Consider the following 144179-nt stretch of genomic DNA (forward strand, 5'->3'; position numbering starts at 1 on the left):
GTACGCCCCGCGTTTGCATGGGAACGCCCATGAAACGCGGGGCGTATACATAGGGAAATGAGGGCATGAAGCCCCTCACTCCCCTATACGCCCCCTTTGCGGCGTAGTAACGTTATGTGCGGCGAATTCGCCTGCACATGCGCAGATTGACCTCTGCGCATGTGCAGACGGAAAACATCGGCGGTACGGCCGCACGCGGGCCGTACCGCGCGAATCAGAATAAGGGCCCAGATGAGGCAGCCATGGTGGGCGCACTACGAAGGTTACACTGTAAGGGGCGAGCCATACAAGGACCCAATGCATATATTGGAAAGCAAATACTTCTGTAATAGTATGATAAACCCTGCACAGCAACATCCACGTGACCCACATCCTGCCCGCAGAGAAACCATCTGAGGCAACCAGCTTGGTGCACTGCATAGGTCAGTGCTGGCAGGGTGTGCAATCTGTGGAGGTACACAATACAGTAAAAGCACATGGTGAAGTAGATGTGTGCTGCAGGAGAGGAGGGGGGGGGGAGAGAAAAGACATGAACACACATTTGCAGGGGACTGACACCTTTACAAGGGATTGATGGGTGAAGTGTTGGTGCATAGGCTGGCCCTGCTGCTTCCCCTCACAGCTCCATGCTCACGATGAGGGGTAGGGCTGGGGGTAGTCCAGGTGTTTTTAGCCGTAGGGGTGGTGGGCCTGGTCCACTCATTGCAAAGGTGAGTTGCGGCCACATGATGTTCCTGAGTTTTTTGGATATAATGCATTCCTTCAGCAGTAATGATGGTTTGTTCTTTGCCTTCTGGTTTCCTTCGGTTTAACGCGGGTATAACGCTGCTATTAACTTTAAAGATGACCCTTTATAACTAGACCCTTCAGACACTAGACCCCTAACGTCCTAAAGGACTGACGTCCCAAACTATACTGCACCACTGGGCACCAATGAATTTGTTTTGAGGCAGTAATATATACATTGCTGGCACATGCCAGCAATGTATATATTACTGTACCACTGGGCACCAATGACACATAAGCCAGAACTATATACATTGCTGGCACATGCCAGCAATGTATATATTAATAGCACCACTGGCCACCAATGATATTTATAATGTAGTATATATATATATATATATATAATGCAGTATTATATACATTGCTGGCACATGCCAGCAATGTATATATTACTGGCGCCACTAAGCACCAATGTTATTAATAAGCCAGTAATAAATAAATATATAAATATATATATCTGGCACCAATGGGCACATATGTTATTTTAAATGCAGTAATATATACATTGCTGGAACATGCCAGCAATGTATATATTACTGGCAATACTGGTCACCAATGAATATTGGCAGCAATGTATACTCTCACTGCTCTTAAACTCCCCCATGGCAACGAGCACTTCACCCCCACCCCTGGCATCGAGCATGAAGTGCCCTCGGATCGATAATGAAGGGCCCTGGGATCGAGCATTAAGCCCCTGGCATCGAGCATTAAGTCCCTGGCATTATGGTATGTGGCTTAATGGGCATCATGTGTGTGGCATAATGTGTAATGGGAATCGCAGTGTGTGGCATAAGGTGTACTGGTGTGCATACCAAGTAATGGGCAATACGGCTGCAAATAAAATCATAGCTATGCACATTGGCGATTACCCTGGACAGGGCGGCATTTACCTGATCGCTGGGCTCCGAATATACGCAGCGCAGCAATCAGTTCTGAATCAGGCCCCAAGAAAAGAAATGCACTGAATAACATGGCCCTGCTCCCACCCATTATGTAAATATCCTTTTATATGAAAGATTTTCAGCAAAGTCTTTTGCCTCCTGAAAATCTCTTGCTCTTTGGGGAAAATAGCTTAGTGTGTATGCACTACTTTGGTAAAAGATATATCTATCAAAGATTTTGGCAAAGTCTTTGGAAACGAAAATCTTCTAGTGTGTATGGGCCTTAATACACTTTACATGGTTTCTGTCTTTTTCAATGCATTTACTATGATTTCCGACTTTTCTAATATACTGGGATACGGTTACTAGCTCTACAAGCATTAGGTCGACATCGCTAGGTCGGCATGCATTAAGGTCGACATGCAGGACGGTTGATATGGGTTAGGTCAACAGGTAGACATGGGGAAGGTCGACAAGTCAAAAGGTCGACATTGGATCTTTACACCTTTTCTTTTGAGCCGACATGCAGTATTTCATGCCCTACCATTCACTAGGTGTGGTGGTTGAATAAAATAGTGTGCTGAGCGTAGCGAGGCACCGCACCCAAAGTGTGGCGAGCGCAGCGAGCCCAACGAGGGGACGCAGTGCTAAGTTTCAGTGCCCATGTCGACTGTGGCGAAATTCGGGACAAAAAAAGGTGAAAACCCCCATGTCGACCTTTTGACTGTCGACCTATCCCATGTTGACCTAATGCTTGTATCGACCTAATGACATGTCGACCTTCAGTCATGTCAACATTCCTGCATGTCGACCTACTTGCTGTCTATCCAATGATCCATACCCAATACAATTTACCTGGTTTCCGGCTTTTTCAATGCATTTACTATGACTTCCGGCTTTTCTAATATACCTTACATGTATTTACTATGATTTCCAGCTTTTTGAATGCATTTACTATGATTTCCAGCTTTTCCTAATACACTGTACATAGTTTCCGGCTTTTTCAATGCATTTGCTATGATTTCCGGCTTTTCTAATACACTTTACATGGTTTCCGGCTTTATCAATGCATTTACTGTGTTTCCGGCTTTTACCCACCACCCTTGAAATCTTTTTTTGCCTACAAATGTATAGACAGGGATTAATGTGGGTGCTACAAGGGTAAAAGGAAAATCTCTTTGAAACCTACAGTATATAGAGTACTTAACTGTACACACATTTCTGCACAAGGATTACAAACTAGCAGCAGCCATTCGACGTGTGTGTGTGTGTGTTGTGTGTGTAGCTTAGCCTACTCCCATTTTAGTCAACTTGATTTCCATTTTTACGGACAGGAGTTGCCATAACATTCAGCAGCTCCCGCAGACATACACATGCTCCAGTTGCTGGCTATTTAGAAGGCCGGGGCCCAGTGACAACAACCACGTGAACGCAGCCAACTACACAGCTGTACTAGTGTCGGAGTGCATGACTGCCGGACAACTGTCGGTGGGGTCGCGCCCTTCTTTTTATACTGGCAGAGGCGGGGTCCGCCTGCCTACGGTCTGACACCACACGTCACTGTGACGCGGACAATATGTCGCGCAGCGAGGACGTTTGAGTATGAACGTCAGAACATCGCGACTTTCGGCCGCGTCGCTGTGACAGTGCCGGGCGGACTGCCTGACAAAATCAGCGTGGGAGAGCAGTGGTCACTTACAATGGCTGCAGACTCTATGGAAATTGATGATGGTCTGTATAGGTAAGCATCCTTCTATGAGATTGTTGTAGGCAGCACCTTCCTGAATGCAACATGAGATGGTTACAGGATATTACTCCTTGTTAGTACAATCAAATATTCCGGGAACTGCCCACCTGGTAAAATTCAGTTCGGCCTATAAAAAAAAACAACCCAGCTGATCACAGTTTAGTATGATCTAATTCACCACATCTCCTATGCAGGTAGGACAATCACAGCTCTTGTTACTTATAATGTATGATATTAAAACTATTCAGAAACATTTTATCTACATTCTACAATGGTACATGCAAGCTATGCTTAGCTGAGGTTAGTGCACCATTAATTTAATATTTCAGCTAGTCCTTATTGTAGATTATTTATTGGGCATTATGTACCAAGCTTGCGGTGCACATCCTGCCACAGATGGCATCGATACTAAGGAGATTATTCTAGTTGATTCGCGAGACTGTGAATTTGCAGCCTTGCAAGTCCACCAAACCCCGCCTTGCACGGCAAATTCACACGCAGGTTATGCGAATGAATGTTACACACTAAAGGTGGTCATACACACGCAGATTTATCTTCAGATCTGGCTGGAACAGAATCATGGTTATGGATGAGAGCAAATGACAGTTGACCATTTGCTTGGAAAACTGCCAAAAACTGTCACTCAGATACTACCAGGTTTTTGTTCCATCCAGCCAGATCTGAAGATAAATCTTTAGGTGTTTGGCCACCTAAACATCTAGTAGCAGCCTGGTGGGATCCGCCCCCATCATTCGATGGTTGCTGACCATCGAATGATGGCAAAGGCTTACACATATGTAAGGTTGCCTCAGCGCAACCTTACACATGCGTGTCTGCTCGGGAAGAAGTAGGCGGGCAGCTGACATCCGGTGATGTCAGCTGGCCACCACCGCCTGTCCGTCATGCCTCATTAGCATGAGAACGCCCAGCGTTCTAATGGGAACACTCATGAAACGCTGGGTGTTCCCATATGGTAGTGGGGCAACCCGCCGCCCCATACCCCTCTCCGCCCCCCACCCGCAAGGTTGCTTGCGTGCACAAGGCGATCAATCTGTGTGTATGTGTTAACATTAATTAGTATTGCAAAGGACAGTTCTTTCGATTAGGGCTGTCCTTTGCAATGCCCTTCGGTCTCTGGACTACTAGGATTATGCCCTGGGATGCGGCTGCCGCAGGGTATGCTGGGTGCTTGGAATTAATAATGCAGTAAGAAGCCCATAGGCTTCTCCACATCAGAGCCCTGGTATTGTGGCTTTATTACATTTTGGATTTGTTGTAAAAAACCCAAAAGCAGAATTTTCACCGTATTTCTGCTTTAGTACATCCTGTACTTTGTAAGATGATTCCTTAATTTATTATCGCATTTGTAATGTGAAAATAGTAGACCCGCCCCACCCCACTTTTTTTTTCCTTTTTTTTTTTTTTCTTCCCAACCTTAGCTTTTTTATTTTAATTGTACGTTGTGTATAGGTAATGCAACACCTGTAACTGTTCTGTGTTTCCATGACTGCAGATGTTGCCATTTTGTACATTAATTAACTAAAAAGAAAAAGATTATACTGATTATTCAAATGTATTCATCTGGAGCAGGGGGATGCAGATGATGAGATATTCACCATAGTTAGGTGTAAAGGTGCGTACACACGGGTGCAATTATGTATGAAATCGCTGGCAAAATGGTAGCTCAGCGACCATATTGCCAGTGTTTTCATGTGCAGCCGGCGATAGATGGCTGGGAGCGCGCTCCCGCGGCCAGCCCTTCATGGTCGCAGGAGCATGCTCCTGCGACCAGCGGCTTCCCCCAGCGATCGCCGGGCAGGAGGTCAGCGCCGAAGAAATCAGCGCTGTTCTCCCATGCCCTGCGACGCTGCTCCCTCCCTCCTCCCATCACCTGCTGCTGCGCTCCGCCTCCGCCCCGTAGCAGTGTCTCCTTTTCATCGCTGATGAAAAGGAGACACTAGCAATATGATTGCTGGGGATATATTGCTAGCAATATATCCCCAGCAATCATATAGACCCGTGTGTACACAGCATTACTCTGTCTCTCCCCTTGCGGTTAAAAAAAAAAAAAATGTATCCTCTGCTGCTATTATTCGGGGGAAGTTTCAAGTTAGGACCTTTTGTCTGTTCAGTTAAAATGTAGATTTCTATCCTCATAAGTCAGGCGGTGCCGGATGACTAAAACAACACACACAGGGAAAGAAAGTATAATGTAGGTGCACTGGAAGTCCTTTTTTACGTTACATAAGATTTAACTTTTAATGTTCTTATATTAAAATTCGGTGAAATATTAAAACAAATAGAAAGAAATAAAGAGCAGAAATAAGATTTAAAATGTAATGGCCGTTGCTCGGCTCCGTCTCTTATTTTTCAGGTTAACAGTATTCCTGTGCCGGATGACTGCCCGACTGTCGGGATTCCGACATCAGAATCCCGACTATTTAAATGCTTGACAGTCAATATCACGACTAACAGGGGCTATTCTCCCTCCTCATAGAGGGAGAATAGAACTGGCGAGCCACCGAGCCTGCAAGGGGCTTCTTTGTGCTCGCCCCCCTGTCGGAGCACCGTCAGTCATTATTCCGATGTTTGGATATTGACACTCGGTATCCCAATTGTCGGACAGCCATGCCACAACCGTGCCAGTCATAATATTGTATAAGTTCAGCACTGTCTTTACTTGGTGTATCAGAAGGACAGAGCATTGTAGACCGTGCCTTCCTTGTGTCCCTATTGAAATAAGGTACTGTTGTATTACTTTGATCTGGTGTTGCTGTGTCCTAGAAAGTTGTAGCTTCCTAGGACAGGATTTTTCTGTGATGGTCAAATATATATTTTTTAAACTTCAACCCCAGTTAAGCCCTGTACACAATAGACAATAAAGTAAAAGATAATGCTCAGAAGGGCCCTTTTTAGTAATAGCTTTTACTTACTTGTCTGGTGTGTACATTTAATGTCGTTAATGAAGTGTGTACACGGGCTTTTCTACAGCGAGGATGGCTTATTTTCTGTGAGGAAAAGCCATCCTCTCTGTCTGCTGCATTTTGTGGCGAGCCCTGCCGTTTTAATGGCCACACTCATTGTGTCCAACTCACGGAATGAAACCATCGAGATGGAGAGTGAAGAGGGGGGAGTAGAATACTCTGAGGGCGAGCTATTGGCACTGCTCACCATATAGCTTGCTGTCAGGGGCATTGAATACCCCTCAGTGTGTGCACCCGGCTTTACTTTGCTGCTGGATTTAGGTGCTCATTACGTGGGCCTTCTTAGTGGCAAGTTATAGCCCCATACAAACTAGATGAGAAAGTAGAAGATATCGCTCCAGAAGGGCCCTTCTGAGCGATATCTTTTATAATAATAATAACTATATTTATATATTGCTATTCTCCCAATAGGACTCAAAGTGCTTTTGCTATCTTGTTTAGTGTGTACACTCAGCATTGTTAATTGCCCCCACCCACCGCCTCTTTCCCTACCTGCAACTGTGTATGCACATGTGCATCCAGCTTATCAGTGCTGTTCAAGTTTACTGTGCACCCAATTGAAGGAACTGGTTTCTGACATGACTGCAGCAATAACGTATGAGGACACGTGTAGGTTGCTATGGCTACAGTCCTGCACTTTTATTCTGGTTTTTACGGTTACCCTCGTAATCGTATTTAATAGACACTCACCCTGACACTTAGGGGGGTATTCAATCACTGGTGACCATCTCCTGAGGGGGAGATGCCCGCCGGGGCCTATTCAATGCTGTCTTCCATGACAGCATTGAGCAGGGTATCTTGAAGAACGAGCCCGACATCACAAGCTGTCGGGCTCGTTCTGCCGAGAACGGGCGGAAAGTGACGAGCTGCAGCTCGCCTCTTCCCGGCTGCAACTCGCGGCCACGCCCCCTTCTCGTCCCACTGCAGGCGGGACATTGAATCCCGCCAGCATGTTCTCGGTCGAGCCGACCGAGAACGGGACTGGGTCACGGCGGTTGATCAAGCTCGACTGCCGTGACCCCCACATTGAATACCCCCCTGGCGGTTGATCAAGCTCGACTGCCGTGACCCCCACATTGTATACCCCCTTAAACTTTGTTAGTATTTTTCCATGCCTTACAGGTTACCAGATCCCCTATCACCAACTATGTTTAGCTCTGCCAGTACACTGCATTACATACTAGCATTGTACAATAAATTATAACTAATTTAAAAAAAAAATGTCTCTCGCAAATCACAATCAAAATGTATTTTGTTGTCTTGTCTGAAGGAAAATTATTTTATCATGATAATACTGTGATTGATATTGATAGATATATAATCATTGTGGTAAGGGCCCATTTCAACCTCAGCTGTAAGTTAGAAAATGTCATCCATTTAGTGAACTTTGTTATATACTTATTTGTTAAATGCATTATTTTATAATTGCAGCCGACAAAGGTATGTCCTGGGTGACACCGCCATGCAAAAAATGGCTCAGTCCCATGTTTTCCTTAGTGGGATGGGCGGTCTTGGTGTTGAAATCGGTAAGTTCATTATATTTTGTTCCTATCTTATTTGTGTGGTGGCATGGCCTGGCTAACATAGTGGAATAAATATGAAAGTGAAAATAATGCTTCACGATTTCATGTTTTGAACTGTTTTCAGTCAGCGTAAGTAGATGTAGAAAATGAGGGACAGGCGATATTTGTAACTGACAATAAATATGATATACAGATGTGCCCTTTCTTACTGCTGCACTCACACTAGATGGACGCAAGTCTTTTTTCGGCCTTACCTACTACGTAACTAAATGGCCAGTGCCAGGACCCATGCTACATACAGATGGCTCACCAAATAAGCATGGCTCGATCTGTAGCAACACCCACTCTTTCCTGCTCAAAATGTGTGCCATATTCACATACATAAAACTTGAAAAGACTAAACTATGTTGCTAGGTTACACTGATCATTTTGGAGTGCAATAGTTGTACATATGTGTCACATCTTTTTCTCATTTAATATTCTTTTAGGCTATATTTGTGACTTTTAAGTGCGTGATAAAAATTCTTGTTGAGTCAAAGTCAAAAGTCTCTGTTACATGGAGTGGAGTTTCTCTGCATGTGCGGTGTGACTTTAGTGTAAATTGTAAAGAAAAGTTTCTATTTGTCTCAAACCATCTGTGTATTTTATGTCAGATGGTGGTTGGGCATCCAGTACTGCAGTGAATAATCTCGCTATAAAATTATAATGGTGGTTGATGGGTAGATAAAAGCCTATAAAATTGATTATTTTTTTTTTTTTTTTATATATATATATATATATATATATATATATATATATATATATATATATATATATATATATATATATATAAATATATATATATATATATATTTATTTTAAAGCGGAACGGACAGTGTAATGGTTAGCATTACTGCCTCACAGCACTGAGGTCATGGGTTAGATTCCCACCATGGCCCTAACTGTTCGGAGTTTTTATATTCTCCCTGTGCTTGCGTGGGATTCCTCCGGGTACTCCAGTTTCCTCCCACTATACAAAAATATACTGGTAGGTTAATTGGCTCCCCAAAAAATGAACCCTAGAATGCCTGTATGTGCGTGTACATGTGGTAGGGAATATAGATTGTTAGCTCCACTGGGGCAAGGACTGATGTGAATGTTAAAAAATTCTCTGTAAAGCGCTGCGGAATATATGTGTACACTATATAAGAAAATGTTAATAAATAAAGTAGAGGTATCCAAGAGTGTTTATTCTTTATCAGGAAAAGTTTAGAATTTCTTGTTGACCGCAAAGAACTGGTTTAAACCATATCTTTGTTTTTCTATGCATTACACAATTCTCACAAAATAAAACTGAAAATACTTCACACAAATGGTGTATTGTTACAAAGCAAATAGCGACTGCATGCGTTATTTATTTTCTAACAAACTTGGGACCCATTTATAAACAAGTTTTTAACTAATTAAATGGGTTCTTATCTGCTGTAAAAGTCTATTTCTATACTAGTAAAGCAAATGCTTCGAAAGCTTGTCTGCTACCTTCTGTGTTTGTGCATGTGAGAGAGAGATGTAGGGGGATATGCAATGTGCCGCCAAAATAGCGGCGGCTCCCTATTCAATGCTGTCATGCTGTCATTAACGACAGCATTGATGCGGGATCACGGCAGAAAGGGCCCGACTTCAAAAGCTGTCGGGCCTGTTCTGCTGATAACGGACGTGGATTGTCATTATCCGGGCCGCAGATCGACAATCCACGGTCGTTTTGTGGCCACGCCCCCTTTGCGCCCATCGGCAGGCGGGACATTGAATCCCATCTGTCGTTATGCGGTCGATCTGAGCGCAAACGGGCCTGGATCAACAGCTGTGATCCCAGATTGCATACCCTCCGTAGTCTCACTCTCTACCAGCAGATGGCAGCGTTTGGGAGACTTACGGACTGGAGCACCATGTATCGCATGGGTTTTCAACCTATGGCCCTCCAGATGTTGTGAAACTACATGTTCCAACATGCATTGCCACATTTTTTCCTATAAGAGCATGCCAAAACGGTCAGGGCATGCTGGGAAATGTAGTTCCACGACGTCTGGAGGGCCACAGGTTGAAGACCTGTGATGTATCATATGCAATGAGTTTTAAATAGCTAAAACTCATTGATCGTTTGATCTGTGGATCCAGTATTTGTAGAGCACTTCACATGCATCTTTCAGTTCAAAACCCAGTGTTTGTAAAATATTTCTGAAGGCTAGGTTCTGAGTATGGTTTGTCTTGCAGCTGAGTGATTATCATTTATATATTTCTCTGTTTACTATTTTAGCCAAGAACATTGTCTTAGCTGGAATAAAGGTAAATTCCGTAAACTTTTTGTTGTCTTTTTGAAAGAAAGGAATGACATTGTGTCTTAAAATAATAATTTTGTTTAATCAGGCATTGACAATCCATGACGGTAGACATTGTGAAACGTGGGATCTCGGAACCAATTTCTTTATCAAAGAAGTTGATGTTAAAAATCAAAGAAATAGGTTAGTGATATGTACTGTTCTTTTTTCTTTGTTTTGCTTGACCATATGACATATTTGCAGTTTGCATTTGCAGTACATTGACAATGCTTAGGAAAAAGCACCTTCCACAATTGCACACCCTGACATGTATGCAGTGTGCTAGCAGACATACATGATCGTGCAGTTACAGTCCTTGTGTTGGAAGTGGGAAGCTACACTCTCAATTTGAGATCCGCAGCCAGATGAAAAGGGTTGTGCAGAGTGCACAGAAAAGTTACAGATTACTTGGGAAATGTAGTGTTATTTGCAAAACACACCCAAAAAGTAACCTGTTTTATTGTTGCAAATGCAGCGATTGGTATAGCATTTTTGGCAGATTTTATCTGGCAGGTGTATCAGGGACAGTGTGAAGGCAGACACCTCAGAGCAGACCTGTTCAATTTCACAGCTGCCTTTATCATGGAAACATGTCTGTTTGTGAATATATACAATGGATTATTCAAGGTGCAAATTAAGGAGGATCAGCACCAATATACAGAAAAGGCTTGTTCAACCAGAAAACAAGTAGATAAAACAATACAAAATGCTATTTTTTTTAGGATATATCCAGAGCGCTGTCCATGAATTAAAGGCGATTCTTTATCCAATTCTCACAAAATCAAAATGCATTATGGGGAGCCAAAAAGAGAGAGTAATGTGTAGGGTTGTTAATTTAACACTGAAGTTAGAACGTGGGTTACATGGGACCTACCACAACAACCCTACACATTACTCTCTCTTTTTGTCTCCCCATAACGCATTTTGATTTGGTGAGAATTGGATGATGAAGAAGATATGTCTGCTTGTGTGTAAGAAAAAAAAAGCACACATTTGTATAATTGTAATGTTACTCCTTGGATGAAAGAAAAAGCTGCTTAGTATGTACTGGGCTGCTGATATTGCCAGGAGATGAGCGATGGGGTGGATGGCTTTCCATTGCGTCCTGCTTTTGAAAGCCATCCACCCCCAGGAAAATCGCTTAGACAGAAATTGCTCAGCGTCTATGAACAGTTTTAGTTTTTTTTTTAATTGATACATTTTGCTGCTTTTTATTTATTGCAGAGCCAAAACATGCCTTCCACACATTGCAGAGCTCAACCCCTATGTCGATGTGATGACATCCGATGTGCCACTGGATGAGTCAGCTGATCTTTCATTCCTTAATCAGTACCAGGTAGTGAAAGTTCCTTGTTCCTATTTTATTTAGATAGAAAACAACCAAGAAATCAAGAGTAATATTTTTTAACATTTGATATAATATTTATTTTTTATTTAAATAATGGAGTATTCTTCCCGCCAAGTGAATGCTGCAATTTCCTGTCACTGTTTTGAAATGCAGTTAAAGCTATTGAAGACCGAGAATATATAGCTTTTCCTTATGTTGGCAGTTTCAGAGTAATAATAATAATCAGCTTAGGCAGTTTTTGACAAATAAGAATTAGTTGCCATAACAGCCCACTCAACAATCCGGTTTCTTTCATTTTAAATCATTAAAAAAAAATAATAAGTTTTCCATCCATTAACAGCGATCGCGAAAACCCCAATAAATAGTGGGTTCTTTGGACACCTCGCTTACAAAAATTGGGGTCCTACCTTACCCTTTTCTGGGTCCCAATGAAATAAAGCCTCCTCTCCCCTTCTCCCAGCATGGCACATAGAGAAGCCTATAGGGCATATACCCTGAGCTGAAGGCCGTACTACACCTATTTTTTTTTTTTTTGTAAGCAAACAAAGATTTGGGCTCCTCTCACTGTGGCTATTGTGGGTCAGGGGGTCAATTGAGTAGTATCAATTGGCCTACTCGAATAAAGCAAGATACGCATATACTAGAGAAGACATCATCTTGAAACAGGGACAGTGCTCGGTGACCAACCACAGATGCTCCATTTAATACTAATGATACTAAAAGATTGATAAAGTAAGAATATTTAAACATGAACAGCTCATCACCCCTTCAAAAATTGTCAAACAGCCACACTGATCATCCAAAGGGGGGGGGGGAAGCTAAACAGAAAAAAAATATGCAATTTTTTTTTTTTAAGCGAACTGCATCTGCTAGTACAGATGGGAGTTGCAAATCCTTTTTTTATTATTTTTTTTTTTCAACTGTTTACACAAACTTGTGCAAACACTTACTATCATTCTGCATACACTCTAATGTGCCCTCAAGATGCGCAAACATCTTTTACATCCTTTTGACAAGTGGCAGACATTCACAATTTGACCCAAACTACCTACCATTACTTTGCTTATGTCCTGCTATGTTATTTGTTATTTGGGGGGTGGGAGGACCAGGATGATTTCCCCACTCTTCAAAGTACTTCACATAGTTCGCACACTACAGAATTAATGTGAAACATTCTTCATTTGACATTTCTAATTTATTTGATAGGGAATAGGGAGCATGGAAATAGGGAGTGTGTGATTTGTTTGCAGCATTAACCAATGAGCATAAGACACAATACCAATAGCTAATTGAATCGTCCCCTTAGGGATCTTACTATATATCACTGAGACTCCCCTATATATAGCTTCTGTGTGAGTCTGATGTAACTTTCTCCTGTTTTCAGTGTGTTATATTGACTGAGGCAAGGCTTTCCTTGAGAAAGAGAGTCAATAACTTCTGCCATGATCAACAGCCACCTATAAAGGTATTGTTTTTAGTGCAAATTAAGTTTCATTGGTTTTAAATACAACCGGTATATAAACAATCTCTGGTAACAATGTCATATGGTATAAAGTGGTTTAAGAGCAAGAAAGAAGAAGCAATTAAGGCGGGGAAGGGTGGGCAGAAGGGCGAGTACTCCTGATTGCTCTGAGTAGGAGTATAGTAAGTTTATCTTGCCTAATTAACGCAAAAACAGAGAGTAGCAAGGCACAGGGATAGAGAGGGCCTAAGAGGGTTGGGACGCAATGACATGCCTATAGGTCCTGGAGTCCCGCAAGGCTAACCAGCAGAACCATGTATCCCTGAACTGAGCATATCTGTCGTCCACAGAGGACAGGATATCCTCCATATCCATGTAGAAATCTATTTTTTTGGTACTCTTTACCTAGAAGGGCGCCCACGATTTTGATCATGGGCATCGCAAGTAAAAAAATCGCGTTGGTCGCATCGCATGCAATGCGATCTACGCGATTACCGTGATTTTACATAGGGAACAATGTTAAATGGGTCAATTGACCCGATTTAACATTGGGAACAATGTTAAATGGCCCACAGACCCCAAATAGCCACCCTGTGCCCCCCCAATTGTTAACGGCACCCCACGATCAACGTGAACCCGAAGCGGGGCGAGCGCAGCGGTACTCGTCCTCCGACCTTTTCATACCCCCACTATCCACGTCGGCGTGGAGTTGAGAATATATAGTGTGGCGAGCCACCGAGCCCGAAGCGTGGCGAGGGAACGCGGATACCTGTGAAGCCCGCGAAGGGACGCGTATACCTGTGAAGGTATCCGCGGGGCTCGCCGCGCTTCGGGCTCGGTGGCTCGCTACGCTCGCCACACTATCTATTCTCAACTCCACGCCGAAGTGGATAGTGGGGGTATGAAAAGGTCGGAGGACACGTACCGCCGCCCCCCGCGGGCTCGCTGTGCTCGCCACGCTTCGGGTTCACGTTGATCGTGGGGTGGCGTTAACAATTGGGGGGGCACAGGGTGGCTATTTGGGGTCTGTGGGCCATTTAACATTGTTCCCTATGTAAAATCGCTGTAATCGCGTCGGTCGCATCGCATGCGATTTTTTTTTTTGCCCGCATGCGATGCGACCAACGTGATTTACATTTTAACATGGTTTTCTATGTAAAATCGCGGGCATCGCATCGGTAGCATCACATGCCATTATAATGGCATGCGATGCCCGCGATGGGCGCCCTTCTAGGTAAAGAGTACCATTTTTTTAAACCAGTCTCTAATTGTAGGAGGAGAGGAGGAGCGCCACCTCATCGGTATAACGGATTTAGCAGTATTATTTAAATGGCACAGTAGGGATTTTTTGTATCTCGAGAGAGGAGCGGGGGAGAGGTGAAACAACCAGAACAGCTGATCTGTGGGAACCGGGTCTCCCAATATAATCCTAGAGAGTTTGAAAATCTCAGACCAAAAAGGTATTATGAGAGGACATTGCCACCAAACATGAAATAAGTTACCAGGAGCCCATGAGCACCACCAGCAAACATTGGGGACCCCGATGACCATCCTGGAGAGGGTGTCCGGGCACCTGTACCAACGGGACAGCAATTTGTATTGGGTCTTGTGTACCCCCCACACTAGTGGCGCACGCATGAGCCAGGCAGAAGATTTTTTACCAATTGGTCTCACCCATCTCCTCACACAGCTCCTGATCCCATGTAATAGTGAAGTGGGGAAGTTTGGAGCTGGTATTGTCCAGTAGGAGGTTGTAGAGAATGGATATAGTATGGGAGAGAGGCGACATATTGGCACAGATGGGTTTGAAGGGCGTGAGAGACTTAGAGAATGTAGAGGGGGGGCAGGGATTGTAGGTAGTGGCAGACCTGCATGTAACACCAGTATTCCACATCAGGTAAGTTCCAATCAGCTTGGATCTTAGCAAAAGATTAAATTTGTCCCCCACTCACCAGCTGTCTGACACTGCAAATGCCCCCATCTAGCCAACGTCTAAAGGCTTTAAGGTCTAATCCAGGAGGGAAGCAGCTATGTGCCAGGAAGGATGTATACAAAGAGGATCTGGTGGACATAGAGGGGGATTTCCTAAGGGACTTCCATGAATGGAGGTTGGGCCCTATAGTGGGGTGATCGAGACTAGGAGGAGAGGGGAGCCATGGGGCTAAGTAGACCAGCATCTATGGACCCACTGAAGGTTCATTCAAAACAGAGTATCCATATTTCAGAGTTATTAACTTTAATTGTAATAACAGATGTTACCCCTTATTTGCTTTATGAAATTATTGCTGTAACTATGTTTATTGTAAAATCTAGAAATACATACCTTGAGCTTTAATTAGTTCATGGAAAGGATAGGTGGATTTTGCCCTAATCTTATCAGGTGCATGAGATCTGAATTAGAAACAAACAACTGTGAATAATATCAAATAACTATTTATTAATATTTGATATCCATCAATAAAATATCAGGTGTCCACCTGCCAATAACAGTAGAATATCACATCTGTTAAAATATCATAATAAAATGTCTAGCTTGTATTTTACAACTTTAAGAATTGTGTATGCCACATTTTGCTCCAATCGTGTGTGTGTGTTTTGGAAATATTATGTAGAACAGAGGTGGCCAAACCGATCCTCGAGATCTACCAACGGTCCACGTTTTCCAAATCACCTAGCTGGTGCAGAGCTGTAGTCATTACTGTCACATTTTCAGCCCTGAGCTGGGTGGAAGGGGTTGAAGGGGCAGATGTATTCAGCCTTAACAAGAGATAAATGCAAGGGTGATAAGGAGAGATAAAAGTCCAGCCAATTAGCTCCTTACTGACTTTTTACAAACACAGCCTGTAACATGGCAGTTAGCAGGTGATTGGCTGGACATTTATCTCTCCTTATCACCCTTGGATTTATCTCTTGTTAAAGCTTAATACATCTGCCCCAATGAACCATAAAACCTAGGTTATGCTATATGTCACTGGCTGTCATGTATCACCATTTCTCTCTCACTGTACCGAGCCTTCTATCCCCTGATTGCTTTATTCACTCTCACCCTCCCACTAAAATGGACAATAGATTAAAGTATAAGTAAAAATCACCTGACCAGCCATTACGGTACTCTGCTGGCAAGAGTTGATATGGAAGGTTTCTAATTCAGAGCTCATGCACCTGATAAGATTAGCGCAAAATCAACCTATCCTTTCCATATATTAAAAAAACTTGATACCAAGATTTTATCAATATATTTAGGTGTGGGCACACCGACACACCAGGGAATGTGCTGCTATATTTTGTATATATCTTTTTGAAGCCAACAAAATATTGTGTGTATCGATTCAGTTCTTGATTTTGAGTTTGTATTTCATTTTAACTCTTTCTTACCTGATTGGGGCCAGATGCACTAAGGGCCTTATTCTAGTTCACTTTTTTTGACCAAATCCTTCTTAGATGGACAAAACCATGTGCACTGCAGGGGGAAGATTTAAAATGTGCAGAGAATTAGATTTGGGTGAGTTATTTTGTTTCTGTGCAGGGTAAATACTGACTGCTTTATTGTTACACTGCATTATAGATCTCACTTTGAAGTAAAACCCCACCCAAATCTAATTCTCTCTGCACAAGTAACATCTGCCCCATCTGCAGTGCACATGGTTTTGTCCATCTAAGAAGGATTTTGTCAGAGTGAACTAGAATAAGGCCCAAAGCTTCAAACGTGATAAACAGCCAGACAATCTGTTCCTACCTGTCATGTCACAGGCTGTGTGTGAAAAATGTCAGGTAGCAGCAGATTGGTTGGTTGTAAATCACTGTACTTTTTATCACTTTTGAAGCTAAGTGCATCTGGCCCCTGAGGATTGTGCACACAGCAAACCGACTTGACTAATCAGTGTGGATACACTTATAACGGTTTTCTTTGTTTAGTTCATTTGTTCAGATGCTTATGGCATATGCTCCTACTTGTTTTGTGACTTTGGCGATGAGTTTGAAGTGCTGGACACCACAGGTGAAGAACCCAAAGAGATCTTTATTTCCAACATTACACAGGTAAATACAGAGTTCTGAATAGTTATTTATGTATATGTTTTAAAAAATAATAAATAAAGCTTGATACCCCTTTCACACCAGAACATGCAGGAACCCACTCGGGAATACGGCCCTGGGATTATACCGGGGCATTCCCGGGTTGGCCTCTTTCACACCAAAAAAGTTCCTTCATTTTCTGGTGTGGGGAGGAGGCGGGCAGGACTCAGGAGGTGGGATTGTGGCGGAGGCGTGGACAGTACTCCTTTCGGGTTGCCGGTCCTCGGTGTAGGTCGGGGATCCACACAGGTGGCGTAGCTCTCCAGCTGCAGTGAGGGTGCCGGAGAGCTGAGTCCTCTTCATCCGCCGCCTGCGTGGATCCCCAGCCTGACTGCCCACACCGAGGACCGGCAACCTGGGTGAGTACCCCTACACCTTTCACACCAGCTGAAATCCTGGCAAATTTTTAGGGATTTTAGGATGGTCTGAAAGGGGTTTAAGTCAGATGCCCGTACACAAGGTGCAATTCATTTTCAATGCTGTTTTGATCGGGATCGACTCGCATTGTACACATTCGAATTTGACTATAGTACAGATATGTACTATAAAGTCTTGCCTGCACGTCTATTTTTCTATTCAATTGCAGGGCCACATATCTGCATCGAATGTGGCTGAATGCGTTCCATGTCTATAGTCTAAATCAGGCATGTCCAAAGTTGGCCCTCCAGATGTTGTGAAACTACACATCCCAGCATGCTTTGCCACAGTTTTGCTATTAGAGAATGCTAAAACTATTGCAAAGCATGCTGGGATGTGTAGTTTCGAAACATCTGGAGGGCCAACGTTGGAAATGCCTGGTCTAAATCGAATCAAAACCTAACCCTAATCGCACTGTGGACACCGTATGCTTTAGGGGGATGCAGTTAAAATCCCGGCGGTCGGGATCCCGGCGTTCAGAATCCCGACGCCGAAATCCCGACACTTTCTCCCTCCGTAGGTGTCCACGACACCCCTGGAGGGAGAATAAATAGCGTGCCGAGCGCAGCGAGGCTAGCCCGCAAGGGGGGGGCGATCCACGCCCCCCCTTGTCGGGATTTCGGCGGTCGGGATTCCGGCGCCGGGATCCCGACCGCCGGGATTTCATACTGAATCCGCTTAGACTGTACAATGGTGCTGTGTGATGCAATGCACATCCCTGTGGGCATCCGATCGCACAGCAAATAGTCTCTGCAGCCCGTGCAGGCACATGCGTTTGGAGGTGTACGCTTAGCCAGTATGTGGTTTATTCTAGTTCATTCTTTCTGACAAAATCCTTCTTAGATGGACAAAACCATGTGCACTGCAGGGGGGCAGATGTAACCGGTGCAGAGAGAATTAGATTTGGGTGAGTTTTTTTGTTTCTGTGCAGGGAAAATACTGACTGCATGATTTTACACTGCAATACAGATCTCACTTTGAAGAAAAACCCCACTCAAATCTAACTCTCTCTGCACAAGTTACATCTGCCCCACCCGCAGTGCACATGGTTTTGTCCATCTAAGAAGGATTTTGTCAGAAAGAATGAACTAGAATAACCCCCTATGTGTGCTTCTCCATGTTTCCATGTCTCCATGTTCACAGGTTACCAGAAGATCACATTCTCATTCTAAAATGACCCAAAACACCAGCTTTGTTTCTTTTCAGGGTGTTATTAACTTAATAAAATAAGATAATTGCTCAGTATCACATTACAGTGGCATAAGTATTTCTGACATTAGCTGTGCCATACTAATTCCCTGTGGAATTTTTTTTAGATGCTCAGCAATTATTAACCCACTTAATTCATATCATGGTTATTTGCTTAATTTATGAACACTCTCAAAGCAATGGCATAGTTATTAATTATATTAAAGTAAATCTATTTCCTATATGCATAATAGGTACTTGTTTAGTTTCATGGCGGCAGCATGGCCGACCGCTACTTCCGGGTTCGGCGCTCGGAAAACTATCTAAAATAAAGGCCATGGCAACGTGAATTATTTCATACCCCCACTATCCACGTTGGCATGGAGTTGATTTTAGATAGCGCAGTGAGCCCCGCAAGGGGACACAGACGCTGCTGCGACTGAGACTCTGCCGCCGTAAAACTAAACAAGTACCGCATAATATACTCCTAATTACTGGTATCTTCATTTTTTTCTTCTGTTGAAGATACTAATAACTGGTTTGTTTACTAGTTAAAGCAATCTGCTGGGGATTTTAGCTATATTCTACTTATTTGGGGAAAAACTTAGTCCTTCATTGTGAGTGCTAGATGAAGAACAATTAAAGTTTTCTGATGTTATTTGAGTTAGTATAGCCATTACACTGCCTGCTTAGCCATATGAAAATATTTTCTTGCCAGTCCAATCCCGGTGTGGTCACCTGCTTTGAGAACCTTCCTCACAAACTTGAATCTGGACAGTATGTAACTTTTCGTGAAGTGAATGGAATGGCGGTTTTAAATGGGTCCACACATCAGATTTCAGGTAAACTATGTCTAATGCATAATCTTGTGTATATTTTTGTGAATACTCACTCACACACATTGGCTTTGGATAGTGCTTTTCCCAAAAAGCAATTTGCTCTCAGTCAAAACTCTCCTGCTCTGCTGAGCCTTGACATTTCACAGGAACTATAATCAGAGATTATCTTTCACAACCAGTCAGATTAAGCGCTACACAGCCAGCAACCTATTGAACATACCTAGTATTGTGTTAGCTTTTATGGCTACACTTCTGAAACAAGGAATCGCAGTAGGTCCGTATTGGTCTGACACTCCTTTAACAACAAAATTGGAGTAATGTCACTGGGCCCAGAACAGTTTAGATGAAGAAGTTGCTGTGGGAACATGGATGGATCATCAACACAATTAAAACCCATCTGGTGTTGTCTCACTGTTTACAATTCATTGGAATATATATATAGATATAGATATATAGATATATAGATATATATATATATATATATATATAGATATATATATATATATATATAGATATATATATAGATATATATATAGATATATATATAGATATATATATAGATATATATATAGATATATATATATATATATATATATATATATATATATATATATATATATATATATATTACACAGACTCTAATTTCAATTTCACCAAATGGTACCAGTGAGGAATTCACTAGGAGCGTAAAAAAAATAGGTGCTTGCGCTGTGGGGACATGCCGAACAGTACCGCCAATAGTGGGAGGGCGCATGTCGCCAGGAAAGTGAAAGAACCCTCTCCCACATTGGCTTCAACAGGTATAACACATTCTTCTGATAAGTGGACCCACTTTACCGCGAAACAGAGCACGTCCATACACCTATTGGACAAAGCCTGCACAACAATAATACATCTTCCCCTATGTGTTTTATCTCTGACGGCATGGAGATTGAGAAGCCATTTCAATGCTCCATTGTCTGATCCTTTTTAAGCTATTTCAAGATGTTCCTCTCAAGTGGCTTACAGGGGTATTATAGGGGGTGGGGACAAATGTATTTATTACAAGTTATTTATATAGCGCGCACATTTCGCAGAGCTTTACGGAGTATTTGAACATTCACATCAGAAAAAAACTAATCAGATTCTAGCTATCATTTTAATGAATGTACTTGATCAGGGGTAGGCAACTTTTGGCACTAATCCCACAGGTGATACTCCACAATGTTGTGAGTGCACTGCACTTCTTCCACCATCCAGCTCCACACTTTTGTCCCATACACCTTTCACACAGCCTTTTTCACCTCTATTATTGTTGACTTGACACAGATCATGGCTCTGTGCGAAAGGGTAAGTACAAAAACCCTGTACGAGTGACCCGGGAATACCATACACCTAGCTACTTGTGTTGGACTGTGGATGAGCCGGGTTATGGGGCAGTGTGAATATGTAACCTGAGTCCTTCAACTGTGGTACTGTTACCACTGTATAGAGGGCCGGCTCATTGGTGTTTGCAGATGTCCTATCCGGAGAAGCCTGGGCCCTGGGAAATCTGCCACCTAACATATATATATATATATATATTTTTTTTTTTTTTTTTTTTAATAATTATTATTTTTGTAAATACAGTATTTGTATATGTAGTAGTGTTGGAATTTTAGAAATGCTTTGTACGTACAATGTGAAATGTCTGGCACCCAAAAAAAAATATGTTGCCTACACCTGGACTATGATTGGTTACTACTGGTGTGTCCTCCTACATTATTGCTACAGTTGCGCCAAGCCTCTTACTTGGCACGCCAAATCCCATGCATCTTGACTTGTGCTGAGCATCTTTCTTGTGCATCTTGGTTGCAGTGGGATGTGACTATACCAATTTCATAAGCCTGCACTGATTAATTTGTCATGCAGCAGTTCTTATTATCTCTTTTTGTAATTTGTATTTTAGCAGTTTGAAGAAGGCTAATTTTATGCACTTGATCTTGTCTGAACAATTCCTTTGTCCCATATAATAGAACTCCTGTAATTCCCATTAGGCACATTTAGTAATAAAAGCTAAGCATGTACATGCTGTGCATATACTTCTAGAAAAATGTATAACAATACAAATGTCACTTTGACCATACGTATAGGCAAATGTAAAAAAAGAAAAAAAAAATTTCAAACCTGAAATGGTTTTGGTAGTCGTCACCTGCCTTTATCAGGTTGTACTATGACAACCATATAGAGAGCAATGTTAAAATCTAGGGGGGTATGCAATGTGGAATCACGGCTGTCGATCCCCGCCGACAGCTGTGATCCAGGCCCATTTGCGGTCAGATCGACCGCATAATGACAGACTGGATTCAATGTCCCGCCTGCCGATGGGTGCAAAGGGGGCGTGGCCGCGAAAACGGGCATGGATTGTCGATCTGTGGCCCGGATAACGACAATCCACGGCCGTTATCGGCAGGACGGGCCCGACAGGTTCTGAAGTCAGGCACGTTCTGCCGTGATCCCGCATCAATGCTGTCGTAATGACAGCATTGAATAGGGAGCCGCCGCTATTTCCCATGTCGGAAATAGCGGCGGCACATTGCATACCCCCCTAGTCTTTACTTGAAAACATAAAAAATTTAGGTAACCTAATTAGGTTCATAATATAAGTTCATAATATATATGGAATGTCAAGGGAAGGACCCTTTATTTATGTTTAAAATTATTTTTATTGTGATGTTTCTGTAGCAAATTAAAATTGAATGAATAGTACAAGAGACCCACGTGAGACCACATTGTCGTGCCTTTACAGCTCATAAAGAGCTACACGGATATTAATATGCATTGGATGCACATGCATAAAATGCAGACAAACGTTGATTTTATTTTTTGATCAGAGTGTATAATATAAACATACAAAATCAATGTCCTCTTTGAGATAAGAAATTACGGTACTTGTTTCCTAGCATGGCGCCCACGATTTTAATCTTATGCCATCGATGCGATGCGATCAAAACAATGATTTAATTGTACATGCACCCAGATGGGTGATTAGTATGTTATATGCACCCCCATTAACGCGGCGGTACACGTCCTCCGACCTTTTCATACCCCCACTATCCACGTCGGCGTGGAGTGGATTTTATATAGTGTGGCGAGCGTAGCGTGCCACCGAGCCCGAAGCGTGGCGAGCGCACTCGGATAACTTTGCATGTATTCCGCGTCCCCTCGTGGGGCTCGCCACGCTTCGGGCTTGGTGGCTCGCTGCGCTCGCCACACTATATAGAGTCAACTCCACGCCGACGTGGATAGTGGGGGTATGAAAAGGTCGGAGGACGTGTACCGCCGCCCCTCGTGGTCTCGCTGCGCTCGCCACGCTTCGGGTTGGCGTTGATAGTGGGGGTGGTGTTAACAATGGGGGTGCATTTAACATAGTAATCACCCATTAGGGTGCCTGTACAATTAGAAATCTCATCGCATGCCATTGTAATGGCATGCGATGCGATATTAAAATTGTACAGTGCGGCTCTTAGGACCCGAAAATCGGGTCCCATCGCATACCACTAATTAAGGTATGCGATGGGCGCCGTGCTAGGAAACAAGTACCGAAACTACCTAATCTCTAGTACCAGTGTTTATTCATACATCAAGGTAAAACACCCTTTTTTTTTCTCTCAAACCATTTTGATAATATCCATTAAGATACAGTTTGGGGTTAGTATTTTATTTTAAAACAACAGCATGCTGCACTGTACAATCAAAGGTTAGTGTTAGTTTGAACATTATAATGTTGTTGTTAAGAACTTTTTGTTTATTTTATAGTTACGTCACCGTATTCATTCAGCATTGGAGATACATCAAACCTGGATCCATACCAACATGGGGGAATAGCTCTACAGGTTAAAATGCCCAGGTCATTCAGCTTTGTAAGTAGTGCCTGATCCTCCGCAAAAAATGTTCATTGGTTAAAAGAAGAGGTTTACTCACCTATAATACCTTCATCCTGACACCTAACTGCAACTCCTAGAATTCCCTTTACTCCAGATCATCTGGCACTTACTGGTGTTTGGAAGAAGAAAATTGTTAATTCATTGTTCTGTCTTTGATATATTCAGAGAAACGTATTTAAGAGCATACAGTAGGAATATTAATTTAATGTTTAATATCTTGACAATTGATAACAAAGTGTATTTTTTCTTTTTCAGGAAAGACTGGAAAAACAGTTAAATGACCCGAAGTATCTGACTGCAGATTACAGCAAGCCAACGGTAAAATATAGATAGCTAGATATAGATATCTCTCTCTAGTTTTTTTTTTTTTTTCTTATAACTGTCATAACCTATTTTCCTTAATATCCATATGGGGACATTGGGCCCAATTCCGCTTCAGTAGTAGTGTGAAAATTCGCCAAACTGCAACTGCCGGTGGTATGCAGTGGCAGGAAGCACAATGCATGGCCACTCTGCATGTCGGTTACTGCACCTGCGATGTGACTGCAGTGCTATTAAGGTTATCCACCTTTTGGGTAACAGCATCTGCGTGTGACGCCGTGCCCAAACCCCACCCCCAATTTGCAGATGCAATATGCTGAAGCTGGTAAACCTATTTCTAACTGTCATTTGTAGCTCCAGGGTACTTGTATGCAAGCTATATAATGGGTGCTTGGCCATTGTAAGCATCAAGTTTAAATAAAAATAACAATTTAATAACACATTAAAAATACATATATTAGCATGCAATATCTACCTTTGTAGATGGCAGTGCAATAGGTCAGGTTTGAAAACCGTTTTGGTACTCTGTTGATTGAGGGACGGGATCAAAAAATTAAGCAGGTGGTCAAACTACTCTCCAACTGGTGATGGGTTTCTTCTCCAATATCAGGTCCAGCAACACCAACGCATTTCTCTGTATTTACTCACAGCTTTATCAAGGTGTATTAGACAGTGGGAAGATCCACTTTTTATACCTGACTTCCTGTATAGGAAATTTACATAAATTATTGATGCATACACTAAATTCACATAAAAAAACTGTTTTGCTTGCTCGGAGAAGATAGTACATAATAAACCTTTAATAGACATAATAAATACATCTATAACTTTATAAAATAACTTCAAGGGCTATATGTGTGACCTTTTATGGTTTTAATCACTTCCGGGTTGGCAATGTCCTATGGACTAGATATAGTCCACTATATTCTTTACTAAATCAGTTCTTACATATAATTATATTCCCCCAGTCACATTAATGCCTATGACTTTAGGGGATTGATTTTTAACTATGCCAATTATTTCAGATCGGTATTGTGACAATTAACAAAAGGGGCGGAGCGCTGCACTAAACCCCACTATTATTGTGACAATTAATGTTTTTATTTTGAATAAAATAAAAACATTAAATGTCATATAAGATGCATACACTTATTATTATAGATTAGCGCTGCTTCATTCTTGTTCTTTCTTGCTTTTCAATAATTTTGGAATTGTCCACCCCCTGAAGCAGCTGCTTAATAAGCAACAACCCATATAGAGGTGCTCTTATAATTAGCTTGGTAACTGTAGTTTCATCTGTGCTGATTGTAATACATTTTAGCTTAATGCCTTGAATGATAAACTATTCTTTTTATCTGGTCTTCAGGCACCGCTGAGCATCCACACAGCACTGTTAGCATTGGATCATTTCCAGGAGAAGCACAATCATCTGCCAAACATAGGGTATGGTTACTGGTCCCTGGCTCTAGAGAGACTTGTGCAACTTTTTTATGTACAAAGCTTTTTATTACATTTTCAGTTGCACACAGAACAATGTATTTGCACACTAGTTGATAATTATGATCTGTTTGTAAGTCAGCATAAATCCAGTAGAGGAGGAGAAGAGCAAGGGGTTGATTTGTATGGGCACCCTCTATTCATATATTCGTAAACCGTAACTTTTTATTCAAGAATTATTGAATAAAAAATCCTTTTGTTTATTGGGGGCCATAGGTGAAATGAATGGGTTAAATTCACAGACCAACAATTACACACATTAATGGTGTTCTAGAAGGAAATATATTTGTGACTGAAGAAACTCAAATTTTTAAAAAGCCAGTTCAGTCTCATATCCAACTGTAATATAGTACTTTGTTTCCTTTGTACCTAATTGACCAGTGATCCCAGTGCAGCAATGCTAACCACTGTGCCCCTGGCAGATTTGATAGTTTTATATGCCTTACAATTATGAATACTTTCTGCAAGCAGCAGGGACAGTTTCCTAATCTGTATTAGTACAGTAGAAAAGTTAGCAGTTTCCTAATGGGAACCATATTTTTGCATTCTGACAAAAATGACCAGCTTGTAATAATTTCACTAATATCCACAGTATCTTATTTAACCGTGTTTCTAACAAAGTAGAATCATTTTTAAAATGTTGAAAAATGAAAGCTGACTATTCACATAAGTGAATCCTTCTGGTATGAAAGGCATGGTAGAAGGAAATAAACAGCTAATAGCTCCGTTATCCAACCTGGGAGGAGACAACATTGCTTTTTCCAGTATTTGAGACAGAAGTTGGTTATTTGATGTATTACCAAATCTCTCCATGTCCTTCTATTTGTCACAAGATTCCCTTTTCACCAGACTAGTGCTCTCATGGTCCTGCTATCTGGTTAATGTCAGATTCTTGTTTTGTAGGTGCCTTCAGGATGCTGAAGAAATGCAAAATATCGCAGCATCTGTAACTGAAAATCTACAGAGTAAAGTAAGTGTCATAGCCTAAAGCTTCTCAGTAAAATGCTTTATATATTGTTTGGTAGCTAAAAAAAATTATTTTGTATGCACAATTCAAAATGAAGCATTTATGTGGGCAGGCGGACTTGGGTGCTGTGCACTACCTGTCGAGCAGGGAGACGGAGTCTGACCTTGTGGATTTGGCATGGACCCAGACATTGACAGTCTGTGTCCAATTTGGTGCCGCTACTTGTGCTTCGTGAAAGACTTAGGGGGGTATTCAATGTTGGGTCACTACTTTCGGGCTGGCCCAACAGCCTTGACCATGTCCCATTCTCGTTCTGCTTGACTGAGAATTTGCAGGCAGGACGAGAGGAGGGGGGTGTGGTCGTGAGAACTCGGCAATTCCCGACCGTTCTCGGCAGAACGAGCCCGACTGCTTGTGAAGTCGGGCTCGTTCTACTGCGATCCCCTGTTCAATGCTGTCGAGGAAGACCGCATTGAATAGGGCCCCGCAGCCATCTCCCCCGTTGGGAGATGGCTGCGGGAGATTGAATATCCCCCTTAGCGCTGGACAGGATTTTTCTCCACCTGATCCAGTCTGAGACTGGTAGATGAAGTTCTACCAGATGCCTGAGTGCTGGGCATCCTTTCCATAGATGACATACGGTAATCATTCTTTGAGGCCCAGGGACCTTCCTTCTGACAGATTCTGTGTCTTTGGGCCTCAAATTCCAGGGCTTGGGTCAATTATTTTTTTGAATGAATCTCTCATTTTAGTGTACAGCATGAAGACCAATACATTTTTGTTACCACACAGGCGCATACCTTTTGGATGCATACTGTACCTTTTTATTACCAGTTAATAAACCACATTGAAGAATGTGTAGCTACATTATGTCATTTATTTTATACTGTATGTATCTTTTAACATTTTCACAATTTATGTCTATCTACTTTTTCAAGTATGAGGGTGGAACGGTTTCATTCTTTGTGTGGATGATAAGTTTTATGTTTTTTTTCTTAATGTTTCCATTTTTTTTTTCTTTCTTTATTTTGTTTTCATGAATGCAGCCGCTGCTTGAAAAGGACTTGGTGAAGTGGTTGTCCTGGACAGCACAAGGTTTTTTGGCTCCCCTTGCTGCAGCAATGGGTGGGATTGCCAGCCAGGAAGTCTTGAAAGCGGTGACAGGAAAGTTTTCTCCTTTACAGCAATGGGTGCGTCATTTTATTTTTATTAGGATATTCTTTGTTTTCTTTTTCTGCTGTGAATTCATGTTTTATTATTTTTTATTGTGTATTGGAAAATGTAGGAGATCAATGTGCATTTGATTTTATTTGATCTAGTCATTTCAAGTGGTAAAATATATTTCCTCTGCCTCCGCCATGGCAGCCATCAAGAATGGGTATCTCCCTGCTGGGTAGTGCTTTGGAAAGGAAAAAAAGACCTCTGGCTCCTATAAGAAGGCTCCTCCTCCGAACACCAGTGTCTTTTTTTCCTTTCCGGGTAGTGCAGTGCATGTGGACACCAGCTCACCTGGTAGAGACTGTCGCTCCCTGCAGCAGCTCTGGCTTCATGCAGAGGAGGAAGGAGTGTAAACTCCGTAAATGCCGAATGCGGGCCCCATGGGGTAGCTATGCGGCGACGTCCGGGGGGAAGTATGCGGTGGTCAGACGCTGATGTGGCCGGCATGCTTCCTCTGTCCTGGCTCTGTGCTAAGGGCGGGCGCCGAGTAGTGCGCGCGGCGTGTACACAGTGGAAGCGCGTCATTAGGGCGCGACTTCCGGTACGCGTCAGGTCTTAGGGAGCCGGCGTTGTGTCACGCTGGTCTGAGGTCTCGGCGGCACGGCAAGTGGCGGCTAGCAGACCGGGCGTGTGGCAGCGCGGTGAGGCCTACTAGTGTACTTTCCGCTGTTTTGTACTAAGGAGGTAAGTTACAAAGGCCGGTTCTCGGCAGCGCAGTTGTGCTTAGCAATGGTATACTTAAGGTATTGGGGTTAGCAGTGCTAAATTGGATGGTGTGTATTATTTCAGAAGCGCACTACTCATAATGGAGGAAGACAGACAGTCTGGGGCGAAAACAGGGTGAGCAGCATATGGTGTAGGGTGTCCACAGGGTGTTATGTGTTGTAGTGACGGTAGTGACTGGTGATGATTTATTTTAGGTCAGAATCTAGTAAGGACAAAGGGAAAAGCAAGCAGAAAAAAGTGGTGCTCAGCAAATGTACAGCATGTGATAAAACGCTGCCGGATAAGCATATAGGAACTATATGTGAAGGATGTAAAGCGTCTCAGATGTTTTCCCCGGCTCAAATGTCAAGCTTAGTACAGATGCTAAAAACAGCCCTGGCTGATACTTTTGCACCTAAGGAGGATTCAGCTAAGACGCCCATCAAGCGGAAAAGTTTTGTGTTGAATGAGGATACTGATTTGCCGGGTCAGTCGGCCGGACCTAGTACGCTTGGAGGGGGTTTGGATGATGAAGAGGAAGAGGATACAGGTCTAGACAGATCTGATTCAGACTTTAATGCCGACATGGTCGACAACCTGCTGGTCCGGATTTATAAGGCATTGGATATTGAGGACAAGCAGGAGGATGTGAGCTTGCAGGAGATGCTTTTTAAAGATAAAAAGCAGAAAACTAAAACTTTTCCCCTGTCCCAAACTCTGAGGGACATAATAGAAGAGGAATGGAAGCAGCCGGATAAAAGAGTGGCTATTCCGGGGAAGGTTAACAAGATGTACCCTTTCGACAAGGCGCAGGTGCTCTCGTGGGAGGAGGCACCGAAGATAGATGCAGCAGTGGCAAGGCTGTCAAAAAAGACGACATTGCCACTAGAAGAGGCCAACGCTTTTAAGGATCCAATGGATCGTAAAATTGAATTGGGCCTAAGAAAGCAACATCTAATCTCAGGGGCTTCTCTTAAAGCAGCATCAGCAATGGCGGTAACTTCCAGGATAGTAAGAGGCTGGTGTCAGCAACTCGAGGGAGACATTTTGGATGAACTAGCAAGTTCTGAACTGTTAAAAGTGGTCCAGGATGTGCAGCTGGCAGTGGAATTCATCTGTGAAGCGTCTATGGACGCGGTAAGATTGTCAGCCAGAGCAGGGGCCGCGACAGCGGCAACAAGAAGGGCCCTATGGTTGAAACCATGGGCAGCGGACGTGCAGTCCAAGAATAAACTCCTGTCCATGCCGTTTCAAGGGGACTACTTGTTCGGCAAACAATTGGACGAGCTTGTGGCTAAAATATCAGGAGGGAAGTCGGTTTGGCTTCCTCAAGATAAAGGGGGTAGACGAATTCCCCCAGCCAAGTTCGGGAGATTTCAGCCTCAAGACTACAGAGAGTCACGGGCTTATAGACCAGGTAGACCCTATAGAAGGGGATCCTGGGTATCACGGGGCAATTTTCGGGCCCAAAGAAATCGAGACAAATTCTCCTCCAAGAAGGAGTCACAGTGACGTCAGGTCACAAACAGTAGGGGCCAGGTTGCTGAAATTTGCAAGCGTCTGGTCCAGGACCACTGGGGACAAGTGGGTCCAAGAGATAATTTCCTCCGGGTACAAAGTGGAGTTCAACAGAGTTCCCGGAGAGTTTTTTGTTCAGTCTCCAATTCCCAAGAACAGGGAAGAGAGAAAAGCCTTAGTGGCAAGTTTGCAAGAAATGCTGGAACAGGAAGTAATCAGCATTGTGCCAGAAGGGCAAGAATTTCGGGGATGTTTCTCCCGCTTCTTTGTTGTAAAGAAAGCAACAGGAGGATTTCGTACCATTCTAGATCTGAGGCGACTCAATCAGTTCATAGAGGTGAAATCTTTCAAAATGGACAGTATCAAGTCAGTAATTCTGGATTTAAGTCGGGAAGACTTTATGACGTCAATAGACCTCAAAGACGCCTATTTGCATGTCCCAATCTGCATAAGCCATCGAAAATATCTGAGGTTCAGGCTGATGGGCAAGAGTTACCAGTTCAACGCCCTACCATTCGGGCTAGCAACATCCCCAAGAACTTTTTCCAAGGTGCTAGTTGTGTTGATAGCCGCACTAAGACAGACAGGAATAAGATTATTTCCTTACCTCGACGACATTCTAATAGTCGCAGATTCCGAGGAGAAAGCCCAGGAACACACAGACAGAGTGGTGCAGTGTCTGGTGGAACACGGATGGCTGGTGAATTACAGGAAAAGCCAACTGACCCCCACTCAAGAAATAACATACTTGGGAGTGGTGATAAATACAAAGGAGCAGAAAATCTCTTTAACAGAGGTCAGAAGAGAAAAACTAATTCACCAAGTAAAAAACCTAAGAAGAAAACGCACTGCATCCTCACGAGACTACATGGAAGTGCTAGGCCTCATGGCATCAGCAATAGAGGTAGTTCCTTGGGCAAGATTCCATACAAGAAAACTGCAGAGCTGCTTCCTTTTACAGTGGAACAAAAACTCAAAAGACTTGTCCCAAAAAGTAATCCTGTCAACAAGGGCCAGACAAGACTTGGATTGGTGGACAGCAGAAAGCAGGCTAACAGCAGGGAGATATTTTGGCATAAGGCCACAGGTGACGCTGACCACGGACGCCAGCGAAGTAGGCTGGGGAGCTACCTGCAATTATCAGGTGGCTCAAGGAAGGTGGCAACAAGACTGGAAAGAAGCTCACTCCAATCTGCGAGAAATGGAGGCAGTGGTCAGAGCCTGCAGGTGGTTCCAGAACCAACTACAAGGTGCAGAACTAATCGTGAGGACCGACAACCAGGTGGTAGTGGCCTATGTGAATCGACAAGGAGGCACACGAAGCAGAGCATTGATGGAGGTGGCCACCAAACTGTTCGAGTGGGCAGAAACCTGGGTGTTAAGCATCACGGCAGTTTACTTGGCGGGGAAGGAAAACGTGGTGGCAGATCAGTTAAGCAGGGTGGAATGTCTGCCAGGAGAATGGGGTCTCAACCAAAAGGTCTTCGAAGAGCTGGTGCAAAGGTGGGGATGCCCACAGGTAGACCTTATGGCAACGTCGGTAAACAAAAAAGTAACCAGATTTTTTGCCAGGTTCTGGGAGCCGCTGGCAGAACAAATAGACGCCCTGTCGGTGCCCTGGGACGTAGAGAGGGCCTATGTTTTTCCCCCGATACCAATAATTCAGAAATTACTAAAGAAACTGCAGAGGGAGAAGATCGAGGTAATAGCGGTCCTACCATACTGGCCTCGCAGAGCGTGGTTCAATACAGTCCAGAAATTGGCGATAGACGATCCGTGGAGGTTACCCTCGATCAAGGACCTACTGGTACAGGGAGAAGTATGCAAGGAACAACCGGAATCGTGGAAACTGACGGCTTGGCTGCTGAAGTCAGGAGTCTGAAAGCTAAAGGCTTCAGTGAAGGAGTAGTGGAAACCTTGCTGAAAGCAAGAAAGCCGGTAACCATGAAGATATACTATAGGGTTTGGAAGAAGTACGCGTATTGGGCGAAGGAGAATAAGAAAAATCCTCGCAGTGTGGTCACCATACTGTCTTTTTTGCAAGAAGGTTTAAGAATGAATCTCTCCCCGAGTACTCTGAAAGTACAGGTCTCAGCAATATCATGCATATTGGATTGGGACATAGCTAGGAATAGATATGTACAAAGATTCATGCAAGCGGTAAGAAGAATTAAACCGAGGGTAAGAAGTCCGGTACCTTCGTGGGACTTGAATCTAGTACTGGGGGTACTAACAGAAGCTCCGTTTGAACCACTACAAGAAGTAGCCTTAAAATTTCTGTCGTGGAAAGTATTATTTCTAGTGGCCATGACCTCAGCTCGTAGAATTTCAGAACTCCAAGCATTATGGATAAAAGAGCCATATTTCAGAATGTATACGGATAAAGTAGTCTTAAGGACAAACCCGCTGTTTGTGCCAAAGGTGGCATCAGAGTTTCATATCAACCAAGAGATCATATTGCCCACGTTCTGTGCAAATCCGGCGAACAGCAAAGAAAGCAGGTTACATTGTCTGGATTTGGTCAGAGCCCTGTCCATTTACAAGCAAAGGACGGCCGAATTCCGTAAAACAGACAACCTATTTGTATTATCAGAGGGAGAAAGAAAGGGGCAAAGAGCCTCTAAACAGACTTTATCAAGGTGGATTAAAAGCTGTGTTCGACAAGCATATGTCATAAGACAACAAGAGCCACCAGAAGGTTTTAAAGCACACTCAACGCGGTCAATGGCGTCATCATGGGCAGAGAAGGGATCTGCATCACTAACAGAAATTTGCAAAGCCGCAGGGTGGTCCTCAGCGCACACGTTTACACAGCATTACAGAGTAGACGTCTGGTCTTCCGCAGATGCTAAGTTTGGGAGGAAGATCCTGAGCGCAGCAGTGGATTGAAAATGAAGAAACGTTTTTTTGAATTAGACATTATAGGGCCGGTGGCCTATTCCTAAGTTATACGTGAGTATACCCTCCCTATGAAATACAGTACTGCTTGGGTACGACCCATTCTTGATGGCTGCCATGGCGGAGGCAGAGGAAATACCAGATTATTACCTGGTAATGGGTTTTCCTCTACTCCGCCATGGCAGCGGTATTTCCCTCCCTTGAGTGAACGCTCAGGATAAGGGGGGGTGTATGTGGAATAATGATGTTCGTTTGTTTTAAAGCTGAAGAATATAAGACACTGGTGTTCGGAGGAGGAGCCTTCTTATAGGAGCCAGAGGTCTTTTTTTCCTTTCCAAAGCACTACCCAGCAGGGAGATACCCATTCTTGATGGCTGCCATGGCGGAGTAGAGGAAAACCCATTACCAGGTAATAATCTGGTATATTCCAAATGACAACATGACCGATGTACATTACGACCTAGAACAACCTTCTCTTCATTTCGTTCTGGTTACACATTTATTTATTTATTTACAGTTTCTTATATAGCGCAGCAGATTCCGTTGTGCTTTACAATACACATCAACTTTTCATGCTTTTTTTTCTTCACCAAAATCTCTAATGTCAGTAGCAGAGGATGTGGATGGCTGACCGATAATATCTAGTTACTCAATAGTTTGAATCCAAAATTTAAAACCTGCGTTAGTTAAACATTGAGTATTAATTATTTTCGACTTTTTAATGTTTTATAATCCACATGGCCTCATGCGGTGGTACACGCCACACTAAGCCACACTTGCAGACGGTTTCATGTGTAAACATTTTCCATGTCAACATTTTATTCTGTCGAACTTTTGTCACTGTCACACTAATGCAACTTTTGGTGTCAACCTTTTTTAACTTTCTAACTAGACATTGTCTTTGATGTTTGCCATACACTAATAGCAGACATGCTGAATTTTTGCTTCAGGTGTGAAACATTTCCTAACTTTTATGCACTGACCTGAGACTTGTTCTATTTTGTTGTTTATCAATACTTAGTATAAAAGATTTTCATTTTCTGTTTTAGTACTTAATCATATATTGTCATTTTTGCTCCTCAGCTCTTTCTTGATGCCATGGACATTGTCAACTCATTAGAACAGATTAGTCGAGAAGAATTTCTTCCTAGGTACGTTCTACCCTTTAAAAATGCACACACCCACCTGCATATGCATCACTTGAGTATTTCTCATGCTTTTTCTAAATATGTTTGTCATCCCATGGCCAAACTGGAACACCGGGGTATGGAGTGTGGTGACGAGCTTAGCAAAAGTTAAATGCCTTAAGTAGACTACAGCGGTAGCTTTGCTACAACCAGCCTTTGTGTCTTCTATGATCTGGAGTTGCAGTAGTGAGGAAAGGGAGCATTCAGTCTTCATCACTGGATACAAAAAAGTGATGTTCATCGTAGGTGCTGATCAGTGAGGAGGCCTTGGTTAGACGAGATATATCGCTGCAGTTACAGTAGCTGAATCACTACATCACATCTAAAAATGTTCCATTTAAAATTGAAATCTGCCTCATGCTTAATCAGTAGCCTTTGCCTAAAGTGAACACTAGGAGCAAAGCATCTAATATATAGAGGACAGTGGAGGAGTCAGAAGAAAAAGTTGCTGTCTTAGCTGCTCTACACTAGGCACGTTGGGGATAAGAGGACAATCTCGTGGATAGCAGCCCTCCTTGGTGCTGGGTTCTAGGGTAGGTGGCATCCCATCAGCACTTCTTACCAAATAATTTTCTGTTAGGTAAGCCCAACCAAAAAACATTACAGTAGCTTTCTTTGAGAGCATCTAGTACTCTTCAAGAAAGTACTGGTGAGGTGTTTTGGGATGCTAGCTTTTGTTGGGTAGTCCCTTTTCAGTCTAGGTCTTCTACAGATCCACAACCTCTTGTTTTGTGCTTCTGCAGCTGTTTTCTACTTTTATTCCCTCATTTCTTTCTATCCATAGGAGTAGAGCCATGTACAGGCCAAACCTGTAGTATGATCAGTGGAAAAAGTTTGTGCCAATTTGAGATGTTTACTGTGTGTTTTTTTTTTTTTACCCAATCTGGGTAAGATTCTGAGTGCATCATTAAGTTGCAAGACTATGGCCAGTATTCAATGAGAAAAATTTGCCTTGTTTTATGGCGAGTTTGTGCTATTTTCGCGTTGGAAGGAGCATTTTGCTCTCCAAAAGTGAACCACCCTATTCAATGTGATATTTTCGCCGTCTTTTTAAGTGATTTTCGCCGTGTCTCTCCGTGTAGCAATTCTCCATCTTTTCATGGAGAACTGGAATGTGAACTTTTAAACTAAAAGGTTTTTGTTTTTTTAATTTTGGTGTCAAAAAATCAGGATTTTTTTCATTCATGCCAATGGTGGTCACTGGGACAGTGGGGTGTGGGTGGAGCTTCAGCTACAGGCACCAAGTAGAATAGAGTTCTTCAAGTGCAGCCCAGGCTCCTCCTCCTCCACGCCCCTACAGGCTTCAGTTGTTTCTTGGTGCCTCAAGGCACAGGTACCATGGGACAGGGCTCCGTGCCCTGTCTGATATCTTCATTTTTATTTTTTCTCTTTTTACACGGAGACAGCGTTACGCTGCTCCCCTGTGGCTGGCAGCGGCGCGCTGACTTCCATAGCCAGACCCGCCGCTCTCCTCATGACACGGAGGATGCCGCGCTCCACCACAGGTAAGCGGGCCCTCCATGTGAGGTGACGCGCGCACCAGGTTCAGGTGCGCACCGCTAGCGGTCGAGTCACCGGGCGGGGTGCAGCCCGGGTGACCCTGGCAGTGGCACCCAGTCTTTTCTGCGCGGCCACTAGACCACCAGGGAGCCGTACTGTGGAACGCCATTTGGGTTAATGGCGCAGGGCACTGATGGTTCCAGGGGAGGCGGGACCTTGATCCACAGCTCCCCGCCTCCACGCTCAGAGCGGCATAACGCTGGTTTCCCGCCTGAGCTTAGCTTCCCCACGCCCCAGCAGCGTACTGAAGACGCCATTACGCGGGACTACACTGTGGGAGAAGTGCACCAGAATCCCTGCTCCTCTACACGCTACAGGAACAGGTTTTTCAGCAGCCCTCTGTACCTCAGTATTTAGCTGAGAGTCAGAGAGTATAGTGTCTTTTCCTACTGTCATCCATCTGTATACCTTTATAGTTTCAGAGGGTGTTACTGTCCACTGTATTATTGTTACTCAGTGCACACAGGGCCTGTCTGTGTTAACATGTCACAGAAAAACCCCAAAGCAAAGCCAGCTAGGGATTCACCTAAACTGCATGCTTATACATGCGCTAACTGTAAGGAGAATAATTCCTCCATACAGGAGCAAGCTGGTTTGTGTGAACGCTGTTCTGCACAGGACTCCCTGGGGGGCCCCTCAGTCCTAACACATGGGGAACCCAGTTGGGCTTCCACTCTCTCAGCATAGCAACTCAGTTAGCTGCAAACAGAGAGTCTGCTGCGCAGCCATTGCCAGCTCAGCCTGCTGTTGCTGCATCAGAGCCATCCTGGGTACAGGGTTTATCCTCCTCTGTTCAGGATTTAGTCCAGGTGTCTGCTTCTCTGCAGTCTGCATTGAGGGCTCCACCTAAACGCAAAGCACAGGCCCCTTTAGCTTCTAATCAATCAGATGATGGGGATGACTTGGACGACCAGGTGCGGGTCGACACAGACGATGATCCTGACATAGATGATGTCGACATAGATGAACCTGACAAGGAGGAAAGGATGACCCAGTCCAGAGTAGACTCCTTAGTTAAGGCTGTTAGGATGTCTCTCAATATACAGGACACCCAGGCCACAACACCTGACACACTTCTTTTTAAGAAGAAAAAGAAGGAGTTGGCTCTTTTTCCCCTTAAATTCAGACTTAAATGAGGTTTTATCTGAGGCGTGGCAACACCCTAACAAAAAGTTTTTAGTGTCCAAACGCCTGATTTCCTTCTTTCCGTTCGCGCCAGCGGACCGTAAGAAATGGGAGGAGCCTCCACAGGTTGATGCTCACGTGGCCCGCCTAGTTAAGGCTACTACCCTTCCCATTCCTACAGTGGCCTCTCTTAAGGATCCTACTGATAGGAAGATTGAGCACTGCCTAAAGTCTGTGTTTTCCAATGCTGGCGTGTCAGCAAGACCGGCTATGGCTTCAGCCTGGGTGGCAAAGGCAATTGCAGCTTGGGCTGACTCCCTACAGGAGCAGATATCCTCAGGTACACATCGCTCTGAATTGTTATCAACGGTGGACCTCATTAGGGAAGGGGCCACATACCTGGAAGAGGCAGCGATAGATGCAGCGGCCCTCTCCTCAAAAATTTCTGCCTCTTCAATTGCTGCCCGGCGTGCACTGTGGCTGCGCAATTGGAATGCAGATTCTGATTCCAAAAAGGCATTAGAGGCCCTTCCATTTTCAGGGGAGGTACTGTTCGGCTCTGAGCTGGACAAGATTGTAGCCACCATTGCAACGTCCAAAACAGCTTTTCTGCCTTCGGCACCAGCTAGGCCTAGATCTCAGTCCTTTCGGACCTTCCGTCCACAGGGGAGACCCAGGGGTCAGCCTTCATCAAGGGCGCAGCCCGCCACAAGGCGTCCATCCGCTCCCAAGACCAAACAGTCCTGGGCGGGTCGCCGTCAGGCCCCAAAACAGGCCGACAAGCCCTCAGCATGAGGATCAGGCGGCCCACCGACCACAGGTGGGCGGTCGCCTGTTGTCATTTGCCGGGGTTTGGCATGCTACTACCACCGACAGGTGGGTAAACACCATAGTGGCCCAGGGTTACTCCCTCTCTTTTCAGGGGCGTCCGCCATCTCGGTTTTTCACAACAAGCATGCCCCGGGAGAAGGACAGAGCGGCTGCTCTGACCAGCTCCATTCACTCCCTGCTGGCAGCAGGGGTCATAGTGCCTGTCCCACTTTCTCAGCGAGGAGCAGGTTTCTACTCAAGCCTGTTCCTGGTGACAAAGCCGGACGGGTCATTCCGACCCATCCTCAACTTGAAGGGCCTGAACAAACACCTCTGCATTCCCAAGTTCAGGATGGAGTCCCTCAGGTCTATCCTGCAAGCTCTGGAGCCGGGGGACTTCATGGCATCCCTGGACATCCAGGATGCCTACCTCCATGTGCCAATTCGGTCGGACAGCCAGTGCTACCTCAGGTTTGCGGTCAAGAGCAACCACTACCAGTTTATAGCCCTCCCCTTCGGGCTGTCGACCGCGCCGCGAATCTTTACAAAGATTATGGCCACCATGGCAGCGGCCCTGAGGGCCCAGGGCGTTCGTCTACTACCGTATCTGGACGACCTCTTGATACTAGCTCAATCCGCACAGACACTCCAGGGGCATCTGGAGCTAACGGTTTCCCTCCTGCAGACCCACGGCTGGCTCATAAATTGGAAAAAGTCCTCAACAACCCCATCACAGCGGATGGTGCATCTCGGAGCCGTGATAGACACAAAAACCCTCAGGGTTTACCTGCCGGAGGACAAGTGGATACTCCTCAGAGACCTCCTGAAGCTCTTCCTGAAGCAGCACAGAGTCTCGGTGCACTTGTGCATGAAAGTCCTAGGCAAGATGGTCTCTTGTTACGACATGGCGGAATTTGCGCAGTTCCATTCCAGGCCACTGCAGAGGGAAATGCTGCGTCACTGGAACCGTTCCCAGCCAAGCCTAAATTCACAGACCTTTGTTCTGTCCAGGCAGACACGTCTGTCGCTCACATGGTGGCTCAGTCCTCTAAACCTTCAAAAAGGGCGCCAGTTTGTCATCCCTCAGTGGGTGATGTTAACGACGGACGCCAGCCTCCGAGGGTGGGGAGCTGTTCTGGCAGAACACTCCTTCCAAGGCCGTTGGTCAAGGGAGGAGGCGCTGCTCCCAATAAACATACTGGAGCTAAGAGCCATCCTGCTAGCCCTCAAGTCGGCAGGCCCTCTGATTCACTCCAAACCGGTGAAAATACAATCGGACAATGCCACTGCGGTGGCATACGTCAACCACCAGGGGGGGACCAGGAGCCTAGCTGCCATGAGGGAGGTAACATCCATTCTGCAGTGGGCAGAACATCACCTGTTAGCTTTGTCAGCGGTACACATCCCAGGGGTTCAGAACTGGGAGGCCGACTTTCTGAGCCGCCAGGAGGTACAGTCAGGCGAATGGGGACTCCACGAGGATGTGTTCCAGGAACTAGTCAACAAATGGGGACTCCCGCAGATAGACCTAATGGCCTCAAGCGTCAACAAAAAGTTACCCCGCTACGGGGCTCGCTCAAGGGACCCACAGGCATATCTGGTGGGTGCCCTGTCGGCTCCATGGCCATTCTCCCTGGTCTACATCTTTCCTCCAGTGGCACTGCTTCCAAGAGTCCTCAGGCGCCTCAAACAAGAAGGGACCACAGCAATCCTTCTAGCCCCAGACTGGCCCCGCAGAGCCTGGTACTCAGACCTTCGGGAGATGTCTCTGCAGCCACCTTGGAGGCTGCCAGCTCGTCCGGACTTGCTAGTACAAGGACCATGCCTTCATCCGAATCTAGGCAGGCTAGCTTTGATGGCGTGGCTCTTGAAACGGAAGTTTTAAGAGAGAAGGGTTTTTCTTTACCGGTCATAAAAACCATGATAGCAGCAAGGAAACCGGCTTCTTCCCGGATCTACTATAGAATCTGGAATGCCTTTTTCACCTGGTGTGCAAAGAAGAACCTTCCGCCTAGGGAGTTTCGACTTTCCAGGATCCTGGCCTTCTTGCAGGCGGGCCTGGATTTGGGCCTTAGGTTGTCCTCCTTAAAGGTCCAAGTTTCCGCTCTCTCTATTTTGTTTCAGCGGAAATTAGCAAAGAGGATGGCTATACAGACCTTTTTACAAGGCGTCCTTCACATACAGCCTCCCTTTGTGCCCCCAATCCAGCCTTGGGACCTCACAGTGGTACTCTCAGCACTGCAAAAACCACCGTTTGAGCCTCTAGAATCTGCAGAGCTCAGGTGGCTAACATGGAAAACGGTGTTCCTACTGGCTATTTCTTCAGCCAGAAGAGTTTCGGACCTGTCAGCATTGTCCACCCGGACAGGGCAGTCTTAAGAACAAAAAAGGAGTTCCTGCCCAAAGTTATTTCCAGTTTTCACATAAACCAGGATATTGTTGTTCCTGCCTTCTCCCAGTTGGAGGACTCCCCAGAGTTACGCTCTTTGGATGTTACAAGAGCTTTAAAGGTTTACGTTAATAGGACTCAATCCTTACGCAAGACAGAGGCCCTGTTCGTGCTCTATGATGCAAACAAGAGAGGTTGGCCGGCAACGAAGCAGACATTGGCTCGATGGTTGCGGCTAACTATAAAACAGGCTTATGTATCTTCTAATAAGCCAGTTCCATCCTCTATCAGAGCCCACTCCACGCGTTCGGTAGCAGCCTCTTGGGCGGCTCATCAGGGAGCCTCAGCAGAACAGTTGTGTCGCGCGGCCACTTGGTCCTCTCCACACACCTTTTTATAATTTTACCATTTTGACACGTTCGCCAGGGCAGATTCTGCTTTTGGGCAACGCGTCATCAGTGCAGCTCAGGTGCGTTCCCTCCCGTAAAAGGGACAGCTTTGGGACGTCCCACTGTCCCAGTGACCACCATTGGCATGAATGAAAAAAGGGGATTTTGGTCCTACCTGTAAAATCCTTTTTTCTGAATCCATGGTGGACACTGGGCGCCCGCCCTCGCACACTGATCTACAGTAATGGGGGTCGGCTTACACCTTCCTGAAACTTATTCTTCCTTCGGGTTGCTGGTTTCTTTCCTATTTCTCTTCCTTTTCCTGTACCTTGCGGGTAAGCTGTTGAACAAACTGAAGCCTGTAGGGGCGTGGAGGAGGAGGAGCCTGGGCTGCACTTGAAGAACTCTATTCTACTTGGTGCCTGTAGCTGAAGCTCCACCCACACCCCACTGTCCCAGTGTCCACCATGGATTCAGAAAAAAGGATTTTACAGGTAGGACCAAAATCCCCTTTTTTCTGTGAAGGGGCATTTTATTTTTATTCATGTGCTTATAGCACATGAATATATATTTTATATAAAAAAAAATATATATATATTTTTTTTTTTTTTTTTTTTTTTTTTTTTTTACACAGAGCAGCCAGCAGGGGGCCGGAGCTCTCGAGCCGCTCATTAGATATTCATATATTCACTGCACCCGATCATTACATATGCATGATCGGGTGCAGTGAATACTGGGTCCCCCGCTGGCTATAGGGGGGGGGCAGCTTGTGCTGCCTGGGTCCCGGGGAGCCCTCCTCCCCTCCACATATGTTCTGGGGCAGCCAGGTAGACTTTAATCTCCCTGGCTGCCACCGGCTCCCTGCCGTGGACGCTCGTCCGCTGCAGGGGTTAAGACTCGCCGCGAGTGGCGGCGAGTTTTAACCACATTGAATAGTGGGAGCAGGAGTGGCAGCGAGCCCTCCGGAACAGGGCGAGTGCATGGCGAGAGAAAAAAATCTCTCTCCATGCACGTAGAATTTTTCTCATTGAATACTGCCCTAAGGCACATGTTGAGATGTGAGTCAACCAATGTGAAATCTTTGGTCCAGTTAATTGCTGAATTCATTCAGCTTGCTGCATATTTTAGGAACCTTTCTTCTCCCCTCCTACGCCTCTTTGCTAAAAAATTTTGGTGTTTCACCTTTGCAACAAATAACTAGCTGGCAAGGTCTGTCTGAGACCTTGTTCTAGTATTCTCTTTCTAGGAGATGCTTCTAAGATTACTGTATGTAAGGGTACAACTCTCCCCTTCCCCCGGCATGCAGCCTGCTGACACTAGAGATTAATTGCTGTAAGGAATTTGAGGTTGTAAATACTTTTTACTTTTTAAATCGAAAACTAATAGAGCATTTCTTTCCCTACTGCTACACTGAAAAACTTTAGGATTATCTCTCAAACCACTCAAATAGTTGGCTGCTTGGAACGAAAACCTGGTAATTTATGGGAGCAATTGGTAAATGCCCATTTGCTCTCAACCCCAGTTAAAATGGACAGAAATTGTCATTAATACAAATTTTACCGTTGATGTAACTGGATCTTTGAATGCCCGTTTTCTCTGTATCTAGTGTTTGGAAGCATATTGTAAATTTTCATCTACTCCCATACTGTACATTCAGATTTTTTTCCAACCAGCAAACTAGTTAGTGGACTAGGTAAATATAAGAGAATTGCCAGTGCTGGCTGAAATAGGATTCAGACGGTTCCAAAAAAAAAAAAAAAATGATTAACTAAACTAAAGATAAATGCATAAACAATACATCACTAAGGGGGGTATTCAATCTGTGTCGTGCTCCCGCAGCCATCTCCCGACAGGCTAGATGGCTGCGGGGCCCTATTCAATGCTGTCTTCCCCGACAGCATTGAACAGGGGTTCTCCGCAGAACGAGCCTGACATCACAAGCTGTTGGGCTCGTTCTGCCGAGAAAAGCCGGAAATAGGCGAGCTCCCGGCCGGAGCTAGTCTATTTCATTCCTCACCTCTTGGCCACGCCTCTTTCTCGGCGGCCGGGACATTGAATCCCGACCGCCGAGCTCAAGTCGAGCAAAGCGAGAACGGGACCGGGGCACTGCTGTCCCATTCTCACTGACTTTGACTACCCCCTAAGTTGGTAATATATCTTAGAACTTTTAAATATTACTGGATTTTAATACAAACCAAGCTTGGTATATACTACGATCCACCACTAGATGTCACTTCTGTCACATTCCCCTACCCTTTATTAATTTTATGATTGTGTTTTTCATTATTTTTAATGTCTTGTTTATGCATTTATCTTTAATTTAGTTAATAAACATTTTTTATTTTTTATTATTGGAACTGTTTGAATCCTATTTCAGCCAGCACTGGCAATTCTCTTCTATTTACCTATTGTTAGGGGAGTGACTTCCCCTTGCCAGCCGTTCATAATTGTACACCACATAATTACCCTACATCTAATTAGTGGACTAGAAGCTGTTCTCCATACTAGATTTTCCAATTTTAATATAAAATTATAACATTGTGATTATAGCCTTTACCTGGATAAGAATTCAGTGGAGGGCTCTATGCATGTTATAAGGGCTTTTGATGCTCCACATCTACTATAGATACTTGCAGATGGGTGACTTGTTGGTCATTAACAATGTTAATGCGACATGGTGTCTAAACAGACCGTTTACAGTGGTTTGCTTTAGTTTCACCAGGGAAGGATAAATTTGTCCCACGTGAGGACCACTGCACCATATTGGGGGGTAAGGGTGGTTCCTGAGTGGTTTCATAGTGTCACGGCTGACCATCTGCTCTTCAGTGCACGTTTTCACAAAATGCTGCAGATTTAGTACTTATGGATGCAATTCCTCCAGTTTTGTGTGTAAGGTGATGTGCACAGCAGATCCTGAGTGTACACAGTATTAGGAGAGAGCTGCGTATTTGTAGTTACTTTAGATCCTTTTTCCTCCATTCTCTTTATATGATCATAGTTGTCTCAGATCAGTCTGAATCTGAAGAAAACAGGCAAAATTGGGCTAGTGCAGTGGTTCCCAAACTTTTGTGGATCACGGCACCCTAGAATATCAGATTTTTGTCCATGGCACCCCTAGGGAAAGATTTAGATACCAAGAACTTCAGAAAAAAATATTAAATTAAATAAGTTGCGCTTATATGTCCTCCTTAGGTCCAGTTATGTGGTGAGGAACATGATTCACTTCTGTTTATCCACATATGTTATAATTGGAAGTCACAAGTACTGATTTTCCTTATTACATTGACCATATATAATTTGAATTTGTCCTGGACCCCCAATCCAGGGCACCCCTGCAAGTGCTCCGCGGCACCCCTGGGAGCCACGGCACACAGTTTGGGAACCACTGGGCTAGTGGATGGGGGGCCTTAATGCTGAACTCCTGATCCTGGTCCTTTGCCAAAAAAAATACTGAGCCACTGTAGATAATATAGATATTGAGGGTATATTGAGCATTTGGAGGTAATTTAAGTGCTCAAGCTCCTGATATGACTCTCTATACCAGTGGTTCTCAACCTCGGTCCTCAAGGACCCCCAACAGTGCACGTTTTCTAGGTCACCTGGCAGGTGAACAGGTGCACTCATTATCCAGTGACACATTTTAAAAGATCACAGGTGGAGCTAATTAGTTCACCTGTGATTCTGTGTGGAGACCTTGAAAACATGCACTGTTGGGGGTCCTTGAGGACCGAGGTTGAGAACCACTGCTCTATACTGCAATATACCATTGTCTAAGCATTGTCTTTTGTTCACTGTTTACCAAGAAGTGTTAATTGCAATAGAAGTCTAGAACAAAAACATCTCTCCATTTAAAACTTGACAAAATTACATTTTAAACTTAACAAATACAATTTGTTGATCACTTCAACCATTTACATCTGCAGCTGATACATCCCTACGGTACACAGAAGAGTACTCTAATAAATTGGTGTACCCTGGTGCGCTACTTCTCAAACATTTATTTTTAAGGAGCTCTGATATTTATCAAATACAGTTTATCAGTAATTTATGAACTGACTTTTAATAAGCAACAAAAAGTCAGCAAAAATGTTTTTATCCAAACTGGCTTTTGTTTTCATAATTTTGGTGTCACATGAGCTTTTTATCCATAGGGGAGATAGATATGATGCTCTCAGAGCTTGCATTGGAGACTCATTTTGCAAGAAAATTCACAACTTGAATGTCTTCGTGGTAAGTAACATAACATCTCATGGCAATGTCCTGTTATTTCCTCACACTGATAAAGTGAAGACCTTGTTTATAAAGTTTGTTTTATCTTTGCTGAACTAAAGCTTGGTACACATTAGACCATATTTGAAATGATTTGGACAATTCTGACAGATCTGAACGACAAATCCGATAGATATATATATATACATATATATATATATATATATATATATATATATATATATATATATCTATCAGTGTATTGCACATTCAGCAGCACCAACAGATGAATATTCGTATAGGTTCCCTCAAACCTTCACCATACACCACAAACAAAATTTGGAATCTCAATTTATCGGGCGTTTTGGATTTTTTAAGCTACATGGGAGGACTCCCGGTACCATGAAAAATCCCAAGTGCCCGATAAATTAATATCCCTTATGTATGCTCCATCACGTTGCTCACTACTTCAGATATTTTGAACATGCACAAAGATTGGTAAATATTGTTAACGATAGCATACTCCTGGATGTGGCCACTGGTGATCTATTTTGCAAGATTGCACAGTGTGTAAACACTATATAGTTTGTCCTGGAGCTCAAGGGAAATTGTTGTGGACATCACATCATACGCAAGTTGATGTGCATAAAGGCCCATACACACTGGGCGATTCTGAGCTGAAAGCTGCTCACTGTAACCATTTAAGCTGCTTTCAACTCAAAAGCCGCCCAGTGTGTACGGCCCAGCGATGAGTCTTGAGCACTGGTACATGCTCCTGCATCTTCCCTGGCCGCCGCCGCTCATCTGCTGGTATTACCAGCAGAGGAGAGACAGGGTAGATGGCTTTCCATCTATTGAAAGCCGTTTATTCCCAGGAAAATCGCTTAGACGGATGAAAATCGCTCAGTGTTTATGCACTGGGTGATTTTCAGCTGAACAATTTTCCCCATCATTGCCGTGCATTCACGTTGAGCAAAAATGTCCATAGTGTATGCACCTTTTTTTTTTTTTTTTTATAAATAACTTTTTTATTGAGACATTGTATACATACAATAAACAATATCTGTCGAGCATTGTGTATTTTTCAACATTCATTGAGTCATTTTAGCATTTTACAGAGTTTTATATTCATGAGTCCAACCGTCATACCTTTTAACAAGTTATCTAGGTAACATTTCTGTTATGTGCGTTAGCCAATTATCATTCAAGAGGGACAGGAGGGTCTTGGGCGGCCATTCTAGTAAGGTACCATGTGGTTGATTTCAGGCTGGCATGTATCATTTTTCTTGTGTTAAGCGGTAAGGTGGGTATGTATGATTCCCATAAACGAAAAAACCTCTCTACTTGTTTTTTATCTACAATAGCTTCTACCCAGTCCATTCTGAATAAGAAGTGGAGTTTTGCTAGAAATATGGGGAATTGTGGGGGTGCTTGATCAATCCAACTTTGAAGGATGGTTTTCCTTCCTGCAGCGCTCAAGGCCAGTAAGAGTTTCTTGCTCTCTTTCGTCATGCGCATTTCTGGATCTATTATGCCTAGGATTGCCCATTCTGGGTTCATGGGGACATATGTGACTAATTTGTCTTCTGCGTAACGTTTTATCAGAAGCCAGAAGTAACGTATTATTGGGCAAGCCCACAAACAATGGAAGTTGTCTGCATTTTCCATGTGGCATTTTGGGCATGTATGAGTATTAGAGGTTCCTATGTGATATCTTCTAATAGGGGATAGGTACGAGTTATGGTAAATATTAAGGAAGAGTTGTGTATACATGCTGGCCTTGAGAGTCTGTCGAGAGTAGAGAAGACCTTTTTGCAGTTGTGCTATGTCTAATGAGGGAAAGTGGGTTAGCCAGGTAGACATACCTCCTTTTATTACAGAGTGGTCGATAAATTGTCTTAGGTAGGTGTAGTGTATTGATATAGCTTTGGAGGTTGGAACTGGGTAAGATAACATAGTATCTAGAGTGTTAGACCAGTCAGCATCTGCAAAATGGTTAATAACATGCGATACATAAAATCTAGCCTGTACAAATGCCAACGGGTATGGGCTGACCGTAGTATATTGAGCTGATAGTTCAGAGAAGCGAAGAGGGCGCTTTTCTTCTCTCATTGTTAGCGACCCTACTGAGGTGATACCTGCCAGTTTCCAGGCGTTGAAGGGGTGAGCAGCCATGCCGTCCAAGAATGCCGGATTATTTAGAAGGGGTAGGTAGAGGGAGTGGTATTGGTTCAAGCCCGCTGCATGTCGTAGTATGTGCCATATTTTCCTAGTGGTCCATAGGAGAGGATTATGTTTTACATTTTCGGGTACTTCTTGGTCGTGTTGGTGTAGAAAGCTGATTAGATTGGTATTGCCAAGGGATCCTTGATCTAGCGTTGTGTTTGTGTATATTGAGTTACCGTGTAGCCAATCCCTTAGGTGTCTGAATAAGGCTGCATAATTATATGTGGTGATGTCAGGGAAATTTATGCCTCCATTGAATATTGGTTGAATAAGTTTTCTCATAGCTATACGTGCCCGTCCATTTTTCCAGATACAATTTCGGAAGAGTTTTGTGATGTTTTGGGTGTCTTTTTTTTGTTAGCAGTACAGGGAGCATTTGTATGGGGTAGAGTAATCTAGGGATTGCTACCATTTTCAATAGATTTGCTTTTCCTAGGTATGAAAGCGGGAGATGTTCCCATCTATTTATGTCGTTGGTTAGGGTGTTGATAGCTTTGGTGATATTCAAAGTGTATAGGTTTGCAGGATTACGTGGTAGTAAAACCCCTAAATATGGGATATGTGATGTTTGCCATTTTAGTGTAAGGCGGTTTGCCCACAGGGGGGGGGGGTATTGGGTCCATATAGGACAGTGATTTTCAACCTTTTTACCTTGAGGCACACTAAATAAGATTTTAAAATTGCCAAGGCACACCATGAGATCCCCACACGGAAAAACACAATGGCCCCATAGGAAAAGAAAACAAACCTATTGGTCCCCATATAAAAAACACTGGTCCCCACAGGTAACAAAAATAAAATACATTGGCCCTTTACATGAAAATAAGAGACCAGTAAATAACAGCTGGACTGGTGGTGGAGGCTGTAAACTGGTTTGGGCATCTCTAAATCTGGGGGCACACTTGAGTACAGCTCAAGGCACACTAGTGTGCCACGGCACACTGGTTGAAAACCACTGATATAGGAGCATGGCTTTCGATTTGTCTATGTTAATACTCAGTCCAGTTATGGGTTCAAAGGATGTTATTTTTTCTAATAAGAGGGGTAGTGTAGTCTCCGGGTGGTTTACATAGAGGAGGATGTCGTCGGCAAATGCCGATAGTTTTAGCTCCTGCGATCCTATTTTTACTCCTTTGAGTTCTGGCCAATTGTGTAGTATACGTAAGATGGGGTCCAGTGCGATATTGAATAGGAGGGGTGATAAAGGGCACCCCTGTCGGGTTCCTTTTTCTAGTTTGAAGCGTGGTCCTTTACAACCATTTATTAATAGTGAAGCCTGTGGGTTTTGGTATATAGTGTGAATGAAGTTTATGAATTCTGAGTCAAATCCCCTTCTTTCCAGAACATAGTATAGATGTGGCCACAGTATTGTCAAATGCTTTGTTTGCGTCTAAGCTTAAGAGCATATTTCTAGAGTGAGGGGAGTCATGGGAAGAGACAATTGCTGCTATTGCCGCGCGTATTGCTTTAATCGAGTGTCTTCCTTGTACAAATCCCATTTGTGATGGGGTGAGTATGTCCGGTAAGATAGATTGGAGTCGTAGGGCTATTATTTTAGTTAATATTTTGTAGTCGACATTTAATAGGCTTATAGGCCTATATGAAGGCAGTAGTTTAGGGTCTCTGTCTGGTTTGGGTATGAGTGTGATATGGGCTTCGTTAAAAAAGGGTGTTTGGATGTTATCTTTGTATATGTTTTGGAATAATTCTAGTAAGGTAGGGGCAATTTGGGGTTGGAGCATACGATAGTATTCACCAGAAAGTCCATCCGGTCCTGGTGATTTGCCATTGGGCAGTTTGGATATTACTAAGTTGATTTCATCCATTGTGATGTTTCCAGTAAGGGCAGCTTTTTGTTCTGGTGTAAGGAGGGGTAGGGCTTCATTGGGAATTAGAGATTCCTGGGCGACGGGGTCTACAGGTGAAGAGGCAAATAAATTTTCGAAGTAGGTTTGGAATTGGGAGGCAATTTCGGAGGTTTTGGTTATAACTTCTCCGGTGGTTGGATGTTTTAGCGATGTGATGATATTGCGTCGTTTGGTTGGCGCAGATATCTTCGCCAATAGTTTGCCAGCTTTGTCTCCCCACCTGTAGTACCTGTTTCTGGTATAGTCTATTGAGTGTTTTGCTTGGGTGGCCAAATAGGTTTCAAATATTTGTCTGGCCTGTTTGTATATTTGCAAAGTGGAATCTGATGGGTTAGTGGAGTAACTATGGAAGGCTGCTGTCATTTCTCTATTAAGGGTGTCATGTCTAACCTTGGCTTCCTTTTTCTTTTTGGCAACATATCCAATGATGTGTCCTCGCATGACTGCTTTTGAGGCCTCCCACAAAATGTCTGGGCGGTCCCAATAGGCTAGGTTTTCGTCCACATAGTTGGTCCAATTGTATGTTAAGTATGATTTGAAATCATCCGAGCTAGACAAGTAGGAGGGGAATCTCCAGATCCGGTCTGTTGGGTGCATGTGTGAGTGATTTAGTGCTACCATAATTGGGGCATGGTCAGAGATTATTATGTCCTAAATGTCAGCTCTGCTTACGTCAGTTATTAGTTCATTGGCTATTAGGAATTTATCAATACGGGAGAGGGAGTTATGGGTCAGTGATAGGTGTGTGTGTGTTCTGTCCGTTGGGTTTAGTAGTCTCCAAGGGTCTGTTAATCCTAAATTAGTGTTTAAGGATAGTAAGTATCTGCTTTGGAAGTCTGTGGTTCTAGGTAAGCATGGAGTTCTATCCATTGTGGGGTCTTCTACCATATTGAAATCGACACCCATAATTATTGGGTATTTGGCTTTGGTTTGGAGGATGTGTTCGAAGCCTTGGATGTATGTGTGAGTGTTTATGTTAGGGGCATATAAATTCACAAGAGTATATTTAGTGTTGTAGATTTCAATGTCTAGGATTATGTATCGTCCCTCTGGGTCTATGGTTTCTTCTAGAATGGATATTAGTAGGTCTTTTCTAAACAGGATTGCTACACCTCTGGCTTTTCTATGAAAGGACGCAGAAAGGCATGAACCAATCCATGGGGCTTTTAGCATAGCTGTCTCTTCAGATGTCCAATGTGTTTCCTGTAATAATATTATGTCGGGGTTAAAACGCTTAAGGCGGGTGACTATCCTTTTCCTCTTGATGGGGCTGCGTAAGCCTCCAACATTCCAGGAGATAAGGGTCAGGGGTTTAGGGGGCAGTGCGGCTACTCACCCACTCCAAAGATGGCGTAGCTGGTCTTCTCCATGTCGTGATCAGTTGAGAACGGGCATGTGTCGAGGCCCCTGCGAGGAGTGGGGGGGTCAGTGGGGCTGCGGTACAGTACCGGGGAAATAAAAAAAAAAAAAAAAGTTATCAAAATCTGACGGTTGGATGGTAATTTCAATAATTCAAACAATTCAAAAGTAATCATACAATGTCTCACAATAACATTTTCTAAACTTTTCCATAACTTCCAACAAAAAACTGTGGGCACCATCCTTTTCAAGGGGTGCGCACTTCTAGTTATTAAGCTAAGATAACCAATAACATAAAGCAAATGTGTGTGTACAAACTTCATCATAACTTTCTACCCTGGGGGTGTAGTGTATTTGGTGATAAGTGCTTGTATCTAAGGCGAGGATCATCTATTTGGGGATCTTCTAGGTGATTTATCCTGCATGAAGTGGAACCTCGCCTCTTCCGGGTCATTGAAAAATAGTGGGGCACCATTTTCTACCACTCTCAGTTTTGCAGGGTATAGAAGGGCAAACCTCACATTGTGCCTATATAGGTAAGTGCATACTTCGGAGAATTCTTTGCGTTTTTGAGCCACCGCTACTGAGAAATCTTGAAATATCAAGACTCTCTGGTCACCCATTTTGAAATCTTTTGTTTTGCGGTATGCCGCCAAGATATTCTCCTTTCTCCTATAATCTAAGTAACGGGCAATTACCGGCCTTGAGCGGTTAGTGGCTTCGTCTCGGGATGGGCCCAGCCTATGCGCTCTTTCAATGTGTGGTATATCAGTGGTATCTGTGATGCCTAGGGCCTTAGGTAGGTCCACACTTAGGAGGGTTATAAGGGCATTGCCCGTGATGGATTCTGGGATACCAATGAAGCGCAGATTATTTCTGCGTGACCTATTTTCGAGATCCTCTAGCTTTTCCTGCAGTTGTTGTATGATCCCCTCCTGGGGGGTCGTATCATCCCGATATTTCTGCAGATCATCCTCTACATCGCTAATGCGGGACTCTAGAGCAGTGATGCGAGTGGCATTGGCTTCAATGCGTGCCAGTCCCGCATCCACACTAGCTTGTAGATTATTAAACCTTTGATCTAGGAGTGGTAGCATGAAATCTGAGATTTCTTTTGCTGTGAGGGTGGTAGGTCCCCCTTCAGATAGGCTAGCAGAGTCCTCATGGGTACTACTGGGGGATGAGGGGCCAGATTTTTGGTTTGCGCCCCTGCTTCTCCCTGGTTTGCCGACATTGGCGAGTGGTTTAGTAGGCATGTTTTTTTCAATGAATTTGTCCATACCCCAGGGGGTAGGGATTATGTGGGTAATCTGTTATTATTGGTCAGATAAGTACAATGTATCTTGCTGTTACCCAGTAATACAAGCACAGTGTTTGTCCCAGGTGTATTGCTGGTTAAGACATCAGAGGAACATTTTTAGGTGTTCCTAAAACAGTTGAGTTAAATAATAGCAATATAGTATCTCACCACTAGGTGTCAGTATTGTTTCAACAGTAATAATATGTACTAGTAAAACCGTACGTAATGGTAGTTATCAGTTATTGGAGTTGTATATTTTGACAAATCTATTCCAACCAACAATTTATAGCAATTAAGTAACACAATAACTTGAGAGGTATAATGTCTCACTAAACACAGGGTTATAGCTGTTTTCTGTTATTTAGTTTTAGAGAAGATTTGTGTGAAACTATAAAACAGCACCACTAGGTGTCATTACTATACCATAAATAGCCATATAGCAAATGTGAGCAGTAGCTGAGTTCTGCAGTCCTATCACGCAGTTAAGGTGACAGTGATCTTTTCACTCCTGTTGGTGAAATTGTTGATGAAGATAGTGCGTTGCTGCTGGTGTGTTATTATAAGGTTTTCCAGTCTGCGAAGTGTTCCAGTAGCAGGGGTATTCAGAAAGTTCAGTTTTGTCCTCTTTTTATGCTCTCTCCCGTGTGGGTCTCTGTTACTGTCCTTTTCCCGTCGGTCACAGTCCCTGTGCTGGTTGTAAGTGTAATGGGCTTGGATATGAGCCAGGTGTTCTGACAATAGTTGGGAGTTAATGGATGGGACAGCGTTGAAAGATCTTTAGTGTCTCTCTTTAGCCGGTTCTTTTCCAGCTAATTGAAGTTGGGGGTGAAACAAGTGGCCACTCCTCGGAGTGTGTGTGGTCCAGGCAGAGGATAGGGTAGTCCACAGGTGCTATTCCAAGGGATATTCCCTCTATATGGGGGTCCACAGCAGTGAATAGGGGTACACAGTTACACTAGGTAGTATCACAGCATGTAGCTTTATTAGTGTGCTCCCCAGTTAGGCTGTATCCACCCCTGTAGTGCCAGGTAGTGTCCCCACGTCCAGTGTTTTTTTTGGTGACCCCAGATTAGGCACTGTAATGTTAGGGGGCTATGTGTAAAGTGGCCTCTTAGCGCTCACTACTTATCTTCAAGGCGTCCTGCCTTTAGCGGGTCGCAGCTCCCCAATCCCCGGAGGCACTCACCCAAGCCAAGTCTGGTGCTTTGGCGGTACCTTGTCGCCTTATATTCCCGGCGTTTCCAGGGTTCTCCCGGGCGCCGCGTCACTCGGCGGGGCTGGCAGAGATTCCCGTCCTCCTCGTCACTTCAGCGCCGCCGACCGCCGCACGAAGGGAGATCCTCCGCCCGCAGAGAGAACTCCCCGGGCAGGCAGGCGGCTGCAGGTCTCCGGCTGTGACGGGAAAGTGGAGGTGAGGCAGAGTAGAGGTGTCGCTTGTCGGGAGGGGTGCGGGGCAAGTCCGCTCCGTGGCGTCTCCCGTATATCGCTCCTTCCAGGGGGTCCCTCACGGTGCGGTAGTTGCAGGCTGCGCTGTCGCCAGGTCGCTCCGGTCAGGGGCACAGTCTCTCCTTCAACACCGCAGGTTAGTCAGCGCACTGGGTCCTTCAAGGTCTCAATTGACGGACCCGTGGTGAGTTTTTAATTCGGTTTGCAGTTGGTGTCCAGTGTACGACGCCCGATGTATGGCGCCGGTTTTCGCGCCCAAACGTGGGCGGACATGCAGGCCTTTTGTTCAAAGGCTAGACTCCGGTGGTTATGTTGCTCCCTGGGCTCCGGAGGGGTATCCGCGTGACCAGCACAGCGTGGAGTTTGTGAAGGTGCAATTTATAGGCAGCCAAGGTGTATTTGGGAGTCGATGGTGGTGGATTAGTTCCTCGGCTGCAGGGAGCTGCTCTAAAACGCGGCTGCACTAGGCATCCCGCTCACCGGAACGTGTATGCACCTTTTATTGTGATCTAGATATGTAGGATTGAGAAATCTTCACCATTACAGCTTTGCTGACCCTATAAGTACTTTTAATAATATTACACAACTATATTAACACTGCATGAAATTTGTTTTATCAACTTTGCATTTGCTCAATTTGTTATAAAAAATACTGTATTTATTACTTCTCACACCATGACCATATGAATAAAAACGAATGCTGGTTATTACATTAAAACAATCCTAGCTACATGGTTTATTGGGCTAAACAATCTATTTATGCATGCTGTTTTTTTTTTTTTTTTTGTGTAATTGAGATTTTATTTGTTAACCCTTTGTGTGCCAGCGTTGCTGTGAGAGAACTTCAAAATATTGGCTAAAAACACCAGCGTCACACACAGCGACTGTTCTTTTTTTGGGGGCTGCAATATTTAACTAGACTTTAATTAATTTACTTGGTTGTATTGACTTCTACTAGAAGAACAGTCACTGTCATTTGGCTGGCAGTGATGGCGCTCAAAGGGTAAAGTAGAAAAATTGTCTGGACAGATACCTAAACATGGCAAGCAGTGGTCATCTGCACATTACATTGACAGGCCATGGTGGGCTTTGCTCCTGCTTGCTAAAGTCTTGTTCTACGAATCTAGGCCTTCAAGCTTGTAGTCCGTATAAAACAAATGAATTCTAGTTTGAAATGCGTTATTCCAGCTGAGCTGAGGTTTTTTTTTTTTGTTTTTTTTTTCGCTCATTTTTTGTTTCAATTGTGCAGGTTGGGTGTGGTGCAATTGGCTGTGAGATGCTGAAGAATTTTGCACTTCTTGGAGTTGGATGTGGTATAGACAGAGGCATGGTGAGTATAGCTAAAACATAAATGAAGGCTATTTATGGACTATGATTACTAGAAATAGTACTACTTAAACTACTACCACTTAAAGGTAACAGTTTAGACTGGTATATGTCTACAGTAAAAGAGGGCGCTCTTTGCCCTGTGCACAAGTCATTGAGAACCTATTGCGCAGGTTCTTTGTTGTCCACAAGAGAGACTGGCCATAGGCCCAACAGACCATTACCAGATCAATGATTTCACTTGGCTTACATTGGGTCAGAAGAACCTGTCCCTGAAAATGTGCGGGTACATACCATTAAATTGGTGGGTGGTGCCTCATAAGCTTTGTGATCCAGGGCATCGTCGGAGCATTGTTGTACAGCTGCACAAAAGTTTTCAGTTACAAAACATTTGCATCACAAGGATGCAGCAACTTCATAGCAAACCCTCCATTAGGAACAGGTTTGAGAAACCGGTTTTCTTTTTTGAACCGGCAGTAAATGGGAGTACTGTACACTGGAAGAATTCCCGCCATGTATCGGTTTCAGTTTAGGAGCATACAGATAAGTTGCTTAGGGGATTTCCTGTTTTGCCTTGGCTAGCTAGTAGAAAAGTAAATGGTGCTGGGAGCTGTACGGAACAAAAGGGAATAAGTAATCCTTTGTTACCATGTGTCCTAACAACTTGGCTGTGTTCTCATATATTCTTACAAGTAATAATCCACTTATTGTTAAAGCGTTTTCGTTTATTCACTGTATTTTGTTTTCACAAGGTGGTATGATATTGGGACTCTCCCTTGCAATACTTTTCGGAAAATCATATTTTCACCTGCATATACAGGGTGAACAATAATTTTAGTTGGAGGACACCCTTAAGTCTACTTTTTGTGCAGTTATTATGAGAACTCAAGTGAGGGAGTGGGATATTTAGATATGTTTGGAGTTGCTTTTGCTGCTTACATATGAGTAACAGTGTTAGGACTAATATAGCAATATGGAGGACTGCTGCATGACCCACAAAGTTGTACTGGTCCTGCACATGCGCAAAGTACCAATAATTGGTTAGTATCTGAATGACCCCCAATATCTGTTTTATGGCTTCTACTTTCCACATTGTATTCCTTAAGCGTGTGCATATGAATGTTTTACGCAGCAGCATTTATTTCCTTTAATTTCAGATTACAGTCACAGACCCTGACTTAATTGAAAAATCAAACCTGAACCGGCAGTTTCTTTTCCGACCTCACCACATTCAGGTATGTTCAAGTATCCCTTGTACTGTAGCTTTGATTTAAGGGACTGCAACCTATATTTCTTGCACCTTATTATTTGTATCCGATGCATATAATGGGTATACAACAGAAATAGTTATGTTTCTTGCGCCAACCTCAAGTAGAATTGAGCATTAAATTAATTTTATAAGCTGCTGCTGCTGCAAAGTAACATTGTGGCTAATGTAGTTTGTTATTGTTATTTGCAGTATGCATTTCGCATTTTAGTTTCACATAAATAAAAAATAAGCCTAGCTACCTAAAAAAAATGCTTTCAGCTCATGGTGGATACTGGGACTATGGGCATGGTGGGACTGGAGGACCCGGGCATCAAGAAGATTAAACTTATGAAGAAGTGCAGCCAAGGCTCCTCCTCCCCTATGCCCCAACTGTCCTCTGTGACCAGTTTTTACTTGGTGCCTGACGTATCAGGGCACCCTTTTCTAAGAGGGTTTTTTCAGCCCTATTTTTTTTTTTTAAACTTTGATTTTATTTTATTTTTTTTCACTGCTACTACAGTCATCGCTGATGCTTTCAGCTTGGTGTTGTTGGACCCTAATTGCCTGTGTACTGTATACATTTTGGGCATTTATACCATTAGCTATATTTCATATGTTACCATAGTCCATATTGTGGATTTGTGCTATATTGCTTTTGCCCATACAGACCACATTGTTCTTTCACGTGTGTGTGTGTGTGTGTGTGTGTGTGTGTGTGTGTGTGTGTGTGTGTATACCACCTTTTTCAGGTTTTAGGGTGGCCTCCAAGGGTTTGTCCTCTAATGAATCTCACAGGGAAAAGACTGCTTCTGGGCTGCATATTTACACTTGCTCAGCCTGCAAGGAACATTTTAACTGTTTGGTGCATGATCATACGTAGCGTTGTGAACTCTGCTACATGCATGCGCCGGGGGGGGGGGGGGGTGCTGGAGGCATCGACTTCTCATGAACCGGACTGGGCAAACTCATTGTGTATGGACACGAAAGGGATAGCTTCCCAGCTGGCGACTTCTCGCCTGCCCATACCAACTGTATCTCAGGTGGCAAACTTACCAGAACCTGGTACTGAACCCATGCCAGGGTTATGTCGCAGTCAGTGCAGGGGTCTCCAGTTCCCTGCAGCAGGCCCTGGCTTTCTAGGCCACACGTAAGACTCTTAGATGTAAGACCTGTTTTTTCCCAGACTGAGGATATCAAATTGGTAGAGTCCTCAGGAGAATACTTGGTTTGACGATACAGGAGGCGACACATCTTCCAGGCAGGAAGACCACATGATCTCTTCTGACGTCCTCTTGTAGAGACAGATAGAAGACCCTGCGGTTTTTCTGCCTTCTTCACAGTTTAGATTAGTTTTTTTAAAGAGGAATGGACACCCCCAAAGTTTCTGGTTTCTCAAAGTATCTCTCCCTACTCCCGGACCCCTTTACCTATTCTGGATGTGACTTTTCTCAAAGACCCTACTGACAAAAAACTTGAACCGTTTTTAAAGTCAGTGTTCACAAATGCAGGTGCAGCTATTCATCCAGTCTATGCAGCAGTATGGGTTTAAATTGCCATAGGCAGCTGGGGGGGTTCCCTGACAGGGGTTTGAAAATGGAACTCGCGTTCTTACCTGTTAGCCTTAGTAGATAACATCAGGGTAGCAGGCACTTACTTGGGTGAAACGTCCTTGGACATAGGCATCTTCTCCAAGGTTTCCACTTCCTCTGTTGCAGCACAAAGGGCTTTATGTTTGTGCACCTGGGGAGCAGATAATGAATAAAAAAAGGGCCCTAGAATCTCTTACACTTTCAGGGAATGTTCTTTTTGACCCGTAATTCGACAAAATTGTGATGCTGGCTTTTTCACCTGCAGGTTCTCTGGATAATACAGAATTTCTGGAAACTAGATCTGATCCTCTTTATTTGTACTTTCCGAAATACACAAACACGGTTGTCCTGCTTCTAAGCAGACACTGGCTTATTGGTTATGTGTTGTCATTTGACAGGCCTATCTGATGGCTAGAAGGCCGGTTTTGGCTTCAGTGAGGGCTCATTTCACTTCGTTGGTTGGTCCAACAGTACATGTTTTCCAGGTCACCCAGCAGGTGCACAGATTATTCAGGCACGTTTTAAAAGATCCACAGGTGGAGCTAATTATTTCACTGATTCTGTCTGGAGACCTGCAAAACGTGCAATGTACTTGAGTACCAGGGTTGGGAACCACTGGCGTAGGGTCTAAAGTACATCTCGGGAGTTTTCCCATTTTCGTAAGGGGACAGCTTTACAACACCCCCATATCCCAGTGTCCACCATGAGCTGAAACGGGTAAAAAAAAGTATTTTTTTTATCTTAATTGTAAAAAGATTTTTTTTCCGAAGCTCTATTGGGTACTGGGTGCCATTCCTCGCGCTCCTGTTGGGGCAGGGTTTTTGGACACAGACTAGCAGTGCATGTGTGCGCTCTGTTTTGTTCTCTACTTTCCTATACCTGTTACTGGGCTTGTTTCGTTTTTCCAAAATATGTTTTATTGAACCTCACATAACACCGTTGTTACAAGCAATAGAATTGGAAATATGACAATATTCAATGAGGATCATTCCACAATTTTCCCAAAAAAAAAAAAACCATATATTATAAGTAAAAAAGATATCAAATAAAAAGGTATGGCATGGCAACTTCAGTGGTGGTAGAACAATGGATTAGACAATGATTTATACACCAATATACTGTGCCAAAAATCTTTAGTAATACCTTGGCTTAGCAGAAGAAAAACATCACAAAGAAAAAATGAAAAATAAATGGGGGTGGGGGACAAAACAAAGAATAAAACATAGGGACTAGTACTAATTCAATATTAACTAATAGATATCAACTTCGAGATATCTAAATAACAGCCCGCTCCTAGTTCCAAGCCATCTACCCATCCATGGACTGATCCAGCCATCCGTTACTGGGCTTGTTAAGGTTAACTGGTCACATATTACAAGGAAGGCAGAGCCTCTGCGGCACTGCTTCAGAAGTTTAATGGTTTGGTGCCAGTGTCCTCCAGTCCCACCATACCCATAGTCCCACTATCCATCATGGCTTCAAAAAAAGGATTACAGTTAAAACTAAAATATATTTATTAAGGGTGTGTGTTATATAATATTCTTCTTTCTTGTGTAACTTTATTTTGTACAATATAAATAAATAAGACTTAATAGGCTTAAAGGAGTAATGGTGTGTACACACGGTGAGATGTGCCGTGCGATGCGATTTCCGATGCAATCGCACGGAATGCATGCGATGGCATCCAATTTTGACTATAAAGTGCAGATCTGCACTATATAGTCAATGCAGCTCGACTTTCTGCCTTGCGATACGGGAGCGCACATCGGGATCGCAAGGGTTAAAACCCTTGCGATCTGCATGCGATGCCGACACGATGTTGACTATATCGTCAACATCGGAAGGCAAATTGTACCATGTGTGTACACACTATAAGCCATTGCCCAGAATATTTACATGAAAATGTATCATTTTGTTTATTCGTCTTTGTCTTCTGCTTTCTTTTTTCCTCTACCACTTTACCAGAAACCTAAAAGTTGTACTGCTGCTGTTGCAACGCTAAACATCAACCCTCAGTTGAAAATTGACCCGCGCTTGGATAAGGTGTGTCCTGCCACAGAGAATATCTATAGGGATGAGTTTTACAGTAGACAGGACGTCATTGTGACTGCACTGGACAATGTGGAGGCCAGAAGATACGTAGACAGGTAGCTGTATGTGTTGCAGGTTCTTTATCTGCAAACGGGTTCATTTATCTCTTTGTGATAAACTCACCAAATCTGTTTATGATGAATAGACACTGTAGCATAAGTGTACGATGTGTACAACACATAGCAAGTAGGCAAATTTTGCTAAAAAATAAATAAAATGTTTTTGTTTAGATTTCAGAAAGGTAATATTAGTAACCATTACATCAATTTTATTTGTTACAGTCGTTCTGTGTCTAACCTGCGCCCTCTTCTTGACTCTGGGACCATGGGGACGAAAGGACACACAGAAGTGATTGTACCTCAGTTAACGGAATCATACAACAGTTATGTAAGCATGCTAGAATCACTGAGCAAGCTAATTACGATCACCTTTGTGTCATGTGCAAGGAAAAACCATGTAGATTTACTTTGTGAATGGTTGAAAAATAATGCTTATTATGTTATTGTTGAAAAATGTTCAAGCATTCAGTCTTGCAATAGGATCATTATCTAATACCACTCAGTGATATTCCTCCACCCGCCCCCAAATGTCATGCATTGCTAGTATTCTGTAAGTTCCTCGATGCACCTAACTCTCTAGAATTATAACATATGTTGGGCTATGTATGTCCTTTGCACAGTAACCTCCTGGATAGCCGGTCAGTGTTCAGTCAGTGTCGTCAGATGGCTATAATTATTCTAGCAGGTACTGTAACTGGAATAGCTGCAATATGTCCCCATTGCTTAATGAAGTTGGTTCATAAGTGAATTAGGGGTCTATATACTAAGCCTTGAAGAGAGAGAAAGTACTGGCCAGCCAGCTCTTAGCTGTCATTTTTCAAACACATCCTTTAACATAACAATTAGGAGCTGATTGGTTGGTACTTTATCTCAGTTTACTTTTATCTTTTTCCAATGTTTGTGGGCCCCATACATTAGGCCTGACTTGTCCGAAGGACAAGTTGGACCTAATTTCCCCGGCCGCTCCCCGGGACAGGTCAGATACAATAAGGCACTTGATGTGCCATTTTTTACATGTGATAAATTGTATGTGATTTTATCACATGTAAATTCCCGGGGAGCTGCAGGCGAAGGGAACAGGGGGTGGTGCGGCGAGATCCGGGCTGCAAGATAGGCGGCAGGGCAGCTGCTGCATAAAAAAATAAAAAATACAAATGAATAGGAAGTCATTGATTGGCTGAGAGTGGTCTCAGCCAATCAGTGGCTTCCCATTCTTTGTATGCATTTTGCGCCTTCTGCCCGGCTTCCCCTGCCCACCTGTATGGTCCGCTCAGTGGCTCGCAAAGTCCCCCCGCCACCGCCTCTGTGCGTTCCCCGGCCGTCCCCTCCTATTAATACACCCCCCAGTCTGGCATGGGATGCACATAAGATTTCTGAATTCTTATATGCAGTCCGGTCCGACCTCCCGATTCGATCCTATGCGCATGAGACCGCGCATAGGATCGGATGGGTGTCACATACAAGAGATTTGGTCCGATTTATCGGCACGATCAGTCGGAAATGAGTCATATCGGACCAAATCTCACTAGTGTATGGGGGCCTTAAGTTTATGCACCCTTTAGTTGGGTAAAAGAGGCTTAATGTGGCTCTATTTATTAACTACATGGAGCATCCAAAGCAACTTCTCAGTATTTTAGAATTATTTGAGCACTTTGAGCGGTACTAGTATTTCGTACTCCCCTCGCACCTCCAGAAGCAATACAGTTGGTTTCCTGTAGCTAAATAATATTCTTTCGGTACTTGTGTATTATAGCGGCGCCCCCGATGTGCATTGCGCGATGTTTTCATCGCATGCAATGCGATTTTTGCCCCCTATGCGATGAAACATTGTATAAGCACCATAAAGGGTGCTTTTAAGCACCCTAATGGGTGCTTACAATGTTAAATGCACCCCCACGCCGCCACCACCCCCCCACTATAAACGTGAACCCGAAGTGTGGCGAGTGCAGCGGTACGCGTCCTCCGACCTTTTCATACCCCCACTATCCACGTCGGCGTGGAGTTGAGAATAGAAAGTGTGGCGAGCGAGGCGAGCGGACGCGGATACCTTCACAGGTATCCGCGTCCCCTCGCGGGGCTCGCCACGCTTCGGGCTCGCTGCGCTCGCCACACTTTCTATTCTCAACTCCACGCCGACGTGGATAGTGGGGGTATGAAAAGGTCGGAGGACGCGTACCGCCGCCGCTCGCCACGCTTCGGGTTCACGTTTATAGTGGGGGGGGCGTGGTTGTGCATTTCACATTGTAAGCACCCATTAGGGTGCCTATACAATGTTTAATCGCATCGCATTGTATGGCATTGTATGCCATATACAATGTCATACAATTGTAAAATTGTATGACATTGTACAGTATCGCGCGATATCGCGTCGCATCGCATGCCTTATGGTATGCGATGCGATGGGCGCCACCAAAATACACAAGTACCATCCTTTCTTTTACCAATGTTTAACAATTGTGGTGAAGTCCAGTTTTTCTATTGTGCTTCCTCCTCAAACGATTGGTAACATACTACTAAGATAATAATATCAGTGAGTGCTTTAGCTCAAGTTTGTGAGAATGGAGGGATATGAGCTCAGAATATTGGGTATATAACCTGATATATATGGCATTATTAATTATGGAATAATAGTAATATATAACACAGTTTCTCTATCATCCATAAGGGATACTTGGGATTCACTTAGTACTATGGGGTCCAAAGGAGCCTGTGCACATAAAACTTCATACAGGGTGTGCTGGCTCCTACCCTCTATGCCCCCTCCCCCAGCTTAGAAAAAATGTGCCCTTCGGGAGGATGCACACTCGGGTACTCCAGAGAATTTTCTTCATTATTTTAAACTTTTATTTATTTGGTCATGCTGCTTGGACATTATTTTATTTATTAACAGTTTCTTATATAGCGCACACGTATTCCGCAGCTCTTTACAGAGAGTATTTAAACATTCACATCAGTTCCTGTTCCAGTGGAGCTTACAATCTATGTTCACTACCACATGTACACGCACACCCAGACATTCAAGGGTTAATTTGTTGGGAGCAAAATAGCCTACTAGTATATTTTTTGGGACTGTGGGAGAAAACCAGAGTACCGGAGGAAAACCCATGCAAGTACGGGGAAAATATACAAACTCCTCACAGTTAGAGCCAAGGTGGGTATCGAACCCATGACCTCAGTGCTGCAAGGCAGTAATGCTAACCATTACAGCAGGCATTCCCAACCACGGTCCTCAAGGCACACCAACAGTGCAGGTTTTAGTGATATCCAAGCTTGAGCACAGGTGACTTAATTAGTACCTGAGTGATTCTGATTAAACCATCTGTGCTGAAGCCTGGATATCACTAAAACTTGCACTGTTGGTGTGCCTTGAAGACCGTGGTTGGGAATGCCTGCATTACACCATCCATACTGCCCCATGCAGTAAAGACATGCAGCATGCCTGCGACGTGGGAGCTTGGCGGGGGTAGACGGATACTGACCTCTTCAGGTGCTGCTCCAATCCCCGCTGCGGGAACACATTCTGGAATGGGTTAGTGTACTGCCTGGCTTTGCACCACGGCACATATGTCCACGCCTACACGTAGCCATACACCCCCAACATGTCTGAAAAATGTCTGAGTGGTGAGCAGAAGACGGGGACCCCGCTAGGGGGGGTACCACGGTTAATTTGTGCAGAGCAGGGGGGCATACGGACCCTCTCTGGGGGGGATCTCATAACCACCCCTGCGCACACTGGCAGTCTTATAGTAAACAATGACTTTCAGGCATGGGTTTTACATGATATGTATATTTGCCAGTATAAATATTCTCAGTAGCTCCTGCGCCATTACAGGGAACGGAGCTACTTCAGAGCAGATCCTGCAGTGACTCAATGCCATTTCCTGCAAGGAACAGCATGCAGCTTGTTCTGGCTCCTCCAAGGCAATCCGGTCTACAGATTCACTGGTACAGGGGGGTAAAACTGGGGGAGAGTCGCTGAAAACAGCTCCTTTTAAGGGCTTGTTTCACTGGTATATGAGTGTAAATTCCACTGATAACGCCATTACATTTCCACTGGGTCTGTTTGGCAAGTGTGCTGGTTTACTCCCCTCTGGGTCCCTTATACGACTGGATCTGGGGCTGACTTGCTTATATTCCCCCTGTGTTTTCACTGTGTATTTCTGTGTACAAGTGTTACTGTTTCTTTCATCATGAGGAGAAAGTGCACTGTAACATCATGTTTTTCACTTCCCTCGCTGACACTCATGTGTGATCAATGCAGCCAGCTATCTCCGCATAGTGAGGCCTCTGGGGCCTCTGTGTGAAAAGTAGCCTAATCGGTACTTGTTTCCTAGCAAGGCGCCCACGATATTCAGTCGTATGGCATTGTATTCAATTTAAAATTGTATACCATTGTATATGGCATACAATGCAATGTGATGCGATTTTAAATTGTATAAGCACCCTAATGGGTTTTTTCAATGTTAAATGGTCCCCTTATACGGTACGCATCCTCCGACCTTTTCGTACCCCCACTTCCTTAACCACAGTGGCTGAGTTCAATGAAGGCTATGATCTAATCAAATAGCTGCCACTCAGCACCAGACTCAACAGTTGCAGGTCTGTGGAAGGTCTGCAGAAATCTGAGAGACTGGTTGCTTCTTCCTCATATGTTAATGGTCCACAAAAGAGCAGGCTTTTAGAGGTTTGCTCTGACTCCCGAAGAGGAGGGGGAGCTGGAGGAAGGCGAGGAGGTGGAGCTTGTTTGGGAAGAGGTTTATCTAACTCAGGGCTTCAAACCTCTTATTGTGGCCATACGAGATGTTACATATCCCTGCTGAGGAATCTGAGGCGTAGCAACGTCCCAGTGGGTTACAGCAGGTGTTTGATCTGTGAATCAGATTTGTTTTCTGGTATAAAACTGTTAGGTTGGTTATTTCAGATATTTAGTGGGTTTACAACAGGGGCAGCTAAAGCTCCCCATACACTGTGATTTCTCCAAGGGTAGAAGAGCTTCCCGGGCAGCAGGATCACATACGATATATCATATGCAGGATTTTTGCATAAGATGTATTGTATGTGTTCCCATTCCCCGCTGCCAGGAGGCTGTCTGAGGCGGAGGTCGAGCATGCAGCATGTCCGATCTACGATCTGATGCCCACGGGACCGTACATCGAATCGGGTGTCATACACATGCGATTTGCCCACTTCTCGGCTCAATCCATTGGAATTGTGTGAAAAGTAGCCTAATCGGTACTTGTTTCCTAGCAAGGCCCCCACGATATTCAGTCGTATGGCATTGTATTCAATTTAAAATTGTATACCATTGTATATGCCTATATGGCATACAATGCAATGTGAGGCGATTTTAAATTGTATAAGCACCCTAATGGGTTTTTTCAATGTTAAATGGTCCCCCTATACGGTACGCATCCTCCGACCTTTTCGTACCCCCACTATCCACGTCGGCGTGGAGTTTATTTTATATAGTGTGGCGAGCGGATGCGCATGACTTGTATTCCTCGTCCCCTCGTGGGGCTCGCCACGCTTCGGGCTCGGTGGCTCGTTGCGCTCGCCACACTATATAAAATCAACTCCACGCCGACTTGGATAGTGGGGGTATGAAAAGGTCGGAGGACGCGCACCGCCACCCCTCGTGGGCTCGATGCGCTTGCCATGCTTCGGGTTGGCGTTGATAGTACGGGTGGCGTGGGGGCACTATTAACATTGTAAGCACCTATTATGGTGCTTATACAATTATTTATCTTATAGGGGGCACATTTAACATTGAAAACAGCCATTAGGGTGCTTTATACAATTTGAAATCGTATACCACTTTATATGCCCTACAATGGCATACAATTTAAAATTGTATAACATTGGCTAACATCGCATCGCATACCATCGTATGCCTTATGGTATGCGATGCGATGGGCGCCGTGCTAGGAAACAAGTACCGCCTAATCTCACTAGGTGTGTATGGCCATCTTAACCCTATAAAGGTGCATGCTAGCAGATTGAGTCTTGGGTGGCTGATTTGTAGCCCTGGCCATGCAGCTGTTTTAGGGCAGCTGTACCTGGTTCCTGGATACATACAGTACTAGGGTTTTTGCAGGGGTAATATGTTTTGTGTCCATATAGTTTAGTTTTGGAGGACCCCATCGTTGCATTGACAACTGATCTGAATGCAAGAAAAAAGGTTTATATTTTTTGTGGATATCAAATGGTTTGTATTTTTCGCCATGTCACTTATACCACTTTCACACTGCCTAAACGTTTTAAAAAATGGTATTTTAAAACGGTATATAAAACGGGTCTGAGCCTTGACATTGCACTAGATTACCGTTTTAAATACCATCAGTCATCACGTTTCAAGGCAGAATGCAGAGGACTGCGCTTCACCTTCTAAATGTGGCGCAGCCAAAACTGAGGATTCCCCAATCCTATATAATCTATTAATGGAAAGGTTAGATTGGCGCTGCCCTGGGAGGTGTAATCTAAATGAGTGCCTGTACCCAAAGCTATGCGATTAAATTAATTAATATGTATTGCGGGTCTACAGATGTGGTTACGGATCAATATTGTAAAATAACAGTGGTTTTATTCATATGAACAAGTGATAAAAAAGCGCTGTATCATACAATGAAAAGGAGTCAAAGTCTTGGAACCGGTGATGTTACAGTGGAAGGGAGTTGTAGGGAGCTGGCATCCCTACTCCCTACAGTGCACAGTACTCCCTGATACCTTAAGTACAGTCCAAAGTCTTAGCACTGGTCCTTCGCCAAAATATTCGTCCCTCGGTGCCGCAGCTTTCGGTACTTGTGTAATATCTGGGCTCCAGATTTTTTTCATCGCATGCCACTACTTAAGGCATACCATGGGACCTGATTTTCGGGCTTTTTAGACGTTTCTTGTACAATGTAAAAATCGGTCGCATCGCATGCCATTACAATGGCATGCGATGCGACCGACCCAATTTTTACATTGTACCCAATGTTAAATGGCCCCCAGACCCGATTTTTAATTGTATACCCACCATGATGGTTAATTATTAGGTTAATAAAGCCCCCCCCCCCATTGTTAACGCAACGCCACGATAAACGCAAACCCGAAGTGCAGCGAGCCCACACCGGCGTGGATTTTATATAGTGTGGCGAAGTAATGCGCGTCCCCTCGCGGGGCTTGGTGGATCGCTGCGCTCGCCACACTATATAAAATCAACTCCGCCGACGTGAATAGTGGGGGTATGAAAAGGTCGGAGGACGCGTACCGCCGTCGCTCGCCACGCTTCGGGTTGGCGTTGATCGTGGGGTGGCGTTAACAATGGGTGGGGGGGGGGGCATTTGACATGGTCATTACCCATCAGGGTGGGTGTACAATCAAAAATCGGGTCGGGGGGGGCGTTTAACATAGGAATCAGGCATCTGGGTGCCTGTACAATTAAAAATCGGGTCGCATCGCATGCGATGCTATACTACTGATTTTTGGTTGTACAATGACATAAGATTTAAAAAATCGGGCACCCAGATAATACACAAGTCCCTAGCTTTTTTCGGTACTTATGTAGTATCTGGGCGCCCGATTTTTTGATTGTATGCCTTAAGTTAAGGCATACAATCAGATGCGATATCGCATACGACCATATCGCATGCGATGCGATGACCCGATTTTCCCATAGGATTCAATGTTAAAATGGACTGAGTCCATTTTAACATGGAATTCAATGGGAAAAAGTGGGCATGGAGTTGGATATAAACCTGTAGCGAGCCACCGAGCCCGAAGCGTGGCGAGCGTAGTGAGCCCTGGGAGGGGACACAGAATACCGTCCCCTCGCGGGGCTAGCTTCGCTCGCCACGCTTCGGGCTCGGTGGCTCGCTACGCTCGCCTTAGGTTTATATCCAACTCCATGCCCACTTGGATAGTAGGGGTATGAAAAGGACCCCTTTTTCCCATTGAATTCTATGTTAAAATGGACTCAGACCATTTTAACATTGAATCCTATGGAAAAATCGGGTCCATCGCATCCGATTTGGTCGCATGCGATGCGATGTGCCCGATCCGACCCGATTTCTGAATCGGGCGCCCAGATACTACATAAGTACCCTTTTTTCAATACAAGTTCTGTTCTACACTGCAGACAGGCTTAGTCGTACACAATATATGTATGTGTCCTATCAATCAGCAAAGTGTGCTGGTGCACCCTAGTTGTATTGTGCTGCGACTAAGACGCCGTTTTTTGGAAAAAAGATGACTGCCACTAGCGGAGTTGCATGCTACCTGGCAGCTCACTCACGCCAAGGCATCTCCAGGTGCCGGTTGTATTGGGCTAGATATGATGACACATCTGTAGATATCTGCAAAAAGAAATATAGTCATTTGTGATTTTCACCTATCACTACAATGTAATTCATATACTTGTTATGGTTTACTACACCTCACTCGAATGTCTGTACAGAAACCTAATCTTACAATCTTTTCATTTATTTTGGATGTTTTTATTTTCTCTTTATGTAGCGGGATCCTCCAGATGAAGAAATCCCATTTTGCACTTTAAAGTCATTTCCAGCAACTATTGAGCATACCATTCAGTGGGCAAGAGATAAGGTAGATAATACTATTATTGTCTGCTTAGGTGTTAAGCAATATCTTTTACTAACCTGTGTTTTGGTTTCCCTTTATAAACAGTTTGAAAGTTCATTTTCCCATAAACCCAATTTGTACAACAAATTTTGGCAGACTCATTCATCTGTGCAACATGTTCTCCAGGTAAGTAACCATTTATTGTCACTGTCATTCAGTAGTAATACAGGTTGCGTATCCCTTATCTAAATATCCATCATCCAGTGTCTCCAAAATGTACTTATTATTATTATTATAATTTTATTTATAAATCGCCACAAGTGTTTTGCAGCGCCGTACAAAGGAACAGTACAGGGAGACAAAACTTGGCATGACATTGCATAAATAACAAAAATAGAGTAAAAATAAAGAGCGCCACAGTTCAATACACATTACAGCTTAAATATAAGTAGTGAGGACTCAATCAACATACTATGGGCCTTATTTTGGTTCACTCTTAGAGGCAAATTCCTTCTTAGATGGGTAAAACCATGTGCGCTGCAGGGGGGCAAATGTAACGTGCAGAGAGAATTCGATTTGGGTGAGTATTTTGTTTCTGTGCAGGGAAAATACTGGCTGCTTTATTTCTACACTGCAATATATATCTCACTTTGAAGAAAAACCCCACCCAAATCTAATTCTATCTGCACATGTTATATCTGCCCCACCTGCAGTGCACATGGTTTTACCCATCTAAGAAGGATTTTGCCTCTAAGAGTGAACCAAAATAAGGCCCTATAAGAGGCTTGAGGCCAATGATGGAGAGGAGTATGCGGACGAAGATGGTCACTGAGTGTTTGAGTATAGGAGAGCTGTGAGTGAAATGTGAAGAGAAGAGGGCCCTGCTCGGAGGAGCTTACAATCTAGTAGGAAGGGGAGACCAACAGATGACAAGAGGTGCAAGCAAGTGGGTGGTGGCTAGATAGCAGGATGTAAACAGGCAAGGGGTCGGAGAACCAGCTAGTTTATGCAGTGGAAGGGTACGCTTTGATGAATAGGTGAGTTTTCAGTGCCCGTTTGAAGCTTTGCAAGGTCGGGGAGAGTGCACGGGCAAAGTCCTGTACTCTAGCATGGGAAGCAGTGATCAGGGTGGAGGAGAGACAACAGTCATCGGCCGACCGGGAGGGTGTAAGAATGGAGATGAGGTTAGAGATATATGGAGCAATGGAATTAGAGATGGCCCTGTATGTGAGTGTGAGGTGTTTGAAGAGGATTCTGTAGGGGAATAGGAGCCAGTGCAGATTTTGTTGAAGGGGAGTTGCAAAATTAGAGCGGCGGGAGAGGAAGATAAGCCTGGCACTTATATATTTTTTTGCTAAAAACGGAATGGCTACATTCTACGAAAGTGCCTCCAAGTTCAAGGACACCAAATTTATGTACCCTTGCATACCTTACTGGAGGAATGTGGTAGAAAAAAAATGCCAGAAAACCTTAGCAAATGTATTGATCAAATAAACACCTTACTGTATAAAGCATTCCATTTCAAATAGAAGTAAACAGTTTTTTTTAGGTTTTTTTTGTATGATGTTTATTGGTATAGCATTAATCTTTTGTACATGTTAAAAGTGTTTTTTTGTTTCTCGCTATTGTATTTCTTTTAGTAATAAGATACCTGTGTATTCTTTTTTTTTTTTCTTTAGAGAATAAAGTCTGGGGAGAGCTTAGAAGGCTGCTTCCATGTAGTAAAGCTGCTTAGCAGGAAACCTAGGACTTGGTCCCAGTGTGTGGAACTTGCAAGATTAAAATTTGAAAAGTATTTTAACCACAAGGTTGGTAAAACAAATGGCAAAAAGGAACAATGTTACGATAAAAATGCTTGCAAACAGTTGTGTGTTCTGGCATTTAAAGGGATTTGGTCTTACCACTCTTTTATAATTGTGTTTAGGGTGAATTGTAGAGTCGGTTTCAGGGGATCGGGAATGAAGTCTTCTAATTGGGGATGCTAGAATTATACTTTCACCTAAAACAAACACATTTGGGTTCTGTTTTTCATATTGATTTATTCCTTTCTGTAATCGAGTGCACATACCTAAAATACAAAGTTAAAATGTGACTCCATTCCCATCCCATAGTACTGTATTTCTTTAGCAGAGAATAGTAGCATATTACCCATGGTGATTGTGTATTTGTCTGTTACATTTCATCAAAGTAGTATTAATTTGTTATTGTCATAACGGTCTTTGAATAGCCCTAATTCAGTGTTAGAAAGGAAATCCCCCTGGTGCTGATGTAGTGGGAAATCATGACTTTGGAGCAGGGCTGTGCAATTGGAGCCCTCCAGATGTTGATGAACTACACATCCTAGGATGCTTTGCATTAGGTTTGCTATGTGGCCATGCTGAAACTGATGGAAGGCATGCTGGGATGTGTACTTCATCAACATCTGGAGAGCCGCAATTGCCCAGCCCTGCTTTGGAGTATATTCAATCCCGGATCACGACTATCGGGACACCGGCAATCGTGACCCTGGACCGTTCTCAGTCAAATGAAGTCAGATTGCTTAGAAAATGCCCTGAAATCCTGTGTGCCCCATTTGTGATGTCTACAGTAGTATTGTAAGCTCTATTGACACTTCTGTGTGACCATTTGTTTATTCAATATTATTTGTATTTATTTTTTTTACATTAGGCTCAACAACTATTACATTCATTCCCCCTGGATACACAGTTAAAAGATGGAAGTGAGTAACTTTAGGGGTAAATGTAGAAAACTCATTGACAGTGCATTACAATTACTGGGGCAGATGTATTAAGCCTGGAGAAGATATAAAGTAAAAATAAAGTGAAAGGAGATAAAGCACAAATCAGCTCCCAACTGTCAAACACAGTTCATTGGCTGGTGCTTTTTCTCCTTTCACTTTATCTCCACTTTATCTTTTCTCCAGGCTTAATGCATCTGCCCCATTGTTAGGGTATTCTTTGTTCACTCTGGGACACATTACTGCTGTAAATTATCTATGGGGTTTTTCTTATTGCTTGTCATTAATTATAGTAATACCGTTTTTGATAGAAACCGTGCATACCATAATGCCCCCCATTTTTTGGTATTGCCATTGCATTATATCTGGATTCACGAATCCTCCGTCTGCATCTCCTTAAACCGCTTTTGTTGCAGATATTCATCATTGCTTCAGTCATACCAAACAGCCCCTCTTGACATGCCAGATACCATGAAAAGGTGCTAGTGTCGGGCGTCTTTATTTATTTATTTTTTGCAGAACATGCATCTGAAGGTGCCCACACACTAGAAAGATCTGCGATATTAAGATGTGTACATAAGTTAGCTTTCAGGCAAGCGCACATCTCATTCCAATGGATCTTTTGCTAAATTTTCTGATCTTTCATGCAGCATGTAAGATCAGAAGATTTAGCAAAAGATCCGCGGGAATGCGCATTCGATTGAGATTGGAGGATTATTAGTAAAAATTGTTCTAGTGTGTGGGCACCTTTTTTAGACACATTATGATGCGCCCACCACAATGCAGGATGCATCTGTAGTTTATGCTGTTTACTTTAATATGTGACACTTGTATATCTAAGTTTAACGGAGTGTCTGCATCTGTATATGAAGTGCTACAATGCAGTGACTTTTTTTTTGTTTTTATTCCCCCATGGCAAGTTCTATTTGGCTTCATGTCTCGGTCACACACACAGATATAAAAGTGCTGGATATCAAATTAATCAGTAGTGTCTTCTAGTGCGTCCCAGCCACATTGTGTTTCATTTAAGACACATTTTCTGCTTACACACTAGGCTAGATGCCCCAGACCTGTCAGCTTTCTCGATAAAGACATCTTCCCCCTGCATAGCTTATTTGAGGTCACGTCTCTATGCTTCTGATATCCTACAGTATATATAATACCAATTACATTACATTGCCAATGTATGCATGTAGTGTTCCTTCTAGGAACCAAACAGGGCAGGGCGCTGGAGGGGCGGACCGGCACGCCAACTTCACAATTGGGGGGCGTGCCCGGGCTGCAGCATCACAATTGGGGGCGTGCCCGGGCCGCCACATCACAAATGGGGGCGTTCCACTGGCCGCCGCGTCACTGAAGGGGGCGTGCCCGGGCCGCCGCGTCACTGAAGGGGGTGTGCCCGGCCGTAACTAAGTCCCCGAGCTGCCGGGAAAGCGCCGTGCACCGCAATCTATGGCGGCGCTGGGCTTCACCGGTGCACTCCGGTGGGCAGGCAGCAGGCTGTTTTAGCGGGGCAGGGCGCATTCTGCCCTTTAAAAATCGGGCAGGGCGCAGCGCCCCGCTAAAACAGCCTAGCGGGAACACTATGCATGTCCTTTTGTTGAGTGGTAAAAAAAAATGAAGAACTGTGACTGTTTATAAATAGATGATGATGATAACAATAGTCTTATGTTGGATTCCCCCCAGGTTTATTTTGGCAGTCCCCAAAGCGACCACCTACTTCATTACATTTTGATACAAAAGACCCATTGTAAGTATTTCTCCAGCTTACATGATTTCATTAACACACTGGTGTCCAATTCAAGTCCTTAAGTGTCCCCAACAGGTCATGTTTTCAGTCTCTGCGGAAGCAGGTGGTATAATTACTGACCTGGCAAAACTTATTGCATGAATAAAATAATTCTGAAAACAATACCTGCTGGGGTAATTCAGAACTGGCATTGACAACCCTGAATGGATGTAAATGACACTGTAATTGTACTAATGCTTTATTTTTTGTGCCCAGGCATTTCAGCTTCATACTCAGTTCAGCTAAATTATATGCAGAAGTATACAGCATCCAGTTCACTGAGAAGGTAAGGTAATACAAATGTGTCTACATAGACACCATATGGTTGACATAGACAAAAAGTTGACATGGCCAATGGTTGACACATGAAAGTGTCCATATGAGTTTTTTTCACTTTGTTTTCACCATATTTTCTTTTTAACTGTTTGATGCGCTGTTGACCTTTTCCCAGCAAAAAATAACACCCAAATGGTAACGAAGTTGCATGGACCTTTCAGCTCACTTATGCAAGGCATCTTCTGCTGCGTATTGAGGCTAAATGTATGAGGACACATCTATGTACATATCTATAACCATAATGTCAGTCTAGTAGCGCTAAATATGTTTGAGATAATAAATTATAGTTTGGGAAGGGAGTTATTGTACACTTTCCTGATTTCCAGTCTGGAATGCAACTACTACAGTCAGTTACTACTACTACTCCTCAGCTGGTATTTACTGGTAACCAAAAAATATAGTTTGCACTTTTTTGAGCAGCAGATATGTCAAGTATGTCACTTTCTTAGAACTTAATACACTGGGATTCTTGCAGTTATAGAAAATAGTTTGTTCTCTTATATCTTAGACTGAATCTTTTGTTCATCATATACTGTATATGTTCTATTTGATTTATCAAATGCAGATCTTACCTGGCCCTAGCAACCCCACCACACCCTGACCTGTGATCTTCCTTCCCAGAATGTCTTATTCATGGCGTTCCTCAGCAACATTGTACTACAGGTTGAGTATCCCTTATCCAAAGTGCTTGGGACCACAAGCAATTTGGATAAGGGATTATTCTGGATTTTTTTTTTATGTACCCTGGCGGTGCCTAGCTAGTGTCAATGGCAACCATCGATTCCTCTTCAGCATCATCCCCGGTCCCAAAGATGCATTGCGCGGGTGCATCAGTGATGTCACCCGCGCAATGCATTCTTGGGACCGGGGATGCCGCTGAAGAGAAATTCGATGGCCGCCATGTACTTCAGGGGATGAGGTAAGTATTAAAAAAGGTGCGGGAGGAGGAAATACAGGAGTAATGTAAATCTTTTTCATTCTCTGTTGCTTACTGGACTGTCTATGACATCCTTTTTGTTTTTAGTAATTATTAGGTAACCTTTCTTTCACTTCCCATTTTCCTCTCTAATGTGGAAATTTCTCTCCGCTATTGCTGACAAACCAATAAGTAGGGTTTATTTAGCCAAAGGAGCTAAGAATAGGGTACATTTAAGTGCATTGCTGAAATGCTAAAATAGAGGACCTATTAGGAATCCAAAAGGGTACAATATATCCTGCTCTAATAATATAAATCCAAATACAATTTAATAATAGTGTAACTGTCTGCAGCTCCCGAACGCAGAACCTCTGGAACACTTAATTTACCTGAAGGGGATACCATGGAGCCTATGCAGCCAACAACATTTATTATGGAATATAATACACCCTAGAGTGTCAGCTTGTGAGCAGGGCCTTCTTACCTCTATGGGCCGGTTGCACCAAACTTCAAAAAGTGATAAATTGGTGATTGATGGACAACCAGCAAATCAGCTCCCAACTGCCACGTTATGGGTTGTGTTTGATAAACAACCAGCCAACTCTCTCCTGTCATTTTTCACTCTCCACTGCATCACTTTTTGAAGCTTGATGCATCTGGCCCTGTCTGTTATTTTCCAAGCTTGATTTGTTTTTTCTGTATTTTCCAAAAATAAACCAACTGATTATGCTGCACTATTTAAGTAACTAATAATAGATTAATGACTAATAGCTTGTGCACATTTGAAAAAAAAAAAAACATATAAGTCATAAAGGACTGGCTCTCAAAATATATAATTTATCTGCTGTAATTTGGTTGGTAGATTATTGTGCATTTTTTATTTTTATTTTCCTTTTATGAGGAAAGAATCATTTTGAATTACTTTATTAATGTGCATGAAAACATTATAAATTTTATAATAAATGATGTCCAGGCAGACTTTCACAGTTTTCTTGATGTCTGAAATGCACCGCAAATACCTTCTTCTCGTGTTCAGTGAAAAGAGATTTTAATGTACAGTCCGTCCTCACCGCAAAAGTTATCTTTTGCTTAGTGACCGCTAAACAAGATGGAACTCTATTGAGAAATTAGTGAATTGGGAGGAGCTTGGGTATTCTAACATGGGTCGAAACACACTTACTGTAGCCAGTTAGTATAAAGATACAAGTGTTTAATAAGACAGCAAGCTTATCTACCATTAACCTAAAACAATTCATTTCAACTGCCTTTAGAATGCACACACTCCAGTGCATATGTCAAATTATTTTTTACTAGACCTACTTGCCTAATTTCAGGATTTGCTTTTTAGCATAGGTACTATAGCCATACATTAATAAGTCCACATTTAAACAAATTTTTAATACATAATGTTGTCTTGTTAGGATTTGTCGCAGGATGTAATCAAGAAAATTATATCAGCAATGAGGATTGAAGAATTTACACCTTCAAACAAGGTATTTACATTTGCTTTGTTATGCTCCTACTTATATTGTTGAGTTAATTGCTCCTGTATAGCAACACCATTCATACATGATGCAAACAATGCATTAAGCATGTCCTAGTTTATGTAACATGGAAACTTTGACACAAATTAAATGTTTCTATTGTTTGTGTACAAATGTACCCTATTTTGCATGCTCAGTGTGCCTAATGCATTCATACAATAAAAAACCGGTTTATAGACTTGTTTTAAAAAAATCTCTGGTGCGATCCTGCTAACTTCTGAAGCATTGGATAGACAGATGTTGACAATCTGTCGTTTTGCTAATTTAACACAGGGGAATATTCAATCTGGGATCACGGCTGTCGATCCCCACCGACAGCCGTGATCCAGGCCCGTTTGCGGTCAGATCGACCGCAAAACGACAGACGGGATGCAATGTCCCGCCTGCCGATGGGCGCAAAGGGGGCGTGGCCGCGAAAACGCCCGTGGATTGTCGATCTGCGGCCCGGATAACGACAATCCACGGCCGTTATCGGCAGAATGGGCCCGACAGCTTCCGTCGGGCCCATTCTGCCATGATCCTGCATCAATGGTGTCGCTAATGACAGCATTGAATAAGGAGCTGCCGCTTTTTCCCACGTCGGAAATAGCGGCAGCAGATTGCATACCCCCCTGACACTCCCGGAGTATGATTTGTAAACATAGTAGCTCCAACCTACCGGGACCTCTCTTAGGGCAACAAATTGCCTTTCAATGTTATACTCCGTGTCATTCATATTCCATGTCATATATTAAGTAAACCTAAAAAAGTAATATGTTTGCTTTGAACTATGGGATTTTTATTATTTATCTTTATTATTTATCTTTAAGCCTCTTAGTGAAGGTGGAATTCACCAGAATAGACTGTATTTTGATATATCTGTAAAGTGCAGGCTCCTCCCCATCAATACTCTGATGCTACTTTGCAGCCTCTGTCATGTCTAACAAAGCCCCAAAGGGCATTCCAGGAGTACAGAAGAAAAGGGAGAGGAGAAAATTTGATGTTTCTACATATGTTTTCTATTGTGGCACCACTGTATGACCTCCCTTTGCACTGTTATGTTCTTGTTCATAACTTAATTTCCTGTTATTCCTGTTATTCTGGTTAGGACTGTTGTTAATGTTGAAGAATTTTACCTTTCTCCCATCAGCCCTAACCCTCAAAACTGTCCCTTTTTAGATGCAAAATAGTAAAGATGTAACTTTTGGCAAAAGTGTGCCAAAGATCAAGTCTCATCTGCTCAGCGAGGCAGTACTGTCTAAGTTACCTCACAGACACCATAACCGTAAATTGATCTCCATAAAAGTTAATTGTCTGGCAAATGAACAAAGTAAATCCAAATGGCAGTATCTTTATTAGTACATAATTAGTAGGTTATGCATTTGAGTCCTACTTATCTTGTCCAGAAAGCCATGAGATCATCAAAAGAAATAAGAGGACACTCTTCTGAAAACTTATCCTGGTCCAAAAATTTGATTCCATAATTTGGAGAATAAACGAAACTTAAAGACTGAACTTTGTCTCCCTTTCTGCCAAAAGCAAAGCCCAATAGAGACACCTCCGCTCCAAAGTTGCTTAGTTGAGGGGATAGACAACAGGAAGGCATGCGTTTTAAATTTCACAGAAACCAGTGGCTAGAAGGAACGTACCTTGATGAGATAACCGGGAATTATGGAAGGGTGAATGAATAAAAATGCTTTATTATTGTTAAAAGTTCTTCCTTGGTTTTCTATGAAGGAAAACTGAAAGACTCTTGAACCATGACCTACAAGCTTTGGAGTCATTAGCCAGCTTTTACCTGCATTCTGTAGAACAACATTAAGCAGTCCAAATTACAAAATGTGCTATTAACTATTGTGTGTTCATCCCAAGTTATGTGAAAGTTCAAAACCTGTGGTTAAACCAAGGTTCCTACTCTCAGGGGCTCTGCCTCCCACCACAAAAAAGCAAAGGTGAATCACAAATCTCCTATCTGTGCTAGCACACATGGTCTCCCCAGGTCTCAATGTAGTTTTCTAGACCTGGAACCATCCCTGTGTACTGGTCCATTGTCTAATGTAAGGTAGTCAAAATAAATAGGAAGACCTTTTATGAAGACCCTACCTCTGCAGTCAAGTATATTGATAGTACAAACTATTCACTTTGAAGAAAATGTTGTACTTGCTAAATGGCTTGCACCAAATCTATTACTCCCAGTTGCTCCTATGAAAGGATGATTAAACCCGACTGGTCCTTCACCAGTCCCTCGCGAAAGTCCAGTAAATGGGAACTTCCCCTGAGGTCTGCAGATGGCAATCTCTGCTTCTTTTCTCTTCTGTCCATTTGGGAGGAGACCCTGTCTGAAAAATCACCCAACATAACCATGTCAATTTGGCAAAGCTGGCCCATTTTGTAATGTGCAGCAAGGTCCATGGCTGTACTGCCAGGTGAACATCTCTGTTCTGCCAGAGCATTTGAAAATAACATATCTTGCAAATGTAGGAGTATAGCATCTGAGAGTGCACCATCCGGTCAGAATAAAATCCATCTCCTTGCATACAAGAGAGTTGCTTGCGTGGGTTTTTTCCGGGTTCTTTGATATACTGGTAGGTTGTTTGGCTCCCAACATAAATGAAACCTAGAATGTCTGTGTGCTTGTACATGTGATAGGGAATATAGATTGTAAGCTCCACTGGGGCAGGGACTGATGTGAATGTTCAAATATTCTCTGTAAAGCGCGGTGGAGTATGTGTGCACTATAAAAATAACTTAATAAATAAAGATCCAAGTTTTGTGACGTAACTAATTTTATGCTTGATTTTATTCATAGATAGTAGAAACTGATGAAAATGTAAAGAAACCTGACCAAATTCCAGTTAGCAGCGAGGATGAGCGGCTAGCAGTTCTACAGTTAGAAAAAGCCATTGCAGAAGACCAAGACACACAAGGTAATTTCGGTTTTATTTCCCAATAATAAAATGTTTATTTCTGATACAAATCAAAAGGATGTATGAGGTTGAGATATTTGTAAATGTTTACCATCTTTTAAGTGGTGCATTACTTCCAAAGATGCTTAAAGAAAAAGAAACATGGGGTATGGAATATATAAATGTGAGAGAAAGGTGTAACTACCTCCTTCCTTTTGGTTGTTGTGGATACTGCTTTTGTTTCAGAAGTGTCTGGATAGATGAGTGGAAAGAAAACTGTCCTTAATGGAATTCCAGAAATTTGTATAGGGCTTGTTCCATAAACTGCCTCCATTTGTGCCTTCTATAGTTATGGAAGTTCTTTACCACCTTATTAGTTTTATTGTGAGATTCTTTTTTGCTCATTCCTGGCTGGCATGTTTCAGAGCTGGCATCTTTTTTTTTTTTTTTGTGAAGCTAAAGCTTCTCAATTTCCTTGAGGATATGTGTGTTAGTGCCAAGCATTCTTTTTCCTTCAGCCTATGGTGTCACATTGTGACCATGCATATTGGTAGGTCCACAGACACCAAGGAATTTATGAAGTGCAACAGGGAGTGGCTCCTCCTCCCCTGTACCCAGCCTGCCCCGGAACAGACCATTTTTTTCCTTGGTGTCTCAGGAAAGGGCACATTTTTAGGAGCAGGGTGTTTGCGCTGGTGGTCCTGGCAGTGGGGCTTCAATCATTCGGGAAGCCAACACTAGGCCACCAGGGACAGAGCACAGTAGGATGCAGTCCCTGGGACGGCTTTGGGCGGGGGTCAGAGCGTTCCATAGCTCTGCCCACAAACCTTAGCACGGGTCTCTGTATAAAGCTGCCTACCTCAGGTCACATCTCCCTCTCCACACCCCTCCCCCACCCAGCCCTGTGGCCATTTCCTCACAGAGGAGCCAGTGTGTCTGCAAGCTGCTGCTACAAGCGTAGGGGAGCTGAGTGTTTTAATCAGAAAGGACTTATCTGAGGGTGCAATCCTTCCTCACTGCCCTGGTGTCAGTTTGTGTATTCCCCTCCCTCACCTCATGGTTATACTATAACCACCACTTTCTCACTAGATTGGGGGTTGTCTTTTGGCAAGTTTTTTTTTGTTTTGTCTTTTTTATACTGATTAATAGATACTGCTGTCTGCTCAGAGTGCACAGATACCCAACAGTAACCCACTTATTTTTTAATTTGTGGTTCACCAATCTAGTAGTGTTCCCATCATTGCCCACTTTCCTATTTATCGGTCTTTATGTGTGTTAGTCTCTGTAAAGCAGGGTGCATTATTTCTTCCAAGGGTTTAGGAACCTCTGGGCTACATGCTTATACATTGTGCAAGGAAAATTTTTCATGCTCGTGTAGAGACCATGGTGACATTTGTGATCACTATTCTGTGGATGTCTCTTGGGATGAGCTGCTGTGACGCTCTGCTCTGGCCGAGCCTTACTGGGATGCTTCCGTAGCACGTATGTGACTTAACTGCCCAACTTGCAGCGTCAAGGTAACGGCAATCAGTTCCTACAGGGGACTCTGCTCCGTCTCATGTACAATCAGAACCAGCTTGGGTTCAGAGGTTGTCTCAGTGTGTAAAGGAGTTAGTGCAGATTGCAGATTTATTCAAATTTGCAACAGAACGCAGAACTCCACCCAGGTCTTCAGTCATTTTGGCTCCGTTCAAGGATTCAGACTCAGTTCTTCTACTTTCCCCATCCCTGATGTAACTTCTTTTAAGGAACCTACAGACAGAAAAATTGAGCTGTTCCTAAAATCTATTTATTCAAATACAGGGGCTGCACTGCATCCTGCTTTTGTAACTACTTGGATGTCCTTAGCTGTAGCAAGTTGGCTAGATGCCCTTATGGAAAGGTTAAGGTCTGGATCTCGCAGATCTGATCTTATGTTTTTTTGCAAAATAACATCCGAGAAGGAAACACCTACCTAGGTGAGGCAGCCTTAGACTCTGGTACTTTTGCTTCAAAGGTGTCCACCACTGCTGTTGCTGCGAGGATCCGCTCTTGGCATGCTGACAGTGAGTCCAAGAAGGCTTTAGAGGCCCTCCCCTTCTCAGATGAGGTCCTTTTTGTGCTAAATTAAATAAGATTGTTGCCATGATTCCCGCATCTATAATAGCCTTTTTACCTTCTGCTGATTTGAAACCTAGGGTTTCGCTCCTTTCATCTTCAAGGAAAGACAAGAGGTCAGTCATCCTCAAGATTCCAACCTGTCCCTTCTAAGCCGAAAAATCCAAGGGTCGTCAAACCTGTCAGCAGGCTGTAATAAAACCAGTGCCTCCTCTTGAAAAAGGGACTCCAACCTTTTCCTCGTCCCACAGCCAGACAGCACTTTTCGGCCTATCCTAAATCTTTAGACTCTGAATCCTTTCCTTCGAGGTTCCAGATGGAATCCCTGAGATCTATCCTTCAGGCTGACTTAATGGCTTCCTTGGATGTGCAGGACGCATGTCTGCACATCCCTATTTGGAAAGACCATCCGTTCTTCCTCAGGTTTGCAATTCCTCAGGTTTGCAATCCATTACCAGTTCTGGGTGTTACCGTTCGGCCTGTCATCTTCTCCTAGTGTATTCATGAAAGTGATGACCGCTTACCTGAGGCTCCAGCGCATCTGAATTCTGGGTACTTGTTTCCTATCTGGGCGCCCACGATCAAAATCGCGGTCATCGGGGGTAAAAATCGCGGTGATCGCGGGCATCGCGGGTAAAATTGGATGGTCGCGATGACCGCGATCACCGCGATTTTCCCATAGGGAACAATGTTAAAAAGGCTGATTGACCGCGATTTCACTGTTAAATGGCTCAATTGACCCGATTTGGCCATATTAACCCTGAATTAGGCCCAATTAACCCTTAAATGTCCCCACCAATTTTTGACGCCACCCCACGATCCACGCCAACCCGAAGCGTGGCGAGCGCAGCGAGCCCGCGAGGGGCGGCGGTACGCGTCCTCCGACCTTTTCATGCCCTACTATCCACTAGGGCGTGGTGTGAGAATATAATAGTGTGGCGAGCGCAGCGAGCCACCGAGCCCGAAGCGTGGCGAGCGCAGCGCGCCCCGCGAGGGGACGCGGATACCTTCACTGTGAAGGCCGCGAGGGGACGCGCATAATTGTGCAGGTATCCGCGTCCCCGCGCGGGGCTCGCTGCGCTCGCCACGCTTCGGGCTCGGTGGCTCGCTGTGCTCGCCACACTATTATATTCTCACACCACGCCCTAGTGGATAGTAGGGCATGAAAAGGTCGGAGGACGCGTACCGCCGCCCCTCGCGGGCTCGCTGCGCTCGCCACGCTTCGGGTTGGCGTCGATCGTGGGGTGGCGTCAAAAATTTGGGGGGACATTTAAGGGTTAATGGGCTCTGTGGCCCATTTAACATTGATTCCTATGGCCAAATCGGGTGGATTGAGGCATTTAACAGTAAAATCGGGTCCATCGCGGCTTTTAACATTGATTCCTATGGGAAATCGTGAGCATCGCGTCGCGGGCATCGCGGGTACATTTATGGCCGGCCGCGACGCGACCGACACGATTTCCAAGTTTAACATTGGTTTCAATGGGAAATCGCGGGCATCGCGTCGGTCGCGTCGCGGCCATACATAAATGTACCCGCGATGCCCGCGACGGGCGCCCAGATAGGAAACAAGTACCGGAATTCTGCCTTATTTAGACCAACTTCTGCTGATTGCAAACTCACAGGCCAGCCTGCAAAATCACATTCAGCTGACTTTATCAGTTCTTCAGTCCAGCCTCCTTCCCGCTCAGTGTATGATTTACCTGGGATCTCTGTTGGATACCAATCTTCAGAGGGTTTCTGTTCCAGAGGAGAAGTGCATGTCTCTACAGTCATTGGTCTGGGATTTCCTGTCCTGCAGGGCAGTAACGGTTCATTTTTGCATGTGTCTGCTGGTCAAGAAGGTGGCTTGCTTCGAAATGGTACAGTATGCTCTGTTGCTTTCTCTGCCCCTTACAGCTGGAACTTCTTCATCTTGTCTGTCTCTTCTTTGGTGGCTGGAGTCATCTGACAAAATAACTTTTCATCATCCTCGATTTGGTGATACTCTCGATGGATGCAAGCCTCTGGGGTTGGAATACTGTGGTGAAATCTCACTTCTTTCAGGATTGATGGTCAGCCCGCGAGGCAAAACTGTAAATTAATGTTTTGGAAATGAGGGCAATCTAACTTGCTCTTAAATGGATGGGCTCCTTGCTCAATCGTCGGCGGTGAAGATGCAGTCCGACAGTGGCTTATATCAACCATCAGGGGGGCAGTCGGACAGGGATGCAGGAGGTATCCTGCATTCTGCAGTGAGCAGAGAAGTTTATCTTAGCCTTGTCTGCTGTTTACATTCTCATCCTTCTAAACTGGGAGGCCGATTTCCTAAGCAGGCAGGATGTCCACTCGGCAGAGTGGTTTCTCCATCTAGAAGTTTTCCAGCAATTGGTGTCACGATAGGGCCATCTTTGGATCGACCTGTTCACCTCCCATCGCAACCACAAGCTTCCTCACTCGGGGGACTCAAACAAGGGATTCAGGAGCATTTCTAGTGGACACTGTATCTGTTTCCTCAGATTACCTTCCTACCGTGGGTACTTCGCAAGCTGCAGGCAGAGAACCTGACGGCCATCTGCGCAATCTGTACATCTCCCCCTGGCGTCTTCCTCTACGCCTAGATCTGTTAACTCAGGGCCCGTATCTCCATCCATACCTCTCGTGTGAATTTTATGGCCTGGCTGTCGAGAGGTCGGTCTTGAAAACCAGTTCTTCAGACCAGGTTAATCATACCATGGTTTCTGCTCTGAAACCTACTGTTCGCATTTATCAACAGGTGTAGCAAACTTATTTCTCCTGGTGCCTGCCGCCCCGTCCGTACTCTTTCTCGCCTTCAGACTTTTACAGACAGGTCTCGATGCGGGCCTTATATTGGTGTCCCTAATGGTACAGATTTCCGCCCTGTCCGTTTTGTTTCAAAAGAGAATTGCTTAGTCTTTGGGGGGTGTGCAATGCTCCGCCGCTATTCCTGATGGGAAATAGCAGCGGGTCCCTATTCAGTGCTGTCTTTACCGACAGCATTGAAGAGTGATCATGGCAGAACGAGCTTGACTTTAGAAGCTGTTGGGTCCGTTCTGCTTATAACAGCCGTGGATTGTCGCGATCATGCAATAGAATGCATTATGGAGGTGTGCTTGTGTCCCTGCACATCCGCAGGCATGCTTATTGTGGCAAATGACTTGTGGTGGTTTTCAAGCACAGCTAAAAACTGATTGGCTAATACTCTATCATCTCTCTCCAAGCTTTGATAACACCCCCTTAATAAAGATACTGGACCATTGCTAGATGGATTACAGCTTACATTATTACAATGGTTATTTTAGCCTGTGCAGCACAGGAGACCCACAAATTTTGTAGGGCTGCCACTTGGTTATCAACACCCACATAATTCTGGTTTCATCTGTTTGTGTCCAGCGATGCTATTTGTGGAAGAAGGGTGCTTGGAACTGCTTCCACACAGTGCACCTACCCTTCGTGTACCAATGTTTCCCAGTTTACAGCAATTATTTTGGCAGGGAGTGAAACTACATGTTTATCTCTCGCACATGCATAAACACAGAGGCAATCACAAGGTAGCAGACTAGCTTTCGAAGTATTAGCTTCGAGAGGGCTTACTAGTATGTTTATATTTTCCTAAAGTCCATTGGAGGACACTTGTCCTCACCCTTTACACTCTTGTTTGTTAAACATAATATTTTAGGAGGCTTTGGTTCTTTTCCTTCTTTCTCATTTCTCAAAATCTTGACTTGCGGGGCTTGGACTGATGGCTTTCTTCTAGGTGTCAGTGTATAGGGAAAAGCTTCAGACAAGTGTTACAATTTAAAGTGTCCACTCTATTTCAGCACTTGTATAAAAAAAATTCCACTAAAAGTTTAACCATCCTCTTTTATGCATACCTTTTAGCTGATGAACTCATATGTTGAACATATAATTTGACAATTGTATTTTTTAATCGTTTTTTACATATTTACTCTGTTAGGGGACCTTCAAATTAAATTCTTATCATTTGAAAAGGATGACGACCGCAATGAGCACATAAACTTTATTACGGCAGCCTCCAACTTGAGAGCCAGAATGTACAACATTGAAGCAGCGGACAGACTGAAGACCAAGCGTATTGCAGGGAAAATTATTCCAGCTATAGCTACAGCCACAGCAGCTGTGTCCGGGCTGGTTAGTAGTGACCAGTTCATCACATGGATATTTGCTGTTAGGAATTGGAATTGTCTTCAAGTGAAACCTATTCATACATCTTCATTCACAACTAGGGTGGCCAATCTCGGGATCAGCTGGGGATTAGTCTAATCCGAGGCAGCGTCTGAGCACTTGCTCAGACATTGCCCTGCTGCTCCTGTCCTGGCTGTGTGGCTTTGTGCTGCGTGACACGGTCAAAGGTCGTGCTGCGCGTCATGCCGGCCGTGCCCACGTCCGTCCTGTTCCTGGCCTCACTGCCCCCAGGATTGACCAATTTTCAATCCCAAATACGGGATTGGAAAATTGCCCCGGGATTGGCATCCCTACTCACAACTAATCTCAATGTGAAATGGCTGTGTATATTTTTTTATTTAATTTTGTAACCATTGGTTTGACACAGCTTAACCTAGTTTCATCAATACTGTTAAGGGTACTTATGTATTATCTGGGCACCCGATTTTTTCATTGCATGCCAATAAAGGCATGCGATGTGATGTGATGCGATTTTTCATTGTAAAGACCTGATTTTTAATTGTATAGTCAACCATGGGTGATTTTATACCCCCACTATCCAACTACGCATGGAGTTGATTTTATATAGTGTGGCGAGCGCGATGCGATGAAAAAATCGGGCGCCCAGATATTACATAAGTACCCTGTTAAGCCTACTTGCAGATCATCTAGCAAAATACCACTGTTTTGCTTTCTTTTCCATAGAATCCCTTCCTAACCACCTTAGGGGGGTATTCAATGTGCCGCCGCTATTTCCGACGGGGGGAAATAGCGGCGGCTCCCTATTCAATGCTGTCTTTAGCGACAGCATTAAAGCGTGATCACGGCAGAATGGGCCGACTTTACAAGCTGTCGGGCTCGTTCTGCCGATAGCGGCCGTGGATTGTCGCGATCCCGGCTGTATTTGCGGCTTCTCCCCCTTTGCACCGGTCAGCAGGCGGGACATTGAATCCCGCCTGTCGTTCAGCTGTCGGGCTGACCGCAAACGGGCCAGGATCACGGCTGTCGGCAGGGATCGACAGTCATGATCCTAGATTGAATACCCCCTTAGTCTCTTGATCATCTAATTGTGGTAAAATAGTCTTTTCAAAGTATAGCAATTGGTTTGCCTCTATGGGAGGCATATACAGTAGGAGCAAGTTTCATCTTTGCTCCTCTGGCCATGGCTAGCCATGGCTATTCTATTGTTCTCAGCTGCAATACGTATTGTATTGCAGTTGAGAACAATAGATTAGCCATGGCTAGCCCTGCCCAAAAGAGCAAAGATGAAGATTGCTCCTACTGTATGTGACATTGCTAAGGTTGACGTTTGTATCATTGCCAGAACTGGATATACTGTATGATGCATCTAGTGTACACAAGATGGAAACTGGCTTCTACATATAATGTGCACGAGTGTTTGCTTTACATTTTACTGAGGTAATTCCTACTTTTTGTTTTTCTCAGGTTGCCCTGGAGTTAATTAAAGTTGTTGGAGGACATCCATTAGAGGCTTACAAAAATTGTTTCTTCAACCTGGCAATTCCAATCATTGTTTTTACAGAGACCGCTGAAGTAAAAATAACTCATATCAGGTGCTGTGATGCCCCAAATTGTATCCGTTTTCTATAACCTCTTTAATTGCCATTTTGTAAATTGATCCTCATTCAGGGCCACATGTATCGAGCTTTAAAAAGTGATAAAGTGGAGAGCAATAAACAGCCAGCCAATCAGCTCCTAACTGTCATGTTAGTGTCGGTGTGTAAAATGACAGGAAGGAGCTGACTGTTTATCATTCTCCACTTTATCACATTTTGAAGCTTAATACATAGGGCCCTTAGAGTTAAGCATAACATTAGGAGTTAGGTGTACATTTAGGTTTTGTGCACATATTTGGAATTGATGGGGGGGGGGCACACTCTAAGTAAACTGTAATTGCATTGCTGGGGTGGGGCCTTTAAAACCTGAATAGTGTACTGCAGGCAGAAGCAGCACGACTTTCACCCTTGCATTGATTGGAGCATGGTTTGTACAAGTAAGATCTTGTTACAGTCACTTTTTTCAAATAAAATAAACCGTACTAGGATCAGCTCTGCTGGGTCTAGATATTCAACCTTTACTACTATGTAACTTTGTATGTAACTATGTAACGTCTTTTGTGGCAGGTTTTTTTTATTTTTATGTATATTGATCTTGTAAATGGTGTTCTGTACAAATAGCAATATGAATCTGACAATGCCTGTATTGTACTACCGTTCCAATAGCAGTCAATGGTTCCAGGAGGAAATTTCACAAGTGCAATGTGAATACAGTATTACTGTATTGTTTACTTATTGTGACAATATGGGCTTTCTCTGCCAACCTGTGACGTTGGTTTACAGATTTGTAGTGTAAGCTTTACTTGCCTTCAGTAACCTATTGCTACAGACCACATCTCCTGTCATCTTACTATCTTTTTAACTAAGGATCTTTAAACAATAATACTTTTGATTACTCAGTTGCGCAGAAAACTCTGTAAAGCTAGTGAATGTAGGCAAACCCTGTAAATGTAGTGAATGTATTCACACACGTGCCAAGGAGGTTTGTGCTATGGCATGGTGTGTATTTGCCCTACCGTCCATGAGCTGCCCAGATCAGGGGAGGAGCTCTGCCTTTAATCTGACACAAAATAGTTGATCTGCTACCTAAAGTACTTGCAGCACTTGAGGCCCTACTGTCTGGTACCTCCAATATGCTGAGCATGCAACAGGACAGTATCCAATCCATGGAGTATCTATCCTACAATTTTGCAAATGTTCCCTGAGATTGCTGTTTTGTGGGGATTTGTTCACTTGCATATTATACTGCTGAAGAAAAACTGTGTATTCATGTAAACACACAGGCATGGTGTATTAATCACATATGGGGCACTGCCCTCAGCACATGCAGGGTGTGAGCGGTATAGGGTATTCCAGGTACTGTTACGTGTTGGGATCCCTTGGTCCAGAGCTGTAGCTGTGTAGAAAATGTTTTCTGCATAGCTACACTCAATACTCAATTTAATATCCATTGACACCCATGTCAAAAGTTTTTAAGTATATTGCAATTCCTGATCTTCAGTGGCCATAAATAGCCTAAATAAATGCATGTAACGCTAGACTGAGCACACGTTAGAAACACACCTCTATCTGGGTTTTCTCTGTCCTGATCTCGAATACTTACAATACTTACAGGCGGAAGTCAATGTTGAACCTGCCCACTGTCGAAAAGTGGGGTGTGTTGGGTGGATTGTTGAGATCTGCCTGTGAATTTGACAATCCACGGCCGTTTTCAACAAAACACATCCAACTGGTTTTAAAGTCTGATCAGTTTTGTCGATTACCGCCTTCAATGCTGTCGGAAACAGCAATGAATAGGCAGCCGCTGCTATTTTCCTTTGGAAATAGGGTCGGGGATTGAATACGCCCTTTGTGTTTTAGGAAGGAACAGCAATCAAAGAATGATAAAATACTGTGACCTTATTTGTAATGAATCCTCATATCCTTTGGTTTTCCATGTTGCAGGAATGGCATTTCATTTACCATCTGGGACAGATGGACAATCTATGGCAAGGAAGACTTTACACTGTTGGACTTTATTAATGCTGTCAGAGTAAGAGGGTTTATTATATTTGAGAAACATTGCTAATATGCCTATTTCTCTTATGTTCATATTTATCTGCACTTGTGTAGGTAAATATGAACATAATGGAATTTGTATTGAACACTTTATTAGTACTTGTCTCTAACCTCCTGAACATGTTTGTGGGCTGCCTCCCTTCCTTCTACATCCCATAATGCCATCTGCTCCAGTTAATTTATTTTTTTGCCCATTAAGTGGGTTTATACTACTTATTGTGAGTTTTCAGAGATACGTTATAACCATACTTTGGGCAGCACAACCTCTTAAGATTTGCAGTAGGCAATGATCATTACTAATTCAGGGCTCTTCATTTTATTTGGCCACAGCTCTGATGGGGTGCACCAAAGTCATGGTTGTTCAATACCGTACCCTAACCCTTTCCCTATAACCTAACCTGCCCAGGCATTCTTCCGCTTGTGATGCAGTGTCTGGATTCCGGTGCCAGTATCTCGACAGTTGGCATCTCAGCATTTGGAATGCCAACAATGTCCTCTTCTGATTTATGTGGATGAGATCTAGATCCTTCTGGAGCTCTGTGATGTACAAAAGTGATGTTCACCAGTGACTTAGCAGTTGGTGGCCATGAGTATTGGTGGGGCCATTTGACAAGCTTATGTTTTGGAAGGGACACAATTCCTGATTAACATGCGTCCCATTCTAGTAGATCTGTGCACACTTTTTGAGCATCACAGTACCCCACTGGAGCAGTTGTGGAGACAGCCACTAGGTCATTCATTTACACATTCAGAAAGTACTAAAAGTTTCTAGCTGTAGCTGTGGAACTTCCCCATTGTGTGATACATTCCTCCAGAAGCATTATAAAGAAAAGGGATTTGGTGCTCACATTACACCATTTTCAGTACAATATAAAATTTTCATTACCTGTCAATTGTGAGCAAGTGAGGTACTGTACAAATGCATTGTCATACATCTAGCCCTCAATGCGCCATACACTGTGAAATGCATGGCATGAGTGAGACCGGAGTTTACAAGCAGCTCTGCTAACATCATCACATCACTATATAATCAGACACACCTGCAGCTTCTGCTAATTAAAATGATATGCCTGTAAAATGTTACATTATACACAAATGCGTCCCTTTCCAGGTAGTGGTCAGTATAATGGGAGCCGGCATGTGACCGGTTCCTATTGCAGTTGGGCCCCACTGTTATTCTGAATAGAAACCTAGAATTTGACGGCAGATAAGAACCACTTGGCCCATCTAGTCTGCCCCTTTTTAAACACGTTACCTCAAACTTTCTTTGTAAGGATATCAATATGTCTATCCCAACCATGTTTAAATTGCTCTACCGCATTTGCCTCTACCACCTCTGATGGGAGGCTATTCCACATATCCAATACCCTTACTGTGAAGTAATTTTTCCTCACATTTCTCGCAGCATGCTGCTACAGCACACTGCTATATGCAGCAAGGCTGTAACAATGCATTTTTTATTTTTTATTATTACAGGAACAGTATGGGATAGAACCAACAATGGTTGTGCAAGGTGTCAAAATGCTATACGTTCCAGTTATGCCGGGCCATGCAAAGAGATTGAAACTCACGTAAGTGTAGAGATGTAAAGTGTGTGTACTTTTGTATAATTGAATGACATTTTCTTATTTTCTTTATTTTTATTATTATTTTTATTATGTAAATGTTATTGTTTCTTACTGTACTTACATGCAAATGGGTTATATGAAAATAGGTTATCTCTTTAGGTAGACTTTGTGAAACCATCATAGGAATAATGATACATATGGTATCATATGGACTATGTGAAAAAAATACATTTAACATAATGCTGTTCTTTAGATTTTTTTACAATTCATCAACAAATTACTGTTTCATAGGTTTTTTCCCCTCTGGCAGTGTATATTTATACACATGGCATGGCATTAGTTACCTGTCTTGAACACTACATGATAACAGAATTCCGAGATATTAGCTACAGTTGCCAGGCAGAAAGCCACATGGAATATTATGGGGCTGCTCCAAGGTAGGCAGCTGTTAGTTTGTATATATTTAGGTAAGGAGCCGTTATCATGCCGCTCTTTGCTGGTTAATTGTAGACCCAGATTGGTATAACTAGGGTGTGGGGCCCCTGGATGGGTTGGGCTTTATGGCGCACCATTAAATTCTATTAACACTTACTGTAGCACTTAAATTTCTTCACTAATGGTGTGTACACACAGACAATTAGGCTTGCTATTCGATCCCGTTGCGATTGAATCGCACGGCAAGCCACCCTCCATGCATACGATTTTGGATGATATAGAGCAGATCTGCACTATATAGTCATTGCAGCCCTGTCTATCTGGGTTTTGATATGTGCTGCCACGGGAGCGCGCATCGGTATCGCAAGTTAAAAATACTTGGCTGTTTCAATAGTAAGGTGTAGAACAGGGCAGGAACTCCTTAATTAATACTATACATCTATGTACTTGTGTCTTAACCCTTTAAATGCCAACATCTGAGAGATGTTCAAAATATCCGCTAAAAATGCCATAAATTCATATAAAAAATGTGTAGGAAAAAAAAAAAAAAAGATGAATTCCTATAGAAGATAAACATTACAGGTCATTATGATGAATAAAAATGTTTGCTTGGCAAGTTTCACACCTATTTTGACAAATTCACTTGGTGCTCAAAGGGTTAAGTAAACAAAACACTGAAAAACATTTTTTTATTACTAACTACTACAGTCTGTCAAACTCCCTTACCTTGACTAATATGTTGAATAATGATCTGTCATTTTCTTTCTATTCCAACGGTAGAATGCAGAAGCTTGTGAAGCCTGGAGCCGATAAAAAATACATTGACCTGACCGTGTCTTTTGCACCAGAAAACGATGAAGATGAAGACTTGCCCGGACCTCCAGTGAGATATTACTTCAGCCAGGAAAACAATTAGCAGCACAAATGCTGGTGCCATCCTGCGTCGTTGTGTGGGTACTACTTGTCACAGCAGGGTGCAGCCTTAACTAAGAGGATAAGCGGAAGTAGTGATTTGCACTAATATTTTGCATAACAGAAACTGAGTATATAGTGTTTCCCCCATGCTTTCTTGTATGCTTTTCTTTGTTGCCAGTGGGCTGGAATACAGAATTTTTAGATGCAATATTCTGTGCTATAACCCAAAAAGTAAATGCATTTAAAATAAAAACTAGAACAACAACAAAATGGAAGCAGGATGGGGGCATAAAAAGAACCGTTTTGATTGCAACTTGCTGTACTGTACTTTCGAACATTATAAAGGTTGATTCTGTTGGAATATTCAGTAATAAGTCTGTGTGCCTTGCAGTAAGTGTGCACATGAGATCTCCAAGCTTTGTATGTGTGTATGTGATATGGAAGCAAGCATCTATCTGCATAATACAGTATGTACTGTAGTTCCATGTGTGTAATATTCCTCTTCCTTGCTGTTGTTTTCGATTTGACTTGGAAGGAAAGTTAAATACAACAGAACACAGTGTATTATAGATTGGATAATGTATCTTCTACTGTACATTATAAGGGTATTACAAGTCACTGATCTATAAAATGCCTTAGTATTTTAAGTGATGAAATAAGTGGTGTAAATTCCGTCTGCTAGTGATGTATGTTGACGCTTAAAACACACACCCTTTTATCTTGTTTTATCTGTCTTTTTGACTTAAGCTTGTGTTTATTCTGTATAAATTCTCCATGCATTGATGACCTTTACGTTTTGCCAGTAGTAAAACAATGACCCGCCAGTAGGTAATATGGCTCCACGGCTGATATGGGCACAGTTGAAGCTTTAGTTTTATATGTTCTTGAGAGAAGTTTTAAGTCACCTACAACTGCTGTAAACTGTCTTTTGAACTTGTGAGTAAGGATACAGACAAACATTTCATTAAAGAAAAAATAAATAATATGACTTACACACCAGATGGGCATACTTGGAATCTGGTAGGTTGTGGATGGCCTCCGCAGCAGCCTATCCCAGCTGTAAAACATGATGTCTTACAGAACTTACTGAGGATTCTTCTGAAGAAGTATCCAAAGGGAATCGTTAAGCAACTGGAAATAAGCATTTCTGTTCCTAATTCGAAGGGAAAAAATGACAGTTGACATGGCATCTCTTATTGTCGATTTAATTGCTTCCTCTACCTTCTTTTGAACTAGTTCATTGGCATTGCTGTTGTAGAACATGCTGTTTCACCTATAACTTGAATTTAATAAAATATTTCACTACTGGAATAGTCCAGGGGTTCAGCATGGAAAGCAGATAAATGAGCCAGGCTATCAAATGAGAGTTGTGTTCTTTGTATTATGTTTTCTTTATGCTCAGGGGCGTTCATTGCCATATGCAAGCAAGGCCATTGCAACTATGACAAGTCTGCAGCTATAAAGTGTTTTAATGATGTAATATTTTGGTTTAAAGACTGCCTTTTTCAGTACATATTCTAACTACAATAGTCCATATTTGAATAAAAGAGCAGTTAATATTTTTTCAATTGTTCTGAGTAGTTCTTTCATAACTGTCTATCAACCTTTTCGATCATTTATTTGGCTTGGTCTGCGGTTTGAGCTCCAAAAAGATTCATGTATCAGAGAAAACAGGAAGCTCACATGTGAGACTGCCACTGATCAGTTGTAACCTGTATATCTACATTCAGCAGATATTGCAGCCTAGGTAATTTAATATACAGCATAATCTTTTCATATGAACTAGGTCACACACCAGGACAGGTGGACATCTCTATATTTGCAAGCAGCAGCGGTTGTCCCACCCCTTACAGTCCAACCAAGCATAGAAAGCAAGCAAAGCAATACTGTACACTGTAATCATTCATAAAAAACTGCTTATCTACCAGCTCGTTTTAGCCTGGTAGCAGGTATTACACCACATTAAGGTAGTAAGTAAAACTTATTTATTTTAATGTTATTCTTTACTGATAGTCCTGTACTAACTATAAAAACTGGAAAAAAAATATCTTGAAGATCAGGATCCTGAAGAAATTCTCTTCCCAGGTGCTGCTAAATTGTTGTGAACTGTAAAAAATTGGATGCATATTTTAAGTTATTTTCCCAGCTTTCATTGGCAATATTGGGTCATTGGGTATATCCTTCAGGATGTTTTCACTTTTAAAGTTCTTCTAACTTGTAAAAAAATAAAAAATAATAATGTAACAATCCAAGTTCATTGAACAACCTGAACTGGTACAGAGGTAAGTGGTAAGCTTGTTGAGGTTACAGAGTAGTGTAGGTTAACAAAAATTGAAAAATAATGTACATTTCATCAGAAAAACAGGAAACAAGGAATAGTCCAACAGTAATGTAGAAAAGGCTCGTCTGCTATTAAGCAGCGCATTAGACAACTTCAAAACGGTCTTATGGACTAGTAAGATTAATATCAGAAACACTCGTAGACTGGAAAGAACATTTCAAATAAAGTCTTCTCTTCAGAACAAATCATCGAATGTGATTTACAGGATCCAGATTTCTTTTTTGTTATATCCAACAGGCGTGATACATTTATTTTTCTTATTCCCACTGGTATAAATGTACTAGACCCTGTCATTATTTATAACTAAAACACTTTTCCGGGTCTGAACATGGTTTTTACCACACGTCAGATATACAGTACCAGGGAGTACCCCTTTCTTGTTGTGTTTTTTCAGGCTGTGCAAAAGTTTTATCACCAGAGTAAACAGGTTAAGACTTGCCACAGTCCAGGGTGTCAGGTCCAAAAGGACCTACGTGTTTCTGAGCAGGGACTAGGATGACTTTGTGGTAGGTGAGAATACAATTTTGACAGTTTGAGCGCCTGATCTTTTGTTAACAATGTGCCTGAAGCAAAATAAGAGATTGCATTGGGCAGATAATGGATAAGTAACTAATTTGTACCTGTCATGGGAAGTGAGGTTTTTACAACTTTTGTGACATGGCTTGTCCAGGTAAAGTTAAGGCCCATACACACTAGAAGATTATCTTTCCAATCTGGCTGGTTGGAATGAAAATCTGGAATGAATCTGGAAATTTCTCTGAGCAAATAACAATTGTACAAACAACAATGTAAAACAATGTAATTCAGAAAAGTTGGTTAAATCCATTTATGCAAATTAAACTTTTAGTCCATTTTCCAACTTTTGGGACAAATATTTGCTTTTTCATTTTGTTCTCAGATTTTCCTTAGAAGCAGCCAGATTAGAAATATAATCTAATAGTATGTATGTATCTTTGATTGAGAAATGGTGGGACTGACAAAGCAGATCTGAAGTCTAGGGAGGAAGATAAACCTCACAGCTGCATTTAGAATGGATGGTAGTGGAGTTACATTTTAGTAAGAGCAGTAAGAAGACTTCTGCAATATTCTACATAGGAGAGCATGGATTAGACTGCATGGGTCTTCAAACTGTGGCCCTCCAGATGTTGTGAAACTACAAATCCCAGCATGTCTTGCCACAGTTTTGCTATAAGGAAGTGTTAAAACTGTGGCAAGGCATGCTGGGATTTGTAGTTTCACTACATCTGTAGGGCCACAGTTTGAAGACCCATGGATTAAAGCAGTGATGGCTAACCGTGAAACTCCAGCTGTTGTTGAACTACACATCCCAGCATTCTCTGCATCAGTTTTACAATTTGGCCATGCTAAAACTGATGCAGGGCATGCTGGGATGTGTAGTTCAACAACAGCTGGAGTGTTAAGGTTAGCCATCACTGGATTACAGAGTCTTGTCTAAGATATGGTCTTTTTTTTTTTTTTTTTAGATGCATGTAACAGGATTTTGAGACTGGTTCAAAGTCGAGGATGATACCTAGGCAACAAGCTTGTGGGGTAGGATTGATTGTCGAATTCGCAACAGTTCATCATTTAAAATGGGAGCAACTGCAAAAGAAGTGATTGATACAGCGCTAGACACTGAATGTTGTAGGATAGCCGCCGTCTCACAAATGTAATAGCCTCCAAGTAGTCATGTGAGATGCCGTCAAACTCTGATGAACAATTTTTTTTTTTTTTTTGTTTAAGACGCAAACTTTTTCATGGCAAAACTATGCCTTGTAAATGGTTTCCTCTTTAAAAAAAACTCTGAGGGAAGTTTACTTAATTGGGAGTTCTATTTCACATGGTATGTTGCTATGGGCAGAATCTAGTAATTTAGCACCTTCGCGATTTTAGAAGGTACTAAATTACTAGATTCTGCCCATAGCAACATACCATGTGAAATAGAACTCCCATTTAAGTAAACTTCCCTCAGGATTTTGAGATTTTGGTTTCCCCTTTAAAAGAAACTCTGTTTACATGCATCCCAAAAAAAAAAAAAAAGACCATATCTTAGACAAGACTTTGTAATCCAGTGATGGCTAACCTTGACACTCCAGCTGTTGTTGAACTACACATCCCAGCATGCCCTGCATCAGTTTTAGTATGGCCAAATAGTAAAACTGAAGCAGAGCATGCTGGGATGTGTAGTTCAACCACAGCTGGAGTGTCAAGGTTAGCTATCAAGGTTCTAGAACATGGGTCTTCAAACTGTGGCCATCCAGATGTTGTGAAACTACAAATCCCAGCATGCCTTGCCACAGTTTTAACACTCCCTTATAGCAAAACAGTGGCAAGGCATGCTGGGATTTGTAGTTTCACAACATCTGGAGGGCCACAGTTTAAAGACCCATGTTCTAGAACAGGGGTGTCAAACTCAAATTCATCGGAGGCCGCATCAGCAGTTTGGTCACCCTCAAAGGGCTGGTTGTATCTGTAGGACCCCCTGTATAATAATAATGCCATGACACCACAGACTGCTCCCCCTGTATAATATAATAAAAGTAATGCCATGACACATAAATGATTATACAGGAGGAGCAGCCTGTGGTGTCATGGCATTATTATTATTATTATTATTATACACGGGGACACCTCAGGAAACAGCAGATATGTATATTTTTTTTTTTATTGTGAGTGTGATCCTCATCCTCACTTACTGTTTCTCCGTCTGTCCTGCAGCTGCTGCGGCTTCAGCTTTTCTTCACTGCTTGCTGTGGCCACACTGTCCCCGACTCCCGGTCCAGCTTCCCTGCCTGCTCCTACTTCTCTACAGACGCATGGGCGGGCGGCGTCATCGTCATGACGTCCCCACCCAGTGTCTGTCACTGCCAGGCATCAGAGGGAACAGGTGGCCGGGCCCTCCTCCACGTAGCCGTGGAGGCCGGTGGCCATGTTTCTGTAGCCGCATACATATGTGCCGACAGGAACATGGCCGCCGACAGTGGAGGAACAGGTAAGGCGGACGTGGATGCAGCACTCCTGTTTTAGACACACTGCCCCTGCGTGTTATCTCCTTGCGCAGGCCACATGACGAGGTCTGGCGGGCCGGATTTGGCCCGCGGGCCTCCCCACCCAGTGTCTGTCACTGCCAGGCATCAGAGGGAACAGGTGGCCGGGCCCTCCTCCACGTAGCCGTGGAGGCCGGTGGCCATGTTTCTGTAGCCGCATACATATGTGCCGACAGGAACATGGCCGCCGACAGTGGAGGAACAGGTAAGGCGGACGTGGATGCAGCACTCCTGTTTTAGACACACTGCCCCTGCGTGTTATCTCCTTGCGCAGGCCACATGACGAGGTCTGGCGGGCCGGATTTGGCCCGCGGGCCTTGTGTTTGACACCCGTGTTCTAGAAGATGATAGTGGCTGGTTGCCTATAGCAACATCCATTCTAAAATGGAACTCCCATCTGTGTATTTCCCCTTCTGAGTTGGAACGGCTTCTTGCACGTTTGCTGAAATCAGAGGCTATTACATTTGACCACGTGTCTCTAAATGCAGCAGCTGTGCTAAACTAAGCAAAGGCTGCAGGAGGTGTCTTAACCCTTTGAGTGCCAAGTGAATTTGTGAAAATTGGCAAGCAAATATATTTATTCATCATAATGACCTGTAATGTCTACCTTTATATAGGAAATATAATCTTTTTTTTTTTTTTTTTTAAGATTTTTTTTTTTATCTGTTTTATATAATAATGTGAGCAATGTTGGCGTTTTTAGTTGATATTTTAGGCAACTCTCACAGATGTTTGCACTCAAAGGGATAAGTAAAAGGTGCTTATTGCTGGCTTCTCTGATTTGATTTTATGTGCGGTATTGAATCCCCACGACTATTTCCGACGGGAGAAATAGCTGCGTATGCCTATTCAATTCTGTCTTGCCCGACAGCATTGAAGATGTAGATTGACAGAACGGGCCTGATGTTAATAGATTTTGGGCCTGTTTTGTCGATAATGGCTGTGAATTGTCTCGATCACAGCAGCATCTCGACCAGTTCATGACTGTTTACGTGGACATGCCCCCATTTCGCTGATCGCCACGTGGGACATTGAATCCCAGAAAAAGGTATATAGAGCGCTTGGGTTTCAATTAATAGTATGACACTAACACATTGAAAACTTAATATACATGTAATAAATAATATTGACATATAACAATAAAATAATTAGAAAATTCTCTAAAATAAATAGTTAATGAAAAATTTAAAAATGAGGATAAATTCCTGTTAGCATGATGATTCCATAGAGAGGAATAATGGCATTTCCATTGCACCAATATGTTGTGTAGTTACCAGATGAGGTAAATATGGTGGAAATGGTGGAGTCTTCTTGCTGGAGATTATTTGTATGGGGTTGTTCCGGTGATTACCCAGTGATGGAACCAAATTTACTCAGAGCATATGGGCAGACATGGTGGTATATAAATACCTGGCTTGTCACTGCAAAGGGGTCTGAGATTGTAGGATCCAAATGGTGAATAAATGAACTTTTCCGGAATAAAGTGGATGGAAATTTGGTTTGCTCTCTCAATGGTGCAAGCTGAAACAAAGTGGACATGTGGCTCAACGCGTTTCAATGTGTTCACACGTCTTCATCGGGAGCTGGACGTTGAGTCCCACCTGGTGAAATGTGGTTGAGCAAAACTAAAACAGGCATGGGTCACGGCTGTCATGAACCAGGATTGAATACCCCACCCCAAACCTTTGTCTGAAGATATGTACTGCCATCAACTGCATGACTATCAGATACAGATGTGTCCAAATATATCTAGCCTCATTGCATATTAAACAGCCTTCCAGAGCACCTTTTTATATTAAAAATGTCTCATTTGCAAAATGTGAACAGGATGCACAAGCACACCTTTCTTTTTAAAATAATTTATAAGTACCCTTGTATCTGAATATGAAATGCTATACCCCTTTCACACCACCACAAAAACCCGGGTCATCGTCGGGTCAGACCCGGGTTAGTGGCGGTGTAAATGGGTCACGCCATGTCCCTTTACACGGGACTTCTACCCAGGTCCTGACCTGGGTAGAGGGCGGTGTAAAAGGGAGCAAACACCGGGTCGCACCCGGCTTAAAGCGGGATCAAAAACCGAGGTGCGAACTAGCGTTTTTGGTATAAAAGGGGTATAACAGTGATTTCTTAGAAACCGGATCCAGGAGTGGTTGCACACAGAATATATGCATGCTGCTTATCATTTTAATCAGATTAGTCTGCTTGTGTGTCTAAAGCCGTGTACACACGGGGTGATTGGGGCTGAAATCGCTGGAAATATGGTCGCTGGTGACTGTATTGCCAGTGATGGGAGTGTGCCCCGGCGAGAAATCACTGGGTGCGCGCTCCCGTTTTCAGCCCCATTCTAATCGCTGGTCGCAGGAGCTTGCTCCAGCGGATCCAGATCCGGATCCAGGAGTGGTTGCACACAGAATATATGCATGCTGCTTATCATTTTAATCAGATTAGTCTGCTTGTGTGTCTAAAGCCGTGTACACACGGGGTGATTGGGGCTGAAATCGCTGGAAATATGGTCGCTGGTGACTGTATTGCCAGTGATGGGAGTGTGCCCCGGCGAGAAATCACTGGGTGCGCGCTCCCGTTTTCAGCCCCATTCTAATCGCTGGTCGCAGGAGCTTGCTCCAGCGACCAGCTGATTACCTCTGCGGCTCCCCCAGCAGAGGTTCCCTTTCATCAGCGACCATCTCTGGTCGCTGATAAAAGGAGACACTGAGCAATATATAAATTGTATAAAAACAGAATTAAGGTCCATACACATGGCGATTTTGCCCAGCGTGTATGGACAGTGACGTGAAAATCGCTTCCTGCATACACAGTGATTTTTTTGGTACTTATGTACTAACTGGGCTGCCGATTTTGAAATCGGGTCCATCGCATCCGACCATATCGCATGCGATGCGATGGACCTGATTTTTCCATAGGATTCAATGTTAAAATGGACTGAGTCCATTTTAACATGGAATTCAATGGGAAAAGGGGTCCTCGCGGGGCTTGCTTCGCTCGCCACGCTTCGGGCTCGGTGGCTCGCCACAGGTTTATATCCAACTCCATGCCCACTTGGATAGTAGGGGTATGAAAAGGACCCCTTTTCCCATTGAATTCCATGTTAAAATGGACTCAGTCCATTTTAACATTGAATCCTATGGAAAAATCGGGTCATCGCATCGCATGCGATATGGTCGTATGCGATATCGCATCGCATCTGATTGTATGCCTTAAGTTAAGGCATACAATCAAAAAATCGGAAGCCCAGATAATACATAAGTACCATTTTTTTTTATTTCACCCACCCGGGCCAGGAATTTTCTCATTGAACAACTTTCCATAGCAGGACATTATGAAAAGCCGTCCACTCCTTTACTCACTGCTGGTAATACCAGCAGATGAGTGTCAGTGGCTGGCTATAATGAGGGAGTGTTTGTGCATTAGGAGTGTGTGATAAAGGTGGAGGCACGGTTGACATAAACTGCTTTACCAGTGCAAGCAGCTACTTATAGCCTGGGTTTAGTCAAAATCGGGCAGACAAAAACATGCAAATAAAACCAATAGCAGCGCTGAAAACAATGAACATTGGATTGATTTTACAGAAATATTGTCAGCTTGTAAAGGTAATATTTCATTTATTATGCCACGTTAAGATGGCAGTGAATAAAATATAATGATAAATAAAAGCTGCTGAAGGATAAACCAGGCGGAAAAACGCATTGAGGATTGGGGAAAGTGAGTTGCTTTGTGACAGAACCAGCGATCTCTATCTCGGATAAGACCGTGTCTAGGATTGCACCAGCGATATAGATCTATATAAATATATTTGTATGTGTTTGATGTGTACAACATAAATGCAAGATACATGATTTGAAGCTAATAATATTCCGAAATACGTAATAATCCATTATCCAAAAGGTTTCTGGTCCCTAGAATTTTGGATAATGGATACTGAACCTATGTATGTGCATGTATAAATATATCTATAGATAGTATCATGTTTCAGTGTAAACTGAAGAGAGCACTCACCAAATAGTTGAAATAATCAAAGAAAAGTTGGTACTTGTGTACTATCACGGCGCCCATCGCATCGCAGACCATAAGGCATGCGATGCGACGCGATTGGCACCCGATGGTATACAATTTAAAATTGTATACCATTGTATATGGCATACAATGCCATGCAATGTTAAATTGTATAAGCACCCTAATGGGGGCTTACCATGTTAAATGCACCCCCCTCCGACCTTTTCATACCCCCACTATCCACGTCGGCGTGGAGTTGATTTTATATAGTGTGGCGAGCCCCGCGAGGGGACGTGCATTACTTCACAGGTATTACGCGTCCCCTCACGGGGCTTGCTGCGCTCGCCATGCTTCGGGCTTGCTGCGCTCGCCACACTATATAAAATCAACTCCATGCCGATGTGGATAGTGGGGGTATGAAAAGGTCGGAGGACGTGTACCGCCGCCCCTCGCGGGCTCGCTGCGCTTGCCACGCTTCGGGTTCACGTTCATAGTGGGGGTGCATTTAACATTGTAAGTCCCCATTAGGGTGCTTATACAATTAAACATCGTATAGGGGGCTTATACAATTTTAAATCGCATCGCAGTGCATCGGGTGTATGCCATGCGATGCGATTAAAAGTTGTGCGACCAAATACCGTTGGCGCCGTGCAAGTACCGAAAAGTTTTATTTGTCCACATTCAGGACATCGTTGGTCGACGTTTCATACCATCTGCTTGCACACTTGTCAGTTGTACCTTGTGTATATCTTGACAATGGCCCTACGGGTTTGAAACGTCAAACAACTATGTCCTGAATGTGAATAAAACTTTTCTTTGATTATTTCAACTATGTGGTGAGTGCCCTCCTCAGTTTACACTGGAACCTGATATTATTATTATTGGAATCCTGTCTTCTCTAAACGAGCACCCCTGTTTAAAGGCATGGAGTGCGGTTTCTCCCACTATATAGAGATATATCTCATGTTTTCCATAACTATTAAAACCTTTGTCTTTTGTCCTTTATGTGTATAAATGAATTAGTGAGTAGAGAACTCTGTTCTATTGAGCTTTCTCTGCAAAAGATCCTAAAAATGTCTGTTTCCATAATGTCTTACAATTGCAGCTAGGGTCAGATAACAGGTCCTACACAACAGCTATACACAAAATGGTTCATTAGGATTCAAGATCAGTGTGGCACACCTGTAAGCAGAGTTGCTGTGTCGGGCCCGAGCCCCCGTCCCCCCACCGTCTAACATCTGGAATTGTAGTTTAGTGAATCCTTGCTAAACTGCAACTAGGTCTGAATCAGGCCCAGTGGAATTCAACCTTTTTCAACAGCAGCACACCAAACAAGATTGTAAAATTGCCATGGCACACCATCAGACCCAACCAGGAAAAACACATGGGCGCACACAGAAAAACAAAGAAATCTATTGGTCCCTATCTGAAAAAACAATCCCACTGGTCCCCACAGACAACAAAAATGTAAATACATAGGCCCTTATATGAAAACAAGAGACCAGTGAATAACAGCTGAACTGGTGGTGACTGTAAACTGGTGTGGACATCTCTAGCTCTGATGGCACACTTGAGATCAGCTTAAGGCACACTAGTGTACCACCGCACAGTGGTTGCAAAATGCTGGCGTACACGCAAATTATTTGATGTAAAAAATGTCATTATCTGCAAATGTGTTTAAAATATCGCCTAGTGTTTACCCAGCTTTAGTTCTCTCTGTAGTGAAACATGATGGAAGGGCAATGCCAGAGTGGGGACTTATGGGCACTGATGGATAGAAGATATTGTTGCGACGGGGATCTAAAACAATTTAGGGAGTATCTAGGCATCATTTATTTTTTATATCTATTGATAACAAAAAAGTAACAAACAAATGCAAAAACAATTGTGGAGTTTGTTATGTTGTATATAATATATGGCTATTTTGTTTGTAAACCAGATTACTATGCATTTTATCATATTTCTAGGTAGAGAAATGTAAAACACATGTGAACTGTAACTTGGAGGAGTATTTGAATTTTCGACGATATGGAGATATATATAGTGGTAAAAACAGGTTTTTTTAGTTGATCTGTACTACAATTTTGTGATGACAGCCAGTCCTTATGAGAAAAATAAGCAAACAGCATTTATTTCATAATACAGTATGCGAAAGATTATGAAAAAAAGAGTGTAGCATCACATTCAGTAGCACCTTTAAAATAAAATATATATAAAAAAAATCTTTATATACAGTACCCAACTGGTTTATAAACAAGTGGCTCATATGCGTATTGAAAGGGGTATGACCAGAACTTTGTGGGCCCCATAGCAACATATTGAAGGGGCACTTGTCCAAACTTATGGGAATTTTTTTACGATTTTATTATGTCAAAAATACCTATTTAAGACTTATCCAAATCAATTTTATTTATTTTAATATTTCTGATCTTAAAATATTTTTTTTTTTTTACATCAGAACATCTTGACCGTTGACACAGCCATAGAGCATAGGCTGGAACAAAACTCCTTGTGATGACAATGTTGTGACTGTTGTGGCTAGCCGATCAGTCAGCTAATGGGGTGGAGCTGGGCCTAAGGGGTATTGATGTGTCAGATTTGCAAGACCTTAGGCTTATTTGTTGAGGAATCCAACTCTCCATTTCTTTTCTCTTTGCAGTGGAGAGGTCTGTTAGATCAAATTATCTGTGGCCAATGCAAGTACACCTTCCTGCCAACTTGCGTGTCTGTTGTTACCTTCTAATCCGGAGGCCAGCTACTCCATTTTACCAGATGGGTGTCACCAATAGGGCATGGATAGGGAGGATATGTTGCCTTTTAGCTGTGCACCTTGGGGCTGGATAATTACATGTTTTTTTTGTCAATTTTACATATTTGTCTACCAAACTTAAGTTTTGCCTGCTCCATTATTCCTCACTAACATTTTATTATCTTAATGTTCTCAATAAACAATTGTAGAGCCATATACAGTTGTCATGATTTTATTTATGAGATTAGTTGTTCATAGGCTTATGCTGGCCACACATCAGACCAACTTTCCTCCAACCATCCAACTAGATGGTTGGTTGGACTGAAAATCTGGTACTGTATGGGGGCAAATGCCCATAAGTAATTTGCTCACAAATGCAGGAGAATGGACAAAAACATTCAGTGAAATTGTTTAAATCAAATAGGTCCAACTACAGTACGTTATCTGAGGGACAGTTGTTGTCCATTTTCCGATATGGGAAACAAATGACTTAATTACAAATTGCATTTGCTCCTATCCAGTACCAACTAGTTGGATGGTTGGAGGATAATTGTTCTGATGTGTGGCCAGCATTAGTAAAGGTGTTTTGATAAGAGGTACAAGTCTGCTTCAGTTGTAAGTAGTGTAGTTTATTCCAGGGTCAGCACACTTCTCCTGTTCACTCCATAAAGCAGGGATGGGGAACCTTTGGCCCTCCAGCTGTTGTTGAACTACACATCCCAGCATTGGCTGCTACAGTTTTACTATTTGGCCATGCTAAAACTGTTGTAGGGCATGCTGGGATATGTAGTTCAACAACAGCTGGAGGGCTGAAGGTTCCCCATCCCTAGAATCAAGGAGGTTATTGTAATTGATTCGCCCCATATTTTAGATCTGCATATGCGGACATATGCACATTTACAGGTCTGCACTGTGGGCGCCCTCTGAGACTTGCAGCATAGTTTCTGAGGCGCTCGTGATTGGGGACATGTGAAAGAGGCGCGCTGGAATGTGTTCGCATTCAAACATACAAACACCCATTTACTGGGCGTACGCACAAAATCGTAGGGTGCGTCCAGGAAAACGCTAGGCAACCCCATGCGAACGGGGGTGGCTTCCTGACTTTCGTGGGCAGGCAGCTGGCGTCACCTGATCTCAGCTACCCACCCTGTTCACTTAGCTGTTCACTTAGCAGGGCGCCACTAATCTGAGTCCCCAGAGAGTAATGGTCGGAGACCATCGAATGATTTTGGGCCCGCACGCAAGGCTGCAAATGGATGTTTATGCAAAACATCCATTAGCATGCCTGCAGGGACATTCGCTGTCCAGTGGGGGACGGGTGTTTGTGTGGGCAGGCGGTGTTAGTTTACTCACAAAGCAGTGAAATTCACTGCTTTGCGAGTCAACCGGAATGACCTCCCAAATGTGTCTTTTCCATGCACAGTCTATCTGTTCAGCAGTCAAGTCACTTGTGGTGATTCATACTGTAGGTGGAAGCAGTTGTAGTGGCAATACATCGTTTTTTCTTATAGACTGTAAGGATTTGTGGTAACACCCTTTTCACATTGCAATGCTGTCGGACGCGGGATCAAGATCCCAGGTGTGACACGGCACCGACCAAGGTCCGGTGCTTTCACATTAAACTTGGGTTAAATTAAAAAGCGGACGACCTGGGTTTAACCCATCCTATAAACTGGGTCGAATTACTGAGTTGGACAACACATTATCAACCCGGCAATTACCTGCATCCAAGATGCGATGTGAAAGAGGTATAAATCTGATAGTTATCCTAGTTAGTTAGTTAAGCAGTAAATAAAGAAAAATAGTAAACAATAAGGATCAATTTGTTCTCATAATACAAGGGCATGAATGCCAAGTCCACTACATGATACATGTTACTTGGGAGCCTGGTTGGTTGCACTCATTGCATGAAGTTGTTTGTACACCGATGTGATCTTTGGATCTGTGTTTTCTTTCATTGTTAACAGGTAGGTATTTTTTAAAGGCAAACCAATATAGATTTTTCTGCAGGTAATATTTTACAATATGAGAATTGCAAACAGAATAAGATATCATTTCCCCACATATTTTTATTAGGGAGCTAACACTTGATGGATGGCTTTCTGTAAATCTCTGGGTCTCGCTTGTCATCTGTCTTCCATCTACGTTCCTCAGCCTAACAGATAGACAAAGTTAATCAGAATGTAAAACAGTACTGTATGTGTAGTTTTGGTAACTACAAACAAGACAACATTGTACAGTTATTATAACAGTTTTTCTATATAGTACTCATGCCCACACTTCCACCAGAGGGACCAGTTCATTGATTATGGTTATCACTCACAGTACACTATATCCAATCCACCACGTTTGGTTGTTTGTCACCACATTAGGCTACTTCATATGATAAATATTCTAAGGTGTCTTGCAAAATGCTCATCAAACCTACAAGAACTGAAGGTGTGTACACACGGGGGAGATATATTGCTCAGTGTCTCCTTTTCATCAGCAACCAGAGATGATCGCTGATGAAGGGGAACCTCTGCCGGTGGAGCCGCAGAGGTAATCAGCTGGTCGCTGAAAACGGGAGCGCGCACCCCGCAATTTATCTCCGGGGCACACTCCCATCACTGGCAATATGGTCACCAGGGACCAGATTCCCAGCAATTTCAGCCCCTATCGCCCCCCGTGTGTACACAGCTTAACCATAGGTTTGCTGAGCATTAAGGGACAGATTCAGACTGGTTTGTACAGGTCCAAATTCGTCCCCGTCAGCGATTTTTTTTTTTTTTTATTCTTTTGAGAAAAGGCTGAATTAAAGACCATTCTTACATTATAAAATGTTCCTAAATGAAAATGTACTCTATTTACCGTATGAGAATGTTCTTGTAGGGCCTGCAGTAAATGAGCCATCTACTGTAGTTTGACCGATTTAAATGTGTTAATAGATCTAAAGAAAGATTATATAGGACCTCTATCTAGAGGCCACTCAGAAAAATACATAGCCATACAAAAAATAGAAGAATTGTTTGCTTTGCTTTAGAAGAATGTTCTTTACAAAATTCAGCCTGGACCCAAGGTACGCAGTAGAGAACTTGAAAATATCACCCATAATTATCTAAAAATTTTGCAATGATGTGTTGCCGGGTTCCGGACGGGGTCCCGACAGTCGGGATCCCAACAGGCATTTACCCGACGTCGGGATCCTGACTGTCAAAACACGACAGCCGGGTTCCCGACGGCCACCTGCTATGCTACCTCGTGGGGGTCCACGACCCCCATAGAGGGAGAATAGAATAGGCCCACCAAGCCCGCAAGGGGCTTTGTTGCGCTCACCATGCTGTCTGAGTCCGGCCAGTCAGGATCCCGACGTCGGGCTAATGACTGTCGGGATCCCGACTGTCAGACACCTATACCACACCCGTGATGCCTAGGGGACAGTACAGTAAATAAACATTTCTGTTTGTGTGTATACACAGCATTTCAGTGAATCCGGAAAGTATTCACAGAGCTTAAATTTTTCCACATTTTATGTTACAGCCTTATTCCAAAATGGAATAAATTATTTTTTCCCTCAAAATTCTACGCACAATACCCCATAACGACAGCGTGAATAAAGTTTTTGGGGAGATTTTTGCATATTTATAAAAAAAAAAAAATAAGAATTCACACAAAAGTATTCACAGCCTTTGCCAGCTCAAGTGCATCCTGTTTCCACTGTTCCTACAGCTTAATTGGTAAATTTAGTTTATTGAACATGATAGGCACACTCCTGTCTATGTAAAAGGTTCCACACTTGACAGTGCATATCAGAGCACAAACCAAGCATGAAATCGAAGGAATTGTCTGTAGACCTCCAAGACAGGATTGTCTCAAGGCACACATCTGGAGAAGGGTACAGGAAAATATCTTCTGCTTTGAAGGTCCCAATGAGCACAGGGGTCTCCATCATCTGTAAATGGAAGAACTTCAAAAAGAGTACTCTTCCTAGAGCTGAGTGGCCATGTAAATTGACCAATTGTGGGAGAAGGGCTATAGTCAGGAAGGTGACCAAGAACCCGATGATCACTCTGTCAGAGCTACAGCATTCCTCTGGGGAGTGAGGATAACTTTCCAGACGGACAACCATCTCTGCAGCAATCTACCAATCAGGCCTGTATGGTAGAGTGGCCAGACAGGAGCTGCTACCAGGCCCGCCATCAGGGGGGTCTATGGGGACTCCAGTCACGGCCCCTGACAAATCTGAGGGCCTGCACTGGCTCCTTTGTTGTGCTGCCCGCTGTCACTGCTGTAGAGGAGGACAGAGCAGGGCATATCTGCTCGACAGCCAATCTCCACTCTGCACAGCAGGCTTGCGGGCCATTTAAAAACAAGAAGAGTGGCCAGCACACACACCCAGGCAGTGCAGGCTGAAAGCAGCCCTTTGAAAGAAGAAGCGGCTGTGCAGCGCACCAATGCCTGCCTCTATGAGGCAGCTAGTATCAGCAAGAGCGTACACTGCGTCCAGCCCCTACCGGGCTGTACCATGGCAGGAAGACTCGGAAGAGAGGCTCTTCCATTCTCTCTCCTCCCCTTCCTGTTCCAGCTGCATGTAAATGAGGGGGTCAATGGCCAGGAGCTGCTGCAGCCCAGATCACCGTGCAATGCCCCATTCTGGGATGGCAGGCATCGGCACCTAGACAGGAGTAAACCAGGAAGAAATGGAAGATGTGGCTGCAACTCGGTGAGTGCAAGGCTGCTGTGTTACCCTTCAGGTGCTCTCCCACTATAGCCCCACCCACATTATGCATAGCTCCACCCCCAGAGGGGCCCTGCCTATTTTGTCAGTCCTGGGCCCCACAATATGTGATGCGGCCCTTGCTGCTATTTAGTAAAAAGCACAGAAACAAAGATTGAACACTTTGGCATGAATGCCAGACTTGTTTGGAGGAAACCAGGCCAATACCATCCTTACATTGAAGCATGGTGGAGGCACGATCATGCTGTAGGGATGGTATTCAGCGGCAGGAACTGGGAGACTAGTCAGGATAGAGGGAAAGATAAATGCAGCAATGCACAGAGACATCCTGGATGAAAACCTGTTTCAGAGCGCTTTTGACCTCAGATTGGGGCAATGGTTCATCTTTCAGCAGGACAACAACCCCAAGCACAGCCAATATATCAAAGGAGTGGCTTCAGGACAACTTTGTGAATGTCCTTGAGTGGCCCAGCCAGAGCCCAGACTTACATCCGATTAAACATCACTGGAGAGATCTTAAATGGCTGTGCACCAATGCTTCCCATCCAACCTAATGGAGCTTGAGAGGTGCTGCAAAGAGGAACGGGCAAAACTGCCCACAGATAGGAGTGCCAATCATATACAAAATACGTATTTATTTATTATCAGTTTCTTATATAGCGCCTACATATTCCGCAGCACTTTACAGAGAATTTGAACATTTACATCAGTCCCTACGCCAGTGGAGCTTACAATCTATGTTCCCTACCACATGTACAAAAGCACACAGACATTCTAGGGTTAATTTGTTAGGAGCCAAATAGTTTACCAGTATATTCTCACCCAAGCAAGTACGGGGAGAATATACAAACTCCGCACAGTTAGAGCCATGGTGGGAATCAAACCCATGACCTCAGTGCTGTGAGGCAATAATGCAAACCATTACAGCATACATACTGCCTTGAGGCTGTAATTACTGCCAAAGGTGCATCAACAAAGTATTGAGCAAAGCCTGTGAATACTTATATACATATGACTTATTAGATTTTTTTTTTTCATGTTGTCATTATGGGGTATCGTGCATAGAATTTTGAGGGGGGGGGGATTAAATTTGTTACATCTTGGAATTAGTCTGTATGCACTGTATATTCCCACCCATTTGCAGTTAATTATTGTTCTAAGATATTAAAATAACAGAAACGAGAGGTAACTAAATCGGGCACAACCTTTTCTTGTCTTACTATGTGGACCTGTCTAATGTATCACACTTTAAAATGTCCAACAGTGCCACTGACACACCATACCATACCAGCCAAATAAAATAAAATCTATCCAAGATTGAGATTTTAAATAACCAACCATTGTTTTAAATGGATGGTAGCACTTCTAGTTAAAAACGTGTGTCGTATGTTAAAAATCACTTACCGTGAATATATTATCCTTGCCACTTTGTGTTATTTCTTTTTTCCTGGAAATACTAATCAGAGGAGAGCGAATTACAAACTGCAGTTCACAGAGTTACCTATTAGCATACAATAAAGCATAATAATATAGGGTTTTCAACGTTGCGGTTTTTTTTGGCACAATACACAGAGAATTGTCTGTGGCTGGCCCACCAAAGATGGCAAGAGAGCATATACAGTACAGAGTGGGTTGTATCTAGATCCACCTCTATCTTCTGACAAGGATGTGACGTTAGGTGAGGGCAGAAGTTATAGATGCCCTCACAGCATTTTTTATTTTATCTATAATTTCCGTAGGTGTAGTTTATTTCATTTGATTGACGCCAGATTACGCCTCACAGGCTCGCTTCACTTCCCATACTATTCTATTCCCCCTCCAGGTTTACGTGGACCCAGGCATGATGGGAAATGTCAGAAGACAGAAAGAATTCTAGCCGCAACCATACAGAGTGTTATGGTGCCCATACACGCACCGATCCAGGCGGTGCGATGCTATGCGATGAGATGCGTGCTCCCGCGGCACCTCATCGCACAGTACAAAAAGTATGTGCTGTACATACTTTTTGTACTAGCTTTTTATCGCATCGCATGCACAACGCATGCACAACGCATACGATGCGATGTGTGCTAGTAAAGCACAGAACGCACGCCGGGATCGGTGCGTGTATGGGCACCATTAGTAATATAATGTCTGCAACAGTAAATGTGCAATGTTCAATAATTGTCCATACTTTTTTCGGTACTTGTGTAGTATCACGGCTCCCATCGCATGCCATAGCATGCCAAATGTTGTGGCATGAGATGGCATGCGATGCGATGCGATTTTTCCCATTTTTGATGCATTTTTAAAAAAATCGCATGCGAGCGCAGCGAGCCCGCGAGGGGCGGCGGTACGCATCCTATGACCTTTTCATACCCCCACTATCCACGTCGGCGTTGAGTTGAGAATAGAAAGTGCCGAGCCCGAAGCGTGGCGAGCGGACGCGGATACCGTCCCCTCGCGTGCTTCACAGGTGTTGCTTCACAGGTGTCCGCGTCCCCTCGTGGGGCTCGCTGCGCTCGCCACGCTTCGGGCTCGGTGGCTCGCTGCGCTCGCCACACTTTCTATTCTCATCTCCACGCCGACGTGGATAGTGGGGGTATGAAAAGGTCGTAGGACGTGTACCGCCGCCCCTCGCAGGCTCGCTGCACTCGCCACGCTTCTGGTTGGGGTTGATAGTGGGGGTGGTACAGTGTGTAAAATGGCATTTGGGGTGCATTTAACATGTTTCCTACTAATTTAAATGCATTTGGATGCATTTGTGATCAAAATCGCATGCGATCCGATCGAATCGCATGCGATCGCATGCGATTTTTTACTATACGATGCCCATCGTGGGAGCCATGATACTTCACAAGTACCCTTTTTTCAAGAATAACGAAGGCAATATTTACTAGTATACACAGAAGAAATGCAAGTGTTATGTTACAGTTAGGAAGACCTTGCAGTAACACATGACGTTGCAGCCAGAAACTATTGCAGTTCTGGGTACTGTAAGTATTCCTCTGGCTCTATCATTAAAGTATTTATGTGCTTACACGCAGAGCTATTATTCAGCAGGAACCAGCAGGAACTCAGTTCCTGAACTGCTAACTACATATGACATCATCAGGAACTGGGTTCCTGAACCTGTTCTTGGCCAACATGTACTTTCCATAAGGTAAGTTTTATTTTAAAATCACCTGTGAGTGCCTTTGTTTCTATATTATTTACATTATTAATTCACTACATTATTATGTCTGATAGTCAAATTAAGCCCTATCTAAAACTAAATTGCTTTGCATATACTGTATTTATATTTCAGAAATGAAAAGAACATTTTCATTGTAATCCTACTTAAGTGCATCTAAATATTTTTTGCTATGTAAATGTTACTAGAGCATTGGAATTGGCAGAGATTGTCAAACATGCAATCCCTCTGAGAAACCAAGGAAGAAAGAATGTTGTGTATTTTTATATATAGTGAAGGTGCATACACACTGGGCGTTTTTGCCCAGTATCTATGCATACTGGTGATCGCTAAAATCGCTGGGCTGGGCTGCATAGCATACACATTTAACAATTTCCCCCCATGCCCACAGTGCCCAGCGAATTTTCACCACTGTGAATACCAGCAGAGTAAATGTCAGCTACGGAGCGAGAGCGTGCAGCTTATTGCATGCCTATTTCAAACTGGGCAGCTTTTGAGCTGAAAGCTCAAACGGTGAAACTGAGTTGCTTTCAGCTCAAAATCACCCCATGTGTACGGGCCTTAAGTCAGTGGTGTAACTAGAGGCTAGGAGGCCCCTTGCAAATTGTCAAGGTGGGTTTGCTATTAGATTTCTATAATCCCTTACCATATACATGTGCAGATGTAGCTGAGTAGGTACCAACAAAGCCAAACAGGGAACTGGCAGATAAGGGGGGGACTGTGCAGAATGTCAGTCAGAACTCCAAGGGAACAGATACAGCAGTGGGCAGCCATAGGTAGTTATTGCGGGGACACCAACCTCCACAGGTAGACCCCACGGACAGAGGAGCCTCCCAATGTAAGCAGCAGACAGGGGGCAAGTGGGTCCGGTACTGGTGGGGGCATGGAAGATGATGATATGGGAGTCTGGAAATACAGACTGCAACGTCTTGCCTAACTAAGCTCAGCCTGTAGTTACACCACTGTATTAAGTTTAGTCTATATCATTAATACCTCTTTCACACCACACAAATAACTCCGGTCCGACTTTGTTGCTGGGTTGACCAGGGTCACCGTGTTGTGTATGAAAGGGCCTTTTGAAAAATACCGGGTCCAGCAACCCGGCAACCCGATACCGGTTGCTGGGCAGTGTGGGTCCTGTTCACTTCTATGGAGGAGGCACTAGTATTACCATAGTGCTGCCCCCCCCCCCCCCCCCATCTTATGCACTGCCGCTCTGCCCCACCCTCGGATGACATCAGCGACCAGGCAATAACCCAGGTGGCTGAGAGCCGCAGTCAGCACAAATGCCAGGTCACTCCCTGAACGGACCTGTGTCCTAATCCTGGTGCGACCTGGCATTTGCGGTCTGAAAGCGGTATTAGCTATACTGTACAGTATATGCAAGAGGGTTTATATGGTCAAAGCTCCTGTGTGTAAGAGAAAGAAATGAGCAATTAGCTTTATACTTCTTATGGCATCTTCCCACATTTAATCATAGAGTTTTTACAATACAAGTACATGAGAGTAGAAAAAAGGCAATGATATTATGGAGGGTGAGTTATTATTTTCATGTCTGTTGCTGTACATGTGTGTATGAAGCATCATGATCCCTGTACTCAGTCTATGCTTGTGTGCTTTACACACAAATAACATAAAGGATATTATACAGTAAATAGAGTAAATCTTGTTCTCTTTTGTAAAATACTTGACGGTCAAATGATGTTTACTGCAAAGTTCTTTACAAGTCTCACTCATTCAATGGTCAACAGAAACACGACGGAAATGATCACCATTCATATAGGAATTCTCCATTCCATGCTGTAATTGTAAATTTAATTGTCTCGCTATCATTCTTGTTCTGGACTCCATAGATTTCTTCTGGCCTTCACTTTCTTTTGCACTGCAATCTGAAAAAGGAATGGCAAAGGGGTTCCTGAAAGAAATGATCAGTGGCCCTGTGAATATAAAACAATGTGTGTGCCCTGGTGTATGGTGGGAGTGATCATTACCCTGCTTCAAATGTAACACTTTCATTCAACAACATTGGTGGGTTCTGAGTAATACATACTTGCCTACCCTCCCGGAATGGCCGAGAAGCTCCTGAAATTCGGGGGATATTTTTTTTTATATATATAAATATGCTCCTTTATGGTGATTAGAATGCAATAATAGGCTATTAAAACCAAGGCACAAGCTAAAGACAAGGCACATGAGCCAGCCTTATCAGTCAGCCTACAAAGGTGCTAGACAGGGAATAAACATTTAGACATTTTAAATTAGTACATTGACATTGTATTGATTTAAACAGGACATTGTAATATGTCTTTAGCCTTATTAATATGTAGATATAAGATGCAGTAAAACTGTGGGTATACCCTATTTAGTGGTATGCGATGCGATGGGCGCCATGATAATACACAAGTACCCAACTGTGTAGTGATTACATGATCTGTAAAGTGGTTTGGGTGAAGATACCTGCAGAAGTGTGTCTTTACTAGCTGCAGCCATGCTGAAAAATGTATAATAAGTGGATGGCAATGATGTAACTTCTGCAATAAACATGCTTATCCACTCTGGCCCCTGTACTCGATCCCACAATTTCAGCACTTGTTTCCCAGAATTTGGGAGGAGCAGCCACTTTTCCAGTGGAAACTACCTGAAAATTCGGGAGTCTTCTGCACCTTCTGGGAGAGTAGGTAAGTATGACAAACATTATAAATGTATGTGACCCACTACAATTAAGTCTACAATTAAGTCTACAATTATTGTAAGTAAAAGTCAAAAGTCAGTGTGCTTTTTACTCTATGAAGATATGGACAAAATTAAATTCTGCAGCATACTGTATAAATATAATAAGAAATTGTACTGCAGTCTGATATGTTTAGGTATTGTACTGTATTAATCTTTTTCATTATTGTAATCAAATAGGTGACAGATAAGCTTTTCTAATAGAACAAACTTTTTTTTCTTGATTTAAAAAAAAAATACATCTTCAGAATGTTTCTAGTGTTTAAACGACTGATGTAAGTGGAGATCAGCGTTATCTTTAAAGCTGATGGGACTGGCTCATACAGATGGAGCGGGTCCCAGCTTTGCATGGGATGGCGGAAGAGTCGCTATCCCCCGCCAGCCGCCGTAAGGGGACGCGCGCGCATGAGATGCGTCCCTTTACAACAGGGCTCCCCCCGGGTCCCTGCCGCCTCGCCGACGGTCGCCCAGGGTCCCCGCCGCCTTGCCGCACCCCCCCTAAGCCTGTCCGTCTCCCTGAAGCGGAGATGGACAGGGTTCCCGTCCCCCCGTCGACGGGAAACTGAGACGCGCGTGCGTGTGAGACGCACGCACGTCTCAGTCAGATGGGGCGCCTCTCCGCTGGCGATCGTCAGCGGACAAATTCTGACGATCCCGGGACACAAATATGAGAGGCGCTCCATCTGTATTTTGCAATGAGATCTTTATCCAAGCTACATCTAAAAGCTCTCATACACTAGTCCAACTTGTCTAAAGGGCAAGTTGGACCTGATTACCTTTGAGCTCCCCCAGCAGCTCCCTGGGAGGGCTAACATCTGACTTGGCACTTTATGTGCCATTTTTTTCATACGATTTATTGCATGTAAAATGACTCCTAGGTAGCTGCGGGGAAGTTTAAGGGAAGTCAGATGCGATACATTGCAGGTCCTAGGAAGCACCCACGATGTGCTGCTGACGGCTGAACATACGATTTATCTTATGTGCAGCATGTCCGATCTCGGACTCTGACCTGATGCGCATGTGACTGCGCAGTGGGTCAGAGCAGATGTCAAACACATGTGATTTGGCCCAATTTCACTTTATTTCTCAATCCAATCCGTCTGAATCATGGCAAATCACACAAGTGTATGAGAGCCTTAAGATAGTATAGAACAGGCGTGGCCAACCTGTGGCTCTCCAGCTGTTGTGAAACTACACATCCCAGCATGCACTGCCACCGTTATGGAATGCTAGAACTGTGGCAAAGCATGCTGGGATATGTAGTTTGGAGAGCCACAGGTTGGCCAGACTTGGTATAGAACTATATCAATACATAACATAGAGAATAAACAATGCCATACCTATCTGTGTTTCATATATGTTGGCAACGAGTGGCTTCAGCTTTCCTTTGGTTTCCTTAATAAAATGCTGCACAACTTCATCAAAAGTGTTAAGTGTGACCTAGATAGCAAATACAAACAACGTCATTATAAACATCATGAATATATTCAATACAAAAGGGCTACATAAAAATGAATATAAGCAAAGCATACCATAAAATTACACTATAAGCAAGTGTATGACAGAGTATACAAATACTATCCTTCAGCACAGTTAATAACAACTATTCTGGACAAATAACCTCTTCAATGCTTTTAAAATAATACATTTGTGTTGGCACACCTTCATAATCCATTCCCCCCACTCCTCCATGTAGCCCTTCTATGCATGAACAAAGTCAGGAAATTTACTGGTAATGACCCTTAAGAACAGTATCCTAGTGCAGGGCCGTCTCTACGTATGGGCTCAATGGGCATTTGCCAGAGGGCCCCACTGTCCTAGGGGCCTGGTCCAAGTTTGAGGCAACCCCCCCTCAACCTTACAGCCACATGAGGTTATGCCTGACACCCCTACAGCCATGGGCACCAATGTGTAACAATAGCACCCCCATTCATGGTGGCTTGGGTGCGTGGGGGTATGCTCACACCACAGCCAGCTCCATTCACTTTTGACAGCTCCGATTGACTCACGAATCAGTGCCATATTTGAAATAACCACCAGACTCAGTGTGGGACAGGAGAGTCATGCTGCGTTCTCCTCCCATTAGAGACAGTCCATTGACAACAAAGGCAGCCCCGCAACAAAGGGGGAGGCAGGGTGGGGCACGCTACTGGGGTCAATACATGTAATGGCACTACTGGGAAAGTTATATGTAATTGGGACCATTATGTTGATAGGTAGCACTTCTCTTGCAGTATGTGTATAGGTGGCTCTACTGGTGTCAATTTTGTGTAAGTGGCACAAAATTTCATGATTTATAGTTACGCCACTAACAGGCAGTAATAACCAAACGCCCCCTTACAGATCTTGAAGCCGCGGACAGTGGTTAAAAAAATGTTAAGCTGATATGTATAAATTCTGAGAGCAGGGTATTGAGTATTTGAGTATTGTACGCATACAAATGATACTGATATCCAAACGAGCTGATTAGTTTGCCAAGAGATGAGGTATAGATTGAGAAAAGCAGAGGACCTAAGACTGAGTCTTGTGGAACTCCGACTAACAGAGGTAGTGAAGAGGAGGTAGAGTTAGAGAAGCAAACACTGAAAAAAACGATCAGATAGGTAAGATGAGAACCAGGAAAGAGCTGTATCATTAAAACCTAGGGAGTGCAATATTTGTATGAAAAAAAGTATGATCAAAAGTGTCAAGTGCAACAGAAAGATGTAGAAGAATGAGTAGTAAATAATGGCATTTAGACTTAGCAGTGACCAGATCATTCACCACTTTAGTCAGTGCTGTCTCAGTGGAGTGTTGCGACGAAAGCCTGACTGATGTGGGTCTAATAGGGTGTGACAGTTAAGAAAGTGTGTGAGGTGAGATTAGACGAGTCTCTTGAGTAGCTTGGAGAGGCATAGGAGCTGAGATATAGGACAGTAGTTAGAGAGAGAGTTAGGGTCGGATTTTTTTTTTAGAATGGGAGTAATCGCTGCATGTTTAAACAGAGAAAGAAAAGTACCAGTAGCAAGAGAGAGATTGCAAATTTTAGTTAAGGTTGGGAAAAGCACAGAAGATAGAGATTTAATGACTTGTGCAGGTATAGGATCAAGAGGAGAGGTAGTGGAGTAGGAAGATGAGAAAAGTGTGGATACTTCATTTTTAGTTTTGGGCATAAATGAAGAGAAAGTGCCAGAGGGTTCAGGTAGGGAAGTAAGTAGGTTAGAGGTTGCAGAAGAGCATACCATTTCATCTCAGATGTTATCAGTCTTGTCCTACAAGTTTGTGTGCACTGATGGTAGCCGGTGGGGGAGGAGGGGGAGGGTACAGGAAAGATTGAAATGTTTTAAAAAGTCACTTGGGGTTGGTGGCATGAGAAGAGATGATTGGAAGTATGTTTGTTTGGCAGTGTTCACAGCATTGCAGTAGGAGTGGTAGATAGACTTATATGTGAGGAAATAACTCAGATTACAAGATTAATCAGGTGTAGCAGAAAGCAGTACTGACCATCTTGTCTGCCAAAGTGGGAAGTCAAACACTCCTTCCTCCTCCTGTGATCTCCACCGGCAACACAGACAGTGGCTGTTTATGGGTCAAAGATACCTGCAGCTACCAAAATCATGGTGCCACTAGATCACATTATGCCACACAGAAATGCCTGTTCTCATATGCCATAGTGCCCTTTCTTTGGCAAAGTAGCTATATCATGTGTGGGGGCCACTACATGAGTGAGCGTCCCTAAGCGACGGCCTTGCCAGCCCTGTTGCTAATCCAGCACTGACTCCAGGATCATATATATATATATACATTTACTATATATATATATATATATATATATATATATATATATATAGACAGGGCAATTTTTCAGCAGGCTCCAGCAGGAACTGAGGTCCTTATTCTAGTTCACTCTTTCTGACAAAATCTTTCTTAAATGGACAAAACCATGTGCACTGCAGGTGAGGCAGGTGTTACTTTTGCAGAGATAATTATATTTGGGTGGGGTTTTACTTCAAAGTGAGATCTATATTGCAGTGTAAAAATAAAGCAGCCAGTATTACCCTGCACAGAAACAAAATTACTCACCCAAATCTAATTCACATTTTAAATCTGCCCCACCTGCAGTGCACATGGTTTTGTCCATCTAAGAAAGATTTTGTCAGAAATAGTGAACTAGAATAAGGGCCTCAGTTCCTGCTGGAGCCTGCTGAAAAATAGCCCTGTATATAGATATATCTATCTATCTATCTATCTATTTATATATATATATATATATATAAACAGATGTAGCCCCTGCCATCTTTGCTCGGCACCCGCCAGAGCCTCCCCTCTGGTGAGCGCCGGCGGACAGGGACTACACGCGCGTCACAATCCTTCGGCGGCGGGGCAGCGACATCCTGCCCATCCCCACTTCAGAGAGACAGGCAGGGTTGAGGGGGGGGGGGGTCGGGCGGTGAGGGGGACCTTGGAGAGGCGACGAGGGGGACCGGGGGAGACGGCTGGGACCCAGAGGGAGTTCCGTTGCCACAGGTGCTTGAGCATCTCGTGCGCGCTCGCCCCCTGGTGGGAGCTGGCGGACATAAGCAGTCTGAGTATACTTGACAAAGAAGCCCTGCAGCTTCGAAACGCGTTGGTTTGCAAGTGGAGACGCTGAACACGCCGAAGATGCCACACGCTGTACACGCTGACCGGAAGTAAGGACCCCGAACTTCCGGCACACAGCGTACTGCTGTAGAGGACCGCGAACAAACTACAGACGCTGAAGGGAAGGGAAAGTTAGGGAAAGGTAGCAGCCAGACACCTCCCAGCGCACTGCAACGGACCACCGGCAGTCTCATTTCCATCTAAGTCACGGCACCACAGCAACCACTTAAATACCCATAAGAAGGGCTGTAAACATTCTTTACAAGTTATTTACATGTTTTTATAGATGTTTTATAAAAAACGGCATGCACAAGTTTTTAACCCCTAATCACATATATTCAAGCGCTCTATCTATTTCTTTTCTATATTTCTTCCAATATTGGCCACCCAATATTGAGCAGCTCATCAAGCGCAGCACGCAATCTTTTTTGTACTAGTCTGAGTATACTGTATATGGATATATAATACAATAAATCAATGTGTATAACTGGAATATAAACATTTTTAAAACTTACAGGCTTGTCTAGTTCAATGACAAAACCAGTGTCTGTTTTTAATATCTTGTAATGCTTGATAGAAGACCTGCTAAAAAAAATACACCTTATGAATAGTTAGTATCAACTGGCATTCCTCCCAACCGTCCCGCTTTCCGCAGGAACATCCTGTTTTAGGGATGTTCCCGCGCCCAGCAATGTCCCACGGCGGGGAGGGGGGGGGGTTGCAGTTGGGAGTCCACGCTGCCACTCGCATTCGCACAGCGTCTATTCCCTGCAAACAGATAGGCAGCAGCAACAAAACAGGGGCATGTCCTCACATGAGTGATAAGATTTGAAGGCACGCCCCCGATTTTAAGTAATGTCTTCCCGAATTCGCATCTCATTAAATATGCAATTTGTATACTTTATAATGGTAAAACATCTGAATGCTGGTTCCGGCGTTACTAAACATTGCCACTTCAGAATGTGCGATTTCACGGCAAAAATGCATGATTTTTGCCGCATTTCGCATCTCATTAACTTGAAAAAAAATTCTCATCCTATTAAATGTCATCCTCTGTATCTCCACAGAATTCAACCAGCCCTGTTCGGGACCCCATCCACGATTTACTTTCTATGATTATATTACATCCTTATAAAACAAAGTCTTTATCCTCATGAGGTCTCAAGGAAAGCATTTTCTTCCTGGACTAGAGATATTCCCTCATTAGCCTCATTAGATACCCTGCTCAAACACCATGAATCAAACTTCTGAGTTGCTCATGGTTACAGTAGGTTCACATCAAAACGGTCAATAGGTTATGTATCTCAGAAGCTTCATGGTGGAGAGTGAAACTGGAAATTTTCTTAAATGTAAGCGACAACAGGCCATTTTACCATAATTTTTGGCAATGTTCTAAGATTCGTTAATTCTGGGGTAAAGTGGTTAATTATATTAATTTGATTTTTAAATTGTCTGTTAAAAGTGACCCTTTTGCCTTACTTTGTGCAAACTTTTCCATTTGGGATCTAGGCCCCTCTAGAAATGCCCTTATCTCATTATTGACGATACGGGTACAGTGACCAAAAAAGTAATCCTTTGCAACTGGATTACCTGCATCCCTCCTTTTCCAGGTACTGTCAAAACCGTAATGTTATATACTCTTTATTATGATAGACAAATCGCATTTCCAGCAACTGAGGTTGGTGTGGTCTCTTTCTATAGAAAGTGGGGGCTCTACATTGAGCCTTTTGATATGGTTACCCAGGGGAAAATACTGCAAGTATTTGAAAAAAAAAAAAACCTTTGCTTTTGCTAATAAGTATTGTTTAAGGTCTCCATTGATCCTTATGTATTGATTTCCTGGAATTATGGATTATGGGGTACCACTACTGTAGATGTATTGTCTGGAACACATAGTACTTGAACACCTCTCCGCCCCACCACCACCCTTGTCCCCATTCCAACCTAGTACTCATTTTAACTTTATTTTAGTTGATTCCTCTTGTTATTTACCCTCATAATAAAAATGAAAACTAGATGATTTCAGTTTTTTTCCTCTAATATATTATATATATAATACATTTTTTCCATATGCATAACGTTACTGTTTTCCTCGTTTTGAGTTGTACTGAAACTTTTGTTTGTGCTTTATAGACCAAACTTTGGAGGTTATTCTGGTTGGTGAGTAAATTTCCGAATTCTTTCGGAGCGGTCCGCACGCCACGTTGTGTGGACATCGTCCGAAGAAACGCCCACCGGACCTCCGCATACGGACGGACTCCCACTAGAAGAACAGGGCGTGTTTACGGACGGCATCCAAACCTTGCGTGTGCAGTGGACACACACATATTCTGCACGGTCTTACAGCGTTTGCTGCACGGTCTTACCGCGTCAGAACGGACGGGAACCTGCCCGTACGCACCGATGTTATTGGTGAATGTAAAAGTGACATGTATATTTATATTAGTGATAGCAAGTTCTGTCCATTGCTTGCAGTGTAAATGTGTGTAACAAATGCAGCCGTGCTTTGAGCATATATTTGTGTGTTTTGTAATGGTCCATTGAAGCTGCAATGGTTCCAATTGAAGCAATGACAAGAGTGTAATTAATGAGTGATGAGTAAAGGAGTGGATTGTATTGTGTTCAGCTGACATTGCGCCCGTACTGATTGGGCGTTCCGAATGCCTAGCGCATGACCGAGTGGTGTCCGCAAAGCAATACTTGCTTATGAAGACCGCATATTTCCTGCCTTTTTGTTTGTGTGCTGTCGGTGTGCTGTCCGAATGCACGCCTACCAGAATTAGTGCACTCCCTCATGTACGCCCATGTTTACGCCCAGTTTAGCACACTTTGAAACTACGCCCCTGTGTAGTTCCGAATGACGCCCATATTACGCCCATATTTCCCGAGTGAATGCGGTGCACATTTCTGTACGGTATTAGTGAGAATGAGTATGGAGACCTTGCGTGGCACATGCGCATAGCGTTGCCCACGCATGCGCAGACGGCTAAAAAACGCCATCCGAAAGAATTCGGAAAATTACGCATCGACCAGAATAAGGCCCTTTGTGATTTCTCTGTTGTGATGCATGTGTGTACTGTATTTCTCCTTTTTTGTCTTCGATCTAATAAATTACAAAAAAAAATGTCCCTGGGAACATGGTGCAAGCACCATGTTCCCGGAGACATCTGCTTGCACAGTAGACAATGCCAACATGATTTCAATTATCTGCATCAGTTTATACAAAGATGAGCTGTAGCTTCAAAGAAAAGAAAAAGGAAAAATCTAATAAGTTGTGACTATTAAAAAGGATCACTATATCTCCAAATCTCTCTGCACATGTTATAATTGCCCCACCTGCAATCTACAGTAGCATGATTTTGTACATTTGAGAAATTATGTTTTGCGATCAGATCTGAAAAGGTGCTTTGCAATCAGGTCTGAATTAGGCCCATGATTTGTGAATTGAGTGCAGTACGCACAGATTTAAATGATTCCTTGTGTGAAAATATTATATTGGCATCTATATCACCGTCAAATTAAATTAACTAGTGTGTAAGAAAAGTTAGATTGGTATGCTATTGGACCACTATTTATTCACCTCTTCAAAATAGATGTACTGTACTTTTTGTTTGTAGGAAACACAATTGATTTTATACCATATAGGACTGATATTTATGACGTGTGTGTATTTACCCATTTTCTGATGGCTCAAGGATGGATACAGCAAAATTCTTGCAATCTGCCCCAGGCCTCAGGATTAAATTACCCCGACCTTCAGCGTTCAAGAGCATTTCTCCAGCTTCTTGGCGAGATACATTATGAAAACACCTGTACAAAACGGAAGGGTCAGATACCACATTATAAACATTACAGCACTGAATACAGAGACAATTACCTTGTTTTATGTAATATTGTATTCTCCCGTCCAGAGGACTGGCAAACTTTACACAAAATACATCAGGAGTTGGTCAATCTATGATACTAAACTTCACTGTACTAGCTGCAGGTAAGCTAGCAACCATATCAACATGTATATTACAATTTTCTTTCCTGATGTCTTATGGGACAGTGACCAATAATCATAGTCCAGTCTCCTTACATAGAAACATAGAATTTTATGTCAGATAAGAACCCCTATTCCCATCTAGTCTGCCCATGTACTGTACATACTGTATACAGTACACACTTGGGTTCATTTTTGTTGTGAGCCAATGAACTTACTAGTATATTTGTGGATCATGGGAGGAAACCGGAGTGCCTGGAGGAATGGGGAGAATATTGTAAGCTTGCGAGCAGGGCCCTCCTACCTCTGTATCGGTTTGTTTCTACCCAGTTTGTTTTATCACTGTTGTTTCCAATTGTAAAGTGCAATGGAATATGCTGCACTATATAAGAAACTGCAAGTAAATAAATAAATAAATATACAAAGTTCACACATTTAGATCCATGGTTGGGATGGCCATCATCAATCGATGATTCAAAATCATTGATACAAAGTTCACACATTTAGATCCATGGTTGGGATGGCCATCATCAATCGATGATTCAAAATCATTGATGGTCGATGACCAATGTTGCCATTGATGGGGAAGAACCATATGGTTCCCCACCATCGATGATGCACAAGCAATTAATATTTACTTTTTTTTACAAAAAAACTCCCATGAAACCTTGCCCCAAGCTCTCAGTGGCCCACAGCCTACAGGGGTGACCATCGGTGGGTGAAATATTGATGTTTCCCTTGCAGATGGTTCACACCATCAAGGGTACCTATCAATGGTACCATTGATGGGTACCCCACCGATGCCCATTCCTTCTTCGGGTTGATGGTGCAGGGGACAAGTGCCTCCCACTTCAACTTTTGTCCTTCCTAGATGCACCAGACAACCAATAGTCCATAGTTGGAACTGATCATGATCCCAATAAAGTAGCACTCCCACCTACCAAGTAAACCCTTTCTTCTCCATTAGGACAATGGTGTGGGTTGCATACATTGAATACAACCCCCATCACTCCTGCTGTTGCTGCTGTATAGAACAGAATCAAAACAGTTGTTGCAGACAGAAGGCTGGTTTTAGGCAAAATAGAGTTCTGCCTTTTACAAGTTAACTTGTCCTATTATCAGCCCTTTTGCTTACACCATATTGTCATCTACATGTTTCAGAGCATGCACAAATGACCTATTGCAGACCTATTGCAGAAACCTTTCTTTGCTAACTACATTTTCTCCTGCACTGCAGATGAAGGAAGGATGCACTCCTACTTACAGTTACTGCTACTATCAGGCCAGCAAGTGCTTCTGAGTTCCAGAATGGAACTTTACCTGCCTAACTATAAGCTAGAACTCATTGTATAGGTTTATGCACCATTTCTTGGTACGGGTCAAATTCAGCCACCCTTACCAAATGTGTCCAATGTAACTGCTCAAAAAGTTAGGTCATATATGGTGCAAACACCATAATGTTAGCCACATCTGTTGCCAATTCTCATGAGGGGCCTTATCTGGTTGCGTCTAATATGATGACCGGCACTATATGGTTTCAAGTAAAACATGCAGCGCCATCTCTGTGCCAAATCTATTACAGAGCCATATGTGGTGCCAAGTCTGAAATAGTCTTTATCTAGCATCAAGACTAGACCATTCATTTGTCCACCTGTCTATTCCACTAAATGGTGCTCTGTTGGTTGGTGCTACTATGTGCCGGCTCAATTGATCACCTGATATGTAAATATTTAAATATTGATACTTTCCCAACATTGTTTAGATATGAAAAATAGTTGTAAAGGATGTGCTTTAACCTATCCAACATTTCCTGGTAAGGGGTATCTTCGATAAAAATGGAAAAAAAAAACACATGATTTTTTATGTGTTTTTAATTTTCACTATTCCTAAAGCAACTACTGCAAATCTAATAAATAATTTATGGAGGAATGATTTGTCTCTATACTGCAACATTATCTTCAAACATGTTACCAAATACCTCAAATTGCCTAAGTAATATTAGGTGCACCTAGCGCAGGCATGTCCAAACTATGGCCCTCCAGCTGTTGTGAAACTACAAGTCCCATCATGCCTTGCCACAGTTTTGCTATGAGGGAATGATAAAACTTTTGCAAGGCATGCTGGGATGTATAGTTTCACAACAGCTGAAGGGCCATAGTTTGGACATGCCTGACCTAGCGCAAAGGGGGAGCAGACAATCTAAAGAGTGTCAACTTACAAAGGCATTTCATTTGCATTATGAACATCTATGTATAGTTCGGGCTGAACTGAAGAGGCTGTAGTCGGTGAATGGATTGGCTCCTCAGATGACTGAAAGGCGATTCTTGATGTTTCCTTTTCTAGCACTTCTTTTAGCCTAATTATTTGTCCAGGTAACAAGGTCAATTGAGTCGGGACTGTTAGCTGTAGGAAAGAAAGAAAACTTTACCCCAATGATCAGTATTTATTGTACTTTAATAACAAAAACGGTACTTATGTAGTAACTGGGCTGCCGATTTTTTGATTGTATGCCTTAAGTTAAGGCATACAATCAGATGCGATGCGATGCGATATCGCATCGCATCGCATCCGATATCGCATCCGATATCGGATGCGATGACCCGATTTTTCCATAGGAATCAATGTTAAAATGATTCCTATGGAAAAATGGGTCCTTTTCATACCCCTACTATCCAAGTGGGCATGGAGTTGGATATAAACCTGTGGCGAGCGTAGCGAGCCACCGAGCCCGAAGCGTGGCGAGCGAAGCGAGCCCCGCGAGGGGACGGTATTCGTCCCCTCGCGGGGCTCGCTTCGCTCGCCACGCTTCGGGCTCGGTGGCTCGCTACGCTCGCCACAGGTTTATATCCAACTCCATGCCCACTTGGATAGTAGGGGTATGAAAAGGACCCATTTTTCCCATTGAATTCCATGTTAAAATGGACTCAGTCCATTTTAACATTGATTCCTATGGAAAAATCGGGTCATCGCATCGCATCGCATCGCATCGAATCGCATGGTCGCATGCGATGCGATGCGATCTCCCGATCCGACCCGATTTAGAAATCGGCAGCCCAGTTACTACATAAGTACCACAAAAACAAAAAAATTATCTACAAAGGAAAACAAATCATGATCAAATATATATTAGTTGAATGCATTGTTAAATGCCAATATGCTTCAACATATTAAAAAGTAAGCGTACTTTAGAGGAGCATACCACAGAGAGGATACTCATGCTAATGACTATGGGCTCATCTAGTTAGACTGAAATGCTATTTACAAAAAAAAAAAAAATGTCTTCAGTTGCAATTTTTTTAAGCATTTGAGAAATTATCTAGGCGGCCTAAATGAGGACTGCAATGGGCTTGTACTTGTATGAAATGGGCACACATTAAGTAACATGGTGTATACCTGTACCTAGAGTGCAAGTAAAATGACCACTGAAAAGTCCCATATGTAGGCTCCTGAAGTGTTAAAACCTCTGTGTGCCCTGGCCGTGGGCTCAGAGTAAAGTTGATAAAGATGACTAATAGTGATTGGTCACAAACCCTTAGCATACAAACATAAAAATAAAAAAACATCAAAAACTGAAGCTACATTGTAAACAGTTATTTAAAATTGCACTACAGGCTAATTTTGCACAAATCCTCATTTTGAAGAATCCTTCAGATGCATTTGGAAATTTGGAATTCTTCCTAAAGAGTCTAATGTGTTGTCATAGAAAATTATGTACAGTGTATATATATATATATATATATATATATATATATATATATATAAAACACATACATATAATATTATAATAACGTCTCTATGATATACAAATGTACAAATCCATTTGGGTACTTATAATCTGTGTTGGACAATAGCTGAATGCACTCACATTTTTAACTATCATTTTTCAAATTTTGTGAATACACGTAGAGACAAAGAAGGGGATTCAGAGGTGGACTCAGGTCATATGAAATTCTTTCACAATCAATGATATAAGTATATCTATAGCATTAACATGTCTACATTCTCTCATTGCTGTGGTGCCGGTTGTATAATCTATTCTTTAGGCACAGGGGCACTAGAGTTATTCACATTTCATGGAGAGTGTAGGAGGCAGCCCAGTATGCCCATCCCCACATTAATACAAATGCTACGCCCTTCAATATGTTGCTCCTTCCCCACCATGTGAGATATTACTTCCTTTTGCTTACAAAGGGTCCCATTTCTGCTAGAGGGAACCCATTTCTGCTAGAGGGAAATCTTGGGAGGTAAGCTATAATGCTAAAAGGAAGGAACACGGCAATCATTTTATCCTTTATTTCTTTAACCCCTTCAGTGGAGTGTTTTTTTTTGTTTTTTTTTTAAGGGAGCGATCCCCACTGGGCGAGTTTTTTCTGGGGAGCGCTCCCTAAAAAAAACCCCACCACTGTGTCCCCGGGTGCGGACGGCGGCGCTGAACTGTGTAATAGCCACTGCCCGGTCCTGCCCCTGGCAGCCCGGCTATGTGCGGCGTGATGTTACAAGATCACACTGCACACAGAAAGGTGGAGGGAGGCATGGCCGGGCAGCAGGAGCTGGGCAGCCGCCGAAGCTGAGTGCAGCACTGATCTTAGTGCTCAGAGGCGCTGCCTGGCAAGGGCGAGCACAAGAATTGCGCACTGGAGCAAACCCCGCAAATTTCTCGGGAGTACCACTAAAGGGGTTAAACAATATGCTATTCATGCCTGCAATTCATTCAATAAAATAAGAGAACCTAATTTGGTACTTATATGTTAGTTGGGCGCCCACTAAGCTATTTGCTTAGTGGGCTATTCTACGTAAGGAAATCGCATCGCATCTCATGTCTACTTTTAGTGTCACACTATGTGCGATATGACTAATTAATGACTTCACTGCTATTTTTCCCGGTCTTATTTTTCCCGCTCATATCGCATCGCATTGTACCTCACACATTTTATGACACTAAAACTTGTAATGTGATGCGATATTACTAAATAATATTTATTGCGGCCTTATCGCATCGCATTGCATTGTACCTCACGATGCAATGCGATAGTGACGATTGTAAGTACCCCCCCTATTATCCACACCATCCCATAGTACCCCCCCCCCACTATCCGCGCCACCCCATAGCGTTGCAAGCGCAGCGGAACGCGTCCTCCCAACCTTTTCATACCCCCCACTATCCACGTCGGCATGGAGTTGATTTTATATAGTGTGGCGAGCGCAGCGAGCCACCATGCCCGAATCGTGGCGAGCGGACGCGGAAAACATGTATAGTAATCCGCATCCGCTTGCCATGCTTCGGGCTCGGTGGCTCGCTGCACTCACCACACTATATAAAATCAACTTTACGCCGACGTGGATAGTGGGGATATGAAAAGGTCTGGAGGACGCGTTCCGCTGCCCCTCGAGGGGCTCGCTACGTTTCGGAGTGGCATGGATAGTGGTATGGTTTTAGGAACACATTCACAGCATCCATACAACACATCTGAGACAGTAATGTGGACACATGTTAACGGTCAACTGTAAATTTAGTGAGAAATGATTAAGATAATAAATAAGGAATAAATACCAACAGCAAAGAGAATGATTAATTATAACAAGAATCACAAAAAAACATCAATAATATCAGGAACAATATAATGAAAAAGAAGAAAAAAAGACAAGCACTAAGTGGGCACTGCAGTACCCTTTGGCAGGAGGCTCAGTGCATACAAAATGCATTCAAATGGACTGTCTGCAGGAAGATTTCTCCTCCACATGAACTCCTGCAGGTAAGAGTTCAAGTGCTGCCTTGCAATGCCTCTGTGTTGCTTGTTACTCCACTTGGCGGCCCCCCACATCCTTTCAATATTCTGGGTGTGTACCCCAGAATCAGGGTCCACAAAAGTATATATTTGTAATTTACCCTGCTGTGTTCATAACCGGCCACTTCTAATTCATCAGCATACCTCCCAACATTACCCTCTCCAGGAGGGACACATTGCTCTGCTCCTGGACTTCCCTCTTAATTTTGATTGCCATCACCTGTGGAGAAACATCTTTCTTATTAGTTAACCTGTTCAAAAACAGGTCAAGGCAATTATACATTAAAAGGAAAGTCCAGCAGCAGAGTAGTTTGTCCCTCCTGGCATGGGTCATGTTGGGAGGTATGCATCAGTCTTATAGGCCCAGTCACTATAAATGATAGATTCTGGGGTAACATGCGCTGTAATGGCAGCCATAAGTGTTGTGGCGTCTCTCCTGTCGACGACTGTGAGGAAGCAGGCCCCCGTCTCCCTGCAGATGCCACCGAACACCAACTGCTGGGGCAACATCCTCCCCACGGAATATTTTTGTTTGGAAAACAGGGTCTCATCGACCTCCACCACAAGTCCCGGTCCTCCTATTTGTGTATGAGGTTGTGAAAGGAGATCTACGGTGCAAGCCTCCCTCATCAGTGCATTATATTGCACCGTCGAGGCAATGCACATCCCCAACTCCCTTTCACAGTAGGTGACACTGGTGAGTTCCTGTGCCCACAAGTAAACAAAGCGTATCAGCTTCACAAATAGCAGACGGCAACCAAGGTACCAGAGCCCTGCTCGCACTGTCACTTTTCGGTGACAGGACTTTATATGGCACTGCCACTGACCGTCTCTCACTGACAGCTTCATGGGGTGCCCATTTACGCACTTTTGCGTCACCGGCAGCAATTTTTTGTGCTGCAAAAATGCCAACGCCTACTCCTCTGATGTCGGCAGACTGAAGAGTGACATCTGCTGACCTGCTGCCATGCTGCTGTCACCAGTAAACGCAGAAACACTGGGAGCACTCTGGGTAGCATCCATCACTGACACTGTTTTACCTCAGAGTGAGGGACCAGGAGCACTTACGCAACTTCTGACTGACTACACTATTTACTTAGCTTAAGTGTATTCAGAAACCATAGTTACAGTCATGTATAGATATACATCACAACTATATGCATATAAAGCACTGGGATCGCACGGCACTAAAACGGAACTTGCGATGAGATGCGATGCGATTTTCTTCCGCAAGCGTACGTATGTAAAGTGGGCGCCCAACTAACATATAAGTACCCCTAATTTTTATATGGCACTCCCCTGCTTACATACCTGGGAACAATCTCTATAATACTGGTTATAGAATACATGATGTAGAAATAGGGAGTGTCGCTGTCAAACTTATATGGTTTTAATAAGCATCAATATTGTCTCCAGGAATGGATTATTTTTCCTTGAGAATAATGAAATACAATGGGAGACATTTACTAAGATGGATGAGTTCTATATCACATGGGACGTTGCTATGGGCAACCAATCATATACTATCTATTATCTTCTAGAAGGTGCTAAATAAATAAGTAGCAGAATAAGTAGATAAGTAGATAAGCCTGCCACTACCCAAATACGCTCTTCATTGCGTTATGACTTTGTGTGTATGACTTTGTGATGCCTGTAATTGCAGGGAATGCGCAAAATACAGCTAACTCACGTTCAACTCTGCATTGGTGCCTCTACATCCATATTGGTCAACTGGTTCACTCTGAGGTGTCCTCTTTTTTTTGTTCAAAATTACATTTTTTATTAACGTTTTATAGAACACAAGTATTATGGGGGGATACAGAAAAAGAAGAATAAGGGGAGGGTAACGGGACAAGGGGAGGGAGGACATAATCGTTGGATCACAATTCACTTTCATAAAACAAGGAGATGATACATAACCTTACGAAAAGGCATTAGATAAAGTATAACAGAGTCATAACTCACAAACATACTGTATGTTGGTCGAGTATAGAAACTTTTCCGATGTGGAACAATGGTCCCTGACGGGTTCACATTTGTCTAGAGGTTTGTTACAAAGGGGCTGTGGTAGGACATCGAACTTGTTGGCCAATCCCTATAGTCGGAGGGACCTGTAGGAACACCACGAAGCCCAACGGAGGGCGTGGCTGGTTGAGCCACCAGAAAAGGGCAGGCCAGCAGTTTCGTATTCGTAGTGGGATTGAATTGCCTGTTCTACCGCTGGGGACTTGAGCGGTGCGCCACTGTCTCGCAATTAATAGTTTTGTTGATATTAATATATGTCCCATTACATATCTGTCACTCGGGGAGAGCGCATCAAAATAAATATGTAGTAGTGCAACCTTAGGCAGCATGGGTACCCGACATCCCAGGATGCCAGATATAAGTGCAAAAACCGCTGTCCAGAGAGTAGTAAGGGCAGGGTAAGACCAAAAAATGTGATACAGTGTACCGACACCCCCGCAATTGCGCCAGCATGCATTGGGTTGAGGAGGCCATATAGCATGAAGTCTAGCAGGGGTGAGGTATAGACGATGAAGCAATTTATAGAAATTCTCAATGTGTGTCATACATTTGGAAATATGAAAGCATGTGTGGAACACCCCCTGCCAGTCTTTCTCAGACACTGAGCCAGAAAGGTCAGATTCCCACGCGGTCATGGTATTCAACCTTGAGGGAGAATAAAGGTCTATAATGCAATTATACCATTTACTAATTCCCCCTTTACTATCAACTCTATTTAACATGTCACAATTTTAAGTGGGGGGGGGGGGGTAACACTGGTTAGCCAGTGGCGGATTTGTAGATATTTATAAAAGTCCCTGTGAGGAAGGGAGAAGCGTGATTGAAGTTGATTAAACGGCTCAAGCCATCCATCGTTGGTTGCCTCGGTAAGTGATACCAGACCGCCCTCTACCCAATGGTCCTTGATCTGAGATTAGATCAGGGATCAAAGACGCTAAACCCCTCATTGACAGGTTAGGGGAGGGGAACGTTATCTAGTTTAGAGGCCAGTTCCAGCCACGCCCTCCATGCTGACCGAATCACTACCGGCCGAGCCTTGAAGCGATGGCCCTCCGGTTCAGGTATCCAGAGGACATCTGTCAGTGGGAGAGGAGCTACTAGGCCCGTTTCCAGTTGGACCCACGGTTTGGGGTCATTGTCTGCAAACCAAGCACTGAGGGGAGAAAGGATACATGCTAGTTGATAGAGATGTAAATCGGGGAAGGCCAAGCCACCCTTAGATTTGGGTAGCGACATTGTCAAACGAGCCAGGTTTTTTCCCGCTCCATACATAATTTATGAGAGCTGCGTTAAATATAGAGATCAAGGCTTTCGGGAGCAAGATAGGATTCGTCCTAAATAAGTATATCAATTTGGGGAGAACCATCATTTTCAATGCAGCGATGCGACCCACCCATGATATATGGTGCATTGTCCAATCTGATAGTAATAAAGAGATTTTACGAAGGAGAGGAAGATAGTTGGAGGTTATTAAATCTGATACTTTCGGTGTGAGAAAAATCCCCAAATATTTGAGGCTCCTATCTTGCCAAGAATAGTCATATTGGGTTTTCACCGATCGGAGGAGATCTGTAGGGAAATGTATCGGTAGCGCTTCTGTCTTGGAGATGTTTAGTTTATAATATGATACCGTGGAATACTCCGTCAGGGTCAGGTGCAAATGGTGTAGCGAGGTATCTGGATCCACCAGTGTAAGCAAGACATCGTCTGCGAATAGGCTAATCTTGTATTCCCTGTTGAAAAACGGTGGGGCCCTGCATCATTGCGTTGGAACGGATAGCTTCCGTGAGCGGTTCTATCGCCAAAGTGAAAACCAGTGGGGATAATGGGCATCCCTGCCGAGTACCATTGGTGATTTGAAAGGAGGGGGACAGGATTCCATTCACAAATACTCTAGCGGTGGGGTTAGAATATAGGGCCAAGATAGAGGAGAGAGCCTTTCCCTCGAGACCAAATTTCCCCAATACCGCCCTGAGATAGCCCCAGTGTAGCCTATCAAAAGCCTTCTCTGCATCCAGCAAAAGCAAAAGGAGCTGCTCAGTGGGCCCAGAGAAGGCATCCAAGACATTGATGAGTCTTCTGGTATTATCCGGAGACTGTCTACCGGGGACAAATCCCACCTGGTCCCGGGATACCAAGGGAGTAACGGATTTAATCTGTTGGCAATTAATTTGGAATAGATTTTCACATCTGAATTCAGTAGTGCTTTTGGGCGATAATTAGACACTAAAGTTGGGTTTTTACCCTGCTTGGGGAATGCTACAATTCTGGCCTCCAACATTTCAGAGGGGAATGATTCAGCTGCTTAAGCTTCATTAAAGACCGTCAGCAGTACTGGTGACAAAACCTCCTGGAAACTGATGTAAAATTTGTTAATAAACCCGTCTGGGCCTGGGGCCTTATCTTTTGGAAGAGACTTAAAAACTTGGAAGAGTTCCTTTTCCGACCAGGGAAGATCTAATTTATGGGTATCTGCTTTTTCTAGTCGGGGAAGGGAGAGTTTTCCTAAAAAGGAATTGATGTCTGCAGCTGTCGTTGGGGGATTAGAGAATCGTCTTTTAGGTCATACAAAGATGAATAGTACTCGGCGAAAGCGGATGCAATATCCGCAGGGTCAGATACCTTCATCCCTTGGTTGTTGGTTACCACCTTTACCCGATCCCTTGCTGTTTTAGCCCTCAATTTACTAGCCTATAATCTACCAGCCCTGTTGCCTTGGATGTAATATCTCTGCTTCAAACGAAAAAGATATATCCTCTTTTTTAACAGCTACTGTACTACTGTAGGTTGAATACTGATGTCCACATCATGTACTTTTGAGCACATTGTCAGTATCTTCTCTCTTTACAGTTATTGTGGATTTTATGTCATGAAGCATTGTGAGACTTCTCATGCGTTAGCTTGTTATATCCCTGTGTATATCTTAAGTGCATTCTGGTTTGTAAATTTAGAGCATGTAGCTCATCGTTTATCTTGTACATAATAGTAATAAAAACATATATGGTTTAAAATAAATCAATAAATAAATACATAATTAGTGGATACAACTGGGGTGATGGCATGTTTGAGGTGGTGTGCTGGGATGCAGTTGAAATCCCGGCGGTCGGAATCCCGACACTTTGTCCCTCTGCACTCCGTTGCGTGGCCTGTGCAGCGAGCCCAAAAGGGGGGGGGGTCCACGCCCCCCCACTTCCTTGACGGGATTTAGGCGGTCGGGATTCCGACCACCAGGATTTCAAACCACTCCCGGTGTGCTAAGTGGCAAAAGTTCAGCAAAGAATTTATGCCTCTAGAAAACCTCTGGTGGTATGGTTTGAGTTACATTTACAGTAGGTAGTACATATTACAGTTGTGGAATATCATACTGTTACCTTACTATGAAACAAGAGAGAAGAGTTAAAAAAAATTTTTTGAACTATATTGGATACTCAAAGTTTAAAAGGGGCTCTGTGGCCAGTGATCACTGCTGTTTTGCCTCATGGCTGGTGCTGCTGTCTGGGAACTATTCTGATCACCTAAATCCTTAACCAGCTGTCCACCAGTAGCCACACTGCTGTTGGAAGAGCTGCTGCTGACTGTAGAGACTTGAGACAAGCAGAATTGGTCCCACTGCATTGCCAAGAGGGTCTGGAGTCTGTGATGCTGCCATTGCCTCATGGAGGTGCGGGAGGTGGAGCGGGCACACAGTCAGAGATGGAAAGAAAATATAAATGGGGGGGGGGGGGGGGGAGCGGAAGCTTAGTCCTGTTATGAATACACAGAACAAAAAAAAATGGTTTAATTAATTCGGTACTTGTGTTGTGGGCTAGTCTGCATAAGGAAATCGCATTGCATGTCCCGTTTTAGTGCAGTGCGATGCGATGTTCCATGCCATTTTATAGTGTGCAATGCCATTAACACTGCAATGACATGTAATGTGATTTTTAGGCACCCCCCACTATCCAATGTGATTTTTAGGCACCCCCCACTATCCACGCCTCCCCTAAGTGTGGTGAGCGCAGCGAGCCCCGCGAGGGGTGGCGGAACGCATCCTCCCAACCTTTTTCATACCCCCACTAACCACGTCGGCGTGGAGTCGATTTTATATAGTTTGGCGAGCGCAGCGAGCCACCGAGCCCAAAGTGCGGTGAGCCCCGTGAGGGGACGCGGAGTACTTTACATGTATTCCGCGTCCCCTCGCTGCGCTCGCCACACTATATAAATTCAACTCTACGCCAACATGGATAGTGGGGGTATGAAAAGGTCGAGAGTACGCGTTCCGCCGCCCCTTGCTGGGCTCGCTGTGCTTGCCACGCTTTGGGGGTGGTGTGGATAGTGGGGAGGTTTTAGGAACACATTCAAACCTGCCATACCATACTTCTGACACAGTAATGAGGACATGTGTTAAGGATTAACTTTCAATTTACTTAATAATGAAGAATAAAGATAACTCATTAATTAATTACATTTATACACAGTAATCAAGTGAAAAAAACAATAATAAAGATAATTAATGAAGAATAAAGAAAAAAAAGAAGACTAATAGAGTCACTATGAAGGCTGTTCATTTGCCTTGGGAAGCAGTGTCAGAGCATGTAGAATGCGGCTAAAGGGATTAGAAGCGCCCAGAGTCTTCCTCCACATGAACTCTTCCAAGTACAAATCCAAGTTTTTTTCGGGAGGTGCTTCTTTGGCGCTTGTTTCGCCATTTACACGCCCCCACAGCCACTCTATATTCTGTGTGTGAAACCCTGACTCTGGGTCTACAAAGTTGAACCGATGGTTCACACGCGCGTGATCATACTGTAGCCTGTATTGTTCCTTTGTACGGCACTGCAAAACACTTGTGGCGCCTTATCAATAAAATAATAATAATAATAATAATAATTACCTATCTTAAAACAAGTGTAATGCAGGGGAACATTACAAATATAGCAAAATGAATGCTACTGTTAATAAATATATTGCACAAGTCTGTTTTCCTCTGTACCTCAACTACAGTTAGAATAAATCCCTTCCATTCTTCAGCATCTTCTACCGTCTCAGTCTGTAAGATATAAATAGTACAAAAAAATGGTTTATTGAAAAAATTATAGTTGTAATTTTATTTATTATATTATGTCATAATGAGTTTTATAGTACGGTAGATCTAATTTAAAAAAACTTTATTCTAATTATAAATATAGGGATAGCCATTAACCATCGATGATTCAATACCTTTTGTGGTCTATGCCTGATATGGGAATACAATGCTGGAGAACCAGATGGGTGCCCCCCACTGATGGTACAGAACCACCTACAGAGTGCTGGAACACAGAGCCCCAGCTCTGTCTGTCACACCTGTAAAGCCCAGCCTCCTGGCTTTAATTGGCCTGCAGTCTAGTAAATAATAAAACACGGATGACCATTGGATGACCCTCCATAAATGAGTGAGAAGTACAGATCCAGGGGCAACTTTAAGGGGGGTGGGGGTTTTCTGGTGCCCAGAATGTCTCCCCCACTTACTAAAGATGATTGTTCAATTTGTCTGTCACTGGGAGCAGTAATTGTTCTAATTGCACACACTATAGTTAAGCATGATACATAAGACAGTAGCATTTTTAATTAAGTCAACCACATTTAAAACAATTTAACTACAAAAAAAGTGTCTGCTTTACTAAATCCTAAATCAAACACTGGGAAATCCTCTGTAGAAATCCTCCATTCAAAACAGAGAACAGTGTCTATTCTAGGTTCATAACAAGTGACTTTTAAAGTCTTTATATATTAAGTCATAAATTCATTGTTTATTCAAAATGTGACTAGATTTATCCTGTTTATGTCATTATTAGGGCATGGCTTGATAAATGCAACATAATACTGAGCAAAAAATAAAAGACAATTCCATTGTTTTGTGGCACTGCAGAGAAACAAAGAGGTATTCTGTGCAGTGTACTTCAGCAAACATGCAAGTATTTCTTTGCCAAATTTGCAATGCTTTCATTTATACAGTGAGACTTACCTTTATGTACACTTCCTCATTCCTCAAGGTCAGTATAACTTCTGCCCACTGTTTCTGTGAGGGATGTTTGTCTGCAACAGACATCAGACTCTGCAGGTCGATACAATCATTGAACTATTTAAAACAAAACAACACAACACAGTTAAGGGGTGTACACACGGGGGCAATCTGTGCTAAGCAATTTTGCTTAGCTATTTTGCTAAGCAATTTCGCTGGTGTCAAGATCTCCCATGAGGAGCACATACACGCGCAGAGTTTTGTGCTAAGCAATATTGCTAAGCAATTTCGCTTAAGCCAAAAATTTAAATAGTGGGCGGATTTTCCCAGAGGGGAGGATTCCTTTTCTGAGGGCATAAATTGTGTCAGCAATTTTGAGCCCATTGCATTCATTGCTCTGTGGTGAGTTGAGCTCTGACTTGAATCCCTAAACCGGACTTGTTGTGCTGTGCTGTGCAGCCAATATACCTTGGTAAGCTGAGGCGGGTGGGCGGGCGTCCGGCGGTGGCTGTAGATGCAGGCAGCCGCGCGGCAAAATTCGTCTCCCTCAGTCCCTCAGTGATGAGGGGGGAGGGGATAAGTGATGAGGGGGGAGTGGATTCAGGACCCGATCGCGGAAGTGATCGCGTCCTGTACACACACGCAGTCAGACATGCAGATATTCTAAGCAATCTTACTAGATTGCGTCTGCATGCACTGACTTACTAATCAGGCGATCGCCCGGAGCATACACACGGTGAGATTTGTGCTTAGTTTCTAAGCAATCTAGTAAGATTGCTTAGAAAATAGCACAGATCGCCCCCGTGTGTACACCCCTTTACATATATAAATCTGTTGTGAAGCAAGGGAAATTACCGAAAATAAATAATCAATCAATAATATCAAAGGTTATACAATGCTCCAATTTAAAAGAGGAGTAATATGCAGTAAAATAAAATGTAAGATTAAACATAAGGATAAAAGATTAAATAAAAATAATTGAATAAAAAAAAAAAAAAAAATTGGTTGCAGTTCAATAGATCTGGTTCCAGTTGATAGATCTACAAAGGGAAATTTACTAAGATCGGATGGGTACAAATGCATTTACAGTATTCATACCCATTTGATCATGGTTACGTCCGAAAAACAGTGTTTGGCAAATTTACAAATTGCTTAATTCGTACTAATTGCCATTTTCCGAACAGCAAATTTATATGTGCCTATACGAATTAATACACCATCGATAGAACTTGGACGTCATTCCTGTACACTTCAATGGTATTGCAAATTTACTATTGAATCTTATTTTACATCTTCTACATATTTTGCCCTAATTCGGATAATAAACAGTGAGATACGTATGGAAATATGAATTTCAACCAGACCATGCATTTGTGGTGCATTTGACATGTGCAAAAAACAGTAAATCATTCAGCAACCAAGTGTGTGCCATATTAAAGTCCATTAAGTACACGCACACACTTCCCTGCACGTTAGCTACCATGGAGGCTTGCAGGCAGCACATTATACTGGTACTTGGGGCTATGGGATACCTGATTCACTGCCAGCAGCACAGAAGATGATGACCTGGTCAGCAAACTGTACATGATCAGCAGGTTGTGCATGTATCACAGAGGCTTCGTAGGCCTCGTTTATTTATTTATGCTGATGTTTTTTCCACTTATACGTGCATTGATGTGCAGTACAGATTCTCATGGTGGTCTTTGTATTCTGATTAACCTCCATTTTTATTACTTTGTGTTTTTTTTGTATATTATTGTAATTAGATTTTTATTGATTTGTTTACATTGCTGTGTCCTTGTAAAACATAGCCTGATCCTTCAGATGATTACCACTTAGTATTATTATATTCACATTTATTATATATGTCACTATATGTTTCTCTATATATATGTGTAACATCACTATGCTCTCTGTCTGATGTCACCTTCCCTTGCGAGGACACACAGGGCAGTCGGTCACTGAACGCAAGTGTCTGTATCCGGTGGCTTTGCTGTGATACAGAGTGCACTTTAGGGTGCATCTGCTCAGAGCTATTGTCCAGACTCCACTTTAGATGTCTATATTTTTTTTTTATTGCTTGGAGAATACATTTTCTGTTATACCTGTGTTACTACAGCATCACCTGCGGTGACATGCATGACAGCCGAGCAGGGCTGGATTAAGCCTTTGGGGGGCCCAGGGTCACTTTAGAGAGGGGGGCCCCCATATATCAAATTCCACATGAAAAGCCTGTGTGTGTCCCTCTGTACCGTACTCTGTAGGAGCCCTGACAGGTTCAGCGCTGCCTCTAATTAAAAACCCTTCCATGACGAGGCCACTGGTGCTGCAGTTCTACATGGGCCTGAGAAGCATATGATGAGCTCTACCAAGCAGAGCTAAGCACAAACCTCTCAGCCTCTGACCTCTTGTGCAAAGTCTCATGGGACTTAGTCAATTGCCAGTAATGCTCTGCACATTTGTGCAGTCAGTGTTCCTTGGCTCCCGATGCACTTTAGGGTGCATCTGCTCAGAGCTATTGTCTAGACTTCACTTAAGATGTCTATATGTATTTTTTTATTGCTTGGAGAATACTTTTTGTGTTATACCTGTGCTACTACAGCATCATTTGCGGTGACATGCATGACAGCAGGGCCGGATTAAGCCTTTGGGGGGCCCGGGGTCACGTTAGAGAGGGGGGCCCCCTCCCACTTGTCATTACTGGCTGCAAACTGCATGGGAGAATATTACACTGTCAAAACACAGAGTAAAGGCAGTATATATATATATATATATATATATATATATATATAATACGTTGTTTTGAAGCAGGCACTCACCATAGGCAATTTTGAGCAAGTTGGATCAAATTTTATTCAAGACATCAAAAAGTTTGGTCGACGTTTCGATCCTCAACAGGGATCTTTGTCAAGACAGGAATAGGTCACATCACAGGACAGGCAGCACCAGGCAGTGTACAAATACAGTCCCCCATGCGGCTATTTATGGTAACACTGGGCTAATTAATAGACACACCTACTTCCTGTGAGATAAAACACCAGGAAGTATATTAAACCAGGTATTACAGGGCCAAATTAATATTAATATTAGACGCTACCCCACCTTAGTTTGTGGGGTCTCATATTGATCTATTTGGCCCTGTAATACCTGGTTTAATATACTTCCTGGTGTTTTATCTCACAGGAAGTAGGTGTGTCTATTAATTAGCCCAGTGTTACCAAAATTGCCGCATGGGGGACTGTATTTGTACACTGCCTGGTGCTGCCTGTCCTGTGATGTGACCTATTCCTGTCTTGACAAAGATCCCTGTTGAGGATCGAAACGTCGACCAAACTTTTTGATGTCTTGAATACAATTTGATCCAACTTGCTCAAAATTGCCTATGGTGAGTGCCTGCTTCAAAACAACGTATTATTATTGGGACTGATATTCCTTTAAAGTGGAGCACCGCTGAGTTGTCCAATTTTCTTCAGAGTGCGGTTCTAATATCCTATTATATATATATATATATAATATATATATATATATATATATATAACCACATGAAAAGCCTGTGTGTGTCCCTCTGTACCTTACTCTGTAGGAGCCCTGACAGGTTCTCAGATAATACCATATACAAAAAAAAATTGATAAATAATACATTAAAAAGTATTAGTAAGAAACTCACCACCCTTTTGGATAAATATGTTAAAAAAGAGGTCATTACAGATGTCAAGAAATATATAGAGATCTTCAAACCGAGCACACCAGTGTTCTATGTTCTATCTAAAGTTCATAAGGATAGGCCGATTGTCACCGGAACTGAATCAGTGACTGCTAACTTATCACATTATGTGGATCATATCTTACAACTGGTGGTGGTAGAGGCAAGATTGTATTTAAAAGATTCAGTTTAGGTAATAAATAAACTAGGTAGTGTTGATTGGGAACAAAATTTTATTTTGGTGACCGCTGATGTTTCATCCCTATGATATATAAACCATATGATTATAAACCATACAGATGGTATACAAGCCATCTCCTACTTTATCACTCAAAAACATTATCACTTTATCACTCAAAAGCCAGAATTAAAATATGTCCATGATTTCACGATTGAGAGCATTTAATTTTTATTGAAGACTAATTATTTCTGGTATGACGAATCCTACCTACAACAAAATGGTACAGATATGGGAACCAGGTTCCCACAAGCTATGCTAATCTCTTCATGGCACACTCAGAATAGTGTTCCGTGTATGAGGGGCATGGCTTTGGGGCGGGCCTCTGGATCAGACATATATGACGATATCTTTTTCATTTGGAAGGGAGATCAGGTGTCCCTAGAGGAGTATTTTATATACCTCAACCCAAACAATACAAATATAGAACTCCCCTTTTCTCACAGTTCTACATCAATCAACTTTTTTTAGATCTACAAATTTTTATAACGGAGGGAAAGCTTAAGACAAGTACCTTTGTAAAACCCATACATTGTAACACCTTCATTCCATATGAGAGTAACATCACATGAACTGGCTAGTATTGGTCCTGAACAGCCAGTTCCTTAGGGTGATACGTAACTGTTTAAGGACTGAATACTGCGAAACACAGAGGCAGAAGTTGAAAAAAAACTATTTATAGCAAAGGGTTACTCTTCAGATAAGTTACAAAAAACATACAAAAAATACTGTGAATGTAAGAGGAATGATTTAAATGGTAAAAAAAAACGAAAAAGGACGAAAATGGGTAAAGAAATATTCCATTCATAACCAAATACAATAGCCAGTTTGAACAAGTATAAAATATAATAAAAAAAATTGCAAAGTTCTACTTAAGATCCAGTCCTCAAGACCAAACTGGGCTAGAAACCCAAGTTCATATATAAAAAAAGCCCCCAATATTTAAAGGAGGATTGTAAAAAGCATTGTCAAAAAAACTGAAATCAAGAAAATATTAAATCTAAAGGATTTTTACCATTGCGGCTCTTGTGCAATGTGCCGCAATTGTAAGAGTGACAAAACTAAGAACATAAAGGTCACTTCCACCAAATTTGGGAGAGAATTAAAAATGTTAGAGTTAATTATGTCACACTAAAAAAACGTGTATATGCTACAATGTTCATGAAAGGTGCTTTTGCACCGAAACGGTGCCATCAGACTATATGGGGGTTACATGGATCATCTCCTTATCTTAGCACTCCAGTACCTGCTTCCGGGCAGCAAGATCTGACTAGCAGGTAATAACATCATACACAATTCATCAAAATGAAGCAATGCAATAATCAACACAATTAAAAAAATTACAAATACAAAGTTTAGCAAAAACTGTACAAACAACATATACTGTAGGCACTGAAATCAATCCATTTATAACTAGTATGGCATATTACATATCATATCATCACATATTTAACATATAGTGAGGGACCACTTTTAATTCACTCAGAGAGAATGTCAAGAAATGAACAACCTACCTAGAGTATTTCTCAATGATAAACACTTCTAAATCATAATAAACACTGGAGTCCCAATGTCTAATTAAAACAATGTTGGGCCATCATGTTTAAATGTTATATATCCACCTTGCCTCCCACATCTGTAGTTTCCTTGGCCTATCATGAACAAGAGGGGACAGAGCTCTGGGCATACACTGACTGTGATAAAATTGCATCACTGCCTGAGAGACCACACCCCCTATTCACAAGACTATTGTCCCCTAATATGGGGTGCATTAAGGTGCATGAATATGCCTCTCTTCAAAGTTTGGAGGTATGCTGGCTGGGTTAGGGTTGATTGATGTTACTGTGATCTCTGATTCTTAATGAGGGTTGCTATGATGGAAGAGGGCAGAGTTTTTCTGGATGAGGATTGCTATGGGTCAAGGAGAGTTGTAGAAAGCACTGGGAAATCCAGGAGGAGTTGGCAGAAAGACAGATACAAGAGAAAGGTGGAGGAAGAGAGGTCTTGAAAGGAGAGGCATATTGGTATGTCGCCAGGTTACAGTGGTACCAGAGGTCAAAGGGCATGTTGTGATTTCAAGAAAATACATATTGAGGAAGAAGAGAAGAGGCCAAAAACAGAATAGCATTTAATGGTTGGTGGAGAAGTGATCAAGAGTGAAGTCAGATGAGAAGACCTAAAAGAAGCATTTCATGAGGAAGTAAGACAACCAAGAAAGGACAGAGTTGTTGGAATTCCATAGATAATAATATAATAGCTGCATTATGAATGTCCACAAATATACCACGTCAGCCATAACATTTTACAAGCGGTTAGTAAACCCATGCAATAGGAAAAACAAACCAACAATTTGTTTGAGGTGTAATAAAATGTAAGAAAGTAAACACTGAGGCTAACTGGTGCATTAGAAGCTCTCTAGTATGGAATTTTCAGTTAGAACATAAAAGGGTCATAAGCAATACACAACTGGGTACACACTACACGATGTATGTACCCCGGCGGTATTGTCCACGGCAGGGTGCCAGCATTGGAAAGTGCATACACACCTGCCCATGCCAGCGGGGCGGGCACAATTATGGGGGATTGTAAGGGGGAGTGGGGGCAATGCTCTCAATAAGGAGGACCTTCCTCATATAAATTGTTCAAACGGGGAGATACAATATTTTTGAGATAAAAATGTATGTATCTACTATAATCTTGCTGATGTTAATACCAGAGGCGGGAGGATATTTGGACTCTCCCCTCTCAGCTATTGAGGTAGAAACTGCTATTAAATCTTTTCCAGGTGGTAAGGCACCTGTCCTAGATGGTGTGCCCCTAGAATTATATAAACATCATATGGACTTTTATGTACCAAGGCTGTTAACATTGATTAATGCATTATTCAACTACAGTTCATGCTGGTGGTCCTCATCACTGTATTATTAAAACAGGACCCTAAATGGGTTGAATCATATAGGCTGATTCTCTATTAACACGATATTAAGAGTCTAGCAAATATATTGGCACTTATATTGAATTTGGTCATTTTCCAATTGATAAATGACTATCAAACTGGCTTCATGCCGGGCAAATCCACGGCTACAAATTTGAGACAACTGTTACAGGTCCCTCATGAGGACGCCAGCACCTCCATTATAGTTTCTGTGGAATATATGTTCTTATGGGGGACTATGGGGCAGTTAGGTACTGAGCCTACTACATTTGCTGGGTCAAATTGCTTTACTCATCTCCCACTGTAAGAGTGATGGGTAATGGTTTTGTATCATAGTCCTTCTCTCTTGCCAGGGGCACCAGACAGGGCTGCCTCCTTTCCCCCACCTTTTTTGCCTTGGCCATAGAACATTTGGCCTGCCTTGTCAGAGCAAATATTAATATTATGGGGTACACCATGGACCTAGAACTGACAAAATTGGCTTATATGCTCACAACATTCTCCTTTTTATATGCCAGTATGACAAGTCCATGCCGTATGTATTAAATCAGCGGTTCTCAAACTGTGGGTCCTGACCCCAAACCAGGTCCCGATCTTCTCAGCATGGGGTCGCAACTGCATGTTGCTGACTATCAGACTGATGACTTTCCTAATGTCAGTCAGTGATTCAAGGAGTCTGAAAAATCGGCTGAATTGTCTGTTATTTTGTGCCTCCACAATGCTGCCATGTATGTGCTGTCTGCTGACTACACATGTGAAGTGATGACCTTCTGCAGTAACTTGCTGGGGCCCTGTAATTACTTTTAATGTCTGATGGAGTCCCAGAACAAAATAGTTTGAGGACCCTTGTACTAGATATTATTAATACATTTGGTAGGTACACAGGATTGTTAAGTAACTGGGACAAATAGTGTATCCTGCCCTATAGCGGCGAATCTCCTTCCAATCCTCTCCTACCACATCCACTAAGATAGGTTGAATCATTGAAATACCTAGGTATTTGGGACGCTAATGATCCCTCTTGATATATGGAGTTAAATATCATTCCTTAACTGGATTATTTATGCTCCCACATCAATATATGGGCCTTTTGCCACTGGTTATCCTGCTCAGAGTCAAAGTGTCCCTAATTAAAATTCCAATTGTGCCATACTGGTCTTGAAGTAGGCTGCTGCTTCACTTCCTAAGGTGGGATGGAACCCAGGCTCCCATCTAGATGGCACTAGGGGATTTAGAGAATGTTATGCATGCAACTACGTGAGATATGGGGTAAATGGGAATTGTTCACTATAGGACAGTTATATCAAGAGCCAGTCTTTAAGACATTCCAGCAGTTACGAATGGATTTTCATATGCCTAACATGTATTATTTTAGATATTTGCAGTTGAGGCATGCCTGCTCAGCTCATATCCATTATGCCCATCCATGCCTACAGGACCTCTGAAAAATTATGTTGTCCCTCAGCCCAAGACACTCAATATCCATGATGCTACTTAACTTAGTCAACGAAAATGATTTACCACATCTTAAATCTCAGTGGCAGGCCCTATGTTACAGGACGTTTGGGACGCAGCCTTTGTGGGCCCTCGTGTGCCTACAACTACAGTGCGTTACCAACAAATTCAGCAGTTGTACTTCAGGGTGTACATTACCCATATGAGCCAGATGAGAATTGGAGGTAGAGATGATTCTCGGTGCCCGAAATGTGGTTCGATGACTGGTAC

At 43.1% G+C, this 144179-nt stretch overlaps 2 protein-coding genes across 5 annotated transcripts in view; one reads left to right on the top strand and one right to left on the bottom strand.

Annotated features, from left to right (window-relative positions):
* Positions 1-3170: 3170 nt before the first annotated feature.
* UBA6 (ubiquitin like modifier activating enzyme 6) lies at positions 3171-91977 on the top strand. The gene is made up of 32 exons (XM_083176240.1): positions 3171-3408; positions 7830-7924; positions 10215-10243; positions 10325-10419; positions 11500-11611; positions 13008-13088; positions 17001-17123; positions 19483-19606; positions 23381-23484; positions 23764-23826; positions 25196-25272; positions 26230-26296; positions 27340-27483; positions 33716-33783; positions 44244-44322; positions 53750-53830; positions 54984-55061; positions 58630-58811; positions 59037-59142; positions 67308-67397; positions 67479-67559; positions 69053-69181; positions 70041-70092; positions 71797-71860; positions 72116-72185; positions 74573-74644; positions 77484-77601; positions 83636-83829; positions 85309-85436; positions 87384-87471; positions 88974-89068; positions 90281-91977. The coding sequence occupies exons 1-32, from the start codon at positions 3368-3370 to the stop codon at positions 90414-90416; spliced, it is 3066 nt and encodes a 1021-aa protein (XP_083032366.1). The 5' UTR covers positions 3171-3367; the 3' UTR covers positions 90417-91977.
* An 11339-nt stretch (positions 91978-103316) lies between these two features.
* STAP1 (signal transducing adaptor family member 1) overlaps positions 103317-144179 on the bottom strand; it is a 73813-nt gene continuing 32950 nt past the window's right edge. Inside the window, exons 3-11 of one of the 4 annotated variants that reach the window (XR_014471638.1) lie at positions 135582-135695; positions 134571-134627; positions 124009-124193; positions 121481-121615; positions 118321-118390; positions 114526-114625; positions 112189-112344; positions 108688-108739; positions 103317-104721 (exon numbers count right to left, since the gene is read on the bottom strand). Coding sequence is in view for 3 of the 4 variants with exons in the window: in XM_083176253.1 (XP_083032379.1) it covers positions 112193-112344; positions 114526-114625; positions 118321-118390; positions 121481-121615; positions 124009-124193; positions 134571-134627; positions 135582-135695 (813 nt within the window). In the remaining variant the exon portion in view is untranslated. Of the gene's footprint in view, positions 104722-108687; positions 108740-111846; positions 112345-114525; positions 114626-118320; positions 118391-121480; positions 121616-124008; positions 124194-134570; positions 134628-135581; positions 135696-144179 lie in introns of those variants that run through there. The other 3 variants (XM_083176274.1, XM_083176265.1, XM_083176253.1) reach the window with 3 other exon arrangements.

Source organism: Crinia signifera, chromosome 1, assembly GCF_055691185.1.
Source record: "Crinia signifera chromosome 1, ASM5569118v1, whole genome shotgun sequence".
NCBI classification, from domain to species: domain Eukaryota; kingdom Metazoa; phylum Chordata; class Amphibia; order Anura; family Myobatrachidae; genus Crinia; species Crinia signifera.

Bases quoted from the DNA above. Each gene is read 5' to 3' on its own strand.
- UBA6 (XM_083176240.1), top strand. From the start codon at position 3,368: ATGGCTGCAGACTCTATGGAAATTGATGATGGTCTGTATAG. The intron at 19,607-23,380 runs GTAAACTATGTC...TTTATTTTATAG, and splicing joins GTCCACACATCAGATTTCAG to TTACGTCACCGTATTCATTC. The intron at 25,273-26,229 runs GTATGGTTACTG...CTTGTTTTGTAG, and splicing joins AATCATCTGCCAAACATAGG to GTGCCTTCAGGATGCTGAAG.